We start from the raw sequence: 144,179 nt of genomic DNA, 5'->3' as shown, positions 1-144,179 counted from the left end.
TTTTGACCAAAATGTAAATTAGATTAAATGAAAATAATATATTGAATTACGAAATAATTTTTTTTAGGAAAAGAATTCAAGTATAAAGTGAAAAGAAAATAAAAGAAATAAAAATCTAGAATTTTAATTCCATTTTGACCCAATTAAAATTTTAGTATCAATGGGCTATGGATAACTCAATTAAATGAATCAAATAAATAAAAAAATGAGGATAAATATATAAAGGGAAAAACCCTCTTCTTTCCCCCATTTAGTTACCACCCACTCTCTCTCCTTTTCTCTTTCTTTCCTTCTTCTTCTTCCTTCTTTCTCCATTGACACCCAATCTCAAAACTCAATTCCTTGCTTTTTCTCTATGGGTTTTGCATCTAATTAATAGAGAACATCAAATTAAATATTGATTGAGAGATTAAAAGCAAGGGGAGACAGAGATTTGGAAGAAATTAAAGATTTGGGAAGGTCACAATTGAGGTAAGTGTCTTTTCATGTTAGATTAGTTGTATAGACTTCGAATTAAGTTAACTTATGATGAAATAACATGAGAAATTGAAAGGAAACATGTATGGAAATCTAAACTAGGGTTTTCGTCAACTTAGGGAAAACTAGGGTTTTGATGCATTTTAGTTAAATTGATGATAAATCTAAGTTAAATTGAGGTAGTATGCATGATTGGGAGTAGTAAGATTTCATGGGATTACATAAATTGAATTATGGAAGATTAGGGTTCATGGGAAATTGGGTTTTGGTGCTAGAGAGTGAAATTGGTGTGTGTAGTGTTAAATTATGATCATTTGAGGTTTATTTAGTTTGAATTGACATTGAGTTGATGAATGGAAGTAACGAAATAGTAGGATTAGGGAAAATTGCAAACTTTGGTGTTTGAAAATTGTGGGTTTTGTGCTAGGAAGTACCATTGATGTGTTAATACTAAATTATAGTCATTTTGGGTGAACTAAATGTGAATTGAGGTTGGTTAGTGGGAATAATTGAAGAAATGAAAATTTTGAACCTAGGGCAGAATTTGCACACTGAGTTCAGTGTGTTTGACAGCCCATAAATTGAGCTACACAACTCTAATTGGTGTGACACCAATTGGAAATGAAACTTAAGACATAGGGCTAGAATTTTTGTGAAGATACCCTGCCCCGAAAATGAACTTAAGTTATCCGAAATGAGCCTTGAACTTAGAGACAAAATTCTGGAACCTGCAGAATTTGACCATATAAACAGTAAAATTTGCATGGCCATCACTCTCTCTAGAAAACTCCGATTTAGGCAATTCTTGAACCAATGGAAACGAAAGACATAGTAGAACATTTCATATGAAGAACTTGAGGCCAAATTATGGACTTAACCTAATCAAATTACTGAGCAAAATTGAATCACTGAATCTACAAAACTGCAGATTTACCATATGAACAGCAAACTTTGCATGGCCATAACTCTCTCTAGAAGACTCCGATTTAGGAAATTCTTGAATCGATGGAAACCTAAGACATAGTAAAACATTTCATATGAAGAACATTAGACCAAATTATGGACTTAACTTGATCAAATTGCTGAACGAAGTTGGATCGATAAATCTGCCAGAACTGAATCTGCAGGATGAACAGTGACGTGAACAGTAACCGTATTTTGGTCATAACTTGAGCTACACAGCTCCGAATTAGGCGATTCAAAAAGGAAAATAAATTAAAGACCTAAATGAACAATTTTCATGAAGAACACCTCACCAAATTATGATCGAAACTAGGTAAAAATTGGATTCAAAGATTGGGGCACCATGTTGTCCCAAAACCAAAATATTCTAAAATTTTCAAAGCTAACTTGGTATGCATTAGATATGCATGTAATGAGTTCTTGGCAGCAATTGAGATTGGTATTGAGGTATTCTATTTGTGTATTTTCAGTAGAAAAAGAAATTGGAACGGACAAGGAGAAGTAGGTAACAAGGAAGGAGAATTATTAAAGGTTTGTGCACAACTAACCTTTTCTTTATTTTTAAACTTGTAAATTGTTTGGAATGTGTTAAATCGAATGAGTTTGCTTTGAACAAGTTTACTTTGACTGAAATATAGTTTTTCTCTTGCATTTAAGAAATTTGAGTGTTGCCACCTTTATATGGATATTATGATGAATTTAAATGTGTTTATTGGTTTATAAATGTGATTGTTGAGTAGGAAATTTTTGGAAACTGTTTTGAAACCACTGTTAGCATAACAGTCCCTTTCGGAACTCCCCAGTAGTAATTATGTCTCCCATTAATAATGGTTAGTGGGGTAAGACTACATGAGTACTCATTAGCTAGGTAGCCCTTCCCTCATTAATAATGATTAGTGAGGTTGAGATTGCTTTGTCATGGTGTATAACACGGTACTGATCATGAAATTTTGTGTCATGGCCTAAACTGTGTGTTGATGTTGGCAACACTAATGCTTTGTGAATTGTGATTTATGAAGTGTGATTTCTCATTTGAAATGTTATTCCAATAAATGGCTTTTATGGACTTAGAACTATTGTGAAGTTTTCATGCCTAAGAAAAATGTGATTTATTATGCTTTGACAAATTGTGTTTTACCTTAAGTTTTAAAGTTATTAGTTGTGCACCACTGAGTGATATACTCAACGATAGCTTCTTTATGCTGTTGCATGTAAGAGAAAGGAGAAGGCTGCTGAGTGAGAGACTTGGAAGCAGCTTTTTGGTATTGATTGTGGGTATTTACGTTAGGTATACCCTTGTGATTCCTTTGGATGTATTTTGTACCTATATGTATAGATGTATAGACATTGAGCAGTTTGTATTAAAAAGTACTGCATTACTAAAGTATTTTGAGTTTGTAACTATTTGTATTTTATTTTGAGACTTATGAAAATGTAACTTTTACAATATTTAGTCTATCATTATTTCCAATGAATGTTTACATGGAATTTTAACTATTCTCATGCAGTTTTCCGCAAAAGAATTGATAAGATAAAAAGTGATGATTTGTTTTAAAATCCTTTGTAACATAACTAATGGGTTATCGGTAGGTGGAGTTCAGTAATTCATTAGGTATGCTAGGGGAACATGTCATGCCTTACCAGGGATAAGGTGTGACATGTTTTAGTGGTATCAGAGCTTTGGTTTTTATACAAGTTTTGAAATTGCATGTTTGAAAATTTTTGATAAGTACAACTGCTCAACTGCCATTAATTGATACATATAGTACATTACATCATAAATATGGACTAATAGAGGGAAATCTCCTTGTGTAGGTTGTCTAGGGAGTAGAATTCTTTGTGATCAGTATGGAAGAGGGGGATCACACAGTAGAGAAATCAGTAGTAGCTGAGGTACAGGGGAAAGCCCCAGCTCCTCAGAATGCCAGTGGATCGATTGCACCCATCCCACCCATGCAATTTCCTACTCAGTTCGCTCGGCAGATGCTGCACTATTTCAACAAATGGCTGGCAATATACCAGTCCAAGCTCTTGTGCAAGCACCTCTAGTACATCCACCATCCCCAGCCAGACAATATGACAAGTTAATGAAGTATGGGGCAATAGAGTTCAAGGGTACAGTGGACCTATTGGAAGCTGAGCAATGGTTAGAACGGATGGAGAGGGTCTTTAAGAAATTGCACTACACAGATGAGTTGAAGTTTGAATATTCAATTTCCCTGCTACATGGAGATGCATATGAGTGGTAGAAGACCATTCCCCATAGTTTGGCTGAGCCTCCAGTGCTGACATGGGATGACTTTCTAAGGGAGTTTAGACAGAAGTATGTTCCTGATACCTACGTGGATATGAAGCTATAAGAGTTTCTTAGTTTGAAGCAAGGGAGCAAGACTGTAGCCGAGTATGAGAGAGACTTTTCTCGCTTCAGCCACTATGTTGGAAGCCTACTCACTACTAGTAGAGACATATGCAAACGGTTTGAGGCCGGTTTGAGGCCTAGTTTGAGATTGCAAGTGGTTGGGTTTTGATATGACAACTTCTCTGGGTTGATATCATAGGCCCTTGAATTGGAGAGGATAGAACTGGAAGGGGCATTTGAGAAGGTAACCATTGAAAAAGATAAGAGCAGTAAGCCTATAGGTCAGAGTCCCAGTAATAATTCGGGTGAGAGAAAGAGCTTTGGGGGACCAAGTAACAGAAGATCTAGTAAGGGAAGATTCTCAGGGCAGAGGCCACCTAGATTCGAACAGCAGACATCTAGGGGTTCCTTTCATGCTCGTACCTGTGAAACCTATGGCAGGAATCATGGAGGAGTGTGTTATAAGGCCATAGGAGCCTGTTACAACTGTGGTGGAGCTAGAGATTGCACTTGTGCTCGCAAGTCTAGGCCGCCAACCACCACTGAGGGATCTGTTCAAGGTTCTGATTCCAGAGGACAACAGACAGCTAGTAGAGGCCGAGGCAGGGGTAGAGGTAACACTTCTGGCAGCCAGGGCACAGTGAGGTAACCAGATCAGAGTGGTGCATCAACCAGGGTGTACACCATGCACCAGAGGGATGAAGCTGAGACATCAGATGTTATAGTTAGTACTTTCTCCATCTTTGGTAGAGATGTATATGTGTTGTTTGACCCTGGTTCTGCACATTCTTATGCTAGTGCCAGTATTGCATGTTCTGTTGCCATTCCTTGTTTGAAAATGGATTATGATGTGCTATTGACTAGTCCCTTAGGGCAAGAGGTTAGGGTGAACAAATTGTATAAGGATTGTCCTTTGGTGATCCAAGGACATACATTCCTGTCAGAGTTAATTGACATGCCCTTTCGAGATTATGATATCATCTTGGGCATGGATTGGTTAGCCAGGCATCACGCCATGATCGACTGTAGACTAAAGACAGTCACTTTTGGTCTTCCTAAGTATGCAGACATAGTGATACACAGGGAGAGGCAGTTATTGCCATCCAACATCATTTCAGCTGTCACACCCTACCCCTCTGTAAGGCATAACATGATCCCGTAGTATACCTAATGGATTACCAACTTCATCTACTAATAACCCATTAAATACACTACAAGGGATTTTAAAATTTTTCTTACTTCTTTTTACAGTGGTGAGCACTATTTACAGGTGTTAATTTTTTTTTTTTAACTGAAGTGAAACCAAATGACACATTTGAAGTATTAATAATCTCTGTAAAAATTTTGGCAGAGTCCCATCTGTATTTTGAATAAAAAAGTTCTTCAAAAATCTGTAAAAAACACTTCAAATATTTGGTTCAATCCCCAACTCCAATATTCAATCAAAATAATAAGTTTCTCAACAATTGGCAACTCAAATCCATAATGATTTTCTAGTGTTTTCAAAAGCTGCGATAAAAAGAATATATCACAATATTTACAAACCAAAATAATTTACAAATTTAGCTTACAACTTTAATGTACAATTTTAATTTACAACTGCTCAAAACCAAAAATACTATATACATACAGTGAACATACGTTACAATACAAAATGCAAAGTATGGTATACTCAATATACCCGAGGAACTCTCAATGTAGTACTAGTAGCCTAGTCTGCTGCCCTGTCAGTCTGTCTACCTGCGACAGCAATGAAAAGCTATCGCTGAGCCATTGTCTCAGTGGTGCACAACATTAACCAAATACAACTTTAAATCACAAATCATAAGTCATATAAATAGTGGATACTTAAAACCATAGTTAAATTGAAAGACAGTGAATGTCAATAAGAATTTAAACTCCATTTCACAATATCACAATAAATATCAATAAATCGTACACACACAGCTTAATCATGTTGCCAAAGTTCAATTCATCCCAAAAGCCGCTGGATACTGAGGAATAACATAGCTAGCTAGCAATAATATGAGTATTCATTCTATTCGTCCTCAACAGGCACACACCTCAACACTTCAGCCAGAGAGGGAATTCAATTCATCCCACTAGATAAGCTAGTGAGGAATTCAATCAATATACATGATAGCTATGGTTTCAAACCATTTACAATGTTTTTAAATTAATAAGTATCCATTAAATATCATTCAAACAATTTTTCATAATTTACAATAATAACATACAAATAGTCATAAATTATTTCAATTGAAAAATTCAAAAGAAATAACTATTGTGCACAAACCTCTGATAACTGTCTCTTGGCCCTGACTCAGCGTTTTCTTCCCCTTCCCTGAGTCTTTGCTAACTAAAACACGCAATTTGAAGTGTTTCAGTACTCATTTAAACTGTCTCTAACGATAAGGTTCATTAGTTAATTTATTGAATTCTATTATTTTCCTTAGTCAACCTAAAATATTGACCCTCGATGCACTCTAGGTGAATTAGGTTTAATGTTACCAATATGCCATATTTTATAGCCTTTTAGTATTGGTACATGTCACCAAATTCATTTTCAAGTATATTGCATTTTATTGCAATTTGCCGAATTTCGGTATACTAATTTGACCTAACCGGATGACCTAGTTCCCTCGGTTTTCGGATTTCGGTCCAAACTAAAAACTTGTAGGTCTATTTTTATTGCACACGGGGCAAAATTTCAGGTCATTCTACGTTTTGTAGACCAAGTTATGGTCAATCTACCAATGCTGGACAGAATGTACCAAAATGGTAGGTTTAGGTCATTTTTAGGTCACTTTTGGTTCGGCCAGTTTTTGGACCTGAACTTGTGCAAGCTATTTGGCTTGGTTATGGCCATTTCTGGGCTTTGGTGTCTTCATAAGAATTGTAGTTCTAAACTATTCATGGTAAAAATTTCAGGTCAATTGGACCTATTTTGAGTGAGTTATGGCCAAAACACTAACTGCTGCCCAAATGGTCAATTTTCAGGCTTTCAAAGCACTAATTCGGATTTGGTCATTTTTCAAGTCACCTTCTAGGCCAATTCTGGTTACTACCATAACATTAACACATTTAGCAACTCGTTGTTAGTCATTTTGGCAGCTTATAACCATTCTCAATATGCACACTATAACCCAAAATTTTCCAAGTCCAATTACAACAATTAAACACATGAATACACCTCATTTACATGTCCAAATTCAAACCTTTATACACACATACATGCTGCCATCCATAACAACATAATTCAACAATATAATTCCATAAACCAAACCATGAAACAACACATTTTGATCTTCTTCATAAGGCTGCCACAAGTTTACACATAACCATCAATTTCCACTTTCACTTTTCAAGCTTTCAAATCAAACCTTACACATCGAATTCAACTATAATACAATCAAACATTTGAATCATCATCCAAGCCACTATTTCCATACAAGAAAAAGTTGTTCATGGTAAGTCCTCATGGCTGCCGAAATGTACCCCTCCATTAATTTATCAAACATCAAAAATTCCTCTACAAAACAACTACCCACAACAACCATTCAAAGTTTAATGAAGTAAGATTTGAAAACACTCACTTACCACTTTTGAAGCTTGATCAAAACTTCACTAAACTTCTTAAAATTGTTATCCAACTCTTCCTTATAAGGTGAGGAGCAAGGTTAATGAAGGAACTTAAGGGAAAAATGGCTTAAACAAGCTTGCATAGAGCTTGGAAGATTCGACCACAGAGGATTTTCTTCACCAAATTTTTGGCTGGTTTTGGGAGGTTGAAAAAGATGAGTGATCTGCTGTCATATGGTGATTAAATGTGAGCACTAAAAGAATTAAAATCATTTTTTTATGTTAAACTTCCATAATTTGCACATTTTCCTCCTATCTTTTGCTATTTAGATTTTATACCACTATTTTAATTTTTCATGAAATTTTCTAAGTATAATATCATTTATTTTTAATGGACATTTAGTTCAAAAGACAACTCGGGTGTCAAATGACCACAATGCCCCTGTTTGGGTTGCATTCCCGATTTTTCGGTAACACCGAGTTTTGTCGTTTTCTCGATTTCCCGTTTTTCTTTGTACTAATTAATTAATTTTTTTTTATATTTCTAATGATATTTATACTTCAATAGGTCTTTAATTATGTCTTAAAAATATTTTCCAAGGTTCTCCGCAGTCCAGGGCTAGTCAACGGTCCACGCCGTAACTTCCCAGTGCGGTCACCCATCGCTAGGGTTCTCGGCTCGTTTAACTTGGTTACGTTTCATTGCTATTATTTTTCCTTTGTTTTTCTTGTATTTTATTTTCTTGTATTTCATTATTTTATGTCTCCTTATCAATATCTAAGTGTAGTTCTAGGCATTCTAGCTGTTCGGACAACACTGGTCACCGGAACAGTAAAACGCACTACCGAACATAGGGGTGTTGCAATTCTCCCCCCCTTAAAATAAATTTCATCTCAAAATTTTACCTGGCATTAGTCTCTGAACAGCTGTGGGTGTTGTCTCCTCATATCCTCTTCACGTTACTAAGTAGCTTCCTGGCCTGAATGTTGGTTCCACAGCACTTTAACTAGGTGTATCTGTTTATTCCTCAGCTGCTTCACTTCATATGCTAGAATTTCTATGGCTTCTTCCTCATATGAGAGGTCTGGATTTACTTCAATATCTTCAACTGATAATACATGAGATGGGTCAGATCTGTACCTCTTTAACATGGACATATGGAAGACACTGTGTATCCTTTCTAGCTCTGGAGGTAATGCCAATCGATATGCCAAAGGACCCACACTTTCCAGAACCTCATATGGTCCGATGAAACGAGGACTCAGTTTCCCTTTTCTGCCAAATCTCATAATTCTCTTCCAAGGAGAAACTTTGAGGAATACTTTATCACCCACTGCATATTCAATATCTCTTATCTTCAGATCAACATAGGACTTCTAACAGTCTGATGCAGCCTTGAGTCAATCTCTGATCAATCTGATCTTTTACTCTATCTGTTGAACAATTTATGGCCCAATCATCTTCCTTTCACCTACTTCATCCCAATATAGGGGAGTTCTGCACTTTCTGCCATACAAAGCTTCATATGGAGGCATCCCAATGCTTGATTGGTAGCTGCTGTTATAAGAAAACTCAATCAAAAGCAAGTGTGTATCCCAACTACCTTCAAACTCAATCACACAAGCCCGTAGCATATTCTCCAATATCTAAATTACCCTCTCGATCGGCCATCATCTGCGTGGGTGGAATCTTTGTCTTTGAAGTTCAATCTAGTTCCTAGGGCTCTCTGAAGACTACCCCAGAATCTAGAAGTGAACCTTGGATCTCTGTCAGATACAATTGATACTGGCACTCCATGCAATTTTACAACCTCATTTATGCACAATCTGGCCAATCTCTCCAAACTATAGTCCATCCGGACTGGCAAAAAGTGAGCAGACTCGGTTAGTCTATCAACTATAACCCATACTGCATCATGACTATTCTGTGTTCTCGGAAGTCCCATCACAAAATCCATGGTTATCCGTTCCTATTTCCACTCTGGTACTGGCAATGGATGTAACAAACCAGCTGGTACTTGATGATCTGCCTTCACTTGTTGATAAGTTAGGCATTTGGAAACAAATTCAGCTATATCCCTTTTCATACCCATCCACTAGTAATGCTCTTTTAGCCCTCTGTACATTTTAGTTCCACCAGGGTGCATAGCAAAAGGAGACTCATGTGCTTCCTTCATAATGACCCGTCTCAATTCCACATCTCTAGGAACGCACATTCTGCCCTGGTGTTGCAATAAACCATCATTTCTCACAGAAAATTCAGGTTTCTTGCCCTGCTGGACATCTTTCAGTAGCTTATTATATTTTTCATCACTCTGAGCAGCCATTTTGATCTGATTAATCAACACTGGCTGTACATGCCATGCAACTACTGTCTGTCCCTCATCATCAATCTCCAAACTGGCATGCTGTGCTTTCAACTCATGTACCATGGACAAAGGAGAAAATCTGAGACTTGCCATAGTCTTGTGACTTAAGGCATCAGCCACCACATTTGCTTTCCCTGGCTGATAGTCTATTAGACAATCATAGTCTTTAATTAGTTCTAACCATCTCCTCTGCCTAAAATTCAATTCCTTCTGGGTGCCTAAGTACTTCAAGCTCTTGTGATATGTGTAAATGTTATTAGTAGTATGCCCTAGAGCATATCATTTAGTATGTATCTTATACATATTTTTATTAATAAAAGGCATTTCCACTTTTCCGTTTACATAATATATTTATGTGTAATAGAAAAGGTCCATTGATATTTTGTTAGAAATATTATTCTTAAGTTGTTAAGAATATGAGTGACAATATTTCTAGCACAAAGTATCATAAATAGGTTCACAATCGAGGATACTTCATAATAAGGACATGACTTATCCAGAAAGATTGTATTCATGTTTGTTCCCAAGTTATTTATATGAGATATAAATAAGATAGAATGGTGAGTCTCATGCCATATAACAAACATGATAGGCACTTATAAATGAAAAGTAGGCCGAACCAGTGACACTTATGACAAGCACATGGAGTTTACTCTTGTCAATGTTTTGTCATAAATCATATCAGTGCATATAATCTTTAGACCTGAGATAGCACAGTTATCTTGTATATAGGTAGTTTGAGTTTGATACTGCTTTCATACTTGTACTATGTATGGGTATATGGGCATGTGTTGGCTCCTACTAGTTATATATGGAGGTAGGTGTTGATCAAGATGGAATCTGTTCCTCTAAGTAAATAGAGATAAAATCCTATGTTCATTTAATTGTTCTTGATGTTTCAAGTTCCTGGCCAGGACAGATAGATTTATTTAAAAAAGAGTTTCTGATGTAAAAAAAATCTTTTTAATCAAGAACTGGAATTAAAAGAGAATATAATATTCATAGCAAATGGAGTTTGACATAAACCATGACTCCAGCTTGAGTTGGGATTTTGTAACAGAGAGATTCTAGTACATGGTAGCAATTAATTATAGGTTCATTTAAGGTAAACCTTATTACTAATTGGGTGGCCATGGCATGCTATGCTAGGTGTTAACCATGGTTTATGAGGTTCATAAAATGATTTAGAGAAATCATTTATGGTAAGAAAGAGTTCTGATGATATTAAGAGTTGATATTATGTCTCATTGCCAATTAGTGATGAGCCTAGTAAGTCACACACATACACAAGTTATCACTTATTTAAATATGATTTAATTAATTAATTAAAGAGTTTAATTGATTAATTAAATAGGTTTGGTTTGCAATTAAATTGCAAAGTCCCTAGCATGACTTGAAACCAAATCTAGATTATTGGATGTGTAGTATAAATTAAATTTATATTTAAAGTATTTAAATATGAATTTAATTAATGAGAAATTAATTAATAGAGATTAATTAATTAATTTATATTTGATATAAATTAATTAGAAGAAGAAAAATAATTATTTTGGGTTGAGAACTCAAAATTAAGACACAGGGGCATTTTGGTCATTTCACTGTGTGACACGTGGTACCATGAGATGGTGACACATGGGATTATACATAAGCTTGCTAAATGTTTTTTAATCATGTAAGATGATTAAAATCAAGATTAAATATAGGTTTGACACTTGGCACAATGTGATTGGGTCACTTAAACCTAGAGCTAATCAAAGGGTGACATGTGGCAAGGGTTTAATGTGTTAACCTAGCTATTTAAGTGTGGTTATGAAAAGAAAAAATAACCAGCAGCCACTCCTCTCCTTTGTTAGGCTACTTTGAGGCTTTTCATCTATTCTTCTTTATCTCTCATCAATTCAAAGAGATTAGCTATCAATCTCTTGAATTAAGAACACTAGAAATTGTTTCTAGTGTCCTGTTTACATCTCTAATCTCTTAAAATGCAGAACTTGAATTTCTAATTAATAGAAAAAGCTTTAGAAGCTGTTCAAGGGCTGCCATAGGTGTTCTTGGTGTGGACAAGCTAGAGGGACAACATCTGGTGTCCTGAAGACGAATCTCAAAGGCGCAGACACGCTGCAGTGCATCAAGAGGTTAGTGTAATTGTTCTTGATTTAATCTAGGGTTCTAAAATTAATCTGATTAATTTTAAAATCTTAAATGGAAAATAAAGATCCAAAAACATATTAAAAGAGTTTTAATATGTTGTTTATCATTGAAATCAAATAGATAAAAATAAATCTTGCATGATGCATGTGACCCTAGATGAAAATTTTTGAATTAAATGGTATAAACTTGTGTTTTTCACGCTTCCGTTCCGTTAAATGTAGCATTTCTCCCCATACAAATAGTGTCGCAAGATCTTCAGAGCAAAAACAATAGCTGCTAGCTCCAAATCATGTGTTGGGTAGTTCCTCTCATGCGGTTTCAGCTGGCGTGATGTATAAGCAATGACATTTCGATCTTGCATTAGTACACAGCTTAACCCGTTGTGAGAAGCATTACTATAAACTGTGCATTCTTTACCCGATGTAGGTAAAGTAAGGACTGGAGCTTCAGTAAGACACCTCTTCAACTCATCAAAACTCTGCTGGCATTTATCTGCCTACTGAAATTTTACATCTTTTCGAAGTAGCTTTGTAACACCCTAGGCAAATCCCACATCGGCAAAACACGGAAGAGATGCTGGGTTTATAAGTTGATGGTTTGTAACTACTAGTGACGCGTTTTAAAACCGCGAGGGCTTTGGCCCAGAGCGGACAATATCACTAGTGGGCCAGCCATTGCATTTGTGGTATCAGAGCCGCTCCGCGTGCAACCTTGAGCGATGGTGGGGCAAACCTCAGCGAGGACGCTGAGTCCCATAGGGGGGTGGATTGTAACACCCTAGGCAAATCCCACATCGGCAAAACACGGGAGAGATGCTGGGTTTATAAGTTGGTGGTTCTTAACCCCTATTGACGCGTTTTAAAACCGTGAGGGCTTCAGCCCAGAGCAGACAATATCACTAGTGGGCCGGGCCGTTATATTTGTGGTATCAGAGCCGCTCTGCGTGCAACCTTGAGCGATGGTGGGGCAAACCTCAGCGAGGATGCTGAGTCCCATAAGGAGGGTGGATTGTAACATCCTAGGCAAATCCCACATCGGCAAAACACGGGAGAGATGCTGGGTTTATAAGTTGGTGGTTCATAACCCCTAGCGACGCGTTTTAAAACCGTGTGGGCGTCAGCCCAGAGCGGACAATATCACTAGTGGGCCGAGCTAAAGGTTGCACTCAGAGCGGCTCTGATACCACAAATGTAGCGGCCCGGCCCACTAGTGATATTGTCCGCTCTGGGCCAAAGCCCTCACGGTTTTAAAACGCGTCACTAGGGCTTACGAACTGCCAACTTATGAACCCAGCATCTCTCCCATGTTTTGTCGATATGGGATTTGCCTAGGGTGTTACAATCCACCCCCCTTATAGGACTCAGTGTCCTCGCTGAGGTTTGCCCCACCATCACTTAAGGTTGCATGCAGAAAGGCTCTGATACCTCAAATGTAATGGCCCGGCCCACTAGTGATATTGTCTGCTCTGGGCCGAAGCCCTCACGGTTTTAAAACGCGTCACTAGAGGTTACGAACCACCAACTTATAAACCTAGCATCTCTCCCGTGTTTTGCCGATGTGGGATTTGCCTAGGGTGTAACAATCCACCCCCCTTATGGGACTCAGCGTCCTCGCTGAGGTTTGCCCCACCATCGTTCAAGGTTGCACGCGAAACAGCTCTGATACAACAAATATAATGGCCCGGCCCACTAGTGATATTGTCCGCTCTGGGCCAAAGCCCTCACGATTTTAAAACGCGTCACTAGGGCTTACGAACTGCCAACTTATAAACCCAGCATCTCTCCCGTGTTTTGTCGATGTGGGATTTGCCTAGAGTTTTACAATCCACCCCCATTATGGGACTCAGTGTCCTCGCTGAGGTTTGCCCCACCATCGCTTAAGGTTGCACGCAGAAAGGCTCTGATACCTCAAATGTAATGGCCCGGCCCACTAGTGATATTGTCTGCTCTGGGCCGAAGCCCTCACGGTTTTAAAACGCGTCACTAGAGGTTACGAACCACCAACTTATAAACCTAGCATCTCTCCCGTGTTTTGCCGATGTGGGATTTGCCTAGGGTGTTACAATCCACCCCCCTTATGGGACTCAGCGTCCTCGCTGAGGTTTGCCCCACCATCGTTCAAGGTTGCACACGGAGCAGCTCTGATACCACAAATATAATGGCCCGGCCCACTAGTGATATTGTCCGCTCTGGGCCAAAGCCCTCACGGTTTTAAAACGCGTCACTAGGGCTTACGAACAGCCAACTTATAAACCCAGCATCTCTCCCGTGTTTTACCGATGTGGGATTTACCTAGGGTGTTACAACCCACCCCCCTTATGGGACTCAGTGTCCTCGCTGAGGTTTGCCCCACCATCGCTCAAGGTTGCACGCGGAGCGTCTCTGATACCTCAAATGTAATGGCCCGACCCACTAGTGATATTGTCTGCTCTGGGTCGAAGCCCTCACGGTTTTAAAACGCGTCACTAGAGGTTACGAACCACCAACTTATAAACCTAGCATCTCTCCCATGTTTTGCCAATGTGGGATTTGCCTAGGGTGTTACAATCCACCCCCCTTATGGGACTCAGCGTCCTCGCTGAGGTTTGCCCCACCATCGTTCAAGGTTGCACACGGAGCAGCTCTGATACCACAAATATAATGGCCCAGCCCACTAGTGATATTGTCCGCTCTGGGCCAAAGCCCTCACGGTTTTAAAACGCGTCACTAGGGCTTACGAACAGCCAACTTATAAACCCAGCATCTCTCCCGTGTTTTACCGAAGTGGGATTTACCTAGGGTGTTACAACCCACCCCCCTTATGGGACTCAGTGTCCTCGCTGAGGTTTGCCCCACCATCGCTCAAGGTTGCACGCGGAGCGTCTCTGATACCTCAAATGTAATGGCCTGACCCACTAGTGATATTGTCTGCTCTAGGTCGAAGCCCTCACGGTTTTAAAACGCGTCACTAGAGGTTACGAACCACCAACTTATAAACCTAGCATCTCTCCCATGTTTTGCCAATGTGGGATTTGCCTAGGGTGTTACAATCCACCCCCCTTATGGGACTCAGCGTTCTCGCTGAGGTTTGCCCCACCATCGCTCAAGGTTTCACGCGGACCGGCTCTGATACCACAAATGTAATGGCCCGGCCCACTAGTGATATTGTCCGCTCTGGGCCAAAGCCCTCACGATTTTAAAACGCGTCACTAGGGCTTACGAAGTGCCAACTTATAAACCCAGCATCTCTCTCGTGTTTTGTCGATGTGGGATTTGCCTAGAGTTTTACAATCCACCCCCATTATGGGACTCAGTGTCCTCGCTGAGGTTTGCCCCACCATCGCTTAAGGTTGCACGCAGAAAGGCTTTGATACCTCAAATGTAATGGCCCGGCCCACTAGTGATATTGTCTGCTCTGGGCCGAAGCCCTCACGGTTTTAAAACGCGTCACTAGAGGTTACGAACCACCAACTTATAAACCTAGCATCTCTCCCGCGTTTTGCCGATGTGGGATTTGCCTAGGGTGTTACAATCCACCCCCCTTATGGGACTCAGCGTCCTCGCTGAGGTTTGCTCCACCATCGTTCAAGGTTGCACACGGAGCAGCTCCGATACCACAAATATAATGGCCCGGCCCACTAGTGATATTGTCCGCTCTGGGCCAAAGCCCTCACGGTTTTAAAACGCGTCACTAGGGCTTACGAACAGCCAACTTATAAACCCGGCATCTCTCCCGTGTTTTACCGATGTGGGATTTACCTAGGGTGTTACAACCCACCCCCCTTATGGGACTCAGTGTCCTCGCTGAGGTTTGCCCCACCATCGCTCAAGGTTGCACGCGGAGCGGCTCTGATACCTCAAATGTAATGGCCCGACCCACTAGTGATATTGTCTGCTCTGGGTCGAAGCCCTCACGGTTTTAAAACGCGTCACTAGAGGTTACGAACCACCAACTTATAAACCTAGCATCTCTCCCATGTTTTGCCAATGTGGGATTTGCCTAGGGTGTTACAATCCACCCCCCTTATGGGACTCAGCGTCCTCGCTGAGGTTTGCCCCACCATCGTTCAAGGTTGCACGCGAAACAGCTCTGATACCACAAATATAATGGCCCGGCCCACTAGTGATATTGTCCGCTCAAGGCCGAAGCCCTCACAATTTTAAAACGCGTCACTAGGAGTTACGAACCACCAACTTATAAACCCAGCATCTCTCCCGTGTTTTACCGATGTGGGAATTGCCTAGGGTGTTACAATCCAACCGCCTTATGGGACTCAGCGTCATCGCTGAGGTTTGCCCAACCATCGCACAAGTTTGCACGCGGAGCGGCTCTGATACCACAAATGTAACGGCCCGGCCCACTAGTTTTATTGTCCGCTCTGGGCCGAAGCCCACACAGTTTTAAAACGAGTCAAAAGGGTTACGAACCACCAATTTATAAACCCAGCATCTCTCCCGTGTTTTGCCGATGCGGGATTTGCCTAAGGTGTTACAATCCACCCCCCTTATGGGACTCAGTGTCCTCGCTGAGGTTTGCCCCACTATCGCTTAAGCTTGCATGCAGAAAGGCTCTGATACCTCAAATGTAATGGCCCGGCCCACTAGTGATATTGTCTGCTCTGGGCCGAAGCCCTCACGATTTTAAAACGCGTCACTAGGGCTTACGAACTGCCAACTTATAAACCCAGCATCTCTCTCGTGTTTTGTCGATATGGGATTTGCCTAGGGTTTTACAATCCACCCCTGTTATGGGACTCAGTGTCCTCGCTGAGGTTTGCCCCACCATCGCTTAAGGTTGCATGCAGAAAGGCTCTAATACCACAAATGTAATGGCCCGGCCCACTAGTGATATTGTCCGCTTTGGGCCAAAGCCCTCACGGTTTTAAAACGCGTCACTAGGGGTTACGAACAGCCAACTTATAAACCCAGCATCTCTCCCGTATTTTGCCGATGTGGGATTTGCCTAGGGTGTTACAATCTAACACCATTATGGGACTCAGCGTCCTCGCTGAGGTTTGCCCCACCATCGTTCAAGGTTGCATGCGGAGCAGCTCTGATACCACAAATATAATATCCCGGCCCACTAGTGATATTGTCCGCTCAGGGCCGTAGCCCTCACGATTTTAAAACGCGTCACTAGGAGTTACGAACCACTAACTTATAAACCCAGCATCTCTCCCGTGTTTTACCGATGAGGGATTTGTCTAGGGTTTTGCAATCCAACCGCCTTATGGGACTCAAGGTCATCGCTGAGGTTTGCCCAACCTTCGCACAAGTTTGCACGGGGAGCGGCTCTGATACCACAAATGTAACGGCCCAGCCCACAAGTTATATTGTCCGCTCTGGGCCGAAGCCCACACAGTTTTGAAACGCGTCAAAAGGGGTTACGAACCACCAATTTATAAACTCAGCATCTCTCCCGTGTTTTGCCGATGTGGGATTTGCCAAGGGTGTTACAATCCATCCCCCTTATGGGACTCAGTGTCCTCGCTGAGGTTTGCCCCACTATCGCTTAAGGTTGCACGCAGAAAGGCTCTGATACCTCAAATGTAATGGCCCGGCCCACTAGTGATATTGTCTGCTCTGGGCCGAAGCCCTCACGGTTTTAAAACGCGTCACTAGAGGTTACGAACCACCAACTTATAAACCTAGCATTTCTCCCGTGTTTTGCCGATGTGGGATTTTCCTAGGGTGTTACAATCCACCCCCCTTATGAGACTCAACGTCCTCGCTGAGGTTTTCCATACCATCATTCAAGGTTGCACGCGGAGCAGCTCTGATACCACAAATATAATGGCCCGGCCCACTAGTGATATTGTCCGCTCTGGGCCAAAGCCCTCATGGTTTTAAAACGCGTCATTAGGGCTTACGAACAGCCAACTTATAAACCCAGCATCTCTCCCGTGTTTTTCCGATGTGGGATTTGCCTAGGGTGTTACAATCCACCCCCCTTATGGGACTCAGCGTCCTCGCTAAGGTTTGCCCCACCATCGCTCAAGGTTGCACGCGGAGCGGCTCTGATACCTCAAATGTAATGGCCCGACCCAGTAGTGATATTGTCTGCTCTGGGCCGAAGCCCTCACGGTTTTAAAACGCGTCACTAGAGGTTACGAACCACCAACTTATGAACCTAGCATGTCTCCCATGTTTTGCCGATGTGGGATTTGCCTAGGGTGTTACAATCCACCCCCCTTATGGGACTCAGCATTCTCGCTGAGGTTTGCCCCACCATCGCTCACGGTTTCACGCGTTGCGGCTCTGATACCACAAATGTAATGGCCCGGCCTACTAGTGATATTGCCAGCTCTGGGCCAAAGCCTTCACAGTTTTAAAATGCGTCAAAAGGGGTTACGAACCACCAACTTATAAACCCAGCATCTCTTCCGTGTTTTGCCGATGTGGAATTTGCCTAGGGTGTAACAATCCACCCCCTTTATGGGTCTCAGCGTCCTCGCTGAGGTTTGCCCCACCATCGCTCAAGGTTGCATGCGGAGCGGCTCTAATACCACAAATGTAATGGCCTGGCCCACTAGTGATATTGTCCGCTTCGGGCCAAAGCCCTCACGGTTTTAAAACGCGTCTCTAGGGGTTACGAACAGCCAACTTATAAACCCAGCATCTCTCCCGTGTTTTGCCGATATGGGATTTGCCTAGGGTGTTACAATCCACCCCCCTTATGGGACTCAGCGTCCTCGCTGAGGTTTGAACCACCATCGTTCAAGGTTGCATGCAGAGCAGCTCTGATACCACAAATATAATATCCCGGCCCACTAGTGATATTGTCCGCTCAAGGCCGAAGCCCTCACAATTTTAAAACGCGTCACTAGGAGTTACGAACCACCAACTTATAAACCCAGCATCTCTCCCGTGTTTTACCGATGTGGGAATTGCCTAGGGTGTTACAATCCAACCGCCTTATGGGACTCAGCGTCATCGCTGAGGTTTGCCCAACCATCGCACAAGTTTGCACGCGGAGCGGCTCTGATACCACAAATGTAACGGCCCGGCCCACTAGTTATATTGTCCGCTCTGGGCCGAAGCCCACACAGTTTTAAAACGAGTCAAAAGGGTTACGAACCACCAATTTATAAACCCAGCATCTCTCCCGTGTTTTGCCGATGCGGGATTTGCCTAAGGTGTTACAATCCACCCCCCTTATGGGACTCAGTGTCCTCACTAAGGATTGCCCTACTATCGCTTAAGCTTGCATGCAGAAAGGCTCTGATACCTCAAATGTAATGGCCCGGCTCACTAGTGATATTGTCTGCTCTGGGTCGAAGCCCTCACGATTTTAAAACGCGTCACTAGGGCTTACGAACTGCCAACTTATAAACCCAGCATCTCTCCCGTGTTTTGTCGATGTGGGATTTGCCTAGGGTTTTACAATCCACCCCCGTTATGGGACTCAGTGTCCTCGCTGAGGTTTGCCCCACCATCGCTTAAGGTTGCATGCAGAAAGGCTCTAATACCACAAATGTAATGGCCCGGCCCACTAGTGATATTGTCCGCTTTGGGCCAAAGCCCTCACGGTTTTAAAACGCGTCACTAGGGGTTACGAACAGTCAACTTATAAACCCAGCATCTCTCCCGTGTTTTGCCGATGTGGGATTTGCCTAGGGTGTTACAATCCACCACCATTATGGGACTCAGCGTCCTCGCTGAGGTTTGCCCCACCATCGTTCAAGGTTGCTTGCGGAGCAGCTCTGATACCAGAAATATAATATCCCGGCCCACTAGTGATATTGTCCGCTCAGGGCCGAAGCCCTCACGATTTTAAAACGCGTCACTAGGAGTTACGAACCACCAACTTATAAACCTAGCATCTCTCCCGTGTTTTACCGATGAGGGATTTGCCTATGGTTTTACAATCCAACCGCCTTATGGGACTCAGCGTCATCGCTGAGGTTTGCCCAACCTTCGCACAAGTATGCACGCGGTGCGGCTCTGATACCACAAATGTAACGGCCCAGCCCACTAGTTATATTGTCCGCTCTGGGCCGAAGCCCACACAGTTTTAAAACGCGGCAAAAGGGGTTACGAACCACCAATTTATAAACCCAGCATCTCTCCCGTGTTTTGCCGATGTGGGATTTGCATAGGGTGTTACAATCCACCCCCCTTATGGGACTCAGTGTCCTCGCTGAGGTTTGCCCCACTATCGCTTAAGGTTGCACGCAGAAAGGCTCTGATACCTCAAATGTAATGGCCCGGCCCACTAGTGATATTGTCTGCTCTGGGCCGAAGCCCTCACGGTTTTAAAACGCGTCACTAGAGGTTACGAACCACCAACTTATAAACCTAGCATTTCTCCCGTGTTTTGCCGATGTGGGATTTGCCTAGGGTGTTACAATCCACCCCCCTTATGGGACTCAGCGTCCTCGCTGAGGTTTGCCATACCATCGTTCAAGGTTGCACGTGGAGTAGCTCTGATACCACAAATATAATGGCCCGGCCCACTAGTGATATTGTCCGCTCTGGGCCAAAGCCCTCACGGTTTTAAAACGCGTCACTAGGGCTTACGAACAGCCAACTTATAAACCCAGCATCTCTCCCGTGTTTTGCCGATGTGGGATTTGCCTAGGGTGTTACAATCCACCCCCCTTATGGGACTCAGTGTCCTCGCTGAGGTTTGCCCCACCATCGCTTAAGGTTGCACACGGAGCGGCTCTGATACCTCAAATGTAATGGCCCGACCCAAGAGTGATATTGTCTGCTCCGGGCCGAAGCCCTCACGGTTTTAAAACGCGTTACTAGAGGTTACGAACCACCAACTTATAAACCTAGCATCTCTCCCGTGTTTTGCCGATGTTGGATTTGCTTAGGGTGTTACAATCCACCCCCCTTATGGGACTCAGCGTCCTCGCTGAGGTTTTCCCCACTATCACTTAAGGTTGCACGCAGAAAGGCTCTGATACCTCAAATGTAATGGCCCGGCCCACTAGTGATATTATCTACTCTGGGCCGAAGCCCTCACGGTTTTAAAACGCGTCAATAGAGGTTACAAACCGCCAAATTATAAACCTAGCATCTCTCTCGTGTATTGCCGATGTGGGATTTGCCTAGGGTGTTACAATCCACCCCCCTTATGGGACTCAGTGTCCTCACTGAGGTTTGCCCCACCATCGCTTAAGGTTGCTCACGGAGCGGCTTTGATACCTCAAATGTAATGGCCTGACCCACTAGTGATATTGTCTGCTCTGGGCCGAAGCCCTCACGATTTTAAAACGCGTCACTAGAGGTTACGAACCACCAACTTATAAACCTAGCATCTCTCCCGTGTTTTGCCGATGTGGGATTTGCCTAGGGTGTTACAATCCACCCCCCTGATGGGACTCAGCGTCCTCACTGAGGTTTGCCCCACCATCGCTCAAGGTTTCACGCGGAGCGGCTCTGATACCACAAATGTAATGGCCCGGCCTACTAGAGATATTGCCCGCTCTGGGCCGAAGCCTTCACGGTTTTAAAACGCGTCAAAAGGGGTTACGAACCACCAACTTATAAACCCAGCATCTCTCCCGTGTTTTGCCGATGTGGGATTTGCCTAGGATTTTACATTCCACCGCCTTTATGGGACTCAGCGTCCTCGCTGAGGTTTGCCCCACCATCGCTCAAGGTTGCTTGCGGAGCGGCTCTAATACCACAAATGTAATGGCCCAGCCCACTAGTGATAGTGTCCGCTTTGGGCCAAAGCCCTCACGGTTTTAAAACGCGTCACTAGGGGTTACGAATAGCCAACTTATAAACCCAGCATCTCTCTCGTGTTTTGCCGATGTGGGATTTGCCTAGGGTGTTACAATCCACCCCCCTTATGGGACTCAGCGTCCTCGCTGAGGTTTGCCCCACCATCGTTCAAGGTTGCATGTGGAGCAGCTCTGATACCACAAATATAATATCCCGGCCCACTAGTGATATTGTCCGCTCTGGGCCGAAGCCCTCACGGTTTTAAAACCCGTCACTAGGGCTTACGAATAGCCAACTTATAAACCCAGCATCTCTCCCGTGTTTTGCCGATGTGGGATTTGCCTAGGGTGTTACAATCCACCCCCTTTATGGGACTCAGAGTCCTCGCTGAGGTTCGCCCCACCATCGCTTAAGCTTGCACGCGGAGCGGCTCTGATACCTCAAATGTAATGGCCCGACCCACAAGTGATATTGTCTGCTCTGGGCCGAAGCCCTCATGGTTTTAAAACGCGTCACTAGAGGTTACGAACCACCAACTTATAAACCTAGCATTTCTCCCGTGTTTTGCCAATGTGGGATTTGCCTAGGGTGTTACAATCCACCCCCCTTATGGGACTCAGCGTCCTCGCTGAGGTTTGCCCCACCATCGCTCAAGGTTGCATGCGGAGCAGCTCTAATACCACAAATGTAATGGCCCAGCCCACTAGTTATATTGTCCGCTTTGGGCCAAAGCCCTCACGATTTTATAACGCGTCACTAGGGGTTACGAACAGCTAACTTATAAACCCAGCATCTCTCCCGTGTTTTGCCGATGTGGGATATGCCTAGGGTGTTACAATCCACCCCCCTTATGGGACTCAGCGTCCTCGCTGAGGTTTGCCCCACCATCATTCAAGGTTGCATGCGGAGCAGTTTTGATAACACAAATATAATATTCCGGCCCACTAGCGATAATGTCCACTCTGGGCCGAAGCCTTCACGATTTTAAAAATCGTCACTAGGAGTTACGAACCACCAACTTATAAACCCAGCATTTCTCCCGTGTTTTGCAGATGAAGGATTTGCCTAGGGTGTTACAATCCAACCCCCTTGTGGGACTCAACGACATCGCTGAGGTTTGCCCCACCATCGCACAAGGTTGCACGCGGAGCGGCTCTGATACCACAAATGTAATGGCCCGGCCCACTAGTTATATTGTCCGCTCTGGGCTGAAGCACTCACGGTTTTAAAAAGCGTCAAAAGGGGTTACGAACCACCAATTTATAAACCCAGCATCTCTTTAAGGTTTTGCCGATGTGGGATTTGCCTAGGGTGTTACAATCCACCCCCCTTATGGGACTCAGCGTCCTCGCTGAGGTTTGCCCCACCATCGCTCAAGGTTGCATGCGGAGCGGCTCTGATACCACAAATGTAATGTCCCGGCCCACTAGTGATATTGTCCGCTCTGGGCCAAAGCCCTCCCGGTTTTAAAACGCGTCACTAAGTGTTACGAACAGCCAACTTATAAGCCTGGCATCTCTCCCGTGTTTTCCTGATGTGGGATTTGCCTAGGGTGTTACAATCCACCCCCCTTATGGGACTCAGCGTCCTCGCTGAGGTTTGCCCCACCATCGCTCAAGGTTTCACGCGGAGCGGCTCTGATACCACAAATGTAATGGCCCGGCCTACTAGTGATATTGCCCGCTCTGGGCCGAAGCCTTCACGGTTTTAAAATGCGTCAAAAGGGGTTACGAACCACCAACTTATAAACCCAGCATCTCTCCCGTGTTTTGCCGATGTGGGATTTGCCTAGGGTGTTACAATCCACCCCCTTTATGGGACTCAGAGTCCTCGCTGAGGTTCGCCCCACCATCGCTTAAGCTTGCACGCGGAGCGGCTCTGATACCTCAAATGTAATGGCCCGACCCACAAGTGATATTGTCTGCTCTGGGCCGAAGCCCTCATGGTTTTAAAACGCGTCACTAGAGGTTACGAACCACCAACTTATAAACCTAGCATTTCTCCCGTGTTTTGCCAATGTGGGATTTGCCTAGGGTGTTACAATCCACCCCCCTTATGGGACTCAGCGTCCTCGCTGAGGTTTGGCCCACCATCGCTCAAGGTTGCATGCGGAGAAGCTCTAATACCACAAATGTAATGGCCCAGCCCACTAGTTATATTGTCCGCTTTGGGCCAAAGCCCTCACGATTTTAAAACGCGTCACTAGGGGTTACGAACAGCTAACTTATAAACCCAGCATCTCTCCCGTGTTTTGCCGATGTGGGATATGCCTAGGGTGTTACAATCCACCCCCCTTATGGGACTCAGCGTCCTCGCTGAGGTTTGCCCCACCATCGTTCAAGGTTGCATGCGGAGCAGTTTTGATAACACAAATATAATATTCCGGCCCACTAGCGATATTGTCCACTCTGGGCCGAAGCCTTCACGATTTTAAAACGCGTCACTAGGAGTTACGAACCACCAACTTATAAACCCAGCATCTCTCCCGTGTTTTGCCGATGAAGGATTTGCCTAGGGTGTTACAATCCAACCCCCTTGTGGGACTCAACGACATCGCTGAGGTTTGCCCCACCATCGCACAAGGTTGCACGCGGAGCGGCTCTGATACCACAAATGTAACGGCCCGGCCCACTAGTTATATTGTCCGCTCTTGGCCGAAGCACTCACGGTTTTAAAACGCGTCAAAAGGGGTTACGAACCACCAATTTATAAACCCAGCATCTCTTTAAGGTTTTGCCGATGTGGGATTTGCCTAGGGTGTTACAATCCACCCCCCTTATGGGACTCAGCGTCCTCGCTGAGGTTTGCCCCACCATCGCTCAAGGTTGCATGCGGAGCGGCTCTGATACCACAAATGTAATGTCCCGGCCCACTAGTGATATTGTCCGCTCTGGGCCAAAGCCCTCCCGGTTTTAAAACGCGTCACTAAGTGTTACGAACAGCCAACTTATAAGCCTGGCATCTCTCCCGTGTTTTCCTGATGTGGGATTTGCCTAGGGTGTTACAATCCACCCCCCTTATGGGACTCAGCGTCCTCGCTGAGGTTTGCCCCACCATCGCTCAAGGTTTCACGCGGAGCGGCTCTGATACCACAAATGTAATGGCCCGGCCTACTAGAGATATTGCCCGCTCTGGGCCGAAGCCTTCACGGTTTTAAAACGCGTCAAAAGGGGTTACGAACCACCAACTTATAAACCCAGCATCTCTCCCGTGTTTTGCCGATGTGGGATTTGCCTAGGGTTTTACAATCCACCGCCTTTATGGGACTCAGCGTCCTCGCTGAGGTTTGCCCCACCATCGCTCAAGGTTGCTTGCGGAGCGGCTCTAATACCACAAATGTAATGGCCCAGCCCACTAGTGATAGTGTCCGCTTTGGGCCAAAGCCCTCACGGTTTTAAAACGCGTCACTAGGGGTTACGAATAGCCAACTTATAAACCCAGCATCTCTCTCGTGTTTTGCCGATGTGGGATTTGCCTAGGGTGTTACAATCCACCCCCCTTATGGGACTCAGCGTCCTCGCTGAGGTTTGCCCCACCATCGTTCAAGGTTGCATGTGGGCGACTCGATACCACAAATATAATATCCCGGCCCACTAGTGATATTGTCCGCTCTGGGCCGAAGCCCTCACGGTTTTAAAACCCGTCACTAGGGCTTACGAATAGCCAACTTATAAACCCAGCATCTCTCCCGTGTTTTGCCGATGTGGGATTTGCCTAGGGTGTTACAATCCACCCCCTTTATGGGACTCAGAGTCCTCGCTGAGGTTCGCCCCACCATCGCTTAAGCTTGCACGCGGAGCGGCTCTGATACCTCAAATGTAATGGCCCGACCCACAAGTGATATTGTCTGCTCTGGGCCGAAGCCCTCATGGTTTTAAAACGCGTCACTAGAGGTTACGAACCACCAACTTATAAACCTAGCATTTCTCCCGTGTTTTGCCAATGTGGGATTTGCCTAGGGTGTTACAATCCACCCCCCTTATGGGACTCAGCGTCCTCGCTGAGGTTTGCCCCACCATCGCTCAAGGTTGCATGCGGAGCAGCTCTGATACCACAAATGTAATGGCCCAGCCCACTAGTTATATTGTCCGCTTTGGGCCAAAGCCCTCACGATTTTAAAACGCGTCACTAGGGGTTACGAACAGCTAACTTATAAACCCAGCATCTCTCCCGTGTTTTGCCGATGTGGGATATGCCTAGGGTGTTACAATCCACCCCCCTTATGTGACTCAGTGTCCTCGCTGAGGTTTGCCCCACCATCGTTCAAGGTTGCATGCGGAGCAGTTTTGATAACACAAATATAATATTCCGGCCCACTAGCGATATTGTCCACTCTGGGCCGAAGCCTTCACGATTTTAAAACGCGTCACTAGGAGTTACGAACCACCAACTTATAAACCCAGCATCTCTCCCGTGTTTTGCCGATGAAGGATTTGCCTAGGGTGTTACAATCCAACCCCCTTGCGGGACTCAACGACATCGCTGAGGTTTGCCCCACCATCGCACAAGGTTGCACGCGGAGCGGCTCTGATACCACAAATGTAACGGCGCGGCCCACTAGTTATATTGTCCGCTCTGGGCCGAAGCACTCACGGTTTTAAAACGCGTCAAAAGGGGTTACGAACCACCAATTTATAAACCCAGCATCTCTTTAAGGTTTTGCCGATGTGGGATTTGCCTAGGGTGTTACAATCCACCCCCCTTATGGGACTCAGCGTCCTCGCTGAGGTTTGCCCCACCATCGCTCAAGGTTGCATGCGGAGCGGCTCTGATACCACAAATGTAATGTCCCGGCCCACTAGTGATATTGTCCGCTCTGGGCCAAAGCCCTCCCGGTTTTAAAACGCGTCACTAAGTGTTACGAACAGCCAACTTATAAGCCTGGCATCTCTCCCGTGTTTTCCTGATGTGGGATTTGCCTAGGGTGTTACAATCCACCCCCCTTATGGGACTCAGCGTCCTCGCTGAGGTTTGCCCCACCATCGCTCAAGGTTTCATGCGGAGCGGCTCTGATACCACAAATGTAATGGCCCGGCCTACTAGTGATATTGCCCGCTCTGGGCCGAAGCCTTCACAGTTTTAAAACGCGTCAAAAGGGGTTACGAACCACCAACTTATAAACCCAGCATCTCTCCCGTGTTTTGCCGATATGGGATTTGCCTAGGGTGTTACAATCCACCCCCTTTATGGGACTCAGCGCCCTCGCTGAGGTTTGCCCCACCATCGCTCAAGGTTGCATGCGGAGCGGCTCTAATACAACAAATGTAATGGCCCGGGCCACTAGTAATATTGTCCGGTTTGGGCCAATGCCCTCACGTTTTAAAATGCGTCACTAGGGGTTACGAACAGCCAATTTATAAACCCAGCATCTCTCCCGTGTTTTGCCGATGTGGGATTTGCCTAGGATTTTACAATCCACCCCCCTTATGGGACTCAGCGTCCTCGCTGAGGTTTGCCCCAACATCGTTCAAGGTTGCATGCGGAGCAGCTCTGATACCACACATATAATATCCCGGCCCACTAGTGATATTGTCCGCTCAAGGCCGAAGCCCTCACGATTTTAAAACGCGTCACTAGGAGTTACGAACCACCAACTTATAAACCCAGCATCTCTCTCGTGTTTTACCGATGTGGGATTTGCCTAGGGTGTTACAATCCAACCGCCTTATGGGACTCAGCGTCATCGCTGACGTTTGCCCAACCATCGCACAAGTTTGCACGCGGAGCGGCTCTGATACCACAAATGTAACGGCCTAGCCCACTAGTTATATTGTCCGCTCTGGGCCGAAGCCCACACGGTTTTAAAACGCGTCAAAAGGGGTTACAAACCACCAATTTATAAACCCAGCATCTCTCCCGTGTTTTGCCGATGTGGGATTTGCCTAGGGTGTTACAATCCACCCCCCTTATGGGACTCAGTGTCCTCGCTGAGGTTTACCCCACTATCGCTTAAGGTTGCATGCAGAAAGGCTCTGATACCTCAAATGTAATGGCTCGCCCCACTAGTGATATTGTCTGCTCTGGGCCGAAGCCCTCACGGTTTTAAAACGCGTCACTAGAGGTTACGAACCACCAACTTATAAACCTAGCATCTCTCCCGTGTTTTGCCGATGTGGGATTTGCCTAGGGTGTTACAATCCACCCCCCTTATGGGACTCAGTGTCCTCGCTGAGGTTTGCCACACCATCGCTTAAGGTTGCACGCGGAGCGGCTCTGATACCTCAAATGTAATGGCCTGACCAACTAGTGATATTGTCTGCTCTGGGCCGAAGCCCTCACGGTTTTAAAACGCGTCACTAGGGCTTACGAACTGCCAACTTATAAACCCAGCATCTCTCCCGTGTTTTGTCGATGTGGGATTTGCCTAGGGTTTTACAATCCACCCCCGTTATGGGACTCAGTGTCCTCGCTGAGGTTTGCCGTACCATCGCTTAAGGTAGCACGCAGAAAGGCTCTAATACCACAAATGTAATGGCCCGGCCCACTAGTGATATTGTCCGCTTTGGGCCAAAGCCCTCACGGTTTTAAAACGCGTCACTAGGTGTTACGAACAGCCAACTTATAAACCCAGCATCTCTCCCGTGCTTTGCCGATGTGGGATTTGCCTAGGGTGTTACAATCCACCCCCCTTATGGGACTCGGCGTCCTCGCTGAGGTTTGCCCCACCATCATTCAAGGTTGCATGCGGAGCAGTTCTGATACCACAAATATAATATCCCGGCCCACTAGTGATATTGTCCGCTCAGGGCCGAAGCCCTCACGATTTTAAAACGCGTCACTAGGAGTTACGAACCACCAACTTATAAACCCAGCATCTCTCCCGTGTTTTACCGATGTGGGATTTGCCTTGGGTGTTACAATCCAACCGCATTATGGGACTCAGCGTCATCGCTGAGGTTTGCCCAACCATCGCAAAAGTTTGCACGCGGAGCGGCTCTGATACCACAAATGTAATGGCCCAGCCCACTAGTTATATTGTCCGCTCTGTGCCGAAGCCCACACGGTTTTAAAACACATCAAAAGGGGTTACGAACCACCAATTTATAAACCCATCATCTCTCCCGTGTTTTGCCGATGTGGGATTTGCCTAGGGTGTTACAATCCACCCCCCTTATGGGACTTAGTGTCCTCGCTAAGGTTTACCCCACTATCGCTTAAGGTTGCACACAGAAAGGCTCTGATACCTCAAATGTAATGGCCCGGCCCACTAGTGATATTGTCTGCTCTGGGCCGAAGCCCTCACGGTTTTAAAACGCGTCACTAGGGGTTACGAACTTCCAACTTATAAACCCAGCATCTCTCCCGTATTTTGCCTATGTGGGATTTGCCTAGGGTGTTACAATCCACCCCCCTTACGGGACTCAGCGTCCTCGCTGAGGTTTGCCCCACCATCGTTCAAGGTTGCATGCGGAGCAGTTCTGATACCACAAATATAATATCCCGGCCCACTAGCGATATTGTCCGCTCTGGGCCGAAGCCCTCACAATTTTAAAACGCGTCACTAGGAGTTACGAACCACCAACTTATAAACCCAGCATCTCTCCCGTGTTTTGCCGATGTGGGATTTGCCTAGGGTGCTACAATCCAACCCCCTTGTGGGACTCAGCGTCATCGCTGAGGTTTGCCCCACCATCGTACAAGGTTGCACGCTGAGCGGCTCTGATACCACAAATGTAACGGCCCGGCCCACTAGTGATATTGTCCGCTCAGGGCCGAAGCCCTCACGGTTTTAAAACGTGTCACTAAGGGTTACGAATAGCCAACTTATAAACCCTGCATCTCTTCCGTGTTTTCCCGATGTGGGATTTGCCTAGGGTGTTACAATCCACCCACCCTATGGGACTCAGCGTCCTCACTAAGGTTTGCCCCACCATCGTTCAAGGTTGCATGCGAAGCAGCTCTGATACCACAAATATAATGGCCCGGCCCACTAGTGATATTGTCCGCTCTGGGCCGAAGGCCTCGCGGTTTTAAAACGCGTCACTAGGGGTTATGAACCACCAACTTATAAACCCAGCATCTCTACCGTGTTTTGCCGATGTGGGATTTGCCTAGGGTGCTACAATCCACCCCCCTTATGGGACTCAGTGTCCTCGCTGAGGTTTGCCCCACCATCGCTTAAGGTTGCACGCGGAGCAGCTCTGATACCACAAATGTAACGGCCCGGCCCACTAGTGATATTGTCCGCTCAGGGCCGAAGCCCTCACGGTTTTAAAACGCGTCACTAAGGGTTACGAATAGCCAACTTATAAACCCTGCATCTCTTCCGTGTTTTCCCAATGTGGGATTTGCCTAGGGTGTTACAATCCACCCCCCTTATGGGACTCAGCGTCCTCGCTGAGGTTTGCCCCACCATCGTTCAAGGTTGCATGCGAAGCAGCTCTGATACCACAAATATAATGGCCCGGCCCACTAGTGATATTGTCCGCTCTGGGCCGAAGCCTTCACGGTTTTAAAATGCGTCACTAAGGGTTACGAACAACCAACTTATAAACCCAGCATCTCTCCCGTGTTTTGCCGATGTGGGATTTGCCTAGGGTGCTACAATCCACCCCCCATATGGGACTCAGTGTCCTCATTGAGGTTTGTCCCACCATCGCTTAAGGTTGCACGCGGAGCGGCTCTGATACCACAAATGTAACGGCCCGGCCCACTAGTGATATTGTCCGCTCAGGGCCGAAGCCCTCACAGTTTTAAAACGCGTCACTAGAGGTTACGAACCACCAACTTATAAACCTAGCTTCTCTCCCGTGTTTTGCTGATGTGGGATTTGCCTAGGGTGTTACAATGCACCCCCCTTATGGGACTCAGCGTCCTCACTGAGGTTTGCCCCACCATCGTTCAAGGTTGCATGCGGAGCAGTTCTGAAACCACAAATATAATATCCCGGCCCACTAGCGATATTATCCGCTCTGGGCCAAAGCCCTCACAATTTTAAAACGCGTCACTAGGAGTTACGAACCACCAACTTATAAACCCAGCATCTCTCCCGTGTTTTGCCGATGTGGGATTTACCTAGGGTGTGACAATCCAAACCCCTTGTGGGACTCAGCGTCATCGCTGAGGTTTGCCCCACCATCGTACAAGGTTGCACGCGGAGCGTCTCTGATAGCACAAATGTAATGGCCCGGCCCACTAGTTATATTGTCCGCTCTGGGCCGAAGCACTCACGGTTTTAAAACGCGTCAAAAGGGGTTATGAACCACCAATTTATAAACCCAGCATCTCTCCCAGGTTTTGCCGATATTGGATTTGCCTAGGGTGTTACAATCCACCCTCCTTATGGGACTCAGTGTCCTTGCTGAGGTTTGCCCCACCATCGCTCAAGGTTGCATGCGGAGCGGCTCTGATACCACAAATGTAATGTCCCGGCCTACTAGTGATATTGTCCGCTCTGGGCCAAAGCCCTCACGGTTTTAAAACGCGTCACTAAGGGTTACGAACAGCCAACTTATAAACCTAGCATCTCTGCCGTGTTTTCCCGATGTGGGATTTGCCTAGGATGTTACAATCCACCCCCCTTATGGGACTCAGCGTCCTTGCTGAGGTTTGCCCCACCATCGTTCAAGGTTGCATGCGAAGCAGCTCTGATACCACAAATATAATGGCCTGGCCCACTAGTGATATTGTCCGCTCTGGGTCGAAGGCCTCGCTGTTTTAAAACGCGTCACTAGGGGTTATGAACCACCAACTTATAAACCCAGCATCTCTGCTGTGTTTTGCCGATGTGGGATTTGCCTAGGGTGCTACAATCCACCCCCCTTATGGGACTCAGTGTCCTCGCTGAGGTTTGCCCCACCATCGCTTAAGGTTGCACGCGGAGCGGCTCTGATACCACAAATGTAACGGCCCGGCCCACTAGTGATATTGTCCGCTCAGGGCCGAAGCCCTCACGATTTTAAAACGCGTCACTAAGGGTTACGAACAGCCAACTTATAAACCCTGCATCTCTTCCGTGTTTTCTCGATGTGGGATTTGCCTAGGGTGTTACAATCCACCCCCCTTATGGCACTCAGCGTCCTCGCTGAGGTTTGCCCCACCATCGCTCAAGGTTGCATGCGGAGCGACTCTCATACCACAAATGTAATGTCCCAGCCCACTAGTGATATTGTCCGCTCTAGGCCAAAGCCCTCACGGTTTTAAAACGCATCAAAAGAGGTTACGAACCACCAATTTATAAACCCAGCATCTCTCCCGTGTTTTGCCGATGTTGGATTTGCCTAGGGTGTTACAATCCACCCCCCTTATGGGACTCAGCGTCCTCGCTGAGGTTTGCCCCACCATCGTTCAAGGTTGCATTCGGAGCAGTTCTGATACCACAAATATAATATCCTGGCCCACTAGTGATATTGTCCGCTCTGGGCCGAAGCCTTCACGGTTTTAAAACGCGTCACTAAGGGTTACGAACAACCAACTTGTAAACCCAGCATCTCTCCCGTGTTTTGCCGATGTGGGATTTGCGTAGGGTGCTACAATCCACCCCCCATATGGGACTCAGTGTCCTCGCTGAGGTTTGCCCCACCATCGCTTAAGGTTGCACGCGGAGCGGCTCTGATACCACAAATGTAACGGCCCGACCCACTAGTGATATTGTCCGCTCAGGGCCGAAGCCCTCACGGTTTTAAAATGCGTCACTAGAGGTTACGAACCACCAACTTATAAACCTAGCTTCTCTCCCGTGTTTTGCCGATGTGGGATTTGCCTAGGGTGTTACAATGCACCCCCTTTATGGGACTCAGCGTCCTCGCTGAGGTTTGCCCCACCATCGTTCAAGGTTGCACGCGGAGCAGCTCTGATATCACAAATATAATGGCCCGGCCCACTAGTGATAATGTCCGCTCTGGGCCGAAGCCCTCACGGTTTTAAAATGCATCACTAGAGGTTACGAACCGCCAACTTATAAACCCAGCATCTCTCCCGTGTTTTGCCGATGTGGGATTTGCCTAGGGTGTTTCAATTCGGCCCACTAGTGATATTATATGCTCTGGGCCAAAGCCCTAACGATTTTAAAACGCGTCACTAGAAGTTACGAACCACCAACTTATAAACCTAGCATCTCTCCCGTGTTTTGCTGATGTGGGATTTGCCTAGGGTGTTACAATCCACCCCCCTTATGGGACTCAGCGTCTTCGCTGAGGTTTGCCCCACCATCGCTCAAATTTGCACGCGGAGCGGCTCTGATACCAAAAATATAATGTCCCAGCCCACAAGAGATATTGTCCGCTTTGGGCTGAAGCCCTCACGGTTTTAAAATGCGCCACTAGGGATTACGAACAACCAACTTATAAACGCAGCATCTCTCCTGTGTTTTGCCGATGTGGGATTTGCCTAGGGTGTTACAATCCACGCCCCCTATGGGACTCAGCGTCCTCGCTGAGGTTTGCCCCACCATCACTGAAGGTTGCGTGCGGAGTGGCTCTGATACCACAAATGTAATGTCCCGGCCCACTAGTGATATTGTCCCCTCTTGGCCGAAGCCCTCATGGTTTTCAAACGCGTTAAAAGGGGTTACGAACCACCAACGTATAAACCCAGCATCTCTCCCCTGTTTTGACAATGTGGGATTTGCCTAAGGTGTTAAAATCCACCCCCCTTATGGGACCAAGCGTCCTTGCTGAGGTTTGCCCGCCCATCTCTCAAGGTTGCATGCTGAGCGACTCTGATAACCACAAATGTAATGTCTCGGCCCACTAGTGATATTGTCCGCTCTAGGCCATAGCCCTCACGGTTTTACAACGCGTCACTAGGGATTACGAACAGCCAACTTATAAACCCAGCATCTCTCCCGTGTTTTGCCGATCTGGGATTTGCCTAGGGTGTTACAATCCACCCCCCTTATGGGACTCAGCATCATCACTGAGGTTTGCCCCACCATCGTTCAAGGTTGCAGGCGGAGCAGCTCTGATACCACAAATATAATATCCCGGCCCACTAGAGATATTGTCCGCTCTAGGCCGAAGCCCTCACGGTTTTAAAACGCATCACTAGGAGTTATGAACCACTAACTTATTAACCCAGCATCTCTCCCGTGTTTTGGCGATGTGGGATTTGCCTAGGGTGTTACAATCCACCCCTCTTATGGGACTCAGCGTCCTCGCTAAGGTTTGCCCCGCCATCGCTTAAGGTTGCACACGGAGCGGCTCTGATACCACAAATGAAACGGCCTGGCCCACTAGTGATATTGTCCGCTGTGGGCCGAAGCCCTCACAGTTTTAAGACGCGTCACTAGAGGTTACGAACCACCAACTTATAAACCCAGCATCTCTCCTGTGTTTTGCGGATGTGGGATTTGCCTAGGGTGTTACAATCCACCCCCCTTATGGCACTCAGCGTCCTCGCTGAGGTTTGCCCCACCATCACTTAAGGTTGCATGCGAAGCGGCTCTGATACCACAAATATAGTGGCCCGGCCCACAAGAGATATTGTCCGCTCTGGGCTGAAGCCCTCACGGTTTTAAAACGCGTCACTAGGGGTTACGAACAGCCAACATATAAACCCTGCATCTCTCCCGTGTTTTACCGATGTGGGATTTGCCTAGGGTGTTACAATCCACCCCCCTTATGGGACTCAGCATCCTCGCTGAGGTTTGCCCCACCATCGCTGAAGGTTGCACGCGGAGCGGTTCTGATACCTAAAATATAGCGGCCCGGCCCACTAGTGATATTGCCCCATCTGGGCCGAAGCCCTCATGGTTTTAAAACGCGTCAAAAGGGGTTACGAAACACCAACGTATAAACCCAGCATCTCTCCCGTGTTTTGACGATGTAGGATTTGCTTAGGGTTTTACAATCCACCCGCCTTATGCGACTCAGCATCCTCGTTCAAGGTTTGCCACCCCATCGCTCAAGGTGGCATGGGGAGCAGATCTGATACCACAAATGTAATGGCCCGGCCCACTGGTGATATTGTCCGCTCTGGGCCAAAGCCCTCACGGTTTTAAAACGCGTCACTAGGGATTACAAACAGCCAACTTATAAACCCAGCAACTCTGCCGCGTTTTGCCGATGTGGGATTTGCCTAGGGTGTTACAATCAAACCCTTTTATGGGACTCAGCGTCATCGCCGAGGTTTGCCCCACCATCGCTCAAGGTTGCACGCGGAGCGGCTCTGATACCACAAATGTAACGGCCCGGCCCACTAGTTATATTGTCCGCTCTGGGCCGAATCCCTCACGGTTTTAAAACCCGTCAAAAGGGGTTACGAACTACCAATTTATAAACCCAGCATCTCTCCCGTGTTTTGCCGATGTGGGATTTGCCTAGGGTGTTACAATCCACCCCCCTTATGGGACTTAGCGTCCTCGCTAAGGTTTGCCCCACCATCGTTTAAGGTTGCATGCAGAGCAGCTCTGATACCACAAATATAATGGCCCAGCCCACTAGTGATATTGTCCGATCTGGGCCAATGCCCTCACGGTTTTGAAACGCGTCACTAGGGCTTACAAGCAGCCAACTTATAAACCCAGCATCTCTCCCTTGTTTTGCCCATGTGGGATTTGCCTAGGGTGTTACAATCCACCCCCCTTATGGGACTCAGTGTCCTCGCTGAGGTTTGCCCCACCATCGTTTAAGGTTGCACGCGGAGCGGCTCTGATATCTCAAATGTAATGGCCCGGCCCACTAGTGCTATTGTCTGCTCTGGGCCGAAGCCCTCACGGTTTTAAAACGCGTCACTAGAGGTTACGAACCACCAACTTATAAACCTAGCATCTCTCCCGTGTTTTGCCGATGTGGGATTTGCCTAGGGTGTTACAATCCCACCCCCCCTTATGGGACTCAGCGTCCTCGCTGAGGTTTGCCCCACCATCGTTTAAGGTTGCGCGCGGAGCAGCTTTGATACCACAAATATAGTGGTCCGGCCCATTAGTGATGTTGTCCGCTCTGGGCCGAAGCCCTCACGGTTTTAAATTGCGTCATTAGAGGTTAAGAACCGCCAACTTATAAACCCAGCATCTCTCCCATGTTTTGCCGATGTGGGATTTGCCTAGGGTGTTACAATTTGGCCCAGTAGTGATATTGTATGCTCTGGGCCGAAGCCCTCACGGTTTTAAAACGCGTCACTAGAGGTTACGAACCACCAACTTATAAACTTAGCATCTCTCCCGTGTTTGGCTGATGTGGGATTTGCCTAGGGTGTTACAATCCACCCCCCTTATGGGACTCAGCATCTTCGCTGAGGTTTGCCCCCCCATCGCTCAAGGTTGCATGCGGAGCGGCTCTGATACCACAAATATAATGGCCCGAGCCACAAGAGATATTGTCCGCTCTAGGCTAAAGCCCTTACGGTTTTAAAACGCGTCACTAGGGGTTACGAACAGCCAACTTATAAACGCAGCATCTCTCCGTTGTTTTGCCGATGTGGGATTTCCCTAGGGTGTTACAATCCACCCCCCTTATGGGACTCAACGTCCTCGCTGAGGTTTGCCCCACCATCACTGAAGGTTGCACGCGGAGCGTCTCTGATACCGCAAATGTAGCAGCCCGGCCCACTAGTGATATTGTCCCCTCTGGGCCGAAGCCCTTAGGATTTTAAAACGCGTCAAAAGGGGTTACGAACCACCAACGTATAAACCCAGCATCTCTCCCGTCTTTTGACGATGTGGGATTTGCTTAGGGTGTTACAATCCACCCCTCTTAGGGGACTCAGCGTCCTCGCTGAGGTTTGGGCCCCCATCGCTCAAGGTTGCATGCGGAGCGGCTCTGATACCAGAAATGTAATAGGCCGGCCCACTAGTGATATTGTCCGCTCTGGGCCAAAGCCCTCACGGTTTTAAAATGCGTCACTAGGGATTGCGAACAACCAACTTATAAACCCAGCAATTCTCCCGTGTTTTGCCGTTGTGGGATTTGCCTAGGGTGTTACAATCCACCCCCCTTATGGGACTCAGCGTCCTCGCTGAGGTTTGCCCCACCATCGATTAAGGTTGCACGCGGAGCGGCTCTGATACCTCAAATGTAATGGCCCGACCCACTAGTGATATTGTCTGCTCTGGGCCGAAGCCCACACGGTTTTAAAATGCGTCACTAGGGCTTACGAACAGCCAACTTATAAACCCAGCATCCCTCCCGTGTTTTGCCGATGTGGGATTTGCCTAGGGTGTTGCAATCCACCCCACTTATGGGACTCAGCGTCCTCGTTGATGTTTGCCCCAACATCGTTCAAGGTTGCACGTGGAGCAGCTCTGATACCGCAAATATAATGGCCCGGCCCACTAGTGATATTGTCCGCTCTTGGCCAAAGCCCTCGCGGTTTTAAAACTCGTCACTAGAGGTTACGAACCGCCAACTTATAAACCCATCATCTCCCGTGTTTTGCAGATGTGGGATTTGACTAGGATGTTACAATTCAGCCCACTAGTGATATTGTCCGCTCTGGGCCGAAGCCCTCACGGTTTTAAAACGCGTCACTAAGGGTTAGAAACCCCCAACTTATAAACCCAGCATCTCTCCCATGTTTTGCCGATGTGGGATTTGCCTAGGGAGTTACAATCCACGCCCCTTATGGGACTCAGCGTCCTCTCTGAGGTTTGCCCCACCATCGTTCAAGGTTGCACACGGAGTGGCTCTGATACCACAAATGTAATGGCCCGGCCCACTAGTGATATTGTCCGCTCTGGGCTGAAGCCTGCACGGTTTTAAAACGCGTTACTAGGATTACAAACCACCAACTTATAAACCTAGCATCTCTCCCGTGTTTTGCCGATGTGGGATTTGCCTAGGGTGTTACAATCCCACCCCCCCTTATGGGACTCAGCGTCCTCGCTGAGGTTTGCCCCACCATCGTTTAAGGTTGCGCGCGGAGCAGCTTTGATACCACAAATATAGTGGTCCGGCCCATTAGTGATGTTGTCCGCTCTGGGCCGAAGCCCTCACGGTTTTAAATTGCGTCATTAGAGGTTAAGAACCGCCAACTTATAAACCCAGCATCTCTCCCATGTTTTGCCGATGTGGGATTTGCCTAGGGTGTTACAATTTGGCCCAGTAGTGATATTGTATGCTCTGGGCCGAAGCCCTCACGGTTTTAAAACGCGTCACTAGAGGTTACGAACCACCAACTTATAAACTTAGCATCTCTCCCGTGTTTGGCTGATGTGGGATTTGCCTAGGGTGTTACAATCCACCCCCCTTATGGGACTCAGCGTCTTCGCTGAGGTTTGCCCCCCCATCGCTCAAGGTTGCACGCGGAGCGGCTCTGATACCACAAATATAATGGCCCGAGCCACAAGAGATATTGTCCGCTCTAGGCTGAAGCCCTCACGGTTTTAAAATGCGTCACTAGGGGTTACGAACAGCCAACTTATAAACGCAGCATCTCTCCGTTGTTTTGCCGATGTGGGATTTCCCTAGGGTGTTACAATCCACCCCCCTTATGGGACTCAACGTCCTCGCTGAGGTTTGCCCCACCATCACTGAAGGTTGCACGCGGAGCGTCTCTGATACCGCAAATGTAGCAGCCCGGCCCACTAGTGATATTGTCCCCTCTGGGCCGAAGCCCTTAGGATTTTAAAACGCGTCAAAAGGGGTTACGAACCACCAACGTATAAACCCAGCATCTCTCCCGTCTTTTGACGATGTGGGATTTGCTTAGGGTGTTACAATCCACCCCTCTTAGGGGACTCAGCGTCCTTGCTGAGGTTTGCCCCCCCATCGCTCAAGGTTGCATGCGGAGCGGCTCTGATACCAGAAATGTAATAGGCCGGCCCACTAGTGATATTGTCCGCTCTGGGCCAAAGCCCTCACGGTTTTAAAATGCGTCACTAGGGATTGCGAACAACCAACTTATAAACCCAGCAATTCTCCCGTGTTTTGCCGTTGTGGGATTTGCCTAGGGTGTTACAATCCACCCCCCTTATGGGACTCAGCGTCCTCGCTGAGGTTTGCCCCACCATCGATTAAGGTTGCACGCGGAGCGGCTCTGATACCTCAAATGTAATGGCCCGACCCACTAGTGATATTGTCTGCTCTGGGCCGAAGCCCACACGGTTTTAAAACACGTCACTAGAGGTTACGAACCACCAACTTATAAACCTAGCATCTCTCCCGTGTTTTGCCGATGTGGGATTTACCTAGGGTGTTACAATCCACCCCCCTCATGGGACTCAGCGTCCTCACTGAGGTTTGCCCCACCATCGCTTAAGGTTGCACGCGGAGCGGCTCTGATACCTCAAATGTAATGGCCCGGCCCACTAGTGATATTGTCCGCTCTGGGCCAAAGCCCTCACGGTTTTAAAATGCGTCACTAGGGCTTACGAACAGCCAACTTATAAACCCAGCATCCCTCCCGTGTTTTGCCGATGTGGGATTTGCCTAGGGTGTTGCAATCCACCCCACTTATGGGACTCAGCGTCCTCGTTGAGGTTTGCCCCACCATCGTTCAAGGTTGCACGTGGAGCAGCTCTGATACCGCAAATATAATGGCCCGGCCCACTAGTGATATTGTCCGCTCTTGGCCAAAGCCCTCGCGGTTTTAAAACTCGTCACTAGAGGTTACGAACCGCCAACTTATAAACCCATCATCTCTCCCGTGTTTTGCCGATGTGGGATTTGCCTAGGATGTTACAATTCAGCCCACTAGTGATATTGTCCGCTCTGGGCCGAAGCCCTCACGGTTTTAAAACGCGTCACTAAGGGTTACAAACCCCCAACTTATAAACCCAGCATCTCTCCCATGTTTTGCCGATGTGGGATTTGCCTAGGGAGTTACAATCCACCCCCCTTATGGGACTCAGCGTCCTCTCTGAGGTTTGCCCCACCATCGTTCAAGGTTGCACACGGAGTGGCTCTGATACCACAAATGTAATGGCCCGGCCCACTAGTGATATTGTCCGCTCTGGGCTGAAGCCTGCACGGTTTTAAAACGCGTTACTAGGATTACAAACCACCAACTTATAAACCTAGCATCTCTCCCATGTTTTGCCGATGTGGGATTTGCCTAGGGTGTTACAATCCACCCCCCTTATGGGACTCAGCGTCCTCGCTGAGGTTTGGCCTACCATCGTTTAAGGTTGCACGCGGAGCAGGTCTGATACCACAAATATAATGGCCCGGCCCACCAGCGATATTGTCTGCTCTGGGCCAAAGCCCTCCCGGTTTTAAAATGCGTCACTAGGGGTTACAAACCACTAACTTATAAACCCAGCACCTCTCCCGTGTTTTGCCGATGTGGGATTTGCCTAGTGTGTTACAATCCACCCCCCCTATGGGACTCAGTGTCCTCACTGAGGTTTGCCCCACTATCGCTCAAGGTTGCACGCGGCGCGGCTCTGATACCACAAATATATTGGCCCGACCCACTAGTGATATTGTCTGCTCTGGGCTGAAGCCCTCACGGTTTTAAAACGCGTCACTAGAGATTACGAACCACCAACTTATAATCCTAGCATCTCTCCCGTGTTTTGCCGATGTGAGAATTGCCTAGGGTGATACAATCCACCCCCCTTATGGGACTCAGCATCCTCGTTGAGGTTTGCCCCACCATCACTCAAGGTTGCATGTGGAGCGGCTTTGATGGTACAAATATAATGGCCCGGCCCACTAGTGATATTGTCCGCTTTGGGCTGAAGCCCTCAGGATTTTAAAACGCGTCACTAGGGGTTACGAACAGCCAACTTATAAACGCAGCATCTCTCCCGTGTTTTACCGATGTGGGATTTGCCTAGGGTGTTACAATCGACCCCCCTTATGGGACTCAGCGTCCTCGCTGAGGTTTGCCCCACCATCGCTCTAGGTTGCACGCGGAGCGGCTCTAATACCACAAATGTAATGGCCCGGCTCACTAGTGATATTGTCCACTCTAGGCTGAAGCCCTCACGGTTTTAAAACGCGTCAAAAGGGGTTACGAACCACCAACTTATAAACCCAGCATCTCTCCCGTGTTTTGCCGATGTGGGATTTTCCTAGGGTGTTACAATCCATGCCCCTTATGGGACTCAGCGTCCTCGCTGAGGTTTGCGCCACCATCGTTCATGGTTGCATATTGAGCCGCTCTGATACCATAAATATATTGGCCCGACCCACTAGTGATATTGTCTGCTCTGGGCCGAAGCCCTCACGGTTTTAAAATGAGTCACTAGAGGTTACGAACCACCAACTTATAATCCTAGCATCTCTCCCGTGTTTTGCCGATGTGAGATTTGCCTAGGGTGTTACAATCCACCCCCCTTATGGGACTCAGCGTCCTCGCTGAGGTTTGCCCCACCATCGCTCAATGTTGCATCCGGAGCGGCTTTGATGCCACAAATATAATGGCCCAGCCCACTAGTGATATTGTCCGCTTTGGGCTGAAGCCGTCAGGATTTTAAAACGCGTCACTAGGGGTTACCAACAGCCAACTTACAAACGCAGCATCTCTCCCGTGTTTTGCCGATGTGGGATTTGCCTAGGATGTTACAATCGACCCACCCCCTTATGGGACTCAGCGTCCTCGCTGAGGTTTGCCCCACCATCACTTAAGGTTGCACGCGGAGCGGCTCTAATATCACAAATGTAATGGCCCGGCCCACTAGTGATATTGTCCACTCTGGGCTGAAGCCCTCATGGTTTTAAAACGCGTCAAAAGGGGTTACGAACCACCAACTTATAAACCCAGCATCTCTCCCGTGTTTTGCCGATGTGGGATTTTCCTAGGGTGTTACAATCCACGCCCCTTATGGGACTCAGCGTCCTCGCTGAGGTTTGCCCCACCATCGCTCAAGGTTGCATGCGGAGCGGCTCTGATACCACAAATGTAATGGCCCGACCCACTAATGATATAGTTCACTCTGGGCCAAAGCCCTCATGGTTTTAAAATGCGTCACTAGGGGTTACGAACAGCCAACTTATAAACCCAGCATCTCTCCCGTGTTTTGCCGATGTGGGATTTGCCTAGGGTGTTACAATCCACCCCCCTTATGGGACTCAGCGTCCTCGCTGAGGTTTGCCCCACCATCGTTCAAGGTTGCATATTGAGCCGCTTTGATACCTTAAATATAATGGCCTGGCCCACTAGTGATATTGTCTGCTCTGGGCCGAAGGCCTCACGGTTTTAGATTGCGTCACTAGGTGTTACGAACCACTAACTTACAAACCCAGCATCTCTCCTGTGTTTTGCCGATGTGGGATTTGCCTAGGGTGTTACAATCCACCCCCTTATGGGACTCAGTGTCCTCGCTGAGGTTTGCCTCACCATCGCTTAAGGTTGCACGCGGAGCGGCTCTGATACCACAAATGTAATAGCCTGGCCCACTAGTGATATTGTCCGCTCTGGGCTGAAGCCCTCACGGTTTTAAAACGCGTCACTAAGGCTTACGAACAACCAACTTATAAACCCAACATCTCTCCCGTGTTTTACCGATGTGGGATTTGCTTAGGGTGTTACAATCCAGCCCCCTTTTGGGACTCAGCGTCCTCGCTGAGCTTTGCCCCACCATCGCTCAAGGTTGCACACGGAGCAGCTCTGATACCACAAATGTAATGGCCCGGCCCACTAGTGATATTGTTCGCTCTGGGCCAAAGCCCTCACGGTTTTAAAACGCGTCACTAGGGGTTACGAACAGCCAACTTATAAACCCAGCATCTCTCCCGTGTTTTGCCGATGTGGGATTTGCCTTGGTTGTTACAAGCTTTGTCAATGGAGAAGCTAACATAGAAAACCCTTTCACAAACCGGCGGTAATATCCAACTAAACCCAGAAAACTGTGAATTTCTGTGATATTCCTGGGCGACTTCCAATTAAGGATAGCTTCTACCTTGATCCCTTTAGCTAACACAAAATGTCCCAAAAAGGAGATTTCTTTCAGCCAAAATTCAAATTTTGACAATTTGGCGTATAGCTGTTTCTCCCTTAAAGTCTGCAGTACAATCCGCAGATGTTTGTCATGCTCCTCTACATTCCTCGAATATATCAAAATGTCATCAATAAACACCACCACAAACTGGTCGAGATATGGTCTAAAGATAGTGTTTATCAGATCCATAAAAGCAGCTGGAGCATTAGTTAACCCGAATGGCATTACCAAAAACTCATAGTGGCTATATCGAGTTCTGAAAGCAGTTTTTGGAATACTCTGCTCTTGTACTTTTAACTGTTAATAACCAGATCGCAAATCAATTTTGGAGAATACAGCTGCACCCTTTAACTAATCAAATAGATCATCAATGCGAGGCAATGGATATCTGTTCTTTATTGTCACCTTATTCAACTGTCGGTAGTCAATAAATAAGCAGAGAGTGCTATCTTTCTTCTTAACAAACAATACTGGTGCTCCCCAAGGTGACACACTAGGGCGGATGAAGCCCTTTTTAAGTAGTTCTTGCAACTGCACCTTCAACTCCTTCAACTCTGCTGGTGCCATTCTGTATGGTGTTATAGAGATTGAATCCACACCAGCCATAACATTAATTTCAAATTGCACCTCTCTTTCTGGAGGTAACCCTGCCAATTCATTAGGAAACACATATGGAAAGTCATATACTGTAGGGATGTCCCTCAATGCTGGGCTCCCCACTTGGGTGTCTACCACATGTGCCAAGTATGCTTCACACCCCTTTCTAATCATTTTTCTTGCTAGTGCAGCCGAAATGACGTTTGATGGCAATAGCTATCTCTCCCCATGTATTACCACATCACTGTACTGAGGGAGACCAAAAGTGACTGTCTTCAGTCTACAGTCAATCATGGCATGATGCTTGGCTAACCAATCCATGCCCAAAATGATATCATAATCTCTGAAGGGCATTTCAATGAGATCAGACAGAAAAGCATGTCCTTGGATCACCAAAGGACAATCTCTATACATTTTATTAACCCTGATCTCTTGTCCTAGCGGACTTATTACTAGCACCTCAAAGTCCATTTTTGTGCATGGAACAACAATGCAATCAATGATACTAGCACTCACATAAGAATGGGTAGAACTCGGATCAAATAACATAAACACATCTTGATTAAAAGTTTAGAAGGTACTAGCCACAATATCAGATGTCTCAGCCTCTTCTCTCTGTCTCATTGCATAGACTCTGACTGGAGCACTGCCTTGCTCTGATTGATTCATAGTGCCTTGACTGCCTGCTGGACTACCTCTACCCCTGCCTCTACCTCTGTTAGGTGGTTGTGAACCTCTAGTGACAGGGCTATGAACTGGCCCTTCTGCAGTAGTAGGAGGTGGTCCAACTCTGCAAGTACTGGTGTAGTCTTTGGCGAAGTGCCCTGTGCCCCCACAGTTATGATAGGCTCCTATAGCCTTGTAGTAGACTCCACCATGATTTCTTCCACAAGTTTCACATTGGCGGGGAGGGTAGGAACTTCTGGTACTCTGCTAACCAGATAAAGGAGGTTTTTGTCCTAAATATCTTCCCCTACCGGACTTCTTACCACCTTTGTTGTGTCCCCCATGGTTCTTCCTCTTTCCAGTAGGACCACTGGAACTCTGTTCTACTGACTTTCCCTCTTTTTCTATCTTCTCTGATTTTTTTTTTCTCTAGGGCTGCTTCTAACTCAATTCTTTCTAATTCTAGTGCTTGAGAAATAAGCTCAGAGAAGTTGTTATGTTTGAATCCGACCACTTATAATATGATACTGGGCTTCAAGCCGGTTTCAAACCTATTACATCTCTCCCTGCTGGTAGAAAGTAGACTTACTGCATAATGGCTCAGGCGGGAAAATTCCCTTTCATATTCAGCTACCGATCTACTCCCCTGTTTCAGACTTGGGAACTCTTGTAGCTTCTGGTCCACATAAGCATCAGGGACATATTTTTGTCTGAACTCCCGTAGAAAATCATTCCATGTTAGCACTTAAGGTTCTACCAGACTATGGGGAATGGTTTTCCACTAGTCATATGCATCCCCCTGTAGCAGAGATACTGAATATTCAAACCTGAGCTCCTCTGTACAATGTAGCTTCTTGAACACCCTATCCATTCTCTCTGACCACTGTTCTGCCTCTAGAGGATTTATTGTCCCCTTGAACTCAGTAGCCCCATATTTCATTAATTTGTCATACTGCCTAGCAAAAGACTGTGGTTGTACCACTGGTGTCTGTAGTGGGACTTGAGTAGGCATACCATGTAACACCCCTAAGTTCGGTAGTGCGTTCTACTGTTCTGGTGACCAGTGTTGTCCGGACAGCTAGGATGCCTAGAACTACACTTCGATATGAGTGAGGAGACATAAAATAATGAAATACAAGAAAAGAAAATACAAGAAAAACAAAGGAAAAATAATAGCAAAGAAATGTAACTAAGTTAAGCCAGCCGAGAACCCTAGCGATGGGTGACCGCACCGGGAAGTCACGGCGTGGACCGTTGACTAGCCCTGGACTACGGGGAACCCTGGAAAATATTTTTTTGGACTTAAAGAGACATCAATTGAAGTATAAATACTATAAGAAATATTAAATAAAAATTAATTAATTAGTACAAAGAAAAGTGAGAAATCGAAAAATAGACAAAACCCGGTATTACCGAAAAATCGAGAATACAACCCGAACAGGGGCATTGTGGTCATTTAACACCCCGATTTGTCTTTTGACCTAAATGTCCATTAAAAATACATGATACTATATTTGTAAAATGTCATGAAAAATTAAATTAGTGGTACCTAATTCAATTAGCAAAAATTAGGGACTTAATGTGGGAATATGGAAAGTTTAACATTATTTATTATTAACCTATGTTAGTGGAGCATTATGGAATATAATATAATCATTAAGTGGACAAAGTGGGCAGCACTTAAAACCTTCATCTTCAACGTCACGTCTCACCATTGCCAAAATGAAGAATTCCTCCCAAAGAAACCCCATGGTCGCACCATGCATGGAGCTCAAGTTCTCCATGATCAAGCCTTGATTTCTTGCAAGAGTCTTCATGACAAATGATCCTCACACCATGGGCAGTAGATAGGCAGCAAGAAATGAAAGTTTTTGTGGAGTTTTGAAGAATTTCCAAAGTGGTAAGTTTGAATTTTTTATTATTGTTTTGTTAAAGTTTGTAAGGATGTTATGGGTGTTTGATTTATGAAGAAATTTTTGAGGTTTGATGTTGAATGGGAATGTGTACTTTTGTCAGCTATGGAAACACCTTGAAGGCAGTTTATTTTTGCTTGTAAATGGTGAATTAAATGATTGATTAAATGTATATTGTGTAGGAAATTGTTTGGGTAATGTATACTTAGTATATGTAAATGTGAAATGAAATTTAAAGCTTGGAAATTAATGGAATGTAAATGTACCATTGTGGCAGTTTGTTAGCTCTTGAAGAATGCTGGAATTCATGCTTGGTTTATGGAATAATGATGTTAAATTGTGGTAGGGGTTATGGCAGTTTGAGTGCATGTATGATGGTGTGAACTTGGACATGTAAATGAGCATGAATTGGTGATTGAATTGTTGTAAATTGAGTTAGACAAATTCTGCACATGTTGGTGCACATTGAATGTAATTGTAAGCTGCCAAAATGATCTATAATATGTTGTAAATTATGTTTAGGTTGTCGTACAACCAGAATTGGTTTGAATGTTGAGTTTGGTAAGTGTTAAAAGTGATCCTTCATGTGTATGCAAAAAAAAAATACAATAAGGCAGTTTGTGTTTTAGGCCTATAACTTTAAGTGTGTGGCTCCAATTGGTATGAGACCAATTGGAGGTGAAACTAAGTACAAAATTTGCCAACTTTCATGAAGAAAGCATACCAAAATTCTGCTTGCAAGGTAGCTTGAAAAATGACCAAATCCGGATTAAGAGCAAATAAGGCTTGAAAACTGACCATTTGGGCAGTAGTTAGTGTCTAGGCCATAACTCACTCAAAACAGGTCCAATTGACCTAAAATTTTGACCATGAATATTTAAGACCCATATCTACAAGTCTTATGAAGACACCAAAGCCCAGAATGACCATAAGCAAGTCAAACAGCTTGCACAAGTTTGGTTCCAAAAACTGGCTGAACCAAAATTGACCTAAAATGACCTAAAATGACCAATTTTTGTGCAATTTGACCAGCAACAGTAAAATGACCATAACTTGGTCTACAAAACTCAGAATGACCTGAAATTTTGCCCCGCGTTCCATAAGACATAGATCTACAAGTTTGTAGTTTAGACCGAAACTCGAAAACCGAGGGAACTAGGTTGTCCGGCTAGGTCAAACTAGTATCCCAGAATCTAGCAAATTGCAAGAAAATGCAGTATACACGAAAATGAACTTGATAACATGTACCAACCCTAAAATACTATCGAATGTAACATATTAATAAAATTAAAACCTAATTTACCTAGAATGCATCGAGGGTCGACATATTAGGTTGACTAAACAAATATTAGAATTCAGTGAATTAATTATCAAGCATTATCGTTAGAGACAGTTTAATTAAGTACTGAAACACTTCAAATTGTGTTTCTCAGTTAGCAAAGACTCAGGGAAAGGGAAGGAAACACTGAGTCAAGACCAGGAGACAGTTATCAGAGGTTTGTGCACAACAGTTATTTCTTTTGAATTTTTCAATTGAAATAAATTATGACTATTTGTATATTATTGTTTTCAATTATGGAAATGTGTTTGAATGGATACTTATTGCTTGAAAAGCATTGTAAATGGTTTGAAACTGTGGAAAAATTGATTTAGTGTGATTTGTGAAAATTTGAAGTTAATTATGAATTGTGTTGCCATTTTGTGAATGAATTTATGACTTTAGAAATTTATTGGATTCTCACGAATCATTTCAATAAAATGTTTGGAATTGATTTTGTGTTTACACTTAGCATGACAGTATCATATCATTCCTTCTCCATTTATGGGGTTGTGATCGTTTATTTTCCTTCTCCATTTATGGAGTCGTGATCGTTTATTTTTCTCCCTCTCTGGTTTACCAATTGAGGTGATCGGATGAGTACTCATTATATAGCTAGATCCCTTCCTCATTGATTTCGATTAATGGGGTTGTGATTGCTTTGTCGTGGTGTACAACGCGGCATTGATCGGAAATTTTATGTCATGGTTTAAGTTGTGAATGAATTGGCAACACTGTGTTCGTAAATTATTTGACTAAATTGTGTTATTATGAGCTTTGATAATTTGTGAAATGGAGTTTAAATTCTTATTGACATTCACTGTCTTTTGAATTTAACTATGTTTTAATTACTGAGATTTAATGTGATATTGTGTTAAATTCTTTATGACATTCATTGTCTTGAATTTAACTATGGTTTTACTATCTATCATTTGTATGATTTATGAATTGTGATTTAAAGTTGTATTTGGTTAATGTTGTGCACCACTGAGACATTGTCTCAGCGATAGCTTTTCATTGCTGTCCCAGGTAGACAGATTGACAGGGCAGCAGACTAGGCTACTAGTGCATTCAGCGAGAGATCATCGGGTATATTGAGTATACCACATTTTGCATTTTGTATTGTAATGTATGTTCACTGTATGTATATATTGTTTTTGGTTTTGAGCAGTTGTAAATTAAAATTGTACATTGAAGTTGTAAAATAAATTATGAATTATTTTGACTTGTAAAATTTGTATTATATTTCTTTTATCTCAGTCTTTGAAAAATTATTGTGGATTTGAGTTGAAAAACATATTGTGTTGAATTATGTTGGAGTTTGAGATTGAGAAATATATTTGAAGTGCTTTTTACAGGTTTTTTGAAGAACCGTTTTATTTAAAATACAGAGGGCACTCCGCCAAAATTTTTACAGAAATTCCTAATAATTCAAATGTGTTATCTCTTTCACTTAAGTTCAAAAAAAAAATTTTACACCTGTAAATAGTGCTCACCACTGTAAATAGAAGTAAGAAAAGTTTTAAAATCCCTTGTAGTGTATTTAATGGGTTATCAGTAGACGAAGTTGGTAATTCATTAGGCATACTACGGGATCATGTTATACCTTACAGAGGGGCAGGGTGTGACATGTTTTAGTGGTATCAGAGCAAAGTTTTTAAATTCTGTTTTCACATGTTATTTGAATATTCTTTCTTCATAGTACAACTGCTCAATATCATTGTTTGATACATACAGTACATTACATTATAAATATGCACTAACGGGAGGAAATCTCCTTGTGTTAATTGTTCGGGAGGTCTAAGATCCTCGCATTGACCATGGAAGAGGGTGATCGTTCAGTCGATCAATCTATAGAGGCTGAGGTGCAAGGGGATGCCCCAGCCCTACACAACGTCAGTGGTTCAAGACACCACCCTGCAGTACCCGCGATTTCTTGCTCGATTCGCTCGAGATGGCTGCAATGTTCCAACAAATGGCTGGTAATGTGCCTACTCAAGTCCCAATGCAGACACTAGTGGTACAACCACAGTCTTCTGCAAGGCTGTATGACAAATTGATGAAATATGGGGCTACAGAGTTCAAGGGGATAGTAGATCCTCTAGAGGCATAATAATGGTTAGAGAGGATGGATAGGGTATTCAAGAAACTACATTGCACAGAGGAGCTCAGATTTGAATACTCAGTATCTTTGTTACAGGGGGATGCTTATGACTGGTGGAAAACCATTCCCCACGATGCAGTAGAACTGCAGTGCTAACATGGAATGACTTTCTCAGGGAATTCAGACAGAAATATGTCCCCGATGCTTATGTAGACCAGAAGCTACAAGAATTCCTAAGTCTGAAACAGGGGAGCAGATCAGTGGCTGAGTATGAAAGAGAATTTTCCCGCCTAAGCCATTATGCAGTAAATCTACTTTCTACCAGCAAGGAGAGATGCAAGAGGTTTGAAACCGGCTTGAAGCCTAGTATCAGATTATAAGTGGTCGGATTCAAACACATTAACTTCTCTGAACTTGTTTCTCAAGCCCTAGAGTTGGAAAGAATTGAGTTTGAAGCAGCTTCTAAGAAAAAGAAATCAGAGAAGACAGAGAAAGAGGGAAAATCAGTAGAACAAAGTTCCAGTGGTCCTACTAGAAAGAGGAAGAATCATGGGGGACGTGGCAGAGGTGGCAAGAAGTCAGGTAGGGGAAGATATTCAGGACAGAAACCTCCTCTATCTTGTCAGCAGAGTACCAGAGGTTCCTACCCTTCCCACCGATGTGAAACTTGTAGTAGAAATCATGGTGGGGTATGCTATAAGGCTATTGGAGCCTGTTATAACTGTGGAGGCACAGGACACTTTGCCAAGGACTGCACCAGTAGTCGCAGAGTTAGACAACCTCCTACTACTGCAGAGGGTCGATTCGAGCCACTGTCACGAGTTCACAACCACCCAGCAGAGGTCGAGGCTGGGGTAGAGGTAGCCCAGCAGGCAGCCAAGGCACAGTGAAACATTCAAAGCAAGACAGTGCTCGAGTCAGAATCTATGCAATGAGACAGAGAGAAGAGGCCGAGACATCTGATGTTGTGGCTGGTACCTTCTCAACTTTTAATCAAGATGTGTTTGTGTTATTTGATCCGGGTTCTACTCATTCTTATGTGACTGCTAGCATCATTGATTATATTGCTGTTCCATATACAAAAATGGACTTTGAGGTGCTAGTAACAAGTCCGTTAGGACAGGAGGTCAGGGTTAATAAAATGTATAGAGATTTTCTTTTGGTGATCCAAGGACACACTTTTCTATCTGATTTTATTGAAATGCCCTTCAGAGATTATGATATCATCTTGGGCATGGATTGGTTAGCTAGGCATCATGCCATGATTGACTGTAGGCTGAAGACAGTCACTTTCGGACTCCCTTAGTACAATGATGTGGTGATACATGGGGAGAGGCAGCTATTGCCATCCAACATCATTTCGGCTGCACTAGCCAGAAAAAAATGATTAAAAAGGGGTGTGAAGCATACTTGGCACATGTGGTAGACACCCAAGTGGGGAGTCCAGCATTGAGGGACATCCCTACAGTATATGACTTTCCAGACGTGTTTCCTGATGAATTGCCAGGATTTCCTCTGGAAAGAGAGGTGTAGTTTGAAATTAATGTTATGCCTGGTGTGGATCCAATCTCCATAACACCATATAAAATGGCACTCTTTGTTTATGTATTGTTTGACCTGGAGTCTGAATACTTTTATGTTAGTGTTAGAACTATATGTTCTGTTGTTATTCCTTTACAGGGGAATAAATTTTAATGCATTAGTGATTAGTCCTTTAAGATAAGGATTGTGATAATAAGTGAAATTAGTTTTGAAAGAGTTTATCAGCGAAAAGTATTTTCTGACACACCATAAATTATAAAGCTAATTGGCGAGCCTAGTTAATGTAAGACAATAGGACGTAAAAGTAAGATGCAGTAATGGAATTGCTCTAGATGAGGGCAAGAATGTTACTGTTAGTAATTGTTAATGAATATTATAATCAGAATAAGTTTGGATATCAGTGAATTCGAAAAGGATAAAAGATAGGAAAGTCTGATCTATTGGAATGTATCGTAGTAACTATGCAATGTTCTTGATGTTTATACTGTAATTTGCGATTCTGAGTACTAACTTGAGATTATTGTGTAGAGCTACGTACTACCCGATAGTACACCTAGATGAGAATAGTTGCCAACGGCATCTGTGTTGGTATAGTTATGCCAGGACAGAATTTAATTGTTAGAAATAAGTTTGAAAATCCTACTTAGGGATCTAAAACTCAAAAGTTAGAATATTGAAAGGTTATAGTTCAGTACAAAAGGAAGTAAGTTATAGAATATTGAAAGATAAAAAGAGTTATGGACGTAAAAATTCGAACAGTTGGTTCAGATATAACAAAGAAATGTTACGAATGTGAGGAAGACTATGACTAGAATGGTCAAAGGACCAATGACTAGATAAATGATTCTAACATGACCTCAAGGGTCATTCAAGAAGGAACATGAACCGAAATATTAGACAGCACAATAGTAAGAGAAGATTGGTGTTATACAAAAAAAAAAAAATGTTGTACTAGATTGTTAAAAATCTTATACAAATTTAAGGAAACAAAGATTATACAATCGTAGAGAAAGGAGAAAATAAACGTATGACTATTGTAAGATGGCTATTGGGTAAAATTTCGGGAATGAAATTTATTTTAAGGGGGGGGGGGGGGGAGAATTGTAACATCCCTAAGTTCGGTAGTGCGTTCTACTGTTCCGGTGACCAGTGTTGTCCAGACAGCTAGGATGCCTAGAACTACACTTCGATATGAGTGAGGAGACATAAAATAATGAAATACAAGAAAAGAAAATACAAGAAAAACAAAGGAAAAATAATAGCAAAGAAATGTAACTAAGTTAAGCGAGCCGAGAACCCTAGTGATGGGTGACCGCACCGGGAAGTCACGGCGTGGACCGTTGACTAGCCCTGGACTGCGGGGAACCCTGAAAAATATTTTTTTGGACTTAAAGAGACATCAATTGAAGTATAAATACCATAAGAAATATTAAATAAAAATTAATTAATTAGTACAAAGAAAAGTGAGAAATCGAAAAACGGACAAAACCCGGTATTACCGAAAAATCGGGAACATTTGACACTCCGATTTGTCTTTTGACCTAAATGTCCATTAAAAATACATGATATTATATTTGTAAAATGTCATGAAAAATTAAATTAGTGGTACCTAATTCAATTAGCAAAAATTAGGTATTTAATGTGGGAATATGGAAAGTTTAACATTATTTATTATTAACATAAGTTAGTGGAGCATTATGGAATATAATATAATCATTAAGTGGACAAAGTGGGCAGCACTTAAAACCTTCATCTTCAACCTCACGTCTCACCATTGCCAAAATGAAGAATTCCTCCCAAAGAAACCCCATGGCCGCACCATGCATGGAGCTCAAGTTCTCCATGATCAAGCCTTGATTTCTTGCAAAAGTCTTCATGACAAATGATCCTCACACCATGGGCAGTAGATAGGCAGCAAGAAATGAAAGTTTTTGTGGAGTTTTGAAGAATTTCCAAAGTGGTAAGTTTGAGTTTTTGATTATTGTTTTGTTAAAGTTTGTAAGGATGTTATGGGTGTTTGATTTATGAAGAAATTTTTGAGGTGTGATGTTGAATGGGAATGTGTACTTTTGGCAGCCATGGAAACACCTTGAAGGCAGTTTATTTTTGCTTGTAAATGGTAAATTAAATGATTGATTAAATATATATTGTGTAGGAAATTGTTTGGGTGATGTATACTTAGTATATGTAAATGTGAAATGAAATTTAAAGCTTGGAAATTAATGGAATGTAAATGTACCACTGTAGCAGTTTGTTAGCTCTTGAAGAATGCTGGAATTCATGCTTGGTTTATGGAATAATGATGTTAAATTGTGATAGGGGTTATGGCAGTTTGAGTGCATGTATGATGGTGTGAAGTTGGACATGTAAATGAGCATGAATTGGTGATTGAATTGTTGTAAATTGAGTTGGACAAATTCTGCACTTGTTGGTGCACATTGAATGTAATTGTAAGCTACCAAAATGACCTATAATATGTTGTAAATTATGTTTAGGTTGTGGTACAACCAGAATTGGTTTGAATGTTGAGTTTGGTAAGTGTTAAAAGTGATCCTTCATGTGTATGCAAAAAAAAATACAACAAGGCAGTTTGTGTTTTAGGCCTATAACTTTAAGTGTGTGGCTCCAATTGGTATGAGACCAATTGGAGGTGAAACTAGGCACAAAATGTGCCAACTTTCATGAAGAAAGCATACCAAAATTCTGCTTGCAAGGTAGCTTGAAAAATGACCAAATCCGGATTAAGAGCAAATAAGGCTTGAAAACTGACCATTTGGGCAGCAGTTAGTGTCTAGGCCATAACTCACTCAAAACAGGTCCAATTGACCTAAAATTTTGACCATGAATATTTAAGACCCATATCTACAAGTCTTATGAAGACACCAAAGCCCAGAAATGACCATAAGCAAGTCAAACAGCTTGCACAAGTTTGGGTCCAAAAACTGGCTGAACCAAAATTGACCTAAAATGACCTAAAATGACCAATTTTTGTGCAATTTGACCAGCAATAGTAAAATGACCATAACTTGGTCTACATAACTCAGAATGACCTGAAATTTTGCCCCGCATTCCATAAGACATAGATCTACAAGTTTGTAGTTTAGACCGAAACTCGAAAACCGAGGGAACTAGGTTGTCCGGCTAGGTCAAACTAGTATCCCGGAATCTAGCAAATTGCAAGAAAATGCAGTATACACTGAAATGAACTTGATAACATGTACCAACCCTAAAATACTATCGAATGTGAAATATTAATAAAATTAAAACCTAATTTACCTAGAATGTATCGAGGGTCGACATATTAGGTTGACTAAACAAATATTAGAATTCAGTGAATTAATTATCAAGCATTATCGTTAGAGACAGTTTAATTAAGTACTAAAACACTTCAAATTGTGTTTCTCAGTTAGCAAAGACTCAGGGAAAGGGAAGGAAACACTGAGTCAAGACCAAGAGACAGTTATCAGAGGTTTGTGCACAACAGTTATTTCTTTTGAATTTTTCAATTGAAATAAATTATGACTATTTGTATATTATTGTTTTCAATTATGGAAATGTGTTTGAATGGATACTTATTGCTTGAAAAGCATTGTAAATGGTTTGAAACTATGGAAAAATTGATTTAGTGTGATTTGTGAAAATTTGAAGTTAATTATGAATTGTGTTGCCATTTTGTGAATGAATTTATGACTTCAGAAATTTATTGGATTCTCACGAATCATTTGAATAAAATATTTGGAATTGATTTTGTGTTCACACTTAGCATGACAGTATCATATCATTCATTCTCCATTTATGGGGTTGTGATCATTTATTTTCCTTCTCCATTTATGGAGTCGTGATCGTTTATTTTTCTCCCTCTCTGGTTTACCAGGTGAGGTGATCGGATGAGTACTCATTATATAGCTAGCTCCCTTCCTCTTTGATTTCGATTAGTCGGGTTGTGATTGCTTTGTCGTGGTGTACAACGCGGCATTGATCAGAAATTTTATGTCATGGTTTAAGTTGTGAATGAATTGTCAACACTGTGTTCGTAAATTATTTGACTAAATTGTGTTATTATGAGCTTTGATAATTTGTGAAATGGAGTTTAAATTCTTATTGACATTCACTGTCTTTTGAATTTAACTATGTTTTGATTACTGAGATTTAATATGATATTGTGTTAAATTCTTTATGACATTCATTGTCTTGAATTTAACTATGGTTTTACTATCCATCATTTATATGATTTATGAATTGTGATTTAAAGTTGTATTTGGTTAATGTTGTGCACCGCTGAGACATTGTCTCAGCGATAGCTTTTCATTCTTTGCAGTAGACAGTTGATTGAGCGAGACTAGGCTGCTAGTGCATTCAGTGAGAGATCATCGGGTATATTGAGTATACCACATTTTGCATTTTGTACTGTAATATATGTTCACTGTATGTATATATTGTTTTTGGTTTTGAGCAGTTGTAAATTAAAATTGTACATTGAAGTTGTAAAATAAATTGTGAATTATTTTGACTTGTAAAATTTGTATTATATTTCTTTTATCTCAGTCTTTGAAAAATTATTATGGATTTGAGCTGAAAAACATATTGTGTTGAATTATGTTGGAGTTTGAGATTGAGAAATATATTTGAAGTGCTTTTTACAGGTTTTCTGAAGAATTGTTTTATTTAAAATACAGAGGGCACTCCGCCAAAATTTTTACAGAAATTCCTAATAATTCAAATGTGTTATCTCTTTCACTTAAGTTCAAAAAAAAATTTTTACACCTGTAAATAGTGCTCACCACTATAAATAGAAGTAAGAAAAATTTTAAAATCCCTTGTAGTGTATTTAATGGGTTATCAGTAGACGAAGTTGGTAATTCATTAGGTATACTATGAGATCATGTCAATGCGAGGATTTTAAACCTCCTGAACAAATAACACAAGCAGATTTCCTCCCGTTAGTGCATATTTATAATGTAATGTACTGTATGTATCAAACAATGACATTGAGCAGTTGTACTATGAAGAAAGAATATTCAAATTACAGATGAAAACAGAATTTAAAACTAGCTCTAATACCAGAAAAACATGTCACACCCTACCCCTCCATAAGGCATAACATGATCCCGTAGTATACCTAATGAATTACCAACTTCGTCTATTGATAACCCATTAAATACACTACAAGGGATTTTAAAACTTTTCTTACTTCTTTTTACAATGGTGAGCACTATTTACAGGTGTTAAATATATATATATATATTTTTTTAACTAAAGTGAAACCAAATGACACATTTGAAGTATTAACAATCTCTCTAAAAATTTTGGCAGAGTGCCATCTGTATTTTGAATAAAACAGTTCCTCAAAAACCTGTAAAATGCACTTCAAATATTTGGTTGAATCCCCAACTCCAATATTCAATCAACACAATAAGTTTCTCAACAATTGTCAACTCAAATCCATAATGATTTTCCAGTGTTTTCAAAAGCTGAGATAAAAGGAATATATCACAATATTTACAAACCAAAATAATTTATAAATTTAGTTTACAACTTTAATGTACAATTTTAATTTACAACTGCTCAAAACCAAAAACACTATGTACATACAGTGAACATACATTACAATACAAAATGCAAAGTATGGTATACTCAATATACCCAATGAACTCTCAATGTAGTACTAGCAGCCTAGTCTGCTGCCCTGTCAGTCTATTTACCTGCGATAGTAATGAAAAGCTATCGCTGAGCCATTGTCTTAGTGGTGCACAACATTAACCAAATACAACTTTAAATCACAAATCATAAGTCATATAAATAGTGGATACTTAAAACCATAGTTAAATTCAAAGACAGTGAATGTCAATAAGAATTTAAACTCCATTTCACAATATCATAATAAATATCAATAAATCATACACACATAGCTTCATCATGTTGCCAAAGTTCAATTCATCCCAAAAGCCGATGGCTAGTGAGGAATTCAATTCATCCCAAAAGCCGATGGCTAGTGAGCAACAACATATCTAGCTAGCAATAATATGAGTACTCATTCTATTCGTCCTCAATAGGCACACACCTCAACACTTTAGCTAGAGAGGGAATTCAATTCATCCCACTAGACAAGCTAGCCAGGAATTCAATCAATATACATGATAGCTGTGGTTTCAAACCATTTACAATATTTTTCAATCAATAAGTATCCATCAAATATCATTCAAACAATTTTTCACAATTTAAAAAAATAACATACAAATAGTCATAATTTATTTCAATTGAAAAATTCAAAAGAAATAACTGTTGTGCACAAACCTTTGATAACTGTCTCTTGGCCCTGACTCAGTTTTTCCTTCCCCTTCCCTGAGTCTTTGCTAACTGATACACACAATTTGAAGTGTTTCAGTACTCATTTAAACTGTCTCTAACAATAAGGTTCATTAATTAATTTATTGAATTCTATTATTTTCCTTAGTCAACCTAAAATGTTGACCCTCGATGCACTCTAGGTGAATTAGGTTTAATGTTACCAATATGTCACATTTTATAGCCATTTAGTATTGGTAAATGTCACCAAATTCATTTTCAAGTATATTGCATTTTATTGCAATTTACCGGATTTCGGTATACTAATTTGACCTAACCGGATGACCTAGTTTCCTCGATTTTCGGGTTTTGGTCCAAACTACAAACTTGTAGGTCTATGTCTTATTGCACGTGAGGCAAAATTTTAGGTCATTCTGAGTTGTGTAGACCAAGTTATGGTCAATATACCAATGCTGGACAGAATATACTAACATGGTAGGTTTAGGTCATTTTTAGGTCACTTTTGGTTCGGCCAGTTTTTGGACCTAAATTTGTGCAAGCTATTTGGCTTGGTTGTGGCCATTTCTGAGCTTTGGTGTCTTCATAAGAATTGTAGATATATGTCTAAAATATTCATGGTAAAAATTTCAGGTCAATTGGACCTGTTTTGAGTGAGTTATGGCCAAAACACTAACTGCTACACAAATGGTCAATTTTCAGGCTTTCAAAGCACTAATTCGGATTTGGTCATTTTTCAAGTCACCTTCTAGGTAGAATTTTAGTAAGCATCCTTCATGAAAGTTAGCACATTTTGTGCCTAGTTTCACCTCCAATTGGTCTCATACCAATTGGAGCCACACACTTAAGGTTCTAAGCCAAAACATACACTGCCCTATTGCACATTGTTCATCCTTTACCAATTACACATTCTATGCTTACCAAGTCACTCTTCCATGCCAATTCTAATTTGTACCATAACATTAACACATTTAGCAACTCATTTTTGGTCATTTTGGTAGCTTACAACTATTCTCATTATGCACACTATAACCTAGAATTTTCCAAGTCCAATTACGATAATTAAACACATGAATGCACCTCATTTACATGTCCAAATTCAAACCTTTATACACACATACATGCTGCCATCCATAACAACATAATTCAACAATATAATTCCATAAACCAAACCATGAAACAACACATTTTGATCTTCTTCATAAGGCTACCTGTAACACCCTCCCGGTAGCAATTCCGTACATTCTACTGTTCCGATGACTAGTGTCGGTCCGGAGAGCTAGAACGTCCGGAAAAATATTTAAACTAAAGTGAGGAACCATAATTAACTCAAATATTAATAAGAAAAATTTAGTAAAAATTTTAGAAATAAAATACAACCAAGTTAAACGAGCCGGTGCCCTAGCGAGGGGTAACCCAGAGGGAAGTTGCGATTCTCGCAACTAGGAGCCCTAGACCTGGGGGAAAAATCATAAAATAATTTTTGAGACTCCAGAGAAGGGTCATTGAGGTTCCCATGGCATTAGAATGCCAAGAAAATACCTAGGAAAAATTTTCAATCGGTACAGACAATTTTGACCCGTTAAGCCAAACGGAGGGCATTTTGGTCATTTCGCCTTCAGAGGTGATTTTTGGCCTAAATGTCAATTAAAATAAGAGAGATTAAGACACATAAAATAAATTTAAAATCATGAAAATTGTAATGGAAAATGGAAAAAGAAAAGAAGAGAAAAAGGAAAAATAAAATAGGATTAATGACATCACTCATGATGTCATTAAAAATTTTATTAATTAAACTTAAATTTCCATTAGATAAATGAGTAGAATGGGACAAATTTGACTAAAATTCAGTTTCATCTTCTTCCTATTTCTCTTCCTTTTTGCCATCCACCATTGCTCCCTTCTTCCACCATTTTTATCAAGCTTTGAACTTGATTTTCTCTTCATCCACTCACTAAAACCCATAAGTCCCTTCATCAAAAATTAATCCCACACCTAGACAAAGAAATTGGCAGCCAAGAAGAAGAAAGAAAGTGAAGTTTGGGGCTTGGAAAAATCTGCTTACAAGAGGTTAGTGCATTATATACCTAAAACTCTTTAATTTCATGATTAGGGACTTGAACTTAGTAAGAATTGTAATTTAAATGAATAAAAACTCATGTGTATGTGTACATGAATTTCGGCTGCCCTAGTGAAGGAATAGGAATGAGTGTTTTTGATGAGCTTGAAGTGAACTAGAAATCATGTTTGAAGTTTATAAACATAAGAATAATGAATTACTAGCTAACTAAGGTAAATTGTATAAATCATGAATTTGAATTAGGGTTTTGGGAGCAAAATGTGAACTTGACTTATGAAATTGTTAAAGAACATCCTAATGGTCAATTAGTGACCATTTGAGAAAATTTGACCATAATTTGGACAGAAATATAGCATGGCAAGTGAATGAGTATGCTGCCTTGTGAGTGCAGCAGGGTGACTGAAATTTTAGTCTACTTGGACTGCCATATCTTTGGCTGTGTTGATCCAATTGGTGTTTGGCCAATTGGACATGAAACTAGGCTTATAATGGCACATTTTTTCTGAAGAAACCATGCCCAAAAGACCAAAGCAAGAGGACCAAAAGTTGGCCCCAATCCGGATCCCCTGCAACAGCACCTGCAGAAATGATCAAATGAACAGTAACTGTTCATTTAGCCATAACTCACTGTAGAAATGGTCAATTGACCTGAAATTTTTACAGAAACAAGTTAAGACATAGACAAACAACTTTCATGAAGAAACCTACCCCAAATTATGGCCAGAACCTATTCCAAAATGCAATCACAGTCACTGTTCATGGTACTATAGATTTGGTAATTTTTGCAGAATGGAAATCCGGCCAGCTGTGGTTTTTGGACCATATATGGAGCTTCAAAACTCCAAATGGAGTGATTCAAAAAAGGAAATTCAACTAGACAAAATAAGGAACAACTTTCATGTTTACCATTTCTTCAAATTCCCACTGAAACAGTGTCCAATGGAATAGTAAAGTTGAGTTCCAAAAACTGAAAATTCTGCTTCCCTTGGTTTAAACTTTGAAATGGTATAAATGCTTAATGCCAACAAGTTTTGTAACACCCTCCCGGTAGCAACTCCGTACATTCTACTGTTCCGGTGACCGGTGTTGGTCCGGACAGCTAGAACGTCCGGAAAAATATTTAAACTAAAGTGAGGAACCATAATTAACTCAAATATTAATAAGAAAAATGTAGTAAAAATTTTAGAAATAAAATACAACCGAGTTAAATGAGCCGGTGCCCAAGCGATGGGTAAACCAGAGGGAAGTTGCGGTTCTCGCAACTAGGAGCCCTAGACCCGGGTAAAAATTCATAAAATAATTATTGGGACTCCAGAGAAGGGTCATTGAGGTTCCTATGGCATTAGAATGCCAAGAAAATATTTAGAAAAATTTTTCAATCGGTACAGACAATTTTGACCCGTTAAGCCAAACGGAGGGCATTTTGGTCATTTCGCCTTCAGAGGTGATTTTTGGCCGACTTGTCTAGTTGAGTAAATAATTATTATAACATAAAATATGAATTAATATTGATGAAAAATTAATTTGAAGCTAGTAGAAAAGAAAAGAAAAGAAAAATACAAGAAAATGCCCATTTATGACATATGATGATGTCATTTACTTTCTCCCAACCAATCACCATTCAACAAGCTTTCTTAAATCACTTAAAAGAGACAAACAGACCTAAAAATTCTGCTCTTCTTCTTCTTCTTCTTCCTCAAAACGTGACCCTCTCTTCTTCCTCCCTCCATGAAAATTTTCTTTCATTTCCTCCATTTCCCATGAATTTCCACTATAAAACCCTAGACACCTTTCATTAAAACTTGTCCATACAACTTGGGGAAGTATTTGGCAGCCTAGAAAAGCAAAGAAAGTGGAGTTGAAGCTTAGAAAATTCTGCCCTACAAGAGGTTAGTGCTTACTTATGCAAAGATTTCTTTATTTCCATGTTAGGGACTTGAATTTAGTAGGAATTTGTAAACTAAATGGACTAAATTCATGTGTATACATACCATGGATTTCGGCTGCCCTAAGGAAGGAACAAGATTGAGTGTTTTTGATGGACTTAAAGTGGACTAGAGATCATGTTTGAAGTACATAATTATGTGGATAATGACTTAGCTAGTTAACTAGGGTAACTAGTGTGAAATGGATATGGGAATTAGGGTTTTGAGAAGTGAAAATTTGACTTGGCTTAGGAAATTGTTAGAGAATATTTTAAGGGTCAATTAGTGACCATTTTAGGTAAGTTGACCATAATTTGGACTGAAATGTAGCATGGCAAAGTGAATGAGTATGCTGCCTAGGGACAGCAGTAGGGTGACTGAAATTTCAGTCCACTTAGACAGCCATAACTTTGGCTGTGTAGGTCCAATTGGTGTTTGGCCAATTGGACATGAAACTAGGCTTATAATGGCACATTTTTTCTGAAGAAACCATGCCCAAAAGACCAAAGCAAGAGGACCAAAAGTTGGCCCCAATCCGGATACCCTGCAACAGCACCTGCAGAAATGACCAAATGAATAGTAACTGTTCATTTGGCCATAACTCACTGTAGAAATGGTCAATTGACCTGAAATTTTTACAGCAACAAGTTAAGACATAGACAAACAACTTTCATGAAGAAACCTACCCCAAATTATGGCCAGAACCTAACCCAAATGGCAGTCACAGTCACTGTTCATGTTACTGTAGATTTGGTAATTCTGCAGTTTTGGCAATCCGGCCAGCTATGGTTTTTGGACCATATCTGGAGCTACAAAACTCCAAATGGAGTGATTCAAAAAAAGAAATTCAACTAGACAAAATAAGGAACAACTTTCATGTTTACCATTTCCTCAAATTCCCACTGCAACAGGGCTTAATGGAACAGTAAAGTTAGGCTTCAAAAACTGAAAATTCTGCCCTTTTGGTTTTAAGCATAGAAATGGTAATGGCAATCAATTCCAACAAGTTTTAAATACAAAATGTGGTATGTTTGGGGTGTTAAAACTAATACACCTATTTTCTATCCAAAAGTCAACATTTTTGTTGACCAATGAGGTGAATAGTGACACCAAAACTTGAAATTCAAAATTTGAAATTAGAAATGCATCTAGGGGACTTTAAATTGCAATTGGCAATTAATACTAGCAAATGTAAAACTCAAAATGTGGGATCTTGGTGTAATTAGAATTGACATATCCCTTAAGTATGAAAAAGTCAACATTTTGATTGACTAGTAAGGTGAATAGTAATCAAAATGAGTAACAAACTAAGATGAAGACCTAGAACCAATTCTAAGCTTAAATGCTTAGAATTGTATGACAAATGTGGACTATGCATCTTAGTCAAAACTGTTAAAAGGAAATTAAGAGCATAAATTTGAAATCCATGAAATTTTCATGGATTACTTGAAACATGATAAATAAGTCACCTAATTAATGTGAATAGATAGTTAGGGCTTAAATGCCCATCACAAATGGAATTCATAAAATATTAGTAACTCAACTTGAAATATAAAATTTGTAATTACAAAAGTAGATTCTTGAATGTATAAATGAGAAAGGAAAAATGTTTGAATACAATGGTACATGTGAACCATTGTTTAGAATTGTCATCAATATGAATAACATAATGAATGAATAAATGAACCATATTAATGTATGAATGAGACATTAGTTCTCATTATTGTAGAGAGGAGAAGTATTTTGAGTACTATGGTATAAAAGGATAATTGATGTGAATTGTGATCATAAAAATGATCAAATGAATGTATGAATTATAATTGAAATTTATCATGAAATAATGAATTCATAAAACACAATATATTAATATTTAATGATATTATATGCCCTTGTATTGCCTAGACACGTGTGTCAGATTGGATAGATTGGCATGCCAATAGGGTATTGTTTTAGCAGTACTGCAAAAGGCTTTATGCCCGTATTTAAGGCTTTATGCCTGTATTCATGGCTTTATGCCCGTATTCATGGCTTTATGCCAACATTCATGGCTTTTATGCCCGATTATGTGTTATCATGGCTTTTTAGCCATACTGACTGCATACGGGGTCGACGTTCTGCGTCCCATGGTATGACGGCCCGAGGCACCGCGGTGTCCAGTGCCAACGACCCGTTATCCAGTTTAGTCAGCCTGTCGTAGGTTACTTGGGCAGTGTAATTTATTGAGATAAGTTAAGAGTATTAGCAATTAAAAATATTAGAAATTAAATAAAATAAATGAGTAAGATGACCTAAAATAAATTAGGATAGTTATTTATTAGAAAGAATCAAAATGAACTGGACAGATATCAAAATTTACTTATTATGAAATAATCTGAGACAACCTAGCAAGTATAGAGAAAATGCTAAAAGATTAGCAAAGAAAATTATAACATAAATAAATATTGCAAATGTGCTTATATAACAATATAAGCATGACTTTATTATTTTCAAATCATTTTTCTTTATACATTATTACTGTACATTGGCAAATAAACACTTTCAAAGAAGACTAAATTAGGATATAACACATTAAATTTTAGAAACCGCATGTGAAGTATAAATAAATCTTGATTATTTGAATTATGTTTTATGTCTATCTTTATTTGTATATTATTTCCTTGTTATATTATTGCACCACTAAGCAGCAATGCTTAGCGCGATGGAATTGTTTCCTCGCAGTAATCAAACTAGAACCCACTGGACGTTTGACTGGAAATTTTGAGAGTTCAGATCTGCAGAGTGTCAAAGGTTGTCACCTCCTCAGCAATGCATGTAGATAGGGCTCACATTAAGCATATCATGTATTTTGTGTATGTTAATTATTTCTTATATTGTAATATAAATTAGCAAATTGTAATTAATTTGTATATCATGTAAATTATGAAATTTTGTAATTATTTTGTAAATTATGTAAATTAAGGAAATTTGAAAATTTTGCTTATGTAATTTGAGAATGTTTACATACGAATTGAGTATGCATGGAAATGATTATGAAATTGAAATGTATGAATGAGATTTGAAATATGAGAAAATTATGAGAATGATTGATGAGATAATTATGATTAGCATGGATAAGACTTTATTCTGAAAATATTGTTGAAACTTTCAAACAGGTAAATAGTAAAACACGTCAACTGGTAATAAAATAGGGGAAACTCCGTTGGTTTCTCCGTCAAAAAAATAATTAATATTAAAATATAATGAGATCAAATTATGAAAGGAATAAAGTAAGATAAGATAGGGTGCTCCGGCACCGAATGTAGCACACTTTGCTCGGCTACACTGTAGTCGGGTGAGGGGTGTTACAAGTTTTGAATGCCAAATGTGGTATGTTGGGAGTGCCAAAGTCAATGTACATATTTTCTATCTAAAAGTCAACATTTTTGTTGACCAATGAGGTGAATAGTGACACCAAAACTTGAAATTCACAAATTGAAGAATTTAAAAGTTTCAAATGCCCTAGTATACCTAACAAGATTGGTTTGGATAGTTTGGCATGCCAATAGGGTTCGATTAGCAAGATCGCACATGGCAATATGCCATTCAGTGATTTTATTGATTTTAGCAATTCTGACCTAGTATTGAGATTTGGACTTGTGCTCGATGTATTCTGACTTGTTAGCTGCTACATTTACCGGAGATGCATATGTGACCGATAGTGTACGGCCCGAGGTACTTGATACCCAGTGCGGTTACCGTTTATCCAGTCCAGTCATCTAGTGTAGGTTACTTGGGCAATCAAATGAATGAAAGTGGACGAAGTTAATGACATACAAATTCAAAACAAATTAAACATATACATTCACTACATATTTATTTTCTTGCTATTTCTTTTATTTTATTATTGCACCACTAAGCATTATTGCTTAGCGCGTTGCTTTTGCCACGCGTAGGTTCTGGAGATACAGATCATGAGCCTAGTAGACCGCAGACTGGGTGAGTTCATCCTGCGACTGCACCCGCGATGTCCGTGTCACCTCACTACCTCTGATTGCATTGGTAGGGCACTAGGTGTCAATTTGTAACTAAATTTTTATTTTCTCATATGTATTTGGATTTATGTAATGTATTTTGAGGTTCATGTAAATAATAAAGATTTATGGTTATGTATGGAAGTAATTTGAGTATTTAATTGTTGTTTATATATGAGAACCCTGAGAAATGATGATTGAGAACTGAAACTGAAAAAAATGTTGAGATTTTGATATTGAGACTCTGTTGATGAATTGAAGTTGGGATTGTTTGGAAATTATTTGGAAGTGTTTTTAACAGGTTCCGAAGAACTGTTTTCTCCATTTTTAGCCGGTACTCTGCCGGATTTTCTTTAAAATTTTCGGAACCTCAAATAAATAATACTTTTGATAAATGGCTAAAATAAATTATATTTCATAAATTATATTCACAAGCATGATATAAATTAATTAAGGTATATTAGAGTGTGCCGGTACACCGTGTGGCATTACTTACTCGGGTATTCTGTTAACGGGTAAGGGGTGTCACATTTAGTGGTATCAGAGCACGGTTTAGGCGTTTCTGGGCCTAGATTGAGTCCATACCATGCATTGCATTTGTAAGAGTCGAGGTGACACTAATGCAGATCTGTTTATCTTTCTTATTTTGAATAGGATATGGACCCTACATCTCAGAGGGCAGTTGAGGAGGAAGTGGAGAGTCATGCTCCACCTGCAGCAGCTGAGACTGGGGGTATGGGAGAACCTGCTCCGCCAGCTCAAGCGAGCTGCTCGCCTCCGCAGCCATGTTTCAACAAATGGCCGATTTCTTTAGACAAATGGTCGGGTAATGCCAGCACCACCACCACCACCACCACTCCACAGTAAATCACACTGGAAAGGCTAAGAAAGTTTGGAGCGGTGGACTTTTGGTAGAGAGAAGATGACTACTGTCGCGTGAGAATTGGTTGAACAGGCAGGCGAGTTCTAAAACAACTCTCACTGCCCAGAGCAAAACCTAGAGGCTGTCATATCCTGTTGCAAGATGATGCCTACGAATGGTGGGATCTGTGTCGATGAAGTGCAGCCGAAGCTATAACTTGGGACTTCTTTCTCTCGAATTCAAGAAGAAATATGTGGGTATTGTATACGGAAGAGAGAAGAAGAGAGTTTATTAACTGAGGCGAGACAGTGTCGATGGTCGAGTATGAGAAGGAATTCGTCCGATTAAGCCGCTATGGAAGGGAGATAGTCCCTAATGAAGTGAAAGATGTAAGAGATTTGAAGAGGACTAAATGACAACATAAAGATCCGACTCACCGCCTTGGGAATCACAGAATTTAGCAAGTTAGTGGAAGCTGCAATAAGGGTTGAAAAAGTAAGAATAAGTGAGCGGATCGGAGAAGGATAGGCAGAGAAGAGGGGCCGGGTCGGTCTAGCTCATCTCTGCACACAGGAAGAAGTTCGAGGTCCATCTACACGAGTTGGTCAGCTTCAAGGTCGAGTCGGTCTCGAGGGGCGAGCCACAGTTCACCCCTAGGAGAGGTCGGTCCACACCATCGGTGGGCGCTCTCCGAGGATGGGGTTCGAGGACCAGCCCAACATCTTCTCGCATGTCCACACCATGCGAAATGGCACAAGGGGGAGTGTTGGAGAGTAATGGCGGTGCACGCTTAAGATGTGGGTCGACAGAGCATCGGTGAGAGCGCCCACGTAGAACTACTACTGTTGCTCCAACACAAGCGCATGGACTGTTCTCGCACCACAGAGGTAGAAAATCGCAAGTCCGAGGCGGTGGGACCATCACGAGGGCTGCATCGAGCGGCCAGAGAGGCGGATAACGGACCACTGCCGAAATTATGCCCTAAGAGCTCGGGAGGAGCAAGATGCCGCGGACATCATCAGGGGTACGTTCTCCCTCTACAATACACCTGTGCATGCATTGGTGGATCCAGGATCCACTCACTCATACATCTGCATCAACCTACCCGTAGAAAGGGGGATACTAGTAGGGGAGAGTGACCAAGACATTCTGGTCACTAATCCATTGGGCCACAGTGTAGTGGTGAACAAAGTATACAAGGGTTGCACGTTAAGGATTCAGGGGTATGAATTCTTGGCAGACTTGATTGAGTTGCCTTTCCATGAGTTTGACGTGATTTTGGGAATGGACTGGTTGTCACGTCATCAGGCAATGGTTGATTGCAAATTGAAGAGAATTTCTCTGAAAACTTCTGAGGGTAATGAGATCACTGTTGTGGGTGAAAGGACAGATTTCCTGTCCAATGTTATCTCAGCCACAGTTGCAAGAAGAATGATGAGAAAAGGCTGTGAAGCCTACCTAGCACATGTGGTGGATACTAGGCAGGCTAAGCCAAACCTTAGTGATATACCCACAGTAAAAGACTTCCCAGATGTGTTTCCTGAAGAATTACCTGGTTTGCCACTAGAAAGGGAAGTTGAATTTGCTATTGAGGCACTGCCGGGTACAACACCCATTTCCATTGCTCCTTACAGGATGGCACCCACGGAATTGAGGGAGTTGAAAACTCAGTTGCAAGAGTTGCTTGATAAGGGGTTCATACGCCCCAGTGTGTCACCATGGGGAGCTCCAGTGCTATTTGTAAAAAAGAAGGATGGGACTTTGAGGCTATGTATCGATTATCGGCAGTTGAATAAAGTGACTGTGAAGAACAAATATCCGTTGCCTAGAATTGATGATCTGTTTGATCAGTTGAAGGGAGCAGGAGTATTTTCTAAGATTGATCTCAGATCAGGGTATCATCAGTTGAGGGTGAAGGATGTAGATGTACCCAAGACTGCATTCAGGACCCGATATGGGCATTATGAGTTTCTGGTGATGCCCTTTGGCCTAACAAATGCACCAGCGGCATTCATAGACCTTATAAACCGTATCTTCCATCCATACCTAGATCGGTTCATAGTGGTCTTTATTGATGATATTTTGGTGTATTCCAAGACCAGGGAAGAACATGATGAGCATTTGAGGATTATTCTGCAAACCCTGAGAGAAAAGAAGCTGTATGCTAAGTTGTCCAAGTGTGACTTTTGGTTGAATGAGATTGCATTCCTTGGACACATAGTGTCAGCTGATGGGATTAGAGTGGATCCCAAGAAAATAGAAGCAGTGATGGAATGGAAGCCTCCCAGAAATACAACCGAGGTCAGAAGCTTCTTGGGGCTAGCTGGGTATTACAGAAGATTTGTGAAGGGATTTTCCCTAATAGCTGCTCCAATGACCAAGTTGTTACACAAGAATGTCAGATTTGACTGGAATGACAAGTGTCAGACCAGTTTTGAGAAGTTAAAGGCTATGTTGACAGAGGCACCAGTGTTAACACAGCCAGTGTCAGGAAAGGACTTTGTAGTCTACAGTGATGCCTCACATAATGGGTTAGGGTGTGTATTGATGCAAGAGGGAAAAGTGATTGCCTATGCTTCCAGGCAGCTAAGGCCACATGAACAGAATTACCCTACCCATGATCTAGAGCTGGCAGCAATTATCTTCGCATTGAAGATATGGAGGCATTACTTATATGGTGAAAAGTGCTACATTTACATAGACCACAAAAGCCTGAAATATTTGCCAACTCAGAGGGAGCTCAACCTTAGACAGAGGCGATGGATTGAGTTCCTGAAGGATTATGATTGTGTGATTGACTACCATCCTGGGAAGGCAAATGTAGTTGCTGATGCTTTGAGCAGAAAGTCCATCACAGCTTTGAGATCATTGAATGCCTGTCTATCTTTGATTCGAGATGGAGCTATTTTGGCTGAGTTGCAAGTGAGGCCAAACCTGCTACAGCAGATTTTAGATGGGCAAAAGGCAGATGAAAAGTTAATGGCTATTATGAGCACAATCTTAGAGGGGAAAGCAACTGACTATGAGGTGAAAGCAAATGGGTGTTTGTATTACAAAAGAAGACTGTGTGTACCAGATGATGGGGAATTGAAGGCCAGTATTCTAAAAGAGGCACACACCAGTGTATATGCTATGCACCCAGGAAGTACAAAGATGTATCATGATTTGAAGCTTCAGTATTGGTGGCCTGGTATGAAGAAAGACATAGCTGAGTACGTGACTAAATGCTTGACATGTCAGCAAGTCAAGGTAGAACATCAAGTTCCATCAGGTTTGCTACAGCCTATACGCATACCTGAATGGAAATGGGATCGGGTCACCATGGATTTTGTAAGTGGTCTACCTCTCACCCGGAAGAAACATGATGCAGTATGGGTGATAGTTGATAGATTGACTAAGTCAGCACACTTTCTCGCGATTAGGGTGACTACTCACTGGAGAAGTTAGCAGAATTGTATATCAGTGAGATAGTTAGACTACATGGAATTCCACTTTCCATCATATCTGATCGAGACCCAAGGTTCACATCGAGATTTTGGAAGAAGTTGCATGAGTCCTTGGGTACACAACTCCACTTCAGCACAGCTTTCCATCCTCAGTCGGATGGGCAATCCGAAAGAGTAATCCAGGTAAACAATTGAAACCAATGGAATTGATACAAATATTGAATTAAAATGATAATAATAACATGAAAAATATGTCAGGTCCTTGAGGATATGCTGAGGAGTTGTGTCATTGAGTTTGAGGGAAGTTGGGATAGATACCTCCCACTGGCAGAATTTGCATACAACAATAGCTACCAAGCCAGTATCCAAATGGCCCCATATGAAGCACTGTATGGGAGAAAGTGTAGAACTCCAGTGTGCTGGACTGAATTGGGCGAAGACAAACTGGTGGGGCCAGACCTGGTGAAACAGACTGAGGAGAAAGTGAAACTAATCAAAGCCAATCTGAAGGTTGCCTCAGATAGACAGAAATCCTATGCCGACTTGAAGAGAAAAGAAATAGAATATGCAGTTGGCGACAAAGTGTTCCTCAAGGTGTCACCGTGGAAGAAAGTATTGAGGTTTGGAAGGAAAGGTAAGTTAAGCCCTAGGTTCATTGGCCCATATGAGGTTATTGAACGTGTGGGTCCAGTGGCCTATAGGCTAGCTTTACCACAAGAGCTGGACAAGATCCACAATGTGTTCCACGTATCTATGCTCAGAAGATACCGCTCAGATCCTTCACATGTCATCTCCAGGGAAGAAATTGAAATACAACCGGATTTGACATATGAAGAAGAACCTCTACGGATCCTAGCTCGGGAAGTGAAAGAGTTGAGAAATAAGCAGATTCCACTAGTAAAAGTGCTTTGGAGGCACCACAACACCGAAGAGGCAACATGGGAAAGTGAAGAGACGATGAGGCAACAGTTCCCTCAACTGTTTGCATCAGGTAAATTTCGAGGACGAAATTTAAATTAGAGGGGAAGAGTTGTAACACCCTCCTGGTAGCAATTCCGTACATTCTACTGTTCCGGTGACCGGTGTCGGTCTGGACAGCTAGAACGTCCGGAAAAATATTTAAACTAAAGTGAGGAACCATAATTAACTCAAATATTAATAAGAAAAATTTAGTAAAAATTTTAGAAATAAAATACAACCAAGTTAAACGAGCCGGTGCCCTAGCAAGGGGTAACTAAGAGGGAAGTTGCGGTTCTCGCAACCAGGAGCCCTAGACCCGGGGGAAAAATCATAAAATAATTTTTGAGACTCCAGAGAAGGGTCATTGAGGTTCCCATGGCATTAGAATGCCAAGAAAATACCTAGGAAAAATTTTCAATCGGTACAGACAATTTTGACCCGTTAAGCCAAACGGAGGGCATTTTGGTCATTTCGCCTTCAGAGGTGATTTTTGGCCTAAATGTCAATTAAAATAAGAGAGATTAAGACACATAAAATAAATTTAAAATCATGAAAATTGCAATGGAAAATGGAAAAAGAAAAGAAGAGAAAAAGGAAAAATAAAATAGGATTAATGACATCACTCATGATGTCATTAAAAATTTTATTAATTAAACTTAAATTTCCATTAGATAAATGAGTAGAATGGGACAAATTTGACTAAAATTCAGTTTCATCTTCTTCCTATTTCTCTTCCTTTTTGCTGTCCACCATTGCTCCCTTCTTCCACCATTTTTATCAAGCTTTGAACTTGATTTTCTCTTCATCCACTCACTAAAACCCATAAGTCCCTTCATCAAAAATTAATCCCACACCTAGACAAAGCAATTGGCAGCCAAGAAGAAGAAAGAAAGTGAAGTTTGGGGCTTGGAAAAATCTACTTACAAGAGGTTAGTGCATTATATACCTAAAACTCTTTAATTTCATGATTAGGGACTTGAACTTAGTAAGAATTGTAATTTAAATGAATAAAAACTCATGTGTATGTGTACATGAATTTCGGCTGCCCTAGTGAAGGAATAGGAATGAGTGTTTTTGATGAGCTTGAAGTGAATTAGAAATCATGTTTGAAGTTTATAAACATAAGAATAATGAATTAGTAGCTAACTAAGGTAAATTGTATAAATCATGAATTTGAATTAGGGTTTTGGGAGCAAAATGTGAACTTGACTTATGAAATTGTTAAAGAACATCCTAATGGTCAATTAGTGACCATTTGAGAAAATTTGACCATAATTTGGACAGAAATATAGCATGGCAAGTGAATGAGTATGCTGCCTTGTGAGTGCAGCAGGGTGACTGAAATTTTAGTCCACTTGGACTGCCATATCTTTGGCTGTGTTGATCCAATTGGTGTTTGGCTAATTGGACATGAAACTAGGATTATAATGGCACATTTTTGCTGAAGAAACCATACCCAAAAGACCAAAGCAAGAGGACCAAAAGTTGGCCCCAATCCGGATCCCCTGCAACAGCACCTGCAGAAATGACCAAATGAACAGTAACTGTTCATTTGGCCATAACTCACTGTAGAAACGGCCAATTGACCTGAACTTTTTACAGAAACAAGTTAAGACATAGACAAACAACTTTCATGAAGAAACCTACCCCAAATTATGGCCAGAACCTATTCCAAAATGCAATCACAGTCACTGTTCATGGTACTGTAGATTTGGTAATTTCTGCAGAATGGAAATCCGGCCAGCTGTGGTTTTTGGACCATATATGGAGCTTCAAAACTCCAAATGGAGTGATTCAAAAAAGGAAATTCAACTAGACAAAATAAGGAACAACTTTCATGTTTGCCATTTCTTCAAATTCCCATTGAAACAGTGTCCAATGGAACAGTAAAGTTGAGTTCCAAAAACTGAAAATTCTGCTTCCCTTGGTTTAAACTTTGAAATGGTATAAATGCTTAATGCCAACAAGTTTTGAATGCCAAATGTGGTATGTTGGGAGTGCCAAAGTCAATGTACATATTTTCTATCTAAAAGTCAATATTTTTGTTGACCAATGAGGTGAATAGTGACACCAAAACTTGAAATTCACAAATTGCAGAATTTAAAAGTTTCAAATGCCCTAGTATACCTAACAAGATTGGTTTGGATAGTTTGGCATGCCAATAGGGTTCAGTTAGCAGTACTGCACATGGCAATATGCCATTCTGTGATTTTATGGCTTTTAGCCATTCTGACCTTGTATTGAGATTTGGCCTTGTGCCTGATGTATTCTGACTTGTTAGTCGCTGCTTGCACACCGGAGATGCATATGTGACCGATGGTGTGACGGCCGAGGTACTTGATACCCGGTGCGGTTACGTTTATCCAGTCCAGTCATCTAGTGTAGGTTACTTGGGCAATCAAATGAATGAAAGTGGACGAAGTTAATGACATACAAATTCAAAACAAATTAAACATATACATTCACTACATATTTATTTTCTTGCTATTTCTTTTATTTTATTATTGCACCACTAAGCATTATTGCTTAGCGCGTTGCTTTTGCCACGCGTAGGTTCTGGAGATACAGATCGTGAGCCCAGTAGACCGCAGACTGGGTGAGTTCATCCTGCAGCTCTGCACAGTGTCCGTGTCACCTCACTACCTACAGTGCATTGGTAGGGCACTAGGTGTCATTTTGTAACTAAATTTTTATTTTCTCATATGTATTTGGATTTATGTAATGTATTTTGAGGTTCATGTAAATAATAAAGATTTATGGTTATGTATGGAAGTAATTTGAGTATTTAATTGTTGTTTATATATGAGAACCCTGAGAAATGATGATTGAGAACTGAAACTGAAAAAAATGTTGAGATTTTGATATTGAGACTCTGTTGATGAATTGAAGTTGGGATTGTTTGGAAATTATTTGGAAGTGTTTTTAACAGGTTCCGAAGAACTGTTTTCTCCATTTTTAGCCAGTACTCCGCTGGATTTTCTTTAAAATTTTCGGAACCTCAAATAAATAATACTTTTGATAAATGGCTAAAATAAATTATATTTCATAAATTATATTCACAAGCATGATATAAATTAATTAAGGTATATTAGAGTGTGCTGGTACACCGTGTGGCATTACTTACTCGGGTATACTGTACACGGGTAAGGGGTGTCACACTACCATAAGTTTACACATAACCATTAATTTCCACTTTCACTTTGCAAGCTTCCAAATCAAACCTTACACATAGAATTCAACTACAATACAATCAAACATTTAAATCATCATCCAAACCACTATTTACATACAATAAAAAGTTGTTCATGGTGAGTCCTCATGGCTGCCGAAATGTACCCCTCCATTAATTTATCAAACATCAAAAATTCCTCCACAAAATAACTACCCACAACAACCATTCAAAGTTTAATGAAGTAAGATTTGAAAACAGTCATTTACCACTTTTGAAGCTTGATCAAAACCTCACTAAACTTCTTAAAATTGTTATCCAACTCTTCCTTATAAGGTGAGAAGTAAGGTTAATGAATGAACTTAGGGGAAAAATGGCTTAAACAAGCTTGCATGGAGCTTGGAAGATTCGGCCAAGGAGGATTTCCTTCACCAAATTTTCGGTTGGTTTTGGGAGGTTGAAGAAGATGAGTGATCTGCTGTCATATGGTGATTAAATGTCCACTTAGGTGGAGTTAGTGGAGCACTAATAGAATTAAAAGTATTTTTTTATGTTAAACTTCCATAATTTGTACATTTTCCTCCTATCTTTTGCTATTTAGATTTTGTACCACTATTTTAATTTTTCATGACATTTTCTAAGTGTAATATCATTTATTTTTAATGGAAAATTTAGGTCAAAAGACAACTCGGGTGTTAAATGACCACAATGCCCCTGTTTGGGTTGCATTCCCAATTTTTCGGTAACACCGAGTTTTGTCGTTTTCTCGATTTCCCATTTTTCTTTGTACTAATTAATTAATTTTTTATTGATATTTCTAATGATATTTATACTTCAATAGGTCTTTAATTATGTCTTAAAAATATTTTCCAGGGTTCCCCATGGTCCAAGGCTAGTTAACGGTCCATGCCGCAACTTCCTGGCGCGGTTACCCATTGCTAGGGTTCTCAGCTCGTTTAACTTGGTTACGTTTCATTGCTATTATTTTTCCTTTGTTTTTCTTGTATTTTATTTTCTTGTATTTCATTATTTTATGTCTCCTCATCAATATCTAAGTGTAGTTCTAGGCATTCTAGCTGTCCGGACAACACTGGTCACCGGAACAGTAGAACGCACTATCGAACATAGGGGTGTTACATCAGCTGCACTTGCTAGAAAGATGATTAGAAAGGGATGTGAAGCTTATCTAATTGATGTGATAGACACCCAGGTGGGGAGTCCAGATCTTAAAGATATTCCTACGGTATGGGGTTTTTCGAATGTATTTCCAGAAAAATTGCCGGAATTGCTTCTGAAAAGAGAGGTGCAGTTTGAAATTGAGACTATGCCTGGTGTAGAGTCAATCTCCATCACTCCTTACATGATGGCACCTGCTGAGTTGAAAGAGTTGAAGGTGCAATTGCAGGAATTATTAGATAAGAGTTTCATCTACCCTAGCGTGTCACCTTGGGGAGCACCAGTATTATTTGTGAAGAATAAGGATGGTACTCTCCGCCTATGCATAGACTACAGAAAGTTGAATAAGGTGACTATAAAGAATAGATATCCTCTACCACAGATCGATGATTTGTTTGATCAGTTGAAGAATGCAACTGTATTCTCCAAAATTGACTTGAGATCGGGCTACTACCAGTTGAGGGTGCACAGGCAAAGTATTCCTAAAACTGCCTTTAGGACTTGGTATGGCCACTATGAGTTCTTGGTAATGCCATTCGGGTTGACTAATGCTCCAGCTATTTTTATGGGCCCGATGAACACTATCTTCAGGCTATATTTGGACCTGCTTGTTGTGGTGTTCATTGATGATGTTTTGGTGTACTCAAAGAATGCAGGGGAACATGACAAGCACTTGAGGATAGTATTGCAGACTTTGAGGGAGAAGCAGTTGTATGCCAAACTGTCAAAATGTGAGTTTTGGCTAAAGGAGATTACATTTTTGGGGGCATATTGTATCTGCAGAAGGCATCTAGGTGGATCCTAACAAAGTAGAAGCCATTCTTAATTGGAAGTGACCTAGAAATGTCACGTAAGTTCGGAGTTTCCTTGGTTTAGCTGGGTATTACCGAAGGTTTGTAAAGGGATTCTCCATGCTAGCATGTCCACTGACCAAGCTACTTAGGAATAATGTAAAATTTCAGTGGATTGATTGGTGCTAGTAAAGTTTTGATGAGTGAAAGAGGTGTTTAACTGAAGCTCTAGTCTTAACCTTACCCACTTTGGGTAAGGAGTATACCATATACAGTGATGCTTCTTATAACGGATTGGGCTGTGTGTTGATGCAAGATAGGAATGTCATTGCCTATGCTTCACGCCAGCTTAAACTGCATGAGAGGAATTATCCTATGCATGACTTGGAGTTGACAGCCATTATCTTTGCCTTGAAGATCTGCAGACATTACTTGTATGGGGAGAGATGTTATATATACACAGATCATAACACAAAAGGAGATAAATTTGAGGCAGAGGAGATGGTTAAAGCTGATAAAAGATTATGATTGTTTGATAGACTATCAGCCTAGAAAAGCTAATGTTGTAGTTGATGCTTTAAGTCGCAAGACTATAGCTGGTTTGAGGGTTTGTCCATGGTGCATGAGTTAAGGGCATTGCATGCTAATTTGGAGATTAATGAAGATGGGCAGATGGTAGCTACTTGGCAAGTGAAGCCAATGGTGGCAGAACAAATTAAAGCAATTGCACAGAAGGATGATAAGTATGTCAAGTTAATGGAACAGGCTCGGGATGGCAAGAAACTAAAATTATCAGTAAATGATGAGGGCTTGTTGTTATATAAGGGCAGAATGTGCATTCTTGAGAATGTTGAACTGAGGCAGATCATTTTAAAGGAAGCACATGATTCACCATTTGCAATGCACCCTGGTGGAACCAAAATGTACAGAAGTATGAAAGAGCACTATTGGTGGAGAGGAATGAAGAAAGACATTGCAGAAAATGTTGCCAAATGCTTAACTTGTCAGCAAGTAAAGGCAGAACATCAAGTGCCTCAGGGTTGCTACAGCCGTTGCCAATTCCTGAGTGGAAATGGGAAATAATCACTATGGATTTCGTGATAGGACTTCCACGTTCACAAAAGAATCATGATGCAGTTTGGGTTATTATTGATAGATTGACCAAGTCTGCACACTTTTTGCCAGTGAGGATGGATTACAGCCTAGAAAGATTGGCCAAACTGTACATTGATGAAGTGGTGAGGTTGCATGGAGTGCCAATGTCTATTGTGTCTGATAGAGATCCTAGGTTCACTTCTAGATTCTGGGGCAGTCTCCAAAAAGCCCTAGGAACTAGATTGAACTTCGGTGCAGCATTCCATCCACAGAAAGATGGCCAATCTGAATGGATCATTCAGATTTTGGAGGATATGCTTCGGGCCTATGTGATTGAGTTTGAAGGGAGTTGGGACACACACTTGCCTTTAATTGAAGTTGCCTACAATAATAGTTATCAGTCAAGCATCGGGATGCCTCCATATAAAGCACTTTATGGCAGAAAGTGTAAAACTCCCTTGTGTTGGGATGAAGTGGGTGAGAGGAAGTTGATTGGCCCAGAATTAGTGCAGTAGACGGAAGAAAAGGTTAAGATAATTAGAGACGGAAGTTACAATAGATAGACATAAGTCCTACATTGACCTAAAGAGAAGAGATATTTGGTACAGTGTAGGTGATAAGGTGTTATTGAAAGTTTCTCTAAGGAAGAGGATCATGAGGTTTGGTAGAAAGGGGAAACTAAGTCCTTGCTTCATTGGGCCGTATGAGGTTTTGGAAAGAGTGGGTCCATTAGTATATAGACTTGCATTGCCTCCAGAGTTGGAAAAGATTCGCAATGTCTTCCATGCCTCCATATTGAGGAGGTACATATCAGACCCCTCTCACATTTTTCCAGTAGAGGAGATTGAGGTGAATCCAGACATGACATATGATGAAGAGCCCATAAAGATCTTCGCACATGAGGTGAAGCAACTGAGGAACAAGCCAATACCTCTAGTGAAAGTGCTGTAGAACCATCATTCAGGCTAGAAGGCTACATGGGAGCATGAGGAAGACATGAGGAGACAGCACCCACAGCTATTTAGAGAATGAGACCAGGTAAATTTTGAGGACGAAATTTATTTTTAAGGAGGGGAGAATTGTAACACCCCAAACCTCCGAGTTATGAATAGTACCATTTTTGGTCTGTGACTTGTACTATTTAAAGACAGCTTGAGGACCAAAAATAAAATGAAAATTTATTGAGAAAGACATAATAAAAATTCAAGTGACCCAAAAATATAAGGATTCACAGGGTATATTGAAAAAGAGGGATTATGACCCGATAAGGGGCATTTTGGTTAATTCACCTCAAGAGTTGACTTTTGACCAAAATGTAAATTAGATTAAATGAAAATAATATATTTAATTGCAAAAATAATTTTTTTTTAGGAAAAGAATTCAAGTGTAAAGTGAAAAGAAAATAAAAGAAATAAAAATCTAGAATTTTAATTCCATTTTGACCCAATTAAAATTTTAGTATCAATGGGCTATGGATAACTCAATTAAATGAATCGAATAATAAAAAAAAATGGGGATAAATATATAAAGGGAAAAACCCTCTTCTCTCCCCCATTTTGTTACCACCCACTCTCTCTCCTTCTCTCTTTCTTTCCTTCTTCTTCTTCCTTCTTTCTCCATTGACACCCAATCTCAAAACTCAATTCCTTACTTTTCCTCTATGGGTTTTGCATCTAATTGGTAGAGAACATCAAATTAAACATTGATTGAGAGATTGAAAGCAAGGGGAGATAAGAGATTTGGAAGAAATTAAAGATTTGGGAAGGTCACAATTGTGGTAAGTGTCTTTTCATGTTAGATTAGTTGTATAGACTTTGAATTAAGTTAACTTGTGAAGAAATAACATGAGAAATTGAAAGGAAGCATGTATAGAAATCTAAACTAGGGTTTTGGTCAACTTAGGGAAAATTAGGGTTTTGATGTATTTTAGTTAAATTGATGATAAATCTAAGTTAAATTGAGGTAGTATGCATGATTGGGAGTAATAAGATTTCATGGGATTGCATAAATTGAATTATGGAAGATTAGGGTTCATGGGAAAATGGGTTTTGGTGCTAGAGAGTGAAATTGGTGTGTGTAGTGTTAAATTATGATCATTTAAGGTTTATTTAGTTTGAATTGACATTGGGTTGATGAATAGAAGTAACGAAATAGTAGGATTAGGGAAAATTGCAAACTTTGGTGTTTGAAAATTATGGGTTTTGTGCTAGGAAGTACCATTGATGTGTCAATGCTAAATTATAGTCATTTTGAGTGAATTAAATGTGAATTGAGATTGGTTAGTGGGAATAATTGAATAAATGAAAAATTTGAACCTAGGGCAAAATTTGCACACTGAGTTCAGTGTGTTTGATAGCCCATAAATTGAGCTACACAACTCTAATTGGTGTGACACCAATTAAAAATGAAACTTAAGACATAGGGCTAGAATTTTTGTGAAGATACTCTACCCCAAAAATGACCTTAAGCTATCTAAAATGAGCCTTGAACTTAGAGACAAAATTCTAGAACCTGCAGAATTTGACCACATAAACAGTAAATTTTGCATGGCCATCACTCTCTCGAGAAAACTCCAATTTAGGCAATTCTTGAACCAATGGAAACCTAAGACATAGTATAACATTTCATATGAAGAACATTAGATCAAATTATGGACTTAACTTGATCAAATTGCTGAACGATTTGGATCGATAAATTTGCCACAACTAAATCTGCATAATGAACAGTGACGTGAACAGTAACCATATTTTGGTCATAACTTGAGCTACACAGCTCCAAATTAGGCAATTCAAAAAGGAAAATAAAGTTAAGACCTATGAACAATTTTCATGAAGAACACCTCACCAAATTATGATCGAAACTAGGTAAAAATTAGGTTCAAAGATTGGGGCATCAAGCTGTCCCAAAACCAAAATATTCTAAAAATTTCAAAGCTAACTTTGGTATGCATTAGACATGCATGTAATGAGTTCTTGGCAGCAATTGAGATTGGTATTGAGGTATTCTATTTGTGTATTTTCAGTAGAAAAAGAAGTTGAAATGGACAAGGAGAAGTAGGTAACAAGGAAGGAGAATTATTGAAGGTTTGTGCACAACTAACCTTTTCTTCATTTTTAAACTTATAAATTGCTTGGAATGTGTTAAATTGAATGGGTTTGCTTTGAACAAGTTTACTTTGACTGAAATATGGTTTTTCTCTTACATTTAAGAAATTTGGGTGTTGCCACTTTTATATGGATATTATGATGAATTTAAATGTGTTTATTGATTTATAAATGTGATTGTTGAGTGGGAAATTTTTGGAAACTGTTTTGAAACCACAGTTAGCATGACAGTCCCTTTCGGAACTCCCCAGTAGTAACGGCTACTTGGGATTGATAATTGATATTGATTATGTCTCCCATTAATAACGGTTAGTGGGGTAAGACTACATGAGTACTCATTAGCTAGCTAGCCCTTCCCTCATTAATAACGGTTAGTGAGATTGAGATTGCTTTGTCGTGGTGTACAACACGGCACTGATCGTGAAATTTTGTGTCATGGCCTAAAATGTGTGTTGATGTTGGCAACACTAATGCTTTGTGAATTGTGATTTATGAAGTGTGATTTCTCATTTGAAATGTTATTCCAATAAATGGCTCTTATGGACTTAGAATTATTGTGAAGTTTTCATGCTTAAGAAAAATGTGATTTATTATGCTTTAACAAATTGCGTTTTACCTTAAGTTTTAAAGTTATTAGTTGTGCACCACTGAGTGATATACTCAGCGATAGCTTCTTTATGCTGTCTCATGTAAGGGAAAGGAGAAGGCTGCCAAGTGAGAGACTTGGAAGTAGCATTTTGGTATTGATTGTGGGTATTTACGTTAGGTATACCCTTGTGATTCCTTTGGATGTATTTTGTACCTATATATATGAATGTACAGACATTGAGCAGTTTGTATTAAAAAGTACTGCATTACAAAAGTATTTTGAGTTTGTAACTATTTGTATTTTATTTTGAAACTTATGAAAATGTAACTTTTACAATATTTAGTATATCATTATTTTTAATGAATGTTTACATGGAATTTTAACTATTCTCATGCAGTTTTCCGCAAAAGAATTGATAAGATAAAAAGCGATGATTTGTTTTAAAATCCTTTGTAACATAACTAATGGGTTATCAGTAGGTAGAGTTCGGTAATTCATTAGGTATGGTACGGAAACATGTCATGCCTTACCAGGGATAAGGTGTAACATTAGCTCTCAAACCTTCAACTCATTCAAGTTTCTTCTCATAGTTTGTAATTATTCATTATGAGTGGCTATTTGGAGAGAAAGTCTCTTAAATTGTTGTGCCATAGCCTCCTTATAAACCCTTTCATCTTTAAAATTCCTCCCCTCAATTCCACTACTACTACTTGTGTTTTGTTCCATTTTGTTGCAAAGAAAATAAGGTTAGAAAATAAATGACTCACCCTCTCAAGTGTTTAGCACACAATTAGGCTTTTACCCTCTTATGCACTCACCACTCTTGCCTTTTACCACTCAAATTCCTTTCTTCGCTTCTTTTAAGAACCCCAAACACCAAACAAACAGACACTCACAAACTTTATCAAAATATTCAAGAACGAGACGAAACAAGATGTAAATAAAAATATGCAATGAGACACAGAATCAAAGAAAAGAAAACTCCAAAATTTAAGCAATTAATATAAGTGAAAAGATTTTGTGGACAGAAAAAAAAAAACTTGTAACATCCTCACTTTAGCCTTATCGTATGTTCTACTGTTCCGGTGACCAAGGTCTGTCCAGATAGTTAGAATGTCTGGAATTGTATTTAGACTAGAGTGAGGAGTCAAAAATAACTCAAATAATAGTAAGAAAAATCAAGAAAAATTTTAGAAATAAAATACAAACAAGTTAAATGAGCTGGTGCCCTAGCGATGGGTAACCTAATGAAAAATTGCTGTCTTCACAGCTAGAAGCCCTAAAGTAGGGAGAAAATTCATGAAATAATTTTTGAGACTCCAGAGAAGAGTCATTGAGGTTTCGATGGCATTAGAATGCCAATAAAATGCTTAGAAAAATTTTTAGATTGGTACAGATGATTTTGGCTAAATAAGCCAAACGGAGGGCATTTTGATCATTTCGTCTTCAAAGATAATTTTTGGCCAACTTGTCCAGTTAAATAAATATTTTATATGACATAAAATATGAATAATATTGCTAAAAATTGAATTGAAATTGGGTAGAAAAGAAAAGATAGGAAAATGAAGGAAAACATGAATTATGACGTCATTATGATGTCATTAAAAAGAGCTCCTCCAATCACCTTTCAACAACCACCCTTAAATCAATTAAAAAGAAAAAAAAAGAGTTAAAAATCAAACAAATTCTGTTCTTCTTCTCCAAAAGAATCAACAGCCTCTCTCTTCTCTCTCAATCTCCATTGAAACTCATTTCACAAGCTTGATTCCCACCTTATTTCACCACAAAACCCTAACCTCTCTTTATTAAAACTTCACCCCACACCTTAAAGTACCTCTAGGCAGCCATTAGAAAGAGAAAGAGTAGAGTTTTCAAGTCTTGGAGATTGGCTAAGTCAAGGTTAGTGTCAATTAATATTTTAAACTTTATGTATGCATCATTGGAAGTATGAATTGATCCATTGATTATATATGTTTGAAGAATTGAAATGGTTGGATTTAGGGTTTCGGACACAAATTTGAGATTTGCTCATGTATTGGTGAAAGGAAGATCTAATGGTCAATTAGTGATTATTTGGCTATGTGTAATTAGGAAGTGAAGTGATTTGTGCCATGGGAATTGAATAGGTATGCTGCCTAGTGTGACTTGCAGGACTGGGTGTGAGTCCAGTAGATTTGGGCAGCTATAACTAGAGTTGTGTAGGTTCAATTGGTGCAAGGCCAATTGGACATGAAATTAGATATATAATGGCACAACTTTGATGAAGGAACCCTGCCTAGAAAACCACAATAGACTAACCTAAAAATTTACCTAATCTGGGTAACACACATTCTGCATGGGCAAAATGACCAAATGAACAGTATTTATTAATTTGGTCATAACTCAGTGTAGAAATGTCCAATTGACCTGCAATTTATATCAATGAAAATTTTAGACAATTTAGAACAACTTTTATGGAGAAAACAAACTCAAATTCTAGACATAACCAAATGAAATTGCTAGCTAAAGTTGAGCTACCAAATCTGGCAGAATCAGAATTGCCCAGAAATTCTGGGTACAGGTCAATTCGGCCAGTTAAGGTAAAATGGCCATAACTTGAGCTACAAAACTCCAAATGGAGTGATTCAAAAAGGGAATTAAAGAAGACACATAAAGGAATAACTTTGATGAAGACAAGTTAGCTAAATTATCACTGTAGCTTAGACCAATGAACAATAAACTTAAGGCATAAAATCTAAAAATTTTAAATAACAAACAATAAGCTTTGAAATGGTATTGGGAAGCAATGGCAACAATTTTAGGATATAAAATGTGGTATATTTGTGATATCAGGACTAATATACCTATTGTCTATGAAAAAGTCAACATTTTAGTGGACTAATGGGATGAATAGTAACTATTGAACTTCAATTGCAAAGAATTTCATATTTAAAATTGTAATATGCCCTAGTAGGCCTAGTGTGATTAGTTTGAATAGGTTGACATGCCAATAGGGTTCTGATAGTAGTACTACATATGGCTTCATGCGATTCTATGATATGATAGCCTATGGCTATACTGATTATGATGTTATACTTGGCTTTATGCCTTATTGCTTTTATGGCTTATTAGCCATTCTGTCTGCACACCGAGAGACACATTTTGACCAATGGTGTGACTGCCCGAGGTACCTGATACCCAATGCTAGTTTACCCATTTATCCAGTCCGATCAATTTGAATAGGTTACTTGGGCATGGAAAAGTATAAAGGTAAGTGAATTGATTATTAAAGGAAGTAGGGAAATTAAATATCAAGATAAAAAACAAGAATGATTTCAATAAAAAGAGGCTCAAAATCATCATGAGAACAATTAATAAAATGCTAGGAAGATTTAATATCATAAGATGTAATTAGCCTTCGACTAAACAATAAGTTAGTAATTATTTATTTCTTATAAGCATAATAGCTAGGAAATTTTTACTTTTATTTGCATATTATATTTTCTTGTATTATTGGCACCACTAAGCTTTATGCTTAGTGCGTCACTATTGCAACGCTTAGGTACTAAAGATTTGGCCAGAGAACCCAGTAGACCATAGACTGGGAGATTAGACGTTTTGATATGCATTTGGGTCCCAAGTGTCACCTCCTCAGCAGTGCATATTTTGGTAGTGTCCACCAGCTTGATGTAAATTTTGATCATTGTAATTAAATTTTGGATATGTAATGTAAATTATGTATTTTTGTACATTAAATGTGCACATGATGTAAATTAATACAGTTTCAAATTTCAAATTTGAATTGTGTATGTATGAAAATAATTTTAATTTCTTATGTATTTATATGAGTGAAACTTATTGATGTTCTGAATGAGAAAATGAATTTGAGAATATATATAAAGATAATTGTAATTATTTCACACAGGTGGGAAATCGTAAAATTATTAAAAAATGAGGGGAAACTCCGTCAATTTCTCCACAGAAATTTAATGAAAATTGAATGTGATAATTAAGAAGTAATAAATTGAGATAAGATAAGATAGGGTGCTCCGGCACCCAGTGTGACATGCCTTGCTCGGCTACACTGTAGATGGGTGAGGGGTGTCACAAAACTAACAACCTAAGAATCAAATATCAAGCCAAAATCCCAGAAATCATAGCCAAGTCACACAATTTCACCACAAGATGCAACAATTCAGTTCACTAGTCAAATGTATGAGTTTTGCCTTGAGATTTTGTGGAAAAACCTATCTCAAAACTGACTAATTGCTGGTAAAATTTCAGAATTTTCGGGTTCGCTGTATAAACCAGAAAATGTCTAATTTGTGTCAAAAAATTTTGTTTCCAATTTAAATGATGGAATTTTATGCTAAAATTTTGTCGATAGGTTACTGAAATGGTATCTAAATAGTGGGAAAATTTTTAGATTTTTCTGGGTGGGTTTACTATATAAACCAGAAAATGACTAGTTTGTGTCAAAAATTTTATTTCCAATCCAAATGATGGAATTTTGTGCTGAAATTTTATCTCAATGCTACTGAGATGGTATCTAAACAGTGGGAAATTTTCAGATTTTTTTGGGTAGGTTTACTATATGAACCAAAAATTAGTCGATTTGTGATTAAAATTTGATTCAACAGCCAAATAACATCATCTACCCCCCAAAATTGATATGTGACATCTCAAATACCTCAAAATATCAAAGATTAAATTTCTAGATCAATAGTTAAGTGTAACCCTAGAAATCAATGCAAGCAACTTATCACAATTTTCCAATTCCTGCCAAACAGCAACAATCAAGATCCAAATGTCACACCCTACTCCTCCGTAAGATGTAACATGATCCCGTAGTACACCTAATGAATTACCATACTTCGCCTACTGATAATCCATTAAATATGCTACAAGGGATTTTAAATCAATTTTCGTGAAATTAAATCATCGATTAAAATCTGGTGTTACAAAAAATTTTCATAATTTCCACAGAGTGCCGGCTGTATTTTAAGAAAATAGTTCTTCAAACCTAAAAAGAAAAACACTCCCAATATGATTTCTCAAATACAACTCCAATAAACTTCATTTCATCTCACAATTCAAATCTAAATAATCAAATCAATTTATTTTCAAACCAACCTGATCATAAAATTTTCATTGATTACAATACTCAAAAATTAATATTACAAAACTATACAGGTAAATGAAATCTCAAATTTACATTACAATAATTTGCATTTAATTACATACCCAATTAATTTTACAAGAGTTTTTATACAACTGCTCAAACAATTTACATACATATTATTACATGCATACATCAAACCTATGTACATGGGTATACCGATGATATACCTGGAGCTGATCTAAATGTGTCTTCAAGGCGTAGCTATAGTAATTCTTACTCAGTTACTCTATCCTTACTTTTACCTGTGACAGCAAACAAAGCTATCGCTGAGTGGTGAACTCAGTGGTGCACAACTATAATTTAAAACATAGTACAATATACATTGTCACACCCTACCCCTCTGTAAGGCATAACATGATCCCGTAGTATACCTAATGAATTACCAACTTCGTCTACTGATAACCCATTAAATACACTACAAGGGATTTTAAAACTTTTCTTACTTCTTTTTACAGTGGTGAGCACTATTTACAGGTGTTAAAAACCCTTTTGAAGTGAAGTGAAACAGCTAACACATTTGGACTATTAGGGATTTCTGTAAAAATTTTGGTAGAGTACCATCTGTATTTCGAACAAAACAGTTCTTCAGAAAACCTATAAAAAAGCACTTCAATATTTTTCTCAATCTCAAACTCCAACATAATTCAACTCAACAAGTTTTTCAACTGGAATCCACAATAATTTTTCAAAGACTGAGATAAAAGAAATACAATATAATTTTTTTTTCAAGCCAAAATAACTCATAATTTGTTTTACAACTTCAATGTATAATTTTAATTTACAACTGCTCAAAATCAAGAATAATATATACATACAGTGAACATACATTACAGTACAAAATGCAAATGTGGTACACTTAATATACCCGATGATCTCTCGCTGAATGCACTAGCAGCCTAGTCTGCTGCCCTATCCGTCTGTCTACCTGCGACAACAATAAAAAGCTATCGCTGAGATAATGTCTCAGTGGTGCACAACATTAACCAAATACAACTTTAAATCACAATTCATAAATCATATAAATGATGGATACGTAAAACCATAATTAAATTCAAGACAATGAATGTCGTAAGGAATTTAAACTCTATTTCACAATATCACAATAAATCTCAATAGTCAAAACATGGTTAAATTCAAAAGACAGTGAATGTCAATAAGAATTTAAACTCCATTTCACAAATTATCAAAGCTTATAATAACACAATTTAGTCAAATAATTTAATAATACATTGTTGAAAATTCATACACAACTTAAGCCATGACACAATTTTCCTATAAATGCCGTGTTGTACACCACGACAAAGCAATCACAACCCCACTAATCGAAATCAATGAGGAAGGAAGCTAGCTATATAATGAGTACTCATCCGATCACCTCAACTGGTAAACCAAAAAATAAATGATCACAACCCCATAAATGGTGAAGGAAAATAAACGATCACAACCCCATAAATGGAGAAGGAATGATGTGATACTGTCATGCTAAGTGTGAACACAAAATCAATTCCAAACATTTTATTCAAATGATTCGTAAGAATCCAAAAAATTTCCAAAGTCATAATTTCATTCACAAAATGGCAACACAATTCATAATTAACTTCAATTTTCACAAATCACACTAAATAAATTTTTCCACAGTTTCAAAGCATTTACAATGCTTTTCAAGCAATAAGTATCCATTCAAACACATTTCCATAATTGAAAACAATAATATACAAGTAGTCATAATTTATTTCAATTGAAAAATTCAAAAGAAATAACTGTTGTGCACAAACCTCTGATAACTGTCTCCTGGCCTTGACTCAGTGTTTCCTTCCCTTTCCCTGAGTCTTTGCTAGCTGAGAACACAATTTGAAGTGTTTCAGTTCTCATTTAAACTATCTCTAACGATAATGTTTGATAATTAATTCACTGGATTTTATTACTTGCTTAGTCAGCCTAATATGTCGACTCTCGATGCGTTCTAGGTAAATTAGGTTTTAATAGTACTAATATGTCACATTCGATAGTCTTTTAGGGTTGGTACACATTACCAAATTCATTTCCATGTATCTTGCATTTTCTTGCAATTTGTTAGATTTCGGGATACTAGTTTGACCTAGCCAGACGACTTAGTTCCCTCGGTTTTTGGGTTTTGGTCAAAACTACAAACTTGTAGATCTATGTATTATTGCACGCGGGGCAAAATTTCAGGTCATTCAGAGTTATGTAGACCAAGTTATGATCATTTTACTATTTCTAGTCAAAATGCATCAAAATTGGTCACTTTAGGTCATTTTAGGTCATTTTAGGTTCGGCCAGTTTTTGGACTCGAACTTGTGCAAGCTGTTTGACTTGCTTATGGTCATTTCTAGGCTTTGGTGTCTTCATAAGACTTGTAGATATAGGTCTTAACTATTCATGGTCAAAATTTCAGGTCAATTGGACCTGTTTTGAGTGTGTTATGGGCTAAACACTAATTGCTGCCCAATTGGTCAATTTTCAGGCCTTGATCGCACTAATCCGGATTTGGTCATTTTTCAAGCTACCTTACAAATAGAATTTTGGCAAGCTTCCTTCATGAAAGTTGGCACATTTTGTGCCTAGTTTCACCTCCAATTGGTCTCATACCAATTGGAGCCACACACTTAAGGTTCTAAGCCCAAAACACAAACTGCCCTATTGCATTTTGTTCATACTCATCAAAGATCACCTTTAACACTTATCAAATTTTACATTCATGCCCATTATGGTTTGTACTATAACCTAAACATATTTTACCACATATTGTTGATAATTTTGGCAGCTTATAATCACATTCAACATATACCATAAAGTGCAGAATTTGTCAAATTCAATTACAATAATTTAACCACCTATTCATGCTCATTTACATGTCCAACCTCACACCATCACACATATACCCAAGCTGCCATAATAACCATCACAATTCAACATTATTATACCATAATCCAAACATAAAATAACATCCTTATGGTTCACCAAACCAGCTGCTGATTCATGCATTTACATTAAACCAGCTGCTGATTCATGCATTTACATTCGATTAATTCCCAAGCTTCAAATTTCAAATACACATTCACATATACTAAGTATACATCACCCAAATAATTTCCTACACACATAAACATTTAATCAATCCTTTAATCCACCATTTACAAGCAAAAATAAACTGTCTTCAAGGAGTTTCCATGGCTGCCAAAAGTACACATCCCCCTTTAAACATTAAACCTCAAAAATCTCTCCATAAATCAAATACCCATAACATCCTTACAAACTTTAATAAAACAACAATCAAAAACACAAACTTACCTATTGATGAGGCTTGTTAAAACTTCACCAAACTCCCTTGAATTTAGTATCTACTTCTTCCTTGTGAGGTGGGGATCAAAATTAGTGAAGTGACTTTAGTGTTTGGAGGTGAAAATGGAGGAGGTTTGGAAGCTTGAATCAATGCGGCAATGGAGGTTTTGGTGAGTTTCATTTAGGCATGGATGGGAGGAAGGTTGAAGATGAAGTGTGAGTGCGTTTACACCTACCCACATAATGTTTATTTTAACCCCATGGTGCTCCACTCACCATAAATCAATTATATTATATGTTTAAAGTGTCAATTACTCAAATTAAACCCCATTTTTGCTATTTACATTAGGTACCACTAATTTAATTTTTCATGATATTTTCCAAATATAATATCATGTATTTTTAATGGAAATTTAGGTCAAAAGACAACTCGGGGTGTCAAATGACCACAATGCCCTGCTCGGTTCCATTCAGATTTTGATATTCTGCAGGTTTTGTCGATTTTGATTTCTCACTTTTCTTTGTACTAATTAATTAATTTTTCTTTGATATTTCTAATGATATTTATAGTTCAATTGATGTCTCTTTAAGTCCTAAAAATATTTTTCAGGGTTCCCCGCGGTCCAAGGCTAGTCAACGGTCCACGCCGTGACTTCCCGGTGCGGTCACCCATCGTAAGGGTTCTCGGCTCGCTTAACTTGGTTACATTTCTTTGCTATTATTTTTCCTTTGTTTTTCTTGTATTTTCTTTTCTTGTATTTCATTATTTTATGTCTCCTCACTCATATCAAAGTGTAGTTCTCGGCATCCTAGCTGTCCGGACAACACTGGTCACTGGAACAGTAGAACGCACTACCGAACATAGGGGTGTTACAATTCTCCCCCCCTCAAAATAAATTTCGTCTCGAAATTTTACCTGGCATTAGTCTCTGAACAGCTGTGGGTGTTTTCTCCTCATATCCTCTTCACGTTCCCAGGTAGCTTCCTGGCCGGAATGATGGTTCCACAGCACTTTAACCAGATGTATCTATTTGTTCGTCAGCTGCTTCACATCATAAGCCAGAATTTCTATGGCTTCTTCCTCATAGGAGAGGTCTGGATTTACTTCAATCTCTTCAACTGATAGTACATGAGATGGGTATGATCTGTACCTCCTTAACATGGACACATGGAAGACACTGTGTATCCTTGCTAACTCCGGAGGTAATGCCAACCGATATGCCAAAGGACCCACTCTTTCCAGAACCTCATATGGTCCAATGAAACGAGGACTCGCTTCCCTTTCTGCCAAATCTCATAATCCTCTTCCAAGGAGAAACTTTGAGGAATACCTTATCACCCACTGCATATTCAATATCTCTTCTCTTCATATCAACATAGGACTTCTGACGGTCTGATGCAGCCTTGAGTCTATCTCTGATCAATCTGATCTTTTCCTCTGTCTGCTAAACAATTTCTGGCCCAATCATCTTCCTTTCACCTACTTCATCCAACATAAGGGAGTTCTGCAATTTCTGCCATACAAAGCTTCATATGGAGGCATCCCAATGCTTGATTGATAGCTATTGTTATAAGCAAACTCAATCAAAGGCAAGTGTGTATCCCAACTACCTTCAAACTCAATCACACAAGCCCGTAGCATATCCCCCAATATCTGAATTGCCCTTTCGTGCATCGCCATCCGTGGGTGGAATCTTTGTCTTTGAAGTTCAATCTAGTTCCTAGGGCTCTCTGAAGACTACCCCAGAATCTAGAAGTGAACCTAGGATCTCTGTCAGACACAATTGATACTGGCACTCCATGCAGTTTTACAATCTCATATATGTACAATCTGGCCAATCTTTCCAGGCTATAGTCCATCTGAACTGGCAAAAAGTGAGCAGACTTGGTCAGTCTGTCAACCATAACCCATACTGCATCATGACTATTCTGTGTCCTTGGAAGTCCTGTAACAAAATCCATAGTTATTCGTTCCCATTTCCACTCTGGTACTGGCATTGGATGTAACAAACCAGCTGGAACTTGATGTTCTGCCTTTACTTGCTGACAAGTTAGGCATTTGGAAACAAATTCAGCTATATCTCTCTTCATACCCATCCACCAGTAATGCTCTTTCAGCCCTCTATACATTTTAGTTCCACCAGGGTGCATAACAAAAGGAGACTCATATGCTTCCTTCATAATGATCTGTCTCAATTCAGCATCATTAGGAATGCACATTCTATCCTGATGTAGTAATAAACCATCATCTTTCATAGAAAATTCAAGTTTTTTGCCCTGCTGGACTTCTTTCAGTAGCTTCTGATATTTATCATCATTCTGAACAGCCATTCTAATCTGATCAATCAATACTGGCTGTACATGCCATGCAACTACTGTCTGTCCCTCATCATCAATCTTTAAACTGGCATACTATGCTTTAAATTCATATACCATGGACAAAGGAGAAACTCTGAGACTTGCCATAGTCTTCCTCACATTCGTAACATTTCTTTGTTATATCTGAACCAACTGTTCAAATTTTTATGTCCATAACTCTTTTTATCTGTCAATATTCTATAACTTACTTCCTTTTGTACTAACTATAACCTTTCGATATTCTAACTTTTGAGTTTTAGATCCCTAAGTAGGATTTTCAAACTTATTTCTAACAATTAAATTCTGTCCTGGCATAACTATACCAAAACAGATGCCGTTGGCAACTATTCTCATCTAGGTGTACTATCGGGTAGTACGTAGCTCTACACAATAATCTCAAGTCAGTACTGTAATATGCAGCTTAAAGTATAAACATCAAGAACATTGCATAGTTACTACGATACATCCCAATAGATCAAACTTTCCTATCTTTTATCCTTTTCGAATTCACTGATATCCGAAATTTATTCTGATTACAATATCCATTAACAATTACTAACAGTAACATTTCTGCCTTCATCTAGAACAATTCTATTACCACATCTTACTTTTACGTCCTCTTACCTTACATTAAGTAGGCTTGCCGTTTAGCTTTATAATTTATGGTGTGTTGGAAAATACTTTTCGCCGATAAACTCTTTCAAAACTAATTTCACTTATTATCACAATCCTTATCTTAAAGGACTAATCACTAATGCATCAAAATTTATTCCCCTATAAAGGAATAATAGCAAAACATATAGTTCTAACACTAACATAAAAGTATGCAGGTTCCAGGTCAAACAATACATAAATGAAGAGTGCCATCCTTCTTATTAACAACAATACTGGTACTCCCCAAGGTGACACACTAGGGCGGATAAAGCCCTTTTCAAGTAGTTCTTGCAACTGTACCTTCAACTCCTTCAACTCTGCTGGTGCCATTTTGTATGGTGTTATGCAGATTGGATCCACACCAGGCATAACATTAATTTCAAACTGCACTTCTGTTTCCGGAGGTAATCCTGGCAATTCATTAGGAAACACATCTGGAAAGTCATGTACTGTAGGGATGTCTTTCAATGCTGGACTCCCCACTTGGGTGTCTACCACATGTGCCAAGTATGCTTCACACCCCTTTCTAATCAATTTTTTGGCTAGTGCAGCCGAAATGATGTTTGATGGCAATAGCTACCTCTCCCCATGTATTACCACATCACTGTACTGAGGGAGACCAAAAGTGACTGTCTTCAGCCTACAGTCAATCATGGCATGATGCCTGGCTAACCAATCCATGCCCAAGATGATATCATAATCTCTGAAGGGCATTTCAATAAAATCAGATAGAAAAGTGTATCCTTGGATCACCAAATGACAATCCCTATACATTTTATTAACCCTAACCTCCTGTCCTAACGGACTTGTTACTAGCACCTCAAAGTCCATTTTTGTACATGGAATAGCAATGCAATCAATGATGCTAGCACTCACATAAGAATGTGTAGAACCCGTATCAAATAACACAAACACATCTTGATTAAAAGTTGAGAAGGTACCAGCCACAACATCAGATGTATCGGCCTCTTCTCTCTGTCTCATTGCATAGATTCTGACTGGAGCACTATCTTGCTCTGAATGTTTCACTGTGCCTTGGTTGCCTGCTAGGCTACCTCTACCCCTGCCTCTACCTCTGCTGGGTGGTTGTGAACTTCTTGTGACAGGGCTCTGAACTGACCCTTCTACAGTAGTAGGAGGTGGTCCAACTCTGCGATTACTGGTGCAGTCCTTGGCAAAGTGTCCTATGCCTCCACAGTTGTAACAGGCTCCTATGGCCTTGTAGTATACCCCACCATGATTTCTACCACAAGTTTCGCATTGGCAGGGAGGGTAGGAACTTCTAGTTGTTCGACGACTGGACTTTGGTGGTCTCTGTCTTGATGATCCACCTCTGTTATATCCCTGAGCTTAGGGCTCCTCATATTCTTTTCTCTTTCTCAAATTACTGCTTGAGCTCTGACCCATAGGTTTCTCCCTCTTCTCTATTTCATGTTGCCCTTGTGGGGGTTGGGTCTGTACTTGGGCTTGGGCTGACAGATTATCAGCCATTTGTTGGAAAAAAGTGGCCATTTGCTGGGCCATTTATGCAGTAATTTGTACCAGTAAAACTGGTACAGTTGGGCCTTCGACACTTTGTGGAGCTGGGACCTCAACTTGTACCTCAGCCTCTATCGGTTGATCGGCTGAACGATCACTCTCTTCCATAGTCAATTCGAGGATCTTAGACCTCCTGAACAATTAACACAAGGAGATTTCCTCCCGTTATTGCATATTTATAATGTAATGTACTGTATGTATCAAACAATGATATTGAGCAGTTGTACTATGAAGAAAGAATATTCAAATTACAGGTGAAAACAGAATTTAAAAACTTGCTCTGATACCACTAAAACATGTCACACCCTATCCCTCTGTAAGACATAACATGATCTCGTAGTATACCTAATGAATTACCAACTTCGTCTACTGATAACCCATTAAATACACTATAAGGGATTTTAAAACTTTTCTTACTTCTTTTTACAGTGGTGAGCACTATTTACAGGTGTTAAAAACCTTTTTGAAGTGAAGTGAAACAGCTAACACATTTGGACTATTAGGGATTTCTGTAAAAATTTTGGCAGAGTGCCATCTGTATTTTGAATAAAATAGTTCTTCAGAAAACCTGTAAAAAAGCACTTCAATATTTTTCTCAATCTCAAACTGCAACATAATTCAACTCAATAAGTTTTTCAACTCGAATCCACAATAATTTTTCAAAGACTGAGATAAAAGAAATACAGTACAATTTGTTTTTCAAGCCAAATAACTCATAAATTGTTTTACAACTTCAATGTACAATTTTAATTTACAACTGCTCAAAATCAAGAACAATATATACATACAGTGAACATACATTACAGTAAAAAATGCAAATGTGGTATACTCAATATACCCGATGATCTCTCGCTGAATGCACTAGCAGCCTAGTCTGCTGCCCTATCCGTCTGTCTACCTGCGACAGCAATAAAAAGCTATCGCTGAGACACTCAGTGGTGCACAACATTAACCAAATACAACTTTAAATCACAATTCATAAATCATATAAATGATGGATACATAAAACCATAATTAAATTCAAGACAATGAATGTCGTAAGGAATTTAAACTCTATTTCACAATATCACAATAAATCTCAATAGTCAAAACATGGTTAAATTCAAAAGACAGTGAATGTCAATAAGAATTTAAACTCCATTTCACAAATTATCAAAGCTTATAATAACACAATTTAGTCAAATAATTTAAGAATACAATGTTGCCAATTCATACACAACTTAAGCCATGACACAATTTTCCGATCAATGCCGCGTTGTACACCACGACAAAGCAATCACAACCCCACTAATCGAAATCAATGAGGAAGGAAGCTAGCTATATGATGAGTACTCATCCGATCACCTCAACTGGTAAACCAGAGAGGGAGAAAAATAAATGATCACAACCCCATAAATGGAGAAGGAAAATAAACGATCACAACCCCATAAATGGAGAAGGAATGATGTGATACTGTCATGCTAAGTGTGAACACAAAATCAATTCCAAACATTTTATTCAAACGATTCGTAAGAATCCAATAAATTTCCAAAGTCATAATTTCATTCACAAAATGACAACACAATTCATAGTTAACTTCAATTTTCACAAATCACACTAAATAAATTTTTCCACAGTTTCAAACCATTTACAATGCTTTTCAAGCAATAAGTATCCATTCAAACATATTTCCATAATTGAAAACAATAATATACAAATAGTCATAATTTATTTCAATTGAAAAATTCAAAAGAAATAACTGTTGTGCACAAACCTCTGATAATTGTCTCCTGGCCTTGACTCAGTGTTTCCTTCCCTTTCCTTGAGTCTTTGCTAGCTGAGAACACAATTTGAAGTGTTTTAGTTCTCATTTAAACTATCTCTAACGATAATGCTTGATAATTAATTCACTGAATTTTATTACTTACTTAGTCAGCCTAATATGTCGACTCTCGATGCATTCTAGGTAAAATAGGTTTTAATGGTACTAATATGTCACATTCGATAGTCTTTTAGGGTTGGTACACATTACCAAATTCATTTCCATGTATCTTGCATTTTCTTGCAATTTGCTGGATTCTAGGATACTAGTTTGACCTAGCCAGACGACTTAGTTCCCTCTGTTTTCAGGTTTCGGTCAAAACTACAAACTTGTAGATCTATGTCTTATTGCACGCGGGGCAAAATTTCAGGTCATTCTGAGTTATGTAGACCAAGTTATGGTCATTTTACTATTTCTAGTCAAAATGCATAAAAATTGGTCACTTTAGGTCATTTTAGGTTCGGCCAGTTTTTGGACTCAAACTTGTGCAAGCTGTTTGACTTACTTATGGTCATTTATGGACTTTTGTGTCTTCATAATACTTGTATATATAGGTCTTAACTATTAATGTTCAAAATTTCAGGTCAATTGGACCTGTTTTGAGTGAGTTATGGCCTAAACACTAACTGCTGCCCAATTGGTCAATTTTCAGGCCTTAATCGCACTAATCCGGATTTGGTCATTTTTCAAGCTACCTTACAAGCAGAATTTTGGCAAGCTTCCTTCATGAAAGTTGGCACATTTTGTGCCTAGTTTCACCTCCAATTGGTATCATACCAATTGGAGCCACACACTTAAGGTTCTAAGCCCAAAACACAAACTGCCCTATTGCATTTTGTTCATACTCATCAAAGATCACCTTTAACACTTACCAAATTTCACATTCATGCCCATTCTGGTTTATACTATAACCTAAACATATTTTAACACATATTTTTGATCATTCTGGCAGCTTATAATCACATGCAACATACACCATAAAGTGCAGAATTTGTCAAATTCAATTACAATAATTTAACCACCTATTCATGCTCATTTACATGTCCAACCTCACACCATCACACATATACCCAAGCTGCCATAACAACCATCACAATTCAACATTATTATACCATAATCCAAACATAAAATAACATTCTTATGGTTCACCAAACCAGGCTGCCGATTCATGCATTTACATTTCATTAATTCCCAAGCTTCAAATTTCAAATACACATTCACATATACTAAGTATACATCATCCAAATAATTTCCTACGCACATAAACATTTAATCAATCCTTTAATCCACCATTTACAAGCAAAAATAAACTGTCTTCAAGGAGTTTCCATGGCTGCCAAAAGTACACATCCCCCTTTAAACATCAAACCTCAAAAATCTCTCCATAAATCAAATACCCATAACATCCTTACAAACTTTAATAAAACAACAATAAAAAACACAAACTTACCTATTGATGAGGCTTGTTAAATCTTCACCAAACTCCCTTGAATTTAGTATCTACTTCTTCCTTGTGAGGTGGGGATCAAAATTAGTGAAGTGACTTTAGTGTTTGGAGGTGAAAATGGAGGAGGTTGGAAGCTTGAATCAATGCGGCAATGGAGGTTTTGGTGAGTTTCATTTCGGCATGGATGGGAGGAAGGTTGAAGATGAAGTGTGAGTGCATTTGCACCTGCCCACTTAATGTTTATTTTAACCCCATAGTGCTCCACTCACCATAAATCAATTATATTATATGTTTAAAGTGTTAATTACTCAAATTACACCCCATTTTTGCTATTTACATTAGGTGCCACTAATTTAATTTTTCATGACATTTTCCAAATATAATATCATGTATTTTTAATGGAAATTTAGGTCAAAAGACAACTCGGGGTGTCAAATGACCACAATGCCCCTGTTCGGGTTGCATTCCCGATTTTTCGGTAACACCGGGTTTTGTCCGCTTTTCGATTTCTCACTTTTCTTTGTACTAATTAATTAATTTTTCTTTGATATTTCTAATGATATTTATACTTCAATTGATGTCTCTTTAAGTCCTAAAATATTTTTCAGGGTTCCCCGCGGTCCAGGGCTAGTCAACGGTCCACGCCGTGACTTCCCGGTTCCAGTCACCCATCGCTAGGGTTCTCGGCTCGCTTAACTTGGTTACATTTCTTTGCTATTATTTTTCCTTTGTTTTTCTTGTATTTTCTTTTCTTGTATTTCATTATTTTATGTCTCCTCACTCATATCAAAGTGTAGTTCTAGGCATCCTAGCTGTCCGGACAACACTGGTCACTGGAACAGTAGAACCCACTGCCGAACATAGGGGTGTTACATACATTGACAAAATTATAACAATTAATTTGAAAGTCTCTGTAATATCCCTATTTGCATAGCCTGGTATATTTTGCTATTCCGGTGATTGGTGTCGGTCTGGATAATTAAGGGGATTAGAATCACACTTAAGACAACTAGATAAGCTATGAACACAAATAATTAGTAATTGCCAATTAGTTAAGTATAATTAAGAAAAACAGAACATAAGAAGTTAAATGAGCCGAGAGTCACAGCGATGGGTGACCTTCTCGGGAAGGATTGCGAAGTCGATTAAAACTCAAATTTCGAACCGTAAAATGTGACGCCGCGATCCTTAGGACTATTACGAACATAGTGGAAAAGAGAAAATCACAAAAATGAATTGTTAAGTCAGTCAAATAATTAGGTTAGTGAGCCGGAAGAAATATTAAATTATTTGCAAACCGGGTTGAACCGGCGAGGGGTAGTTTGGTCAATTGACCCCGAGAGCTGACTCCTGACCTAACTGTCAAATAAAATCAGAGAAAAGAAAATTTCAAAGTCGGGAATTAAATTAAAGAACTAATAGAAAAATAAATAAAAAAAAAAGAAAAAGAAAAAGTGAAAAAGTGATGACATCATCATGCATGACATAATAAATCTAATTTTAAATTTTGAAAAGTAGGATAATTATCTACTTAAGTGACTAATAAAAAAAAAGGAATTAAATTAAAACAAAAATCATTTTTTTGTGGGTTTTCTTCTTCATTGCCGTTTCACTTCTTTCTCTCATCTCTCTCATTTGCTTTATCTTCCTCCATTGAAGCTCATTAAAAAGCTTCTTAAAGCAAAAAATTGAGCCATAAAATTTATAAATTTCTTATTTAAAACTTGTAGTTGAATCTTGTTGAGAAGATTGAAAAGAGAAAATTTGAAGGAAAATTGAAGGAAGTGAAGATTGGAAAGCTACACCAATGTTAGTAAGCTAAACTTGAATTTCTAGTTGAATTAATTGTATTTATAGTTGGATAAACTTAGAAATATGCTTAAAATGAAATGAAAACATCTTTGGAGGACTATATGAAATTTTGGCCAGCTAGGGTTTGATATGAATATACATGTGTTTTGATTGAATTAAAAGAGTAGGTAAGTTTGTATGAATGTGGAAGTGATGTTGGTATGCTTAGAATTAATTAAGTGTAACAAATTGGTGAATTAGGGTTTGGCATCTAGGGTTTTAGAGACAAAAATGTGGAAATGTGTTAAATGGTGTGTTGGACTTGGTTTGAGGTGAGAAATGGTCATTTGTGACCAATTGGAGTATGTTAGAAGTGTTGGAACCAATTGCAAATTCGGATGGTTTAAGGTCATGCTGCAGGCAGCAGGACCAAAGTCCCTTTAAGGGACCAAAACTGAAAATTTACAAGTCCAATTGGTATGAGACTAATTGAGAATGAAAATAGACACAAAAATGACACAATTTTCATTTAGGAATCATGCCAAAAAAGTGACCAAAACGTAGTGAACAAATTGACCAAATCTGGATTTTTGCAGTCTGACCTGTACAAAAATGACCAAATGAATAGTGTTTGTTCATTTGGCCATAACTTGGGCTAGATAGGTCTAAATGACCTGAAATTTCACCAGTGGACAGCTGAGATATAGATCTAAAACTTTTATGAAGAACACAAACCCAAATTTTTCCCTTAACCAAGTCATTTAGCCACCCATACTTGGTGACCTAAAACTGCCAGAACCAGAATTTGCCTAGAAATCTGGGTTAAGTCCAATCCGGCAGCCATGATTCAAATGGCTATAACTTGAGCTACAAAACTCCAATTGGAGTGTTTAAAAAGGACAATAAAGTTAAGACAATAGGGAACATTTTATATGAAGAAAATTTTGCCAAATTCTAACAGAAAAATGACTAATGGAATAGTGCAACCTAAGATACTAAAACTGAAAATTTGCAATTTTGCCTAAAAGACCTAAGTTTTGAGAAAATGACCGAAACCAACAAGTTTGGTAACCAAAATGTGGTATGTGGGTGAAGTTGGAGTTCCCATACCAATTAAGCCTTAGAAAGTCAACAAATTGACTTGAATAGTACCATGAATAGTAACCTCAACATGAAATTTGCAAGAATGTAAGTTTAAACATATTGGAATTAGTTATTGGAATTGTTATGAAGTAAAGATACTGAGACACTATAAATTTTGTGTTTCAGCTGAAAAAGACTTGGAAAGTCTGAGAGACTGAGTAAAGGCCTAGAGGTGACTCATATCAGGTTTGTGCATAATAAACCCTATTTAAGCATTTTATCCTTGAAAAATGGATTTAATATGCATTATGAGTTTAAGAACTTTTGTGTTGCCACTTTGTGAATGAAAATGTAACTTTGGAAATTGATTTGATTTTTGTATGCAATATTTGAATAAATTGTTTTAATTTGATTTCGGATTCACACTTAGCATGAGAGTATCATATTATTCCCCCATTTATGGGGCTGAGATCGATTATTTTCCTCCCTCTCTGGTTTACCAGTTGAGGTTGTAGATCAGATGAGTACTCATTAGCTAGCTAGCCACCTCCCTCATTGATTTTGATTAGTGAGGTTGTAGATTACTTTGTCGTGGTGTACAACACGCCATTGATCGAAAATTTTGTGTCATGGCTTAAGTTGTGTATGATATGGCAACACTGTGTTTATTAAATTATTTGGCCAAATTGTGCTATTGTGAGTTTTGATAATTTGTGAAATTTAATTGAGAAATATTTAATTTGTGATTTGTCAATGAATGTTTTATGTACTGCATTTCAAATTTTTATTGTGCACCACTGAGTATTTTTATACTCAGCGATATCTTATTTTGCTGTTGCAGATAAGGGCAAGGAGAAAACAGCAGAGTGAGCTACTACTGAGATAGTGGACTTCACTAATCACTTTTATACGGGTATATATTTATACCCTTGTAGTTAATTGATGTAAATATTGTAATGTTTTATGTATCAATGTAAAGTTGAGCAGTTGTATAATAAATTGTAATAATATTATTTCTGTATTTTATATCTGTAAATTAAACTTGTGAATGTAAATTAGCTTTGTTGAATGAAATGATGAAATATTTTGAGATGACAAACTTGGATTAAATTGTGGAATTATTTTGAAGTGGTTTGATTTGAGAATTGAGATTAATTGGAGGTTGGGAGTTGTGGAAAAATTTATTAGAAGTGTTTTTTTTAGGTATTTGAAGAACTGTTTTCTCAAAATACAGACGGCATTCTGCCAAAATTTTTATAAAATTTGCGGAAAAATAAAAATGAAAATTTTTTTTTTCTAGTTTTAAACTTTGAATAAATGATTTTAATTCCTACCAAAACGCTCACCACTTCCAAAATGTAAGAAAATGATTTTAAAATCCCTTGTAGGATACTTAATGAGTTATTGGTAGGTGAAGTTCGGTAGTTCATTAGGTATTCTACGGGATCATGTCATGCCTTACAGAGGGGTGAGGTGTGACATGTTTTAGTGGTATCAGAGCATGGTTTTGCAATAAATTTTGACTATTTGTGTGAATATTTCTTTGATAAGTACAACTGCTCAAGTGTCTTTAATTGATACATATGACATATTTATATCATGAATATGCACTAACGGAGGTCAACCTCCTTGTGTTTGATCTTAGGATGTAGAAATTTTGGGAAAATGGAATGGAAGAAGGAGATCACTCCATGGAACAATCTGTTGAGGCTGAGGTTCAAGGGGAAGCCCCAGCACTCCAAAACGTGAGTGGGTCAGCCACTCCAGCTTCTACTCTAGCACCGCAGTTTCCTGCTCAGTTTGCATAGTAGATGGTTGCGTTTTTCGAACAAATTGTGGGAAATGTGCCACCCCAAGCTCAGATGCAAGCACCTACAGCACAACCACAGCCTTCGGCTCGACAATATGAAAAATTGATGAAATTTGGGGCCATCGAGTTTAAGGGCACTGTGGATCCATTGGAGGCAGAATAGTGGTTAGAGCGAATGGAAGGGGTTTTCAGGAAGCTGCACTGTGCAGAAGAGCTGAAGTTCGAGTATTCTGTTTCTTTGTTGCAAAGGGATACGTATGAATGGTGGAAAACCATTCCCCACAGCCTGGTAGAACCTCCAGTCCTTACTTGGTCAGATTTTTTGAGGGAGTTTCGACAGAAGTGGGTCCCCGATGCATATGTGGATATGAAGTTACAAGAATTCCTGAGTTTGAAACAAGGGGACAGAACCATAGCAGAATATGAGAGAGGCTTCTCTTGACTGAGCTACTACGTTGGAAGCTTAGTCTCCAACCCCAGAGATAGATGTAAGAGGTTTGAGGCCGGGTTAAGGCCGAATCTGAGAATGCAAGTTATGGGTTTTCAACATCAGAATTTTTCTGAGCTGATTTCACAAGCCCTGGAGCTAGAATGGAGAGAATCAGAAGGGGCAGTGAAGAAGAGTACACAAGAGAAAGAGAATACTGAAAAGACTACTGTTCAAGCACTTGAAAGTGGTTCAAGGAAAAGGAAACAGTTTGGAGGATCTAGCTCTCGCAGATCTGGTAGAGGCAGATTCTCTGGCCAAGGACCACCTCAATCTAGTCAGCAGACCCAGCAAGCACCTCGAGGAGCTTTATCAGTCCGGCAGTGTGAGACTTGTGGTAGAACACATGGTGGGATTTGTTTCAAGGCCATAGGTGCATGTTTTAACTGTGGAGGGAGCGGACATTTTGCTAAGGATTGTACTAGTCCACGCCGATCTGGACCTTCTGCTACATCTGAAGGATCAGCCCAAGTCTCTGCACTTAGAGGGTCACAGTCAGCTGCTAGAGGTAGAGGCAGAGGTAAGGGTCCTGGTAACACTCGTGGAAGTCAAAGCACTATTAACCAGCCAGTACCCAGTAGCGCACCAGTCAGAGTGTATACCATGCGTCAGAGGGAGGAGGCTAAAACATCAGATGTAGTAGTTGGTATTTTCTCCATCCTTGACCAAGATGTATATGTGTTATTTGATCCTGGCTCCATACATTCATATGTTAGTGCTTGTGTGATGTGTTCTACGGCTATTCAGTGTGTACCAACGGACTATGATGTGCTAGTAACTAGTCCATTAGGTCAGGAGGTAAGGGTAAATAGACTATATAGGGACTGTCGTTTGGTGATCCAAGGACACACTTTTCTGTCTAATTTGATTGAAATGCCCTTCAGCGATTATGACATTATCTTGGGCATGGATTGGTTAGCCAGGCATCATGCAATGATTGACTGTAGACTGAAGACAGTCACTTTTGGTTTTCCTCAGTATGGTGATGTAGTAATACATGGGGAGAGGCAGTTATTGCCGTCAAACATCATTTCAGCTGCACTAACCAGAAAAATGATTAGGAAGGGGTGTGAGGCGTACTTGGCACATGTGATAGACACCCAAGTGGGTAGTCGAGCATTGAGGGACATCCCTACGATATGTGACTTTCCGGATGTATTTCCTGATGAATTGTCAGGATTACCTCCAAAAAGGGAAGTGCAGTTTGAAATTGATGTTATGCCTGGTGTGGACCTAATCTCTATAACACCATATAGAATGGCACCTACAGAATTGAAAGAATTGAAAGTGCAATTGCAAGAGTTGCTTGACAAGGGCTTCATCCGCCCTAGTGTGCCACCTTGGGGAGCGCCAGTGTTGTTTGTAAAGAAGAAAGATGGCACTCTCCGCTTATGTATTGACTATCGGCAGTTGAATAAGGTGACAATAAAGAATAGATATCCATTGCCCTGCATTGATGACTTGTTTGATCAATTGAGGGATGCAGCTGTGTTCTCCAAAATTGACCTGAGATCAGGTTATTATTAGCTAAAAGTACAAGAGCAGAGTATTCCTAAAACTGCCTTCAAAACCCACATGGCCATTATGAGTTCTTGGTCATGCCATTCGAGTTGACTAATGCTCCGGCTGCCTTTATGGATCTAATGAACACTATCTTCAGACCATACCTCGACCAGTTTGTTGTGGTATTCATAGATGATATATTGGTCTATTTGAGAAGTGCAGAAAAGCATGATAGATATCTGCGAATTGTACTACAGACTTTGAGGGAGAAATAGCTATACGCCAAATTGTCAAAATGTGAATTTTGGCTGAAAGAAATATCTTTCTTGGGGCATGTAGTATTAGTAGAAGGCATTAAGGTAGATCCTAGCAAGATAGAAGCTATCCTTAATTGGAAGCCACCCAAAAATATCACAGAGATTCGTAGTTTTCTGGGTTTAGCTGGATACTACTGTCGTTTTGTGAAAGGATTCTCCATGTTGGCATCTCCATTGACCAAGCTACTTAGGAAAGATGTGAAATTTCAGTGGTCGGATAAATGCCAGCAGAGTTTTGATGAATTGAAGAGGTGTTTGACTGAGGCTCCGGTCCTTACTTTACCTACACCAGGTAAAGAATATACAGTTTACAGTGATGCTTCTCACAATGGGTTAGGTTGTGTGTTGATGCAAGATCAGAATGTCATTGCCTATGCATCACGCTAGCTAAAACCGCATGAGAGGAATTATCTGGCACATGATTTGGAGCTTGCAGCTATTGTATTTGCTCTTAAGATCTGGAAACATTATTTGTATGGAGAGAAGTGCTACATCTACACAGATCATAAGAGTTTGAAGTATTTGGGCACCCAGAAAGAGTTGAATTTGAGACAGAGGAGATGGTTAGAGTTGAATAAAAGACTATGATTGTCTGATAGACTATCAACTAGGGAAAGCTAATGTTGTGGCTGACGCCTTAAGTTGCAAGACTATGGCAAGTCTATGGGCTACTCCTTTGTCCATGGTACATGAGTTGAGATTATGACATGCCAGCTTAGAGACTAATAATGAGGGGTAGATAGCAGTTGCATGGCATGTACAGCCAGTGTTGATTGATAAAATCAGAATGGCTGCTCAGAATGATCAGAAGTATCAGAGGCTGCTGGAAGAAGTCCAGCAGGGCAAGAAACCAGAATTCTCAATAAGAGATGATGGTCTATTGCTACACCAGGGCAGAATGTGTGTTCCTAATGATGTTGATTTGAGACAGATCATTTTAAAGGAAGCACATGAGTCTCCTTTTGCCATGCACCCTGGTGGTACAAAAATGTATAGAGGGCTAAAGGAGCATTACTGGTGGATGGGTATGAAGAGAGATGTGGCAGAGTTTGTTTCCAAATGCCTAACTTGTCAGCAAGTGAAGGTAGAGCATCAAGTACCAACTGGGTTGTTACATCCACTACCAGTACCAGAATGGAAATGGCAGAGAATAACAATGGATTTTGTGATGGGACTTCCGAGGACACAGAAGAGTCATGATGCAGTATGGGTCATTATTGACAGACTAATCAAGTCTGCTCATTTTCTGCCAATTCGGATGGACTACAGTTTAGAAAGATTGGCCAAGTTGTACATTGATGAGATTGTGAGACTACATGGAGTGCCAATATCCATCGTATCTGATAGAGATCCTAGGTTCAATTCTAGATTCTGGGGTAGTCTTCAGAGAGTCCTAGGAACTAGACTGAACTTCAGCACGGCACTCCACCCACAGATAGATGGCCAATCTAAGAGGGTACTTCAGATATTGGAGGACATGCTACGGGCTTGTGTGATTGAGTTTGAGGGCAGTTGGGACACACACTTGCCTTTGATTGAGTTTGCTTACAACAACAGCTACCAATCAAGCATTGGGATGCCTCCATATGAAGCTTTGTATGGCAGAAAATGTAGAACCCCGTTGTGTTAGGATGACGTGGGTGAAAGAAAGATAATTGGGCCCGAAATTGTTCAGCAAACTAAAGAGAAAATCAGATTGATCAGAGATTGACATAAGACTTCATCAGACCGTCAGAAGTCCTACATTGATTTAAAGAGAAGGGATATTGAATATGCAGTGGGTGACAAAGTATTCCTCAAGGTTTCCCCTTGGAAGAAAATTATGAGATTTGACAGAAAGGGGAAACTGAGTCCTTGTTTCATTAGGCCTTATGAGGTTCTGGAAAGAGTGGGTCCTTTGGCATATCGGTTGGCACTACCTCCAGAGTTAGAAAAGATACATAATGTCTTCCATGTGTCTATGTTGAGGAGGTATCGATCAGACCCATCTCATGTACTACCAGTAGAGGAAATTGAAGTGAATCCAGACCTCACATATGAGGAAGAACCCATAGAGATTCTGGCTTATGAGGTGAAGCAGCTACGGAACAAGCAATTTCCATTAGTAAAAAAAGCCGAGAGTCACAGCGATGGGTGACCTTTTCGGGAAGGATTGCAAAGTCGATTTAAACTCAAATTTCGAACCGTAAAATGTGACGCTGCGGTCCTTAGGACTATTACGAACACAGTGGAAAAGAGAAAATCACGAAAAAAAAATTGTTAAGTTAGTCAAATAATTAGGTTAGGGAACCGGAAGAAATATTAAATTATTTGCAAATCGGGTTGAACCGGCGAGGGGCAATTTGGTCAATTGACCTCGAGAGCTGACTCCTGACCTAACTGTCAAATAAAATTGGAGAAAAGAAAATTTCGGAGTCGGGAATTAAATTAAAGAACTAATGGAAAAATAAATAAAAAATAAAGAAAAAGAAAAAGTGAAAAAGTGATGACATCATCATGCATGACATAATGCATAACATAATAAATCTAATTTTAAAATTTGAAAAGTAGGATAATTATCTACTTAAGTGACCAATAAAAAAAAAAGAATTAAATTAAAGCAAAAATCATTTTTTTTGTGGGTTTTCTTCTTCATTGCCATTTCACTTCTTTCTCTCATCTCTCTCATTTGTTTTATCTTCCTCCATTGAAGCTCATTAAAAAGCTTCTTAAACCCAAAAATTGAGCCATAAAATTTATAAATTTCTTAGTTAAAACTTGTGGTTGAGTCTTGTTAAGAAGATTGAAAAGAGAAAATTTGAAGGAAAATTGAAGGAAGTGAAGATTGGAAAGCTACACCAAGGTTAGTAAGCTAAACTTGAATTTCTAGTTGAATTAATTGTATTTATAGTTAGATAAACTTAGAAACATACATAAAATGACATGAAAACATCTTTGGAGGACTATATGAAATTTTGGCCAGCTAGGGTTTGATATGAATATACATGTATTTTGATTGAATAAAAAGAGTAGGTAAGTTTGTATGAATGTGGAAGTGATGTTGGTATGCTTAGAATTAATTAAGTGTAACAAATTGGTGAATTAGGGTTTGGCATCTAGGGTTTTGGAGACAAAAATGTGGGAATGTGTTAAATGGTGTGTTGGACTTGGTTTGAGGTGAGAAATGGTCATTTGTGACCAATTGGAGTATGTTAGAAGTGTTGGAACCAATTGCAAATTCGGATGGTTTCAGGTCATACTGCAGGCAGCAAGACCAAGGTCCCTTTGAGGGACCAAAATTGAAAATTTACAAGTCCAATTGGTATGAGACTAATTGGGAATGAAAATAGACACAAAATGACACAATTTTCATTTAGGAATCATGCCCAAAAAGTGACCGAAACCTAGTGAACAAATTGACCAAATCTGGATTTTTACAGTCTGACCTGTACAAAAATGACCAAATGAACTTGGGCTAGACAGGTCTAAATGACCTGAAATTTTACCAGTGGATAGCTGAGATATAGATCTAAAACTTTCATGAAGAACACAAAACCAAAATTTGCCTTTAACCAAGTTATTTAGCCACCCAAAAGTTAGTGACCTAAAACTGCCAGAATCAGAATTTGCCCAGAAATTTGGGTTAAGTCCTATCCGGTAGCCATGATTCAAATGGCTATAACTTGAGCTAAAAAACTCCAATTGGAGTGATTCAAAAAGGAGAATAAAGTTAAGACAATAGGGAACATTTTATATGCAAAATGACCAATGGGATAGTGCAACCTAAGACACCAAAACTAAAAATTTGCAATTTTGTCTAAAAGACCTAAGTTTTGAGAAAATGACCAAAACCAACAAGTTTGGTAACCAAAATGTGGTATGTGGGTGAAGTTGGAGTTCTCATACCAATTAAGCCTTAGAAACTCAACAAATTGACTTCAATAGTACCATGAATACTAACCTCAACATGAAATTTGCAAGAATGTAAGTTTAAACATATTGGAATTAGTTATTAGAATTGTTATGAAGTAAAGATACTGAGACACTATAAATTTTGTGTTTCAGCTAAAAAAGACTTGGAAAGTCTGAGAGACTGAGTAAAGGCCTAGAGGCGACTCACATTAGGTTTGTGCACAATAAACCCTATTTAAGCATTTTATCCTTGAAAAATGGATTTAGCATGCATTATGAGTTTAAGAACTTTTGTGTTGCCACTTTGTGAATGAAAATGTAACTTTGGAAATTGATTTGATTTTTGTATGCAATATTTGAATAAATTATTTTAATTTGATTTCGGATTCACACTTAGCATGACAGTACCATATTATTCCCCCATTTATGGGGTTGAGATCGATTATTTTCCTCCCTCTCTGGTTTACCAGTTGAGGTTGTAGATCGGATGAGTACTCATTAGCTAGGTAGCCACCACCCTCATTGATTTCGATTAGTGGGGTTGTAGATTGCTTTGTCGTGGTGTACAACATGGCATTGATCGGAAATTTTATGTCATGGCTTAAGTTCTGTATGATTTGGTAGCACTGTGTTTATTAAATTATTTGACCAAATTGTGCTATTATGAGTTTTGATAATTTGTCAAATGTGATTGAGAAATATTTGATTTGTAATTTGTCAATGAATATTTTATGTACTGCATTTCAAATTTTTATTGTGCACCATTGAGCATTTTTATACTCAGTGATAGCTTATTTTGCTGTCGCAGATAAGGGCAAGGAGAAAACAACAGAGTGAGCTGCTATTGAGATAGTGGACTTCACTAATCACTTTTATATGGGTATTTATTTATACCCTTGTAGTTAATTGATGTAAATATTATAATGTTTTATGTATCAATGTAAAGTTGAGTAGTTGTATAATAAATTGTAATAATATTATTTCTGTATTTTATATCTATAAATTAAACTTGTGAATGTAAATTAGCTTTGTTGAATGAAATGATGAAATATTTTGAGATGACAAACTTGGATTAAATTGTGGAATTATTTTGAAGCGGTTTCATTTGAGAATTGAGATTAATTGGAGGTTGGGAGTTATGGAAAAATTTATTGGAAGTGTTTTTCTCAGGTATTTAAAAAACTGTTTTCTCAGGTATTTGAAAAACTGTTTTCTCAAAATACAGATGGCACTCTGCCAAAATTTTTATAAAATTTGTAAAAAAATAAAAATGAATAAAAATTTTGACTAGTTTTAAACTTTGAATAAATGATTTTAATTCCTACTAAAACACTCACCACTTCTAAAATGTAAGAAAATGGTTTTAAAATCCCTTGTAGGATACTTAATGAGTTATCGATAGGTGAAGTTCGGTAGTTCATTAGGTATTCTACGGGATCATGTCATGCCTTACAGAGGGGTGAGATGTGACAGTATCAAAATTCAATAAAATTCCAAAAGTCAAAATCTTCGTTGCCAATAATATAAATCATTAGTTAAAATGAGTTTGAGCAAGAAATTCAATTTATCAAATCACAAGTGGACATTTAAAGTAATTCCAGCAATCATGAAAATAAAGATTAATTTCAACAAAATCAATTATACATAAATCATAATTGAAATCACAATTCTTTACTATTTAAAAACCATTCTTTATCTCACTAACTTTGCAAGACTAATAATCCGAAAGGGCCATCTTCGGGGTGATTCTAACTCCCTATGGTCGGGGAGGTCGAATCAGATTCTAACTCCCTATGGTCGGGGAGGTCGAATCATCATGCACAGTACACACCACAATAATGAAACTTCCAAAAGGGCCATAACAAATAAAAACTTAGATCTAACCTCTAATAAGAGGAGAATCTAAGCCTGTGCAGGTACCGTGGTAATCAAAACAAAGCTAACTCCATTGTCTCCTCAACAAATAAGAGAGATGGGTAATAACCTAATCAAGCATCTATAGTGAGATATAAAACAATATCATAATTCTCTTTGTCCTTATTGTGAGAATAAATTACAACACAATTCGATTCAAAGTCAATTCCAATATCTAATAATTTTTATGCTCAACACAATTCAAAACATAAATTTGTATTTTTCCTTGCAAATTGCCCATCACAATTCAAAACATATTCTATCAAAAATTTCCAAAACATAATTTTTTCAATCCACAACAATGCTTAATACTTGTTAAAATACCATTTCAAAAAGCTAAATTCATACATACTATAACAATTTCAATAATTATTGAATTAAATCCAATACTTAATAAACATAATACAGAAGGAAAATACGTTATTTAGTCATATGAAATTTTCAGAACAAAATCAATTAAAAACTAGTTGTGCAAAAACCTTTGATGAGTCGCCTCTTGGCCTTGACTCAATGTTCCTTATGCTTTTCAATATCCTTTTCGAAACACACAATTTAAAGTGTTTCAGTACTCAGTTAAATTGTTTCTGACAATAAAATCCAATATCTAAATTTTCTTGGTACTATTTCCTTCAATTCATTTCATTAGTCAAACTATAATGTTGAATTTTGATGCACTCTAAGTGAGTCAATTTTAATGTTCCAATTTGTCACATTTTATAGTCTTTAAGTGTTGGTATATGTTACCAATTTCATTTTAAAGCTTAATGCATTTTATTGCCATTTTCCAGATTTCATGGCCAATGTTTACTATCTATTGGACCAGGCTACAGTGTAAATTTAATAAATTTCTCTTCATTAAATTGTTTCTCATTGTGTCTTCTTTAATTTCCTTTTTGAATCACTCCATTTGGAGTTGTATAGCTCAAGTTATGGTCAATTAACCATAACTAGGTCAAATCTAAATTTTAGTTTCCTATTTAAGCATTTTCGATTCTGACTTTACTAATTTATTTGGACTGTTTGTAATCACATTGAGGTCTAACATTCTTCACAAGTATTGTCCTATGTCTTAGGGACAACAAAAATTTTGCTTACTATTTTTCAAGTCTTATAGAATTCTTTATAGACAAATTTTTAACTTGGACTTAAAGGTCCTATATTGGCATAGTCCTCAATTAGGTCAATGGCTTGACCTTAAATTCTGACCTTATACATTTATAATTTGAGGAAGTTATCTAAAAAAATGTTTTAGGTCTCTTTCTTAGCTTCCAAGATTGGTATGGCTCATTTAAATTGGACACTTTTGGGGGGAGATATGCTTATTTGAATTTTCTGGATTTTATGGTCAATTATGCTAATTCCAGATTTAGTGTGCCAACTTAATCAAGTTAGTTGACCTAGTTCCCTTGATTTCTGGGTTTTGGTCAAATTACCAATATTGTAGATCTATGTCTTATTGAAATTTTGGAACTGATTTCATGTCATTTGGAGTTCTATAGACCAAGTTATGGTCATTTTACTATTGCTGGTCAAGTTGCATTTATATTGCGAAGTTTAGGTCATTTTTAGGTCAAAATCAATTCGGCCAGTTTTTGTAACCCAATTTTGGTGATCATTTTAGCTTGGTAATTGGCATTTCTAGGCTTGGTGGTCTTCACCAAAGTTGTAGCCCTATGTCTAAGCTTTCCAACCATATAAATTTTAGATCATTTGGACCTGTTTTGAGTGAGTTATGGCCAAAATACTAACTACTGTTCATATAGTCAAAATTCTAGGTTTTCATGTCATGCGATTACGGGTTTGGTTATTCTTTCAGGTTACTTCTAGGCAAAATTTGAGCAACACTTCTACATAAAAGTTGGCCTATTTTATGTCTAGTTTCACCTCCAATTGGCCTCATACCAAATGGAGTCACAACTTTACACTTATAACCTAATTTATACACTGCCAACAATCACAACCTGTATAAGAGAATTTACACTCCCAATTTTGCAATCCTCCTCCTCCCAATACTATAATATTCATTCTTGGCACTTTTATATTTATTCAACACAATTCTAGCAAAGTAAATTAGGTAGAATACTCAAATAATATAGGCTACCATGGCTGCCTAAAATTGGGCAGTCCAATAACTCAACAATTCCATCAATTTTCATTACCAATCAACTCATCTCAAACTAAACATAAACTTTACTTAAGAAAGGAAGTGAATTGGACCCTTACCTCTTTTTGGAGCTTGCTCAAACCTTAACCAAAGCTCTTCAAATTACTATCAAAAGCTTCCTTATAATGGGGGGAGTAACTTTTGTGAAGAAACTTGTAAGAATAATGGTGAACTTGGGGAGAGATTGAAGCTTGCTTAAAGTGCTTCAATGGAGGATTTTGGAAAATTCCAATTCGGCTAGGTTTTGGGAATGAAGAAGATGAAGTGCTGAAGTGGGAGATGCTGTCTACTTGCAACTATTTATTCCTCCACTTAATTTAATTAATTATAATATTAAGTTTTTCATATTTACAATTTACACCTCCCATTTTCCCTTAATTGCATTTCATTTCTAATTTCATTTTTTATGTGATTTTCAAAATTTAATACTACTTATTTTTAATGGACATTTAGGTCAAAAGTCCACTCTAGGTGTCAAATGACCAAAATGCCCCTCTTCGAGTTGCATTTCCGATTTTTCTGTACTACCGATTAATTTCTTGACCCGCCAATTTCTTTAATTTTCGTTTTTCTTTGTACTAATTAATTATATTTTCTTTGACATTTTCCAAGTCAACTATACCTTAATAGATGTTTATTTAAATCTTAAAAATATTTCCTAGGGTTCCCCACTGTCCAGGGCTAGTCAACAGTCTTCGCCCTAACTTCCTGGTGCGGTCACCCATCGCTACGGTGCCAGCTCATTTAACTTACTTTCATTTCGTCTCTTTTATTTTTTTCTTAATTTTTCTTGTATTTTCTTTTTATTTATTTTATCATTTTATGCCTGTTTATTATCACTGAAGTGTAGTTCCAGACATCCTGACTTGTCTGGACCGACATTAGGTCACCGGAGTAGTCGAATGTACGGACTATGTAAAGTGAGGGCGTTACACCAAACACAACCAAACAACACCTATTTTTGTTCAAACTCATATTTTAATTCAATCTAACAACCAACATCAATTCCCAATCTTCAGATGCATCATCAATAATTTTCTCAAGCTTGATATTCAAATTAAAGAGGTAAAAGATAGCAAGAACAAACAGATTAGCTTGAATGATTACAACCCTAAGACAAACACAACAAAAACTTAATTTCAAGCAAAAATCAAATCTAAAACCTAATGTAGAGTGTTCGGCTATGATGTATTAATGTCAGATTTGAATGAAAAATCACTAAGGAAATAAGAAATATTTAGCCAAACACATGAAAATTTTGAACAAATTTGAAGCTACTATAATAAACCCTAGAAAAATCACTTTAGCCGAATGCTATTGTAATGAAAAACAAACAGAACGTGAATGAAGGATTCTAGGCAGAAATTAAAAAAGTAGATCTAAGGATAAAAATCTTGTTTGATGCCTAATTGCTCTAATACCAAATGATGAATACCCTCAATATTCAGATTAGAGACATAACATCTAAAGATGAAATTAGATCTTTTAACAACAAACAAGGCAGAATTGATAACCAATTAAGACACAATAGTAGTTAGGCTAGAGCACCTTTATTATAAAGATAAAACAAGCAAGTGGTCAATTTGCTTAAGTCCAAGTTCTATTCAAGAAACAAGGAAGAAATCATAAAGCTCTCATAATTTACGATGATGGCCGAAAATCAATACTCTCTCAATGTTTGATCTTAGCTATCCCCCTTTTGATGTAGAAGACAAGTATTTATATGAGTTTCAAATAATTAATCTATCACATGGCATAAAAAAAAAAAAAGAGAATATTCTAGAGACTAGACTGCAAGGTCTAATTTTGTGAAGCTGATCCATTTGTCCTCCAAAGGCCTAAGCCCAAGCCCAATCTGATCCTCTTGGCACCTTCAAAGTCTACTAACCAAGCTTTGCAACTCCCTTGCCCTTGCTCTTGTAATTGGACCCTTGAATAATGGAAGTGGCTCCGGTTGTGGCCTCTCCTCATCACTTATTCACCAAGTCTCTACTAATTGCAACATTTGAAAATATGGTATATAAGATTGGAATGTGTCGACTTAAGGTTTTAAAAGCAAATGTTCATAAGAAGGAGTTAAATTTTTAGACACAAAGAATATTGTGCTCTTTTTTCTTTATTAAGATTTTTTGTAAATATTGTACTCTTTTTTCTTTATTAAGATTTTTTGTACGGACTTGTAACACCCTCATATCAAGTAGTTTTGTATATTCTACTGTTCCGGTGACTAATATCTATTCGAACAGTTAGGATGTCTGGAACCATACTTAAATCACATAGAAAAGTCATAAATTAAATTAATAAAGGTCAAATAAAATTGGAGGAAAATAATAGAAATAAAGTACAAATCGGTTAAATGAGCTTAAGTCCTGAAGATGGGCGACCGGACTGGGAAGTAACTGTGAGTTCAGTTGCTACCCTAAATTCGTGCAAGACCCTATAGAATCCTTAACTGAGAATTAATAGAGGAATTATTAGAAATTATGAAAATCAAATAAATAAAAAGGGAACAAGCACAATTAAGCGAATAAAAAAATAAGGACTCATCGGGTATTATCAAAAAAGATGGACTATAACCTGATGAGGGGCATTTTGGTCAATTCACTTGAAGAGTTGACTTTTGACCTAAATGTCCATTAAAATGAGAGAGATTAAAACATTGAAATGGAATTAAATCAAATGTTATATGTAGGACATAGATGTAATTAATTAAATTATTATAATTATAATAATTATAATTTAAATAATTAATTGAAATAAGGATATAAGAAGACAAAATACATAAAAATCAAATAAATTCCTCATCTTCTTCCTCAATGTGCCAATTCTCTCTCCTTGTCTCTTCCTCCACCATTTTTTATCAACCAAAGCTCCATAACCCCAATTTTTTCCCTAATTACCATACAAAAATTAGTAGAAAACCTCTAATTAGCCTATGATTAGAAGATTGGAAGTAAGGAAATTAGGAGAAACTTGAAGGATTGGAAGATTGAAAACCATCAATTAAGATAAGTTGTGCCTCAAGCTTGTTTAGTTGTATGTTTCTTGAAATTTAGTTAAAGTGGGTGGAATTAACTTGAGAAATGATGAAAATCATGCTTGAAAGGGCGAGCATGAAAATCATGCTAGTTTGGGAACTTAGGGTTTTGATGGCTTAAATGCAATTAAACATGATTATTGGTGTTGCATGATGATGTATGTAAGAATTATGTTATTGAATTTGATTGGATTTGTTTAAATTAAAGTTGAGCAATTAGCGTTTTGGAGAAATTAGGGTTTCTTGGGTATGAAGTGCAATTAGGGTTATTGATGTTGAATTATGGTCATTTGATGTGCTTTGGTTAAGAATTGGTATTGGTTTGGTGAAGGGATTGATGAAATTGAAATTGAACATTTGGCCTTGAATCTGGACACTTGAGTCCACTGTGGTTAAATGCTCATAAGTTGAGCTACACAACTCCAATTGGTGTGAAAACAATTGAAAATGAAACCTAAGATATAATGCTAAAATTTTTGTGAAGAGAGTCTACCCAGAAAATGACTATAAGGAACCTTAATTAGGGCTTGAATCTGGGTTACTAATTTTGGACTAGAGAAAATGACCAAATGAATAGTTCCTAATCAATTAAGCATAACTCACTCTAAGAAACTCCAAATTAGATGATTCTAAAACCTATGGAATCTTGAGATATAAGAGAACAATTCTTATGAAGATCATGAAGTCAAATTATGATCCTAACTTAGCTAAATTGCTAGAAAAATTTAGTCCAACAAATTTGCCCTGATTTTGGACTGAACCTGGAAAATGTGAGTAATTAGTCATCCGACCAGTGTTGGCAAAATGGCCATAACTGGAGCTATATAGATGCAAATTAGGTGATTCTAAAGCCAAAATAACCATAAGACATAGAACTACAACTTTCATCTTTTGACTTAAGCCCAGTTCTTAGGGAAAAGTAGTAGAAATGTTGAGGTAAGTTAGGAATGCCGATGTCACACCCTACCCCTCTGTAAGGCATAACATGATCCCGTAGTATACCTAATGAATTACCAACTCCGTCTACTGATAACCCATTAAATATACTACAAGGGATTTTAAAAACTTTTCTTACTTCTTTTACCGTGGTGAGCACTATTTACAGGTGTTAAAAACTTTGGTGAACTGAAGTGAAACAACTAACTCATTTGATTTATTTGGAATTTCTGTAAAAATTTTGGCAGAGTGCCATCTGTATTTTGGACAAAACAGTTCTTCAGAAAACCTGTAAAAAGCACTTCAATAATGTTCCAAATCTCAACTCCAATATATTTCTCAACACAACAATTTATCAACTCAATTCCATAGAAATTTTTCAAAGTCTGAGATAAGGAAATATAATACAATTTTCACAGTTACAAACCATTCACAATATTTTTCAATCAATAAGTGTCCATCAAACTCATTTCCACAATTTAAAACAATAATATACAAATAGTCAATATTTATTTCAATTGAAAATAATTCAAAAGAAACAGTTGTTGTGCACAAACCTCTGATGACTGTCCCCCTGGTCTGGACTCAGTGTTTCCTTCCCTTTTGCTGAGTCCTTGTTAACTGAGAAACACAATTTGAAGTGTTTCAGTGCTAAATTAAACTGTCTCTATTGATGGTGTTTGGTAAATAATGCACTGAACTCAATTATTCACTTAATCACCTAATATACCGACCCTCGTTGCGTTCTAGGTAAATTAGGTTTTAATGTCGTTAATATGTCACATTCGATAGGGTTTTAGGTTTGGTACATTTTACCAAAGTCATTTCCTTGTTTAGTGCATTTTAATGCAAATTGCTAGATTCCGGGACACTGGTTTGACCTAGCCGGACGATCTAGTTCCCTCGGTTTTCGGGTCTCGGTCGAAACTACAAACTTGTAGATCTAGGTCTTATGGAACGCGGTGCAAAATTTTAGGTCAATCCGAGTTAAGTAGACCAAGTTATGGTCATTACACTATTGCTGGTCAAATGGTATCAATTTAGGTCAATTTTAGGTCAATTTGGTCAACTCTGGTTCGGCCAGTTTTTGGACCCAAACTTGTGCAAGTTGTTTGACTTGCTTATGGTCATTTCTGGGCTTTTTTGTCTTCATAAGACTTGTAGGTATGGGTCTTAAATATTCTTGGTTAAAATTTCAGGTCAATTGGACCTGTTTTGAGTGAGTTATGGCCTAAACACTTACTGCTGCCCAATTGGTCATTTTTCAGGTCCTAATTGCACCTAATCCGAATTGGTCATTTTCTTAGGTCACCTTGCAAGCAGAATTTTGGTATGTTTTCTCAATGAAAGTTGGCACATTTTGTGCCTAGTTTCACCTCCAATTAGTCTCATACCAATTGAGGTTACACATTTAAAGTTATAGGTCTATTTGCACACTGCCCTCTATATGTCTTTCAAACCCCAATTCAAACACACATTTAACTTGCTCTACTTTAAATCCCCATACCTAATTCTGATTTTATACCATTCCATATTCATTTATCACTTCTTACTATGGTCAATTTGGACAGAATACAAACATTCTCAATACATCAAATACAACCCTAAACCACAAAGTCCAAATTTAGCAATATATGTACATAAATACACCTAATCATTACATATAATCTCCACTACTAATTTACATATACATTCATCAATTCTTCTATGTCAACATTCTGCCAACACTTCCATCAATACATACAATTATTCAAGGGTCCCCAAGCTACCGAAAACCTTCTTCAACACCACATTGCCCTACAATTCATCAATTCTCATCCAAGTGCCAAAATCACCATATAAACATGAAGTAATTCACTAGGTTATTAAATCATCATGATCAACACCATTTCTCATCAATTATATGCACAAATATCTCATCAAAAACGTGACTCCATGGCTGTCCAAAATGAAAACAACAATAACTCTTCAAACTCAAAATTTTCCTTCACAAAACCAACACCCATAACATGCACACAAAACTTAACAAAGCTATCTTCAAAATTATGAACTTACCTTATGCTTGGAGCTTGTTAAACCTTGCTTAAACTTCTCAAATTTAGTATCAAACTCTTCCTTGTGATGAGTAGTCAAAGTTTCATGAAGGAACCTAAGAGATTGGAGTTGAAAATGGAGAGTTAAGAGAGCTTGCATGAAAAATGGCCATGGTGGTTTCCATTTTCTTCAATTCGGCAACTTTGAATCCAAATGAGGAAGATGAAGTTTCTGTTGGTTTAGTGGAAGTACAGCTGCCCATCTTTGTTTTATTTTATTCCCTTAGTGGTTCACTCATTTAAATTATATCATAAAATAAGTTTAAATGTGTTATTTACACATTTTTCACCCCACTTTTGGCTATTTGTATTAGGTACCCCTCTTTTAATTTTTCATTTCATTTTCTAAGTGTAATATTATTTATTTTTAATGGACATTTAGGTCAAAAGACACTTCGGGATGTCAAATGACCATAATGCCCCTGTTCGGGTGGCATTCCCGATTTTTCGGTAACACCGTATTTTGTCTGTTTTTCGATTTCTCACTTTTCTTTGTACTAATTATTTAATTTTTATTTAATCTTTCTAATGAGATTTATACTTCAATAAGGGTCTATTTATGTCCTAAAAATGTTTTCCAGGGTTCCCCGCAGTCCAGGGCTAGTCAACGGTCCACGCCGTGACTTCCCGGTGCGGTCACCCATCGTTAGGTTTCCCAGCTCATTTAACTTGATCACATTTCTTTGCTATCATTTTTCCTTTGTTTTTCTTGTACTTTCTTTTCTTGTATTTCATTATTTTATGTCTCCTCACTCATATCGAAGTGTAGTTCTAGGCATCCTAGCTGTCCGGACAACACTGGTCACCGGAGCAGTAGAACGCACTACCGAACTTAGGGGTGTTACAATTCTCCCCCCCTTAAATAAATTTCGTCTCGAAATTTTACCTGGCATTAGTCTCTGAACAGCTGTGGGTGCTGTCTCCTCATATCCTCTTCACGTTCCCAAGTAGCTTCCTGGCCTGAATGATGGTTCCACAGCACTTTAACCAGGTGTATCTGTTTGTTTCTCAGCTGTTTCACCTCATAAGCCAAAATTTTTATGGGTTCTTCCTCATATGAAAGGTCTGGATTTACTTCAACTGATAGCACATGAGATGGGTCTGATCTGTACCTCCTTAACATGGACACATGGAAGACACTGTGTATCCTTGCTAGCTCTGGAGGTAATGCCAACCGATATGCCAAAGGACCCACTCTTTCCAGAACCTCATATGGTCCGATGAAACGAGGACTCAGTTTCCCCTTTCTGCCAAATCTCATAATCCTCTTCCAAGGAGAAACTTTGAGGAATACCTTATCACCCACTGCATACTCAATATCTCTTCTTTTCATATCAACATAGGACTTGACGATGCGATGCGACCTTGAGTCTATCTCTTATAAATCTGATCTTTTCCTCTGTCTGCTGGACAATTTCTGGCCCAATCATCTTCCTTTCACCTACTTCATCCCAACATAAGGGAGTTCTGCACTTTCTGCCATACAATGCTTCATATGGAGGCATCCCAATGCTTGATTGGTAGCTGTTGTTATAAGCAAACTCAATCAAAGGCAAGTGTGTATCCCAACTACCTTCAAACTCAATCACACAAGCCCGTAGCATATCCTCCAATATCTGAATAACCCTCTCAGACTGGCCATGCATGCGTGGGTGGAATCTTTGTCTTTGAAGTTCAATCTAGTTCCTAGGGCTCTCTGAAGACTACCCCAGAATCTAGAAGTGAACCTAGGATCTCTGTCAGACACAATTGATACTGGCACTCCATGCAATTTTACAATCTCATATATGTACAATCTGGCCAATCTTTCCAGGCTATAGTCCATCCGAACTGGCAAAAAGTGAGCAGACTTGGTTAACCTGTCAACTATAACCCATACTGCATCATGACTACTCTGTGTTCTTGGAAGTCCTGTAACAAAATCCATAGTTATTCGTTCCCATTTCCACTGCATCGACAAAGGATGTAACAAACCAGCTGGAACTTGATGTTCTGCCTTTACTTGCTGACAAGTTAGGCATTTGGAAACAATTTCAGCTATGTCTCTCTTCATACCCATCGACCAGTAATGCTCTTTCAGCCCTCTGTACATTTTAGTTCCACCAGGGTGCATAGCAAATGGAGACTCATGTGCTTCCTTCATAATGATCTGTCTCAATTCAGCATCATTAGGAACGCACGATATTCTGCCTAATGTAGCAATAAACCATCATCTTTCACGAGAAAATTCAGGTTTCTTGCCTGCTGGACTTCTTTCGGTAACCGATATTTTCATCACTTTGGCAGCCATTACGATCGATCAATCAACACCGGCTGTACATGCCAAGCAACTCATCATCCCTCATCATCAATCTCTAAACTGGCATGCTGTGCTTTCAATTCACATACCATGGACATAGGAGAAACTCTGAGACTTGCCATAGTCTTGCGACTTAAGGCGTCAGCCACCACATTTGCTTTCCCTGGCTGATATTCTATTAAGCAATCATAGTCTTTAATGAGTTCTAACCATCTCCTCTGCCTCAAATTCAATTCCTTCTGGGTGCCTAAGTACTTCAAGCTCTTGTGATCTGTGTAAATGTAGCATTTCTCCCCATACAAATAGTGTCTCCAGATCTTCAGAGCAAAAACAATAGCTGCTAACTCCAGATCATGCGTTGGGTAGTTCCTCTCATGCGGTTTCAGCTGGCGTGATGCATAAGCAATGACATTCCGATCTTGCATTAGTACACAGCCTAGCCCATTGTGAGAAGCATCACTATAAACTGTGTATTCTTTACCCGGAGTAGGTAAAGTGAAGCTGAGCTTGATTAAACACCTCTTCAACTCATCAAAACTCTGCTGACATTTATCAGTCCACTGAAATTTTACATCTTACTGAAGCAGCTTAGTCAGTGGAGAAGATAACATAGAAAACCCCTTCACAAACCGACGGTAATATCCAGCTAGACCTAAAACTACAATTTACGTGATGTTCTGGCGGCTTCCAATTAAGGATAGCTTCTACCTTCTTTGGAATCTACCTTGATCCCTTCATTGACACAACATGTCCCAAAAAGGAGATTTCTTTCAGCCAAAATTCACATTTCGACAATTTGGCGTATAGTTGTTTCTCCCTTAAAGTTTGCAGCACAATCCGCAGATGTCTGTCATGCTCTTCTGCATTCCTCGAGTATATCAAAATGTCATCAATAAACACCACCACAAATTGATCAAGATATGGTCTGAAGATAGTGTTCATCAGATCCATAAAAGCAGCTGGAGCATTTGTCAACCCGAATGGCATTACTAGAAACTCATAGTGGCCATATCGAGTTAAAGCGATTTTGGAATACTCGCTCTTGCACCTTCAGCGATAATAACGGATCGCAAATCAATTTTGGAGAATACTGTTGCACCCTTCAATCGATCAAACGGATCATCAATGCGAGGCAATGGATATCTATTCTTTATTGTCACCTTATTCAACTGCAGGTAGTCAATGCATAAGCGGAGAGTACCATCCTTCTTCTTAACAAACAACACTGGTGCTCCCCATGGTGACACACTAGGGCGGATGAAGCCCTTTTTAAGTAGTTCTTGCAATTGTATCTTCAACTCCTTCAACTCTGCTGGTGCCATTCTGTATGGCATTATGGAGATTGGATCCACACCACGCATAACATTAATTTCAAACTGCACTTCTCTTTCTGGAGGTAATCACGGCAATTCATCAGAAACACATCCGGAAAGTCATATCTGTAGGGATGTCCTTCAATCTTTGGACTCCCCACTAGGTGTCTACCACATGTGCCAAGTATGCTTCACACCTTTACGATCATCTTTACGGCTAGTGCGTGAAATGATGTTTGATGGCAATAACTGCCTCTCCCCTTGTATTACCACATCACTATACTGAGGAAGGCCAAAAGTGACTGTCTTCAGCCTACAGTCAATCATGGCATGATGCCTAGCTAACCAATCCATGCCCAAGATGATATCATAATCTCTGAAGGGCATTTCAATGAGATCAGACAGGAAAGTGTGTCCTTGGATCACCAAAGGACAATCTCTATACATTCTATTAACCACGACCTCTGTCTAACGGACTTGTTACTAGCACCTCAAAGTCCATTTTTGTACATGGAACAGCAATGCAATCAATGATGCTAGCACTCACATAAGAATGGGTAGAACCCGGATCAAATAACACAAACACATTTTGGTTAAAAGTTGAGAAGGTACCAGCCACAACATCAGATGTCTCTGCCTCTTCCCTCTGTCTCATGGCATAGACTCTGACTGGAGCACTATCTTGCTCTGATTGTTTTACTGTGCCTTGGCTACCTGCTTGGCTACCTCTACCCCTGCCTCTACCTCTGCTAGGTGGTTGTGAGCTTCTGGTGACAGGGCTCTGAACTGACCCTTCTGCAGTAGTAGGAGGTGGTCCAACTCTGCGACTACTGGTGCAGTCCTTGGCAAAGTGTCCTGTGCCTCCACAGTTATAACAGGCTCCAATAGCCTTGTAGCAGATCCCACCATGATTTCTTCCACATGTTTCACATTGGCGGGAGGATAGGAACCTCTGGTACTTTCTTTGTCCCGGATAGGGAGGTCTCTGTCACGAATATCTTCCCCTACGTTATTTCTTGCAACCTCTGGCATGTCCCCATAGTTCTTCCTCTTTCCAAGATGACCACTTTGGAACTCATTCTCTTGATTTTCCCTCTTTCTCTGTCTTCTCGATCTCTTCTTCTCTGGAGCAGTCTCAAACTCAACTCTTTCCAACTCTAGGGCTTGAGAAACAAGTTCAGAGAAGTTAGTGTGTTTGAAGCCGAGCACTTGTACTCTGATACTGGGTTTCAAGCCAGTTTCAAACCTCTTGCATCTTTCCCTGCTGGTAGCAAGCAAACTTACTGCATAATGGCTCAGGCGGGAAAATTCTCTTTCATACTCAGCCACTGATGCATTTCCCTGTTTCAAACTTAGGAACTCTTGCACTCTGGTCTACATAAGCATCGAGGATATATTTCGCTGAATTCCTGAGAAGTCATTCCATGTTAGCACTGCAGGCTCTACGGTGTGGGAATGGTTTTCCACCAGTCATAAGCATCCCCACAGTAAGGACACCGAGTATTCAAATCTAAGCTCTTACGTACAATGTAGCTTCTTGAACACCCTATCCATCCTCTCTAACCATTGTTCGACTTCTAGAGGATCTCTTGTCCCCTTAAACTCTGTAGCCCCATACTTCATCAATTTATCATCTTGCCTCGTAGGAGGCGTGGTTGTACCACTGTGTATGCGTATTGGGACTTGAGTAGGTACATTGCCGACCATTTGTTGAAACATTACTGACCATCTGTGGCGAGCGAGCAGAAGCTGCGATGCTGCGGTGGTCTTCTGAACCACTAACATTTTGAAGGCACAGGGCATCCCCTTGCACCTCGGCCTTAATAGGCGATCATTGAGCGATCACCCTCTTCCATATTCAATGCGAGGATTTTAGATCTCCTAAACAAATAACACAAGGAGATTTACTCTCGTTAGTGCATATTTATAATGTAATGTACTGTATGTATCAAACAATGATATTGAGCAGTTGTACTATGAAGAAAGAATATTCAAATAATAGGTGAAAACAGAATTTAAAAACTTTGCTCTGATACCACCAAAACATGTCACACCCTACCCCTCTGTAAGGCATAACATGATCCCGTAGTATACCTAATGAATTACCAACTCCGTCTACTGATAACCCATTAAATATACTACAAGGGATTTTAAAAACTTTTCTTACTTCTTTTACCGTGGTGAGCACCATTTACAGGTGTTAAAAACTTTGGTGAACTGAAGTGAAACAACTAACTCATTTGATTTATTTGGAATTTCTGTAAAAATTTTGGCGGAGTGCCATCTGTATTTTGGACAAAACAGTTCTTCAGAAAACCTGTAAAAAACACTTCAATAATGTTCCAAATCTCAACTCCAATATATTTCTCAACACAACAATTTATCAATTCAATTCCATAGAAATTTTTCAAAGTCTGAGATAAGGAAATATAATACAATTTTCACAGTTACAAACCATTCACAATATTTTTCAATCAATAAGTGTCCATCAAACTCATTTCCACAATTTAAAACAATAATATACAAATAGTCAATATTTATTTCAATTGAAAATAATTCAAAAGAAACAGTTATTGTGCACAAACCCCCTGGTCTGGACTCAGTGTTTCCTTCCCTTTTGCTGAGTCCTTGTTAACTGAGAAACACAATTTGAAGTGTTTCAGTGCTAAATTAAACTGTCTCTATTGATGGTGTTTGGTAAATAATGCACTGAACTCAATTATTCACTTAATCACCTAATATACCGACCCTCGTTGCGTTTTAGGTAAATTAGGTTTTAATGTCGTTAATATGTCACATTCGATAGGGTTTTAGGTTTGGTACGTTTTACCAAAGTCATTTCCTTGTTTAGTGCATTTTAATGCAAATTCTTTGGATAGGGACACTGGTTTGACCTAGCCGGACGATCTAGTTCCCTCGGTTTTCGGGTCTCGGTCGAAACTACAAACTTGTAGATCTAGGTCTTATGGAACGCGGTGCAAAATTTTAGGTCAATCCGAGTTAAGTAGACCAAGTTATGGTCATTACACTATTGCTGGTCAAATGGTATCAATTTAGGTCAATTTTAGGTCAATTTGGTCAACTCTAGTTCGGCCAGTTTTTGGACCCGAATTTGTGCAAGTTGTTTGACTTGCTTATGGTCATTTCTGGGCTTTTGTGTCTTCATAAGACTTGTAGGTATGGGTCTTAACTATTCTTGGTTAAAATTTCACGTCAATTGGACCTGTTTTGAGTGAGTTATGGCCTAAACACTCACTGCTGCCCAATTGGTCATTTTTCAGGTCCTAATTGCACCTAATCCGAATTGGTCATTTTCTTAGGTCACCTTGCAAGTAGAATTTTGGTATGTTTTCTCAATGAAAGTTGGCACATTTTGTGCCTAGTTTCACCTCCAATAGGTCTCATACCAATTGAGGTTACACATTTAAAGTTATAGGTCTATTTGCACACTGCCCTCTATATGTCTTTCAAACCCCAATTCAAACACACATTTAACTTGCTCTACTTTAAATCCCCATACCTAATTCTGATTTTATACCATTCCATATTCATTTATCACTTCTTACTATGGTCAATTTGGACAGAATACAAACATTCTCAATACATCAAATACAACCCTAAACCACAAAGTCCAAATTTAGCAATATATGTACATAAATACACCTAATCATTACATATAATCTCCACTACTAATTTACATATACATTCATCAATTCTTCTATGTCAACATTCTGCCAACACTTCCATCAATACATACAATTATTCAAGGGTCCCCAAGCTGCCGAAAACCTTCTTCAACACCACATTGCCCTACAATTCATCAATTCTCATCCAAGTGCCAAAATCACCATATAAACATGAAGTAATTCACTAGGTTATTAAATCATCATGATCAACACCATTTCTCATCAATTATATGCACAAATATCTCATAAAAAACGTGACTCCATGGCTGTCCAAAATGAAAACAACAATAACTCTTCAAACTCAAAATTTTCCTTCACAAAACCAACACCCATAACATGCACACAAAACTTAACAAAGCTATCTTCAAAATTATGAACTTACCTTATGCTTGGAGCTTGTTAAACCTTGCTTAAACTTCTCAAATTTAGTATCAAACTCTTCCTTGTGATGAGTAGACAAAGTTTCATGAAGGAACCTAAGAGATTGGAGTTGAAAATGGAGAGTTAAGAGAGCTTGCATGAAAAATGGCCATGGTGGTTTCCATTTTCTTCAATTCGGCAACTTTGAATCCAAATGAGGAAGATGAAGTTTCTGTTGGTTTAGTGGAAGTACAGCTGCCCATCTTTGTTTTATTTTATTCCCTTAGTGGTCCACTCATTTAAATTATATCATAAAATAAGTTTAAATGTGTTATTTACACATTTTTCACCCCACTTTTGGCTATTTGTATTAGGTACCCCTCTTTTAATTTTTCATTTCATTTTCTAAGTGTAATATTATTTATTTTTAATGGACATTTAGGTCAAAAGACACTTCGGGATGTCAAATGACCATAATGCCCCTGTTCGGGTGGCATTCCCGATTTTTCGGTAACACCGTATTTTGTCTGTTTTTCGATTTCTCACTTTTCTTTGTACTAATTATTTAATTTTTCTTTAATCTTTCTAATGAGATTTATACTTCAATAAGGGTCTATTTATGTCCTAAAAATGTTTTCCAGGGTTCCCCGCAGTCCAGGGCTAGTCAACGGTCCACGCCGTGACTTCCCGGTGCGGTCACCCATCGTTAGGTTTCCCGGCTCGTTTAACTTGATCACATTTCTTTGCTATCATTTTTCCTTTGTTTTTCTTGTACTTTCTTTTCTTGTATTTCATTATTTTATGTCTCCTCACTCATATCGAAGTACGGCTCTAGGCATCCTAGCTGTCCGGACAACACTGGTCACCGGAGCAGCAGAACGCACTACCGAACTTTGGGGTGTTACAGCCGAATCTGGAAATCCTGCACTTTAACAAAATTGTCCTGTGACCTTTGGATGGTTATTAGGCCATAACTTCCTCTAAAAAACTCTAATTGAAGTGATTCAAAATGATTTGAAAACCTAAACAAAGGCCTAAAACATTTTTTTAGAGACCTGATTCAAATTCTAAGCATAAGCGGCTTGGATATAGAATACAAATTTAAGGTAAAAATCTGGAAAACACGGAACTGCAGGGTAATGCACCTGAAACAGTGTTTAGTAATTTAGTTATAACTTGAGATCCAGAAGTCCAAATTGAGTGATTTAAAAAAGAAATTAAAGCTTAGATATAGAGAAATAACTTTCATAAAGATTGCATTATCAAATTATGACTCGAACTAGGTTGAATTTGGGTTCTAAGATCAAGTTCCAAAACTGTCCAGAAAAATCAACTATAACTTTGAATTCATTAAGAATTTATTTGATTAGCCATTAATGAAAGTTAGAATGAGTATTAAGACTTTACAATTGTGTAATTTCAGTGGAAAAAGAGCCTCATAAGGAAGGGAAGGACTAAGCCTAGTAAAGAGAATTCAAAGAAGGTTTGTGCACAACTAGACTTTCTTTTGTTTTAACATTGTAAATGTATTGAATGAACTTTGTATGATTCAAGTATGATTTTTCTTATGTAATTAAGGATTATTTGCAGTGTTTTGAGGATTTTAAACTGTGAAATGAATTTATATTATGGAAAGGTGAATGTTGGCTATTTGAAATTATTGTAGCAAGGGGGTGAGTCAGTTTGAATGCTTTTGGAAGTGTGTTTGTTGGTTTCTCAACCCTGTAAGTGCACGGATGGCTAATAAGTAATAAAGTAGCATGTGAAGTATCGTCCCATGAGGAATTTGGTTAGTAAGTATCAAACTACACAGCAATTGTGACGGTTTAGGCTATTGAATATGAATGAAGAGTATATTAAACTTATTTTGGATGCTGAAAATAAACTTTGAATAAAACTATCAATTGAAACAATTCCATAATTAATATTTCACACTGTAATCTTTTTATGGATTTTAATCTCATCTATTCATTAGATTGAGGATCATCACTTTGATGGAAATTAATCCTAAAATATCCTAGGTTCTCTCTCAAGGCACCGAAGGTGTGTTCCAATTAAAGCTAAACCCTACTTTCATTGGTGATTAGTCCTAATAAACCCCTTAAGATTTATGATTAATTTTAGAACTCTACAAAGGTCATCAACCTATCTCTAGGTCAGATTTCTTAGGTTCAAAATCTTAATTTTCTAATATTAATCTTCACTTTTTAGTCCTTCAATTAATATTTGTAATCAATACTAAGTGGGTACTGACACATAGCATGCATTAAGATCACAAGAAATCGAATCAAATGGCAAAACTCAAATCTAATAAATAAAACTCAATATTTGTCCATAATAATAATTACAAGCATTACTCTCCCAATTCCAGAATCAAGGATTTACTCACTCAAAGTGAGTTTAACAAACATAGTAGAAATAAAATAAAAGAACATGAATAGTCTTAGAGAAATAGAGCAAAAGAACCGATGAGGATTTTCTGTAGCCTTGAACTTGTGGAACTCCGGTTGAAGGCTTCCTCTTGTACTGATGATCTACTCTCCAAGATGGTTGTGAAGGATGTGAGTATGAAGGTGAGATTAGGTTTGGAATTGAGATTTCTCTCCTCAAACTTTAGAACTCAAAAAGGAACTCTGTTTGTTTTCTGCAACTCCTCTCTTTATATTGAATGATCTAGGGCTAGGTTTTTAGAGTTCTTAAAGCATTAGGAGTCTCTTCTTTCTATCAAAGCTAGAGCTAAAACCAATTCAAAAAACTGATTGTCGCGTGATACATGGCTCAGGGCCGTGTAACCTACTGGAGCTTGAATTGTTGCATCTTGTATCAGGACAGGACTTTACACGGGATTCAGGTAATTACACGAACCTAGTTACACAGCCCGTGTACTTTTGTACTTCAGGGAAGTCTTTAAGCTTGGCCTGGCAGAGACTTACACGAGTCTTTATATTTAACACAGGGAATGGTACACGGACCGTGTACTTTAATTCTTCCCTGGCTCTTTGTCTTTCTCCTGGCAATAAGTTACATGGGTATGGGGCTTTCATTACACGACCTGTGTAAGGTGTATCAGCAACATTTCTCAATTCTTTGGCCTTTCCAAGTCTTCTACTCTGTTCCTATGCCTTGGAACCTCTTCAAAACACCTGGAAACATACAAAAAACATAGAATTTAGAGTTTGACAATGGAATTTGTAAAAGTGCACGAAATTGATGATTATACATGAGATTACTTATCTAAATGCTATGAAATATTATATAAATGTACTTAAAAATATCTATATAATACAAGTGTATCAAATACCCCCAAACTCAAACTTTTGCTTGTCCTCATGTAAATTGAAAACCTTTTTAGAATACATTTTAGGGGAGAACTGTAACACCCCTCACCCGACTACAGTGTAGCCGAGCAAGGCATGCTACAATTGGTGCCAGAGCACCCTAACTTATGTCACTTTATTTTTTTTAATAATTTTGAATTCATTTAATTTAATATCAATTATTTTCGATGGAGAAACCAGCGGAGTTTCTCATATTTTATTATCGTTTGGCGTATTTCAATATTCACCTGTTTGATATTCAACAATATTTTCAAAATAAAATCTTACCCATGCTAATCATAATTATCTCATCAATCATTCTCATAATTTTCTCATATTTCAAATCTCATCCATACATTTCAATTTCATAATCATTTCCATACATTTCCTTTCATACTCAATTCATATGTAAACATTCTCAAATTACATAAGCAAAATTTTCAAATTTCCTAAATTTACATAATTTACAAAATAATTACAAAATTTCATAATTTACATGATATATAAATTAATTACATATGAAAAAGCTAATTTATTAATTTACATTGCATTCCTATTAATTACCTATTCATAATATACATTACAATACAATATCTAAGCATTTTATACAAAATATTAAATATGATCTATATGGGCCCTATCTGCATGCATTGCTGAGGAGGTGACAACCTTCAATACTTCAGGCACTTCTGCAGATCAGAACTCCAAAATCTCTATTTAATATTTTTATCTGGGCTTTACCTTTAGTACCTGCACGAGGAAACAATTCCATCGCGCTAAGCATTACTGCTTAGTGGTGCAGTAATATAACAAGGAAATAATATATAAATAAAGATAGAAATAAAACATAATTCAAATAATTAAGAATTATTTATACTTCACATGCAATTTCTAAAATTTAATATGTTTTATTAGTCTTCTTTAGAAGTGTTTATTTCGCCAATGTATAGTAATAATGTACTTAGAAAAATGATATAAAAATAATAAATTTATGCTTATATTATTATGTAAGTCACATTTGCAATATTTATGTATGTTATAATTTTCTTTGCTAATCTTTTTAGCATTTTCTCAATACTTTATAGGTTGTCTCAGATTATTTCATAATAAGTAAATTTTAATATCAGTCCAGTTCATTTCAATTCTTTCTAATAAATAACTATTCTAATTTATTTTAGGTCATCTTACTCATTTATTTAATTTCTAATATTTTTAATTACTAATATTATTAACTTATTTCAATAAATTTCACTGCCCAAGTAACCTATGACAGGCTAACTAAACTGGATAACGGGTCATTGGCACTGGACACCACGGTGCCTCGGGCCATCATACCATGGGACGCAGAACGTCAACCGCGTATGCAGTCAGTATGGCTAAAAACCCATGATAACACATAATCGGGCATAAAAGCCTTGAATGTTGGCATAAAGCCATGAATGCAGGCATAAAACCATGAATACGGGTACAAAGCTATGAATACAGGCATAAAGCCTTTTGCAGTACTGCTAAAACAATACCCTATTGGCATGCCAAACTATCCAATCTGACACACATGTCTAGGCAATACAAGGGCACATAATATCATTAAATATTAATATATTGTGTTTTATGACTTCATTATTTCATGATAAATTTCATAATTTATACATTCATCATAATATTCATATTTTCCTTACATCATTCATATTGATCACAATTCACAATAATGGTGTTCATATACCATTGTACTCAAAACATTCTTCCTTTCTCTTATAAAGAGAACTAATGTTTCATTCATATTTTCATATGATTCATTTATTCATTACAATATTTATATGAATTCATAACTCATACAAGGTGTTATTATCTTATTTGTAATGGAAACATAAATCCTAATGTAAACCTCATCCCATTTATACTCAACAATCCATCTAAGTTAATTTCATTTCATATTCAAGTAGTATCACTCATGTTTTATTAGACCTACTAGTAATGGGAATACAAATCTTAACTATATACTCATATAACTTAAATTTTCATTAAGTCATTTAGGTGAATTACTATTTCTATTCCATGTAATCCATGAATGTTTCATGGATTCCAAATTTCATACCTTAATTTTCTCTACCAATTTAGTTATTATATTTTGTGTCTTTGTATTACTATTCACATTACTATTCACTCAAATTGTTGAATTTTTAATACATAATAAATTTATTGAACCTAAGTTCTCCAAGATACCACATTTTGCATTTTATTTTTGTTGGTATTGATTTCCAATACCATTTCAAATCTTATCTTATGTTATTCAAAATTTTCAGATTTCATACCTTAGGTTTACTGTTCCATTGGTCATTTGTACAGTAGGAGTTTGACAAAATTATCTTCATGAAAGTTGTTCCTTATTGTGTCTAGTTACATTTATTTTTTTGAGTCACTCCATTTGGAGTTTTGTAGCTCAAGATATGGCCTAAACACCATAACTGGCCGGATTAGACAGAATCCAGAATTCTGGGCAAAACTAGTTCTGGCAGATTTGGTGACCTAAGTTTGGTTGGCAATTTGACTATGTTATGGTCAGAATTTGGATTTGTATTATGCATAAAAGTTGTAGGGCTATGTCTTAGCTTTCTACTGGTAAAATTTCAGATCAATTGACCTTTTCTACATTGAGTTATGACTATTTGAACAAACACTGTTTATTTGGTCATTTTCTAGGGACAGCATGTTGGTCACCCAGATTGGGGCAGTTTTTAGGTTATCCTAAGTTGGTTTTCTGGGCATGGTTTATTCACCAACAATGTGTCATTATGTCCTAAGTTTTATGTCCAATTGGTTTCACACCAATTGGAGTAACCTAACTCTACTTATGGTCACATTTAGGTACTGGACTCAAAGTCCAAAAAATCCTGCATGAACACAACACTTCCAATACCTCCCATTCCACACTACTACCAACTTCAATCACAATCAATACACTTGAAATACCTCATAATTAATCTGAACACATCAATTTATCAACATAACATCAAATTCCCAATTTAGCAAAACCTAAATCAATTTGGTGCAACTTTAAAATCCAAAGGGATTGATAGCACTAACCTTGGTCTCTTGGCTTCAAACAACCTTCAATCACCCTTCACTTCAATCAAACTCCACTTCCCCCTTGTATTCCACTTCTGGCCAGATTTCTCACTTGGAAATTTGGTGTGTTTTCTTCACTTCAGGGTTGGATATGAAGTTCCCTCAAGGTTTCCAACAATTTTGGTGAAGAGAGGGTGGTGATTTGCAAGCTTGGAATGGTGGATCTATGGTGGAAATAAAGAAAATTGAGAGAGAATGGTGAGGAGTTGTTGGGACGGAAGATTTTTCTGGAGAAGAAGATGGCTTTTCCCATTTTAAAATCATTTTTATCCATTTTTATTAGTTTGTCAAATGGTGATTGGGTGGAGGCATTATTAATGACATCATGTGATGCCATAATTCCCAATTTCTTTCATTTTCTTTTTCTTTTCTTTATTACTCATTTTCAATTAAATTTTTAGCAATATTTATTCATATTTTAGATCATAATAATTATTTACCTAAATGGATAAGTAGGCCAAAAATCATCTCTAAAGACAAAATGATCAAAATGCCCTTCGTTTGGCTTAACAGACTAAAATTGTCTGTACAGATCGAAAAATTTTTCTAAGTATTTTCTTGGCATTCTAATTCCATAGAAACCTCAATGACTCTTCTCTGGAGTCTCAAAAATTATTTTATGAATTTTCTCCAGAGTTTAGGGCTTCTAGTTGCGAAGATCGCAACTTCCCACTACGTTATCCATCACTAGGGCACTGGCTCATTTAACTTGATTGTATTTTATTTCTAAAATTTTTTCTAAATTTTTCTTATTAATATTTGAGTTATTTATGGCTCCACACTCTAGTCTAAATATTTTTCCAGACGTTCTCATTGTTCGGACCGACACCGGTCACCGGAACAGTAGAATGTATGGAATTACTGCATTGAGGGTGTTACAAGAACTCAGAGATATAACCATAAATTCAATATGCATATAATTGAACTCCTTCAACCTTTATACCAATTCCCTTCCTTCATGGCATAAAGGTTTCAATAGCTACCTGCTTAAAACCTTTCCCCCTTTTGTGGTGTTTCAACTAATTGCTCCTTTATACAAGGCGATTAATAAGTCGCAAATAACTTGTTTTATTAGGATAGACTTATAAAATACTCACTCACCTCAAATTTAGCCTCTATTATGGGAATTGTTGAGATTTATTTAATTCCAACTCCAGAGGCACATCTCAATTTCCTATCTCCACTAATGTAGCACATATTTTCAAAAGATCAAAAGGTCTTTAGAAGGGTTGTAATGGGGTTAAAGGATGATAATTTGGTTACCAATGAAAGGGTTTTAAGGATTGAAAATTTGAGGTTAGCTTTCATGCACAAGGCTTTAAGTATACCAAATTTATTCTGTTGATATTTGCATGGGGAAAAAGGGTTTATAGTGCCAAGCATACTCATCATGGTGTTTTAATTTTTGGAACTCTTCTCTCTCTCTTTTTTCTTTTTTTTTTCTCCTTTTTTTTTGTGTCCCTCTTGTTCTTTTCCTCAAACTCATTGCTTTTATTGGGCTAGAAAGATAAGTTTTTCTTTGATTTTAATTGTATACTTGCACTTTTCTTGGTATTTTCATCTTCTTCTTCTTTTTACATTCGATGTACTTATCCTTTATACACTAGACTTTCCTCAAAAGGGTGAGTGAGTGTTTAGGCTAGGGGTTAGGTAAATATGTGTGGGTAAATAAGGAAAATTTTACAGGTGAAAATATCATAGCTAAGGGTGGCTTAAGGCTTAATGGGGTTGAATGAAAGAATGCCTTAATCATCTCTTTTTTCAAACATATGCTAGAATTTTGCCTTGATAGATCTAAGAGACATGTTCTAGAGTTGGTGAGGCATTTTTAGGTTTGTTTGTATTTCAAAATTTTCTCCTAATTTTGCAAGTTTAATGTGACAAATTAATGGCTATGAAGGGGTTTAACTAGTCTAGCTCCACTAAGGTGATTAAGTCTTTTACAAACAATAAATTAAAGCCTTTTTGCCTATCAAGATATTTTCATTCCTCGTTCCCATGAAGAACAATTATTAGCATATTAATATTTATGGTTATAGTTATAAGTTAAAAACCGGTTCAAAAATTCAAAATTTATAAAATTTTCTAAAATTTTTGATACACAAGTATAATATGGATATAATTAAGCAATGCAATGATATGCAGTGCATGAAATGCATTTGTACCCCCAAACTCATATCTGACATTGTCCTCAATGGCAACCCAATATGCAAAATTAAAGTACAGCACACAAAATTATCAAAAAGCATATTATGTATTAAGAGTTGAAAGTTTCGACAAAAAAATTGGAAATAGAGACCTATGAGCACTGAGTAGGACTAAGGCAACTAGGTTTTTACATGAAGGAGCCTATCTTATAGTCCTAACTCTAAGAAGCCTTTGATGGGGATGATGTTCCCTCTTCATCAAGCCTCTCGATAATCATGTCAAAGTTGTTTTGGGCCTCCTGGAGACTGTCCTTGAGTGCTTGCATCCTGTTGTTGAGTGTAGTCTCCATGCACTAAAGGTAGGTAAGAACAAGGTCTGTCGGTGGTGGAGTGTAGGGAGGCACTCGAGCTGGGGACTCATGGTGGAGTGGTTCTTGGGCTTCTTCTTGTGGATGTGATGGTTCTCTAGGTTCTGCTTGTGCTTTGTCTCTCCTGGGGCTAACATTCCTTTTGGCATCTATCAGGTAGCATGTGTTGCTAACCTTCTTGCATATCCCCATGGACATGTAGATGGTCTAGTCAATCCTGGAGGTGCCTGGGATGGAGCATAGCCTATGATAACCTAGAATGAATCCCAAGTGGAGTGCGATGGCTGTGATGAGGCCCCCAAGCACTATATGGCCTGTTGGCTGGTGAGATAAGCGGCAAAGGTGGTTACACAAAAAGAATCTCATGCTACAATACTACCCAGTGACCATACACCAGATGAAGAAGAGCTCATTAGCATTCACCATCCCTAGGCTATCACTGCGGCCCATAATGGTGTGGGCAGCTAGTTAGTGCATGTACCTCAAAGCAAGACTGGTGATGCCAAAAGATTTAGACTTGCTAGAGTTATAAACGTCGGTGTTCGGGGCTATGGAATGCCAGAAGTCAACACTGTTGTAGACCATCTAGTTTTGCGGAATCTCTTGGAATCTGATACTATCAAAACCAAACATCACATTGAACTCGTCCATGTTCATAACTCGATGAATGACAAGAAGCTAGAATTCGATCCTCCCCCTATCTTCCTGGTCTGTGGGCCATAGTGTGGCCTTGAATCTACCAAGGAATTCCAAAGTGGTGTCCTTGTAGGCTGAAAACTGAAGTTGGGCAAATCTAGTCCATCCGATGCCATCAAGTAGCCAATCAAGCTCGTCTTGCAGCCCTATCTGCTCTAGCAGCCCAAAGTCCATATACTTCGTGGAGATTATTCTTCGGTTGTTAAGCCGAGCACATAGATCTCTGTGGGCGTTGTCTCAAAATCCCCAAGTAATGGAGAGCTCGAGTTGTGGTGGCTATGGAGGTTGCTGTTAAGGTGCTGGTGGTGGTTGGGGTTATGGTTGTGGTGGTTTGGTTAGCCCTGTTCATGGGCATTGGGGCGATGGCAGAGGAGGAGAAGGTGAGGAGTCGCGTTCTTGCTTGGTGGAGCACCCCACCGTATGGCTGGTCTTTTTGTAGGTGCCATTGGAGTTTTTAGAGAGGGAAAGACTAGGGTTTTATGAGAGAAAAAGGGAATTTTAGGGGTTTTTAAAGGGAAGGAAGCTTGGAGAGGAAGAGTTTCTAATTAGGTGGAAGTTTAATGGGAGTTATATGGATTTAAAGGGTTGTTATGACCCTTCGTTTCATGCATTTCGTGCCCTAGGTATCGCGTCTGCGACATGATACACGGGGCGTGTACCACTACACAGGTCCTGAACATCGAGCCCGTGTAACTTTTTGCCCATAACATCCCTTCTTTGCCAAGTTACACGACCCATGTAAATTTGTTTCAGGACCCTGTTAGTAGTATGCCTTAGAGCATATCATTTAGTATGTATCTTGTACATATTTTTATTAATAAAAGGCATTTCCACTTTTTCGTTTATATAAGATATTTATGTGTAATAGAAAAGGTCCACTGATATTTTATTAGAAATTATATTCTTAAGTTGTTAAGAATATGACTGACAGTATTTCTAGTACAAAGTATCATAAATAGGTTCACAATCTAGGATACTTCATAATAAGGACATGACTTATCCAGAAAGATTGTATTCATGTTTGTTTCCAAGTTATTTATATGAGATATAAATAAGATAGAATGGTGAGTCTCATGCCATATGACAAGCATGATAGGCACTTATAAATGATAAGTAGGCTGAACCAGTGACACTTATGACAAGTACATGGAGTTTACTCTTGTCAATGTTTTGTCATAAATCATATCAGTGCATATAATGTTTAGACCTGAGATAGCGTAGTTATCTTGTATATAGGTAGTTTGAGTTTGATACTTCTTTCATACTTGTACTGTGTATGGGTATATGGGCATGTGTTGGCTCCTACTAGTTATATATGAAGGTAGGTGTTGATCAAGATGGAATATATTCTTCTATGTAAATAGAGATAAAATCCTATGTTTATTTAATTGTTCTTGATGTTTCAAGTTCCTGGCCAGGATAGATAGATTTAATCAGGAAAGAGTTTCTGATGAGAAAATCTTTTTAATCAATAACTAGAATTAAAAGAGAACATAATATTCATAGCAAATGGAGTTTGACATAAACCATGACTCCAGCTTGAGTTGGGATTTTATAACAGAGAGATTCCAAGGTAAACCTTATTACTAAGTAGGTGACCATGGCATGCTATGCTAGGTGTTAACCATGGTCTATGAGATGCATAAAATGATTTAGAGAAATCATTTATGGTAAGAAAGAGTTCTGATGATATTAAGAGTTGATATCATATCTCATTGCCAATTAGTGATGAGCTTAGTAAGTCACACACATACACAAGTTGTAACACCCTCCCTGTACCAACTCCGTACATTCTACTGTTCCGGTGACCGGTGTTAGTCTGGACAGCTAGAACGTCCGAAAAAATATTTAAACTAAAGTCGGGAATCATAATTAACTCAAATATTGATAAGAAAAATTTAGTAAAAATTTTAGAAATAAAATACAAACAAGTTAAACGAGCCGGTGCCCTAGCGATGGGTAACCAGAGGGAAGTTGCGGTTCTCGCAACGAGGAGCCCTAGACCCAGGGGAAAAATTATAAAATAATTTTTGGGACTCCAGAGAAGGGTCACTGAGGTTCCCATGGCATTAGAATACCAAGAAAATACCTAGAAAAATTTTTCAATCGGTACAGACAATTTTGACCCGTTAAGCCAAACGGAGGGCATTTTGGTCATTTCTCCTTCAGAGGTGATTTTTGGCCGACTTGTCCAGTTGAGTAAATAATTAATATGACATAAAATATGAAGAAACATTACTAGAAATTAAATTGAAAATGAGTAGTAGAGAAAAGAAAAGAAAAATGAAAAAATGGGACTTTTGACATCACATGATGTCATTAAACTTTTTCTCCACCAATGACAATCAAGCAATTTCATTAAAAAGGGAAAATGAGGCAAAATTGAAACAAAAATTCTGTTCTTCTTCCTTCATCAAACGGCAGCCTCTCTCTCCCTCTCTCAACCTCCATTAAACCTCACTTCTCAAGCTTGATTTCTACTTTGTTACACCACTAAACCCTAACCCCTTTCATTAAACCTTGACCACATCACTTGGGGAAGCTTTTGGCAGCCAAGAAGAAGAAGGAAAGTGAAGTTTTGAGCTTGGAAAAAATCTCCCTACAAGAGGTTAGTGCATATATGTAGTTAAAACTCATTAATTCCATGATTTAGGCTTGTAATGGATGAGAAATTGTGAAATAAATGAAAAAAATTCACGTGTATGTCCACCATAGAATTTGGCAGCCCTAATAGAGGAATGGTTTTGATTATTTTAATGGACTTAAAGTGAGCTAGAAATGGTGTTTAAGGTGTGAATATGCATGGATGTTGAACTAGTGTGCTAATTGAGGTTTATGGGTAAATTGAGTTGGACATTAGGGTTTTGAGAAGTGAAACTTTGACTTGGCTTATGAAACTGTTAAAGAACACTCTAATGGTCAATTAGTGACCATTGGAGGTATGTTGACTATAAATTGGACTGAAAAATGGCTTGGCAAAGAGAATGACTATGCTGCCTAAAGACAGCAGGAATGGACTGAAATTTCAGTCGAATTACACAGCCATAACTTTGGCTGTGTTGGTCCAATTGGTGTTTGGCCAATTGTACATGAAACTAGGCTTCTAATGGCACATTTTTGCTGAAGAAACCATGCCCAAAAGACCAAAGCAAGAGGACCAAAACTTGGCCCCAATCTGGATACCCTGCAACTGATTCTGCAGAATGACCAAATGAACAGTAACTGTTCATTTGGCCATAACTCACTGTAGATTTGGTCAATTGACCTGAAATTTTTACAGCAACAAGCTAAGATATAGAAAAAAAACTTTCATGAAGAAACCTACCCCAAATTATGGCCAGAACCAATTCAAAAAGGCAATCACATTCACTGTTCATGTTACTGTAGATATGGTCAATTCTGCAGATTGGCAATCCGGCCAGCTGTGGTTTTTGAGCCTTATCTGGAGCTACAAAACTCCAAATGGAGTGATTCAAAAAAGGAAATTCAACTAGATAAAATAAGGAACAACTTTCATGTTTGTCATTTCTTCAAATTCCCACTGCAACAGTGTTTAATGGAACAGTAAACATATGCTTCAAAAACTGAAATTTTCTGCCCTGTTGGTTTTAAATTAGAAATGGTAATGGTGACCAATTCCAACAAGTTTTTAAGGCAAAATGTGGTATGTTGGGAGTGCCAAAACCAATGTACCTAATTTATACCTAAAAGTCAACATTTTAGTTGACCATAGACGTGAATAGTAACACCGAAACTTGAAATTCAAAGATTGAAGAATTTTAAAGTATCGAATGCCCTAGTATACCTAACAAGATTGGTTTGGATAGTTTGGCATGCCAATAGGGTTCAGTTAGCAGTACTGCACATGGCAACATGCCATTCCGTGATTTCATGGCTTTTAGCCATTCTGACTTTGTATTGAGACTTGGCCTTGTGCCTGATGTTATTACAGCTTATTAGCTATTCTGTTGCACACCGGGAGATGCATATGTGACCGATGGTGTGACGGCCCGAGGTACTAGATACCCAGTGCCAGTTTACCCATTATCGATCCGATGTCTAGTGTAGGTTACTTGGGGCAACCAAATGAATAAAAGTGGACAAAGTAAATGATATACAAATACCAAACAAATAAAACATATACATTCACTATACATTTAAATTCTTGCTATTTTCTTTTATTATATTATTGACCACTAAGCATTATTGCTTAGCGCGTTGCTTTTGCCACCCGTAGGTACTGGAGATCCCGATCGTGAGCCCAGTAGATCACAGACTGGGTGAGTTCATCCTGCAATTCTGCACAGTGTCCTTGTCACCTCAACTTCTGCAGTGCATTGGTAGGACACTAGGTGTCATTTTGATATTTTGTAACAAATTTTTACTTTCTCATATGTATTTGAACTTATGTAATATATTTTGATGTTCATGTAAATAATGAAAGTTATTACTATGAATGCAAAATTTGAGCATTTATTTATTGCTTGTATATGAGTATTATGAGAAATGGATGTTTGAGAAATGAAAAGGTTATTGAGAACTGAAATTGAGAAATATTGTTGAGATTTTGGATATTGGAGTTTGAGATGATTGAATACAAATTTTGGAAGTGTTTTTAACAGGTTCCGAAGAACTATTTTCTCCATTTTTAGCCGGTACTCTGCCGGATTTTCTATAAAATTTTCGGAACCTCAAATAAATTATAATTTCACTAAATGAACTATATTTCACAAACTATATTCAAAACCTTGACAAAAATTAATTAAGGTAAAATAGAGTGTGCCGGTACACCGTGTGGCATAGCTTGCTCGGCTACACTGTAGACGGGTAAGGGGTGTCACATTTAGTGGTATCAGAGCACGGTTTAGGCGTTTCTGGGCCTAGATTGAGTCCATGCCATGCATTGCATTTGTAAGAGTCGAGGTGACACTAATGCAGATCTGTTTGTTTTTCTTATTTTGAATAGGATATAGACCCTTCATCACAGAGAGCCGTTGACGAGGAAGTGGAGAGTCATGCTCCACCTGCAGCAGCTGAGACTGGGGGCATGAGAGAATCTGCTCACTTGACTCAAGCGAGCACTCGGCCACCTCCACAGGCCATGTTCCAACAAATGGCCGACTTCTTTAGACAAATGGCTGGAGTAATGCCACCACCACCACCACCACCAGCTCCACAGCAGAAATCACACCTGAAAAGGCTAAGAAAGTTTGGGGCGGTGGATTTCTTCGGCAAGAGAGAGGATGACTCTGTTGCAGCCGAGAATTGGTTGAACAGAACGGGCAGAGTTCTAAAACAACTCCACTGCACCCCAGAGCAAAACCTGGAGGCTGCTATATCCCTGTTGCAAGACGATGCATACGAATGGTGGGATACTGTGTCCAGTGAAGTACAGCCAGAAGCTGTAACTTGGGACTTCTTTCTCTCTGAATTCAAGAAGAAATATGTGGGTACTGTATACCTGGAAGAGAGAAGAAGAGAGTTCATTAATCTGAGGCAGAGGCAGTTGTCAGTGGCCGAATACGAGAAGGAATTCGTCCGATTAAGCCGTTATGGAAGAGAGATAGTCCCTAATGAAGCTGAAAGGTGCAAGAGATTTGAAGAGGGACGAAATGACAACATCAAGATCCAGCTCACTGCCTTGGGAATCACAGAATTTAGCAAGTTAGTGGAAGCTGCAATAAGGGTTGAAAAAGTAAGAATAAGTGAGCAGACCAGAAGGGAGAGACAGCAGAAGAGGGGCCCGGGTCAGTCTAGCTCATCTCCTGCACCTGGAAAGAAGTTCAGAGGTCCACCTGCACAGAGTTCAGGTCAGCCACATGGTCAGGGTCAGTCTCAGGGGCCCAGGCCACAGTTCACCCCTAGGAGAGGTCAGTCCACACCATCAGTGGGCAGCTCTCCAGGGATGGGGTTCAGGGGACCAGCCCCAGCATCTTCTGCGTGTCCACACTGTCAGAAATGGCATAAGGGGGAGTGTTGGAGAGTGACTGGTGCCTGCTTGAGATGAGGGTCGACAGAGCATCAGCTGAGGAACTGCCCACGTAGAACTACTACAGCTACTCCAACACAAGCAGACAGACCTGCTCCTGCACCACAGAGAGGTAGAAAATCTGGTAAGTCTGACGCAGTGGGACCATCACAGAGGCCTGCATCTGAGCCAGCAGAGAGGCCAGATAACAGACCACCTGCCAGAAATTATGCCCTGAGAGCTCAGGAGGAGCAAGATGCCCCGGACGTCATCAGGGGTATGTTCTCCCTCTACACTACACCTGTGCATGCATTGGTGGATCCAGGATCCACTCATTCATACATCTGCATCAACCTACCCGTAGAAAGGGGGATACTGATAGGGGAGAGTGACCAAGACATTCTGGTCACTAATCCATTGGGCCACAGTGCAGTGGTGAACAAAGTATACAAGGGTTGCCCGTTAAGGATTCAGGGGTATGAATTCTTGGCCGACCTGATTGAGTTGCCCTTCCACGAGTTTGACGTGATTTTGGGAATGGACTGGTTGTCACGTCATCAGGCAATAGTTGATTGCAAATTGAAGAGAATTTCTCTGAAAACTCCTGAGGGTAATGAGATTACAGTTGTGGGTGAAAGGATGATTTCTTGTCCAATGTCATCTCGACACAAATACAAGAAGAATGATGAGAAAAGGCTGTGAAGCCTACCTAGCACATGTGGTGGATACTAGGCAGGCTAAGCCAAACCTGAGTGACATACCCACAGTGAGAGACTTCCCAGAGGTATTTCCTGAAGAATTGCCTGGTTTGCCACCAGAAAGGGAAGTTGAATTTGCTATTGAGACACTGCCGGGTACAGCACCCATTTCCATTGCTCCTTATAGGATGGCACCCACTGAATTGAGGGAGTTGAAAACTCAGTTGCAAGAGTTGCTTGATAAGGGGTTCATACGCCCCAGTGTGTCACCATGGGGAGCTCCAGTACTGTTTGTGAAAAAGAAGGATGGGACTTTGAGACTATGCATCAATTACCGGCAGTTGAATAAAGTGACTGTGAAGAACAAATATCCATTGCCTAGAATTGATGATCTGTTTGATCAGTTGAAGGGAGCAGGAGTATTTTCTAAGATTGATCTTAGATCAGGGTATCATCAGTTGAGGGTGAAGGATGTAGATGTGCCCAAGACTGCATTCAGGACCCGGTATGGGCATTATGAGTTTCTGGTGATGCCCTTTGGCCTAACAAATGCACCAGCGGCATTTATGGACCTTATGAACCATATCTTCCATCCATACCTAGATCGGTTCATAGTGGTCTTTATTGATGATATTCTGGTGTATTCCAAGACCAGGGAAGAACATGATGAGCATTTGAGGATTGTTCTGCAAACCCTGAGAGAAAAGAAGCTGTATGCTAAGTTGTCCAAGTGTGACTTTTGGCTGAATGAGATAGCATTCCTTGGACACATAGTGTCAGCTGATGGGATTAGGGTGGATCCCAAGAAAATAGAAGCAGTGATGGAATGGAAGCCTCCCAGGAATACAACTGAGGTCAGAAGCTTCTTGGGGCTAGCTGGGTATTACAGGAGATTTGTGAAGGGATTTTCTTTAATAGCTGCTCCAATGACCAAGTTGTTACACAAGAATGTCAGATTTGACTGGAATGACAAGTGTCAGACCAGTTTTGAGAGGTTAAAGGCTATGTTGACAGAGGCACCAGTGTTAACACAGCCAGTGTCAGGAAAGGACTTCGTGGTCTATAGTGATGCTTCTCATAATGGGTTAGGGTGTGTATTGATGCAAGAGGGAAAGGTGGTCGCTTATGCTTCCAGGCAGCTAAGGCCACATGAACAGAACTACCCTACCCATGATCTAGAGCTTGCAGCAATTATCTTCGCACTGAAGATATGGAGGCACTACTTGTATGGTGAAAAGTGCTACATTTACACAGACCACAAAAGCCTGAAATATTTGCCAACCCAGAAGGAGCTTAACCTTAGACAGAGGCGATGGATTGAATTCTTGAAGGACTATGATTGTGTAATTGACTACCATCCTGGGAAGGCAAATGTAGTTGCTGATGCTTTGAGCAGAAAGTCCATCACAGCTTTGAGATCATTGAATGGCCGTCTCACTTTGATTCGAGATGGAGCTATTTTGGCTGAGTTGCAAGTGAGGCCAAACCTGCTACAATAGATTTTAGATTGGCAAAAGGCAGATGAAAAGTTAATGGCTATTATGAGCAAGATCTCAGAGGGAAAAGCAACTGACTATGGGGTGAAAGCAGATGGGTGTCTGTACTACAAAGGAAGACTGTGTGTACCAGATGATGGGGAATTGAAAGCTAGTATTCTAAAAGAGGCACACACCAGTGTATATGCTATGCACCCAAGAAGTACAAAGATGTATCATGATCTGAAGCTTCAGTATTGGTGGCCTGGTATGAAGAAGGACATAGCTGACTATGTGACTAAATGCTTGACATGTCAGCAAGTCAAGGTAGAACATCAAGTTCCATCAGGTTTGCTACAACCTATACGCATACCTGAATGGAAATGGGATCGGGTCACCATGGATTTTGTAAGTGGTCTACCTCTCACCCGGAAGAAACATGATGCAGCATGGGTAATAGTGGATAGATTGACCAAGTCAGCACACTTTCTGCCATTTAGGACTGACTACTCACTAGAGAAGTTAGCAGAATTGTATATCAGTGAGATAGTTAGACTGCATAGAATTCCACTTTCCATCATATCTAATCGAGACCCAAGGTTCACATCGAGATTTTTGAAGAAGTTGCATGAGTCCTTGGGTACACAACTCCACTTCAGCACAGCTTTCCATCCTCAGACAGATGGGCAATCAAAACGATAATCGGGTAAACAATTGAACCAATTGAATTAATACAAATATTGAACTGAAATGATAACAATAACATGAAATATATGTCAGGTCCTTGAGGATATGCTGAGGAGTTGTGTCATTGAGTTTGAGGGAAGTTGGGATAGATACCTCCCACTAGCAAAATTTGCATACAACAATAGCTACCAAGCTAGCATCCAAATGGCCCCATATGAAGCACTGTATGGGAGAAAATGTAGAACTCCAGTGTGCTGGACTGAATTGGGCGAAGACAAACTGGTGGAGCTAGACCTGGTGAAACAGACTAAGGAAAAGGTAAAACTAATCAAAGCCAATCTCAAGGTTGCCTCAGACAGACAGAAGTCCTATGCCGACTTGAAGAGAAAAGAAATAGAATATGTGATTGGCGACAAAGTGTTCCTCAAGGTGTCACCATGGAAGAAAGTATTGAGGTTTGGAAGGAAAGGTAAGTTAAGCCCTAGGTTCATTGGCCCATATGAAGTCATTGAACGTGTGGGTCCAGTGGCCTATAGGCTAGCTTTACCACGGAGTGGACAAGATCCACAATGTGTTCCACGTGTCTATGCTCAGAAGATACCGCTCAGATCCTTCACATGTCATCTCCAGAGAAGAAATTGAAATACAGCCGGATTTGACATACGAAGAAGAACCTCTACGGATCTTGGCTCGGGAAGTGAAAGAGTTGAGAAACAAGCAAATTCCATTGGTGAAAGTGCTTTGGAGGCACCACAACACCGAGGAGGCAACTTGAG

Source organism: Hevea brasiliensis, chromosome 12, assembly GCF_030052815.1.
Source record: "Hevea brasiliensis isolate MT/VB/25A 57/8 chromosome 12, ASM3005281v1, whole genome shotgun sequence".
In the NCBI taxonomy this organism is placed as follows: domain Eukaryota; kingdom Viridiplantae; phylum Streptophyta; class Magnoliopsida; order Malpighiales; family Euphorbiaceae; genus Hevea; species Hevea brasiliensis.
The sequence above is the reverse complement of the archived record's forward strand: the minus strand, read 5'-3'. Positions refer to the sequence as shown.